The following is a 144179-nucleotide window of genomic DNA, read 5'->3' on the forward strand; positions in this document are numbered from 1 at the left end:
TGAACTCTCGTAGCAGACCGGGAAATATCCAGGTGCCAGGCCACCTGGCAACTTCTCAGAACATCTGCTGGCTGAAGGCCTTTGAAAGCCACCATAAAAAATGCTTTATTTCCCAGCAGGGTAGCTCAGCTCTGACTGTCTCAGGTCTTGGCAGCTTCCGTCACTCACCTCATGTCCCAAAGGAATGAAAGACAAAGCTGCTCTAAATGTCATAGTGTTCACTTTAAATGTCATAGTGTTCACTTTATTTAAATTCTGAGGTTAAAAAATAGAATATTTCCGAATGGCATAGCAGATACTATAAAAGTATGTTTTGGGATACAAAAGTTTCTCACCCCCGATGTGCAGGTAGGGTGTGGTATTTGATGTGCTTCTGGGTAATTCTTTGGCAGATAAGAATGAATTGGGTTCCCAGACCTGCCATCCCATAAGGCCTCGCGAATTGAGGATTAATCTATTAAAGTGCAAGTCCAATGTTCAGCCTTCCAACTGAGGCTTGGGTGATGCTCTGCAGCCACCAGAGGCAGAGCATCTCTGGATAACACGTCCTAAGGTTCTAAGTTAGCCTTTCTATCAGAGATGCCTCCCGAAATTTAAAGATATACTTTATTATTTTAAAAGTGTTTAAGGGGACAAAAGGAGTTATGAATTCAGTCTTCTCTGTTTCCTTGGAAGAACCACAACGAAATGAGAATTTACCAAGGATTTACTAAGAAGTGTGTTTTTGGTTAAGTGTTTTATAAACCTTAATGGCTGTCTCAACGGTCTTTGTGTATTTGACAATGAGCCTTGGTTCTACGCATCACAGATGGCTTCTCCACACTTTGATTCCCAACATCTCAGAGCCAAGGATGGTTTCCTGGCCTAAAGAATTTCCACATGTAGAACTGCCAAGGTGTACTTTTAAAAAAGAAACTCCTCTAAAACTGTCTCAGTGGACATGTAACCATATCATAAAATGCAGACTGTGATTTCATCCCCAAATGGGATTTCCTTTCATTTGGGCCTGGAATGGCTTTACCACCTTAGGTGACAATTGAAAAATTTCAGAAACACCATCTCATTGATCTCTGAGTTGTATCACGTGGCTTTTCCTTTCTACTTTCCAAACCCTGTGGTTTTTCAGTTCTAGATTCCTGCTTGCAAGTGTCTCTGCCTGCTCGTGGGGTCCCGTGTGCTCAAGTCGGAGGTGCCCTGTGGCGTCCACCCGGACCTGGAGACACGACGCCAAACATGCTTGCTTGTTTGTGGATAAGACAGAGGTTGTGTGTTCTCAGGTGAAGGTGACAAGTGGTTCAGTGGCAGTCGTGAACAAGGCAGCTAGTATAAATACTAAAACGTGACTGTTATTCAGAGAGCTGGGCCACTGAAGGGCTGCTTTTTTTTTTTTTTTAATTTAAGAAAATAGTGATCTGGGATCCCAATCTTGCTTACTTCTAGTGTAATTCAGTCTAGCCAGGCAACCGCCTTCAGCAGTGGTTCTTCAACTGTTATTTGCATTTTTTTCAAGGTACCCCAGTCCTCAATCCTCGGTAAAGCTGGGAACCTGTTTAAGAATAAAGCTATTTATAAAAGCCATACTTAAATAGGCCAAGATGTTCTCTAGCTGCATAGTGCACAGCAATCTTGAGCTTGAACAGTAAACTAGTAAGTACAAATGTCCATCCAGCACAGAAGTTAAATATGTGAATGAAACCAAAGAGTTAGGAAGTGACCACCGGGGCACTAGCAGCCCTCTGGATGCAGCAAACGCCTTTCTCATGCAACAGCAGTCGATGTTGGAGGTGGTGCACCAAGAGGCCCTGGCTCTCCTGGAAGGATGGTTGGTTCTGGGCTGGTTTCTAAGAGCCAGGTTGCTTTTAAGCTGCAAGTGGTCCCCTGCTGTGATGAGTGACAGATGTTCAGAATGGATCTCAGGCCCTTCACAGGCCCCAAACACATCAGCTACTCCATGAATGGAGTTCTGGTTGTTGTACATGGTGGTGGTGACACTAGCAGAAGGCCAACGGCTTGGCCAGAGTCTCCAAGGTATCCTGGGAAAACTAAGCACTTAAAATAAGATTCTAGACTGCTCTGGGTTCTCTTTTGTTAGTTTCTTTCTTATAGTGAATAAGCTGACTTCTGATTATCCTTTGCAAGATGGTAGATTCAAAGGCAGGATAATTTGGTCTTGAATCATCAGGCTGTGAGGATGAACATGAGGCTAGGGAGAGCCTCTGGGGGCCTGGCTGCTTTCTGTTCCAGTGCTAAGCACAGTCAGGGTCTTGGCCAGGAGGAGATGATAGAGCATCTGATGTCTTTCTACCAGAGGAGGCTGCTCCACAGAAAGAGAACGCAAGAGGTCCAGCTTTTCTCTGGGCCTCTTTGAAGGTTCTGTTCACACCATCCCCCATTCCCTGCTTAAACTGACTGGAAGTGCCCAACTCTCTGGATTAAAGGTCTGCATCCATTTAAGAAATTGTCTCCTCTTACTTGTGGGCCCATGAGAATCCTTTTTGCTGGTGGTGAGGTTGTGGCTGCTGGTTTGCAGTGGGTTTGGGGTCTCTGCTGGACTTGCACTGGAGTCCCTGGCCTATTCTCAGACCTCACAATTGGTCAGACTAAGTTTATGAATGACAAAGTGGAGCTCTGAGAGGTGGTGTGACTGGTTCTGGGTCACAAGGCTGGCCGGAGGAATAGCCAGGCCCGGCCCTCAGATCTTCAACCTGTCAGTGCTCTCTCCCTCATCCCTGGCCAAAGTGAGCCCTTTTGTCATATGCTCGGCTCACCTGTGGAAGTATCTGGGGCCTGAGTGTAGGCAGGTGGCTCTGTGAACAAGGGACAAAGAGGCCATCAAAGGTGAGTTCTCTGTGGTAGGAGAAGAAAAGGACCACAGAGAACAGGAAGATTATCTAATTCTTGTTCAGGAAGAGGAAACAGGATCCCTCTGCCTCGAGGAGCAATGTCTCCTGGCTGTCAGGTGCAGGCTGAGCAGCAGGAAGTGGGTATATAGGCTGTCGGGGACGAAGATTCAATCAGGCACATGTTAACTGTGTGTGCATGAAGATTCAATCACGCACATGTTAACTGTGTGTGCCACTGTTTACTCAGTTGCTGTGATACTTAAGTCACCAAAGACTTTTGTTAAGAAGGCCCCAGTTTTTGCAAGTGGTTCTTACCCTGGTTATGATCATTAGTAAACGTGTGTCTGCAGGTGTGGCAGAAGCACTTATTTATATAAACGAAGACAGGCCACCAGCAGAGGAGTGAGCCCTAAGGCCAGTGCACAATTCTGCTCTCCGGTCATGGTGTCAACACTGGCCAGTATTTGGGCTTTAGTCGTAGTGTACACACAGCCACCGCAGGCCCTCAGTAGGGTGCATTTTGTTTTTCAAATTATCTTCAGTTCTGACTCTTTGGGCAGTGCTTTGAGCTGTGGAGAGGCCTGGCCTGGGAAGGGTTTTGTTTGAGGATGGAACCCCACAGACAGAAGGGTCAAGAGGAAGGTGCAGCTTAGAGGTTCCACCAAAATTGCTGAGCTTGGAGCAGCTCCCCACTTACTGGGGCAGTGAGGGACGGGCCCGTGGCAGCAGGAGGCTTGCTGAGCTCTCAGGAGGGCACCCCAGCACCCTGACTGGAACGGTGGCCCTGGGCCTCTTTCTTTTTCCTGGGAGTACCTGAGGGCCTCACGGCCCGAGGACTCACAGGGTGTGGCCAGGGCACTTGGCTCATGGTCACCAGATGCCGGGCCCTGCATGGGGCAGAGCAGGGCGTCTGTTTCCCAGGGCAGACGGTGGGCTCACCTCTGGCCTGTAAATTCTCTGCAGGCCTGTGACCAACTGTGGTCCCAGGAGAGGCTGACGGCAAAGCAGCCCCTGGGTGTGAGGACCGCTGGGTCCCCAATCAGTGGGGACGGGGGCTGAGAGTGACGGGTGCACCATACGGATTCTGAGCAGCAGCCGGGGCCTCTTCCAGAGCTGCAGTGCGGATGAGCTTTGGAGCAGCTGCCTTTTTTTTTTTTTTTTTTGTCCTTTACGTGACAGGTGAGGAAAAGTAGTGTTTCCTATGGGTGAAGTGAAGCTGCTGAAATCCCGGTGCTTGGGGCTACAGGCAATCGCTGCCATCGTAGATCACAGGCCGGTCAACCGTCAAGTGATAAAACACTTTTTTGGAAACAAACCTGAGGAAAGAGAAATGGAGAGGGAGGGTGTCACTTTGAGAGCCAGAAGCCCAAGGGTGGTGGCTGCCGGTGGGCTCTCTGCGGCCACTGTGCTGCCGTGGCTGGGTGTGGGGCCGGAGCCCCATGGGGAGACCCTGAAGGACTGGGCACCTCCTGGAGCGAGTGGGCTCTTCCAGGGTGCTCACTCCCACTTCCCGTCTGTCTAGCAGGGCATCCCCTGCAAGGGTCCGTCTCGGGACACCACCGTGGACTTTGCCGGGCTTGGGTGCAGAAACGCCCTTCCAGTCACAGGCTGTGAGCCTCCTGCCCCCTCGCCTGGCTGCTCCGGAGCCGCTGGCTGTCACACTGCACGGTGTGTGCGTGGGGCGTGGCGTGATGGAGCAGGCACATGGCAGAGGCAGCCCCGGCTTCATTCTGACGGGCATCTAAATCAGTTTTGCCGCCCACTGTTTGAAAATCTCACATTAACCCCTGAGATGGCCTCAGTGGGCCAAGGCCAGAGTTTGTCACGGTGCCACAGCCACCCCTAGTGCTAACTGGGAGCCCCTTCAGGGCTTGCTCCGCCCTCACTACACCCCTTCTGGGCCTCGTCAGCCCCCAGTGGGGCGCGGTGAGGCAGTGCCCATGCCCACTGCTGCCGCAGGGACAGGGAACCGGGGCTCACAGAGGCCCGCAGCGGGAGGAGCGGAGCTCCTGCCTGGCTGTCCCAACCCACCCTCCTAACCACCCCCAACCCTGCCCCCCGGGAGGGGCAGGGCCTGGCGCTCACTCTTGCGGGAGGCTCCAAAGACAGCTCTCTGGACATGCCAGGACTGTGTCGTGAGGTCCTGCTAACCCAGGGTGCGGGTTCACGGTGTTCACTTCCATCGGTGAGTACAGGGAGGGCAGAAGGGGGCAAGGGGGGAAGTTCATCCCGCGACCTCTCCTGGGGTGGACGCCCTCGGCCACACGCCTTCAGAGGTCAAGCCTGGGGGTGGTGAGGGGGTGGCACAGCTTTTCCTTAGAGTGTCCTGTCAAGCGATTCTGCTCAAAGCCAAGTGCCCACGTGGGGGGATGTGACCACTGGCCCTGCTCAGGGGACATGTGGCTAAACAGATGAGGCAGGTCTCTTTAAACAGGCAGCCCCAGTGCAGGGGCTTATGCTGAAGCTCGGAGCCAAGAAAAGGGACAGGTGTCCAACAGTCCTCACCACCCTGGGTCACGCTCACGGCAAATGCACGCTCAGTGTCGATCCTCTCTCCCACTCCCTCCCGCCTGCCCCCACGGCCCTTCCTCCTCCTCGCCACTCTCCTTCCCAGGCTCCTCCCTGACCCCCCAAATGGGCTTCCCGGAGAGGCTGCTCCCCCGACACGGCCTGGGGCTGATCCTGCTTATCTCAAGCTTTGTCCTTCCTTCTTTCAGGCTCCCTTTCTCATCCACTCATTCGTTCAGTCCTTCGGGACGGGGCAGAGGGAATCGCCATCAGAGAAGGCAGAGAGCGTACTGTTTAGGAGTCCAGATGCTACGGCCGGGCCACCTGGTTCAAATCTGGCTCCCCCACGAGCTGTGTCACTTGGGAGTGTCACTCTGCCCCTCTGGTCCTCAGTCCCCCCGTCGGTGATGTGAGAAAGGCTGTCCCTCCCGCATGGGGATGCTGTGGGGCCCACGTGAGCCAACAGGGCAGCGCTAACATGCCCAGCACGCGGTGAGACCGTGTCAGTCGGAGCCTGTGTGGCATAAAATCTATCACGGACATGGAACCCCGTGGCAGAGTGGTCTACAATCAAAGAACAATTAATAAAGATTATTGATGATAAAATAATTGGTTTTGAGTGTCCACCCCTGCTCCTGAGAGCGGGCGGCAGAGAGGCAGGGGAGACGAGGCGGATCCACCTGGACGCTGGCGAGCAAGGCGGCCCCTACCTTGAGAAGGTGTTGTCGAAGATGAGCATGTAGACGCCCGGGGTGCGGACCTTGAGCTGGCCCTGAATGTTCTCCTTGTGGGAATTGCAGCGGGTCATGGGAATGAGGACCTGGGAGGCAAAGACAATGGCAGTGTCACAGAGGCTGAGAGGGCACCATGGATTGTCTGGACAGATGCTTTACTTTTGGGGAGAGACTGAGGCCAGGGAGGCTGAGTGCTCTGTCTGAGGTCACAGCTGAGCAGGGCTGGGGCTGGGACCAGTCCCCAGGAGTGGCAGGCTGCCCTCCACAGACCCTTAGTTTGTTGATAACTCATGGATCTGAGCTTCATCCAGAATCAGGACTAGTCAGCGCCTTAGGGAGCAGTCCCCCACCTCCCTTGGCCACAGCCAGTGCTAGAATGCAACACACCATCCATGAGCAGCTTCTATGTGGCTTCAGGAAGTGGGGCCTATTCCAGGTGTGATCCATCTGTCCAGCTGTCTCCTGTTGGTCCCAGCACTGCCCTTGGGTCTCCCAGGACAGGCTGAGTCCTCCTTCCAGACGACAGTCTTTCAGGCACGGTGCTGCCGGGCCCCCTCTCCTCCAGGATGAATGTCCCTGGCTCCACCTGCGGCTTCTCATTCGGCCCCACCACAGGCCACCCTCCTGGCTGTGCCCTGGCTTGTCCACATGCCCGGGGACCCTTTCCTCTCTCCAAGCCTGAGCCTCAGCCTCCTGTCTACTCTCTGCCTTCTTTGAGAATGAGAATTAGTCCCAGGAGACATTGATTTTTCTCAGGCTATTTCCCAAATGCCTTTGCTGCCAAAGGCCAAATCTGCACAAATGGTATGTGCTGGCCAGGGCCAGGGCTGGGGGGTCTCTGGATGGCCAACTTCTTCCCCACAGGGACAGGAGCTTCAACCTGCTCAGCAGCTAAGACATAGGCCTTATTTTAAAACTGAAGATATGGCAGGAGAAAAGACAAAGTCAAGCAAAATTTTAACCTTCTTTTCTTTTAGAAGTAACAAGCACCTAGAGGGTGCTATGTCATAAAGTGTCCCCAAGCCTTGCATTTAGGACTGACTACACATAAATGGTTAATAGACCAGAGAGCTCTATGCACAATGGTAACATTTCAGCAACTCTGAGTTTCTGATGTGGTAAATTGCACCAGAAGTGACCTCAATTTTTATTCTTTACAAAATTCAATGTTGCTCCTTTTTCAGAAATACAGTTTTTGTTAAATTTGGTTTTTATCTTTTCCTATTGAACATTTTTTAGCCTGTACAAAATGACTGAATCAAAGTAGTTATACAGATGCAATTACTTTTCAACTCAAATTTGAATATAGCTGCATATTTCTTAAAACCCTACAGACTGGCCACAAAGTTTCCAAAGTGAAATAAACTCTCACAAAGGGCTCTGTCCTCAAGGATCTTGTGGTTTAATGCAGATAGCAGATAAGAAAACATTCGATTATGCCGGGATGAGTGTGCCATGAGGGGAGAACCAGCAATGGGTGCCTAAGGCAGCCCCCAAGTGGGAGGGAGAGGAGGCAGAATATCAGGGAAGACTTCCTGGAGGAGGCAACACTGAGCTTGGGCAATTTAGCTAGTCAGAGGGAGGTCTGGTTGTTCCAGGCAATAAGCGTAACATATTCAAAGGCACAGGAGAACAGCTAGGATTTACCCTCCCAAGAAACAACCAAAAAACAGACAAAACATATGAAAAGACAGTTTTTAAAACAGTGGACATCAAGCAATGAAGGATACTGATCCCTGACAGACAGGAACAAGGTGAGCCCAACAAATGCCCTAGCTGACTGCTACTCAGAGGAAAAGGGAACAAAAACCAGACGGGACAAATGTTAATAAAAAACATGTAGCAAGATGATAGACTCAAACCTGACCTCATTAACAATCACATTGAGAATTAACAGTGTCAACATCTCAATGAAAAAGCAGAGATCATCAGATTAGATAAAAGCAATACCCAACCCTATCAGGCCTACAGGAAATGCAATTTAAATATAAAGACACAAATACGTTAAAAGTAAAAGGATGCAAACAGATTACCATGCCAGCCCACCAGCCAAAGGAAGCTGGACTGACTGTATTAATATCAAAGTTGATTTTATATCAAAGAATATTACCAGGATAATTTCATGATGATAAAGATGTCAATTCATCAAAAGGACATAATAATCCTAAACGTTTATGCCCCTAATGACAGAGCTTCAAAACATATGAAGCAAAAAGTGGTAGAATAGTAAGAAGAAATGGACAACTTCATGATTATAGTTGTTGACTTCAATAGCTGATGGAATAAGTAGACAGAACTCGACAAGGAGACGGAGGACTTGAACGACACCATCAACTAACCTGACCTAACTGACATCTACAGGACAGCCCCCCAACAACAGCGGAACACACATCCTTTTCAAGTGTGCTTGGAACAGTCACCCAGGTAGGCCGCATTCTAGGCCATTAAAAAATATCCCCAAACCCTCAAACTTAAAAGATTCAAGTTATACAAAGAATGTTCTCTGACTACAATGGAATTAAATTAGAAATTAATAGCAGATCTCTAGAAAACTCCAAAATATTTGGAAACTAAATAACCAACTTAAACACACGGGTCAAAGAGAAAGCGAGAGAGGAACCAGGAAGGGCGGGAGGCAGAGCGGGCGGCGTGCCCGACGGGACAGCGCCTTTGCAGGCTGGAAGCTGGTGCGGGTGGCGAGCAGGATGGCTGTGTGTGTAAGACTGCAGCACACAGCACAGCTCCTTGTGTCTACGCCTCCACAATCACGAAACCAGAGTGTGGCAGTGTGCACGGCACCTGTCATTTCCTCTAAGGCCCCGGCTGGTCAGGAGAGCACTCGGGGAGTCCTTGGGATAGATGCTGAGGACAGGGGTCTGGGGACACGCTGCCCAAGCTTACATGTGTTCGGGGGACCTCAGGCAGAGATAACAGCTACCCCATTTCTGGCTGATGACAGTGGGCCAGTGAAGGGCAGGGGAACACCTGAGCACCCCTGACACGGGCCCCTTCTGCCCCCTGGTGTCCACAGTGGGGAAAGACAGTGGCAGTGACAACCCTTGGAAGGCCCTCTGGAAGGCTGACATGAGGAAGCTTCACCAGGTCCCCAGGCTCCTGATTCCTGGTAGAACCACGCGGAAATCCCAGGCTCAAGGGGACTTGGACGTTGAGTGACCGAGCAAAGAGAGAGGCCCAGCCCAGCCAGGCGTGGGCAGCTGGAACAGCAAAGCTTGGACCCTTGATTTTGTCACTTCACCCTCTCCCTGCCATGAACATTCACCAGTGTCTAACCTGGTGGACTCCGTGCCAGGCACTTGGTAGGCCTGGGGACCATGGGGGACAGCAGCAAAGGCGCTGTGGTAAGTTCCTGGCGTTGGCTGAACTGTGCCATGACTACTGTGGCCCCAGGCAAGTCACTCTGCATCTCAGTTTTCTCACTTGTAAACTGAAGCCAACACTTGCTTCAAGGAGTGGGAAAGAGTGTGCACAGACAGCAGGGGCTGAATCCAAATCCCCTCTCACATGGGTCACGCGGATGAGGCTCGGACCACAAGCGCCAGGACCTCGTGGGTGGAGGTTCTGAACTGCTCAGGAAGGAAGGGATCCTGACCTAGGTACGGGGCGCTAGCCGCAAGCCCCCAAAGAAAAGAGGGCAGAGTAGCATGGTTTTAAATAAGAAAGAACATGAGACCCCAATAACCAAGGCCAACTCACGGGAAGAATTACATTTTAAGAGTGAGTTTGAAAAGAAAAGAAATGACAGAGCAATCTCTGTAACAAGCAGATTCCAACAGGGCAGGATGGCAGGAAAGCAAACCCAGAAGGTACATGTTCCACTACGGGGACGCCAGAGCGGGGCCCACTGTGCCTCCTAGCCTGGCCCTCCTGCTGCTCCGGGCCCTCCTCACCCCTTGGGGGCACCCAGTGGACCAAATGCGTGAGGGGACTACGGGAGGTTACTGCCAAGACTTCAGATTGTTCCTCTCTTGTCTTGATCCCTGCCATTCTTACAAAATGGAGATTGCCATAGCCATATTTTCAGCCTCGGATCCACTTTCTACTCTAGTCCAGCATGTTCGACTGCCCTCACCATTCCTTCCACGTGGAATGATGCAAGTGGAACTTGTGTTTTCACCCAAACCAACCCTCCCCCACTCCACTGTCCCTCTGCACCCTCCCCCCGCAGAGACTCAGGCATGGAACTCAGACCCCAGGCAGGGGCTCCCTCCTCCTCACCCCGTACTGAATCAGCCACACACGGAGCCCCGCTCAACGCTGCCCTTGAGCTCTGGATTGCAGTCCTTCCTTTCCACTCTGGCTCAGTGGTTCTCAGCCTTGGCTGCTCACTGGAATCGCTCAGGGATGCCTGGGTCCCAGAATAGAGACTCAGATGTGGTGCTCAGGGTGTAGCCTCAGGAATGGGGTTTTAAAAATCTCTCCAGGTATTTCTAATGTGTACCAAGGTTGAGAACTACAGTCCAGGTGCTGTCAACATTTCATGCCCAGAATGTCTTAGGAGAACTGGGATCTCCCACCAGGATTTCAAGCTTGATCACCTGAGTGACACCAGGGTTGTCTCTACTGATGCCCTTGGCATGTGAGATGCCAAAGCTGTAAGCCAATATCCGGAGCCAGAGCGGTCACCACTGCTCAAAGTGACCCATTCCTACTTTGCACATCTCTGCTAGAAAATGAGTCTAAAACTGAGTCATATGTCTGTATTCCTCTAAGTTTCACCTACCAATCTAACCCAGGGTCAGACTGCACCTGTCTGACACGGGAGTGACCTTCAGACATTTGAAGACAGTGCTCCTGACCCCTCTGGGTCTTTCCTTCCCCAAGCTGGACAAGCCTCAGGTGCTTCTCCTGCCCTGCACGACACAGCTCAGAAGATTCCAAATAAGACCCGCCCAGCAGAGGGCAGGATGGCCACCTCCCTGCTCTGGGAGAGGCCTGCACAGGCATCCTGAGGTGCGTAAGGAGCCCCGGGCGGGGACCTGGCCTTACCTTGCACTGGTCCAGGGGCGCGTCCTCAGCCTCCTGGAAGACCACACTGAAGGAGATGCTCTTGGGGTCGGAGGAGAAGACCCAGCTGACGGTGAGGCCTGCCTCAGCCACGGTGACGGGGATCAGGCTGTAGGTACCGGACCTCACAAACAGCTCCCTGCTGCCCTCCCCAAAGTTGGCGATCTCTTCCACTGTGAGGGGTAATTTGATCCTAAAAAAAAAAAAAAAAAAAAAAAAATACAGAGAGGGCAAAGTGTCTGCATCCACTGGCCAGGTCATCTGTGGCTCAGAGGTGGCTGGAGACCTCGGAGGCTCCTGGAAGGACAAGCCCTGGGGAACCTTGACCAACATGCTTAATTTTGGGATGCACAACTCACTCCAACAAATGTTTCCTGAGTGCTCACATGCTTCCTGGCTTAGTTCTAAGTACCGGGGACACACAGCAAAACATACAGATGATAACCCTTGCCCGTGTGTAGCTGAAAGCCCAAGGCCTGGCCTGACTGGGAAGCCAGCGCCAAGGCTCAGCCCTCTGTTACTCTCCTGATGCTGCCCTGCCGCTCAGCTGTCTACGCCCTCTCTGCCCTTTCTCCTTCCGGGTCCCTGTGTCCCCCTTTCATCTAATTAGTTCTACATGGGCACCCTGACCTCTTCTTAATGCCAATATCCCAGACTCTTCACAACGCAGGAGTGATGGAGGTGTTATGATGGTGTAGGGAGAGAGATCTTGGGGCTGTCCCTTGTTCTAACTGTCACTAGGTGGGTAAGAGCCTCTTCCAAAAGTTTCCAGGTTTTATAGACAGTGAGCTCCTCTGCAGGACCAGGGTGTGATGTGACGAACGTGGGGTGAGGAGTCAAGAGAACCACCTCACTTCGTATCTGCTGCAGGGCTTACCCGCTCGTAAGCCTCAGTCTCCCCATCTGCAAAACAGGGACAGCCATGTCGGCCTCATGACTGGTGTGAGGGTTAGATTAGAAGATGAACTTGATGTGAACGGGGAAATCTCGAGGCCTCTCCCAGGCTGAGTGGCGCCCCTCTTGCACCGTGCAACTCCAGAGGCAGAGAGGCCAGCTCAGGATCACGGGGACAGGGGACATGGGGACAGGGCAGAACTGCAACTTAGGAGTGGTGTGACCATGGTGAGTCACTCACTCTCTATCAGCCTCAGTTTCTCCACTGTGAAATGGGAAGATGGCAGCCACTATGGGCCAGGCCCTCCGCTCAAAAACTCCATGTGTTAGCACAGTGGCTAGGTGAGGAAGGCGTGCTGGTTCCCATTCTACAAAAGAGGAAACTAAACTCAAAAAGATTAAAAAACTCAGTTCAGGTTCACACAGGTCTAACGCATAGCCATTATCTTTCGCCTTCACCAAACTACCTTTTTGTGGAGAAAATATTATATATTACTGCCCCCCTTTAACACGGGGGAAGACACTAAAGTTCAGAGAGGTTAGGTAACTTGCCCCAGGACTGCACAGCAAGTAAGTGGTGGCGCTGAGAATTCTACCTGCCCCCAAAGCTGTGGAAATGAATGGAAGTACTCCCCAAAGCTATGCTAATGAGAAGAGTAACCAATGATTTAAAAAAACCAAATGCTCTAAGAACAGCTCTGATACTCACCTTTGGGAGAATTTAATTCAGTGCAGTACTTCTTGTGTTCATTTTAGCTAAATTTCTAATTAAGAGCTCTTGCCCAATATTTACAATTTTCAAGAATCTGAGGGCTGGTGTGGGGGTCCATTTTTGGAAAAGAAGCCTTTCTTATAATGTGGAAATCTTACTGCATTACCATGTAAAGCCACTTGCTCTGACAGAGTACCTGGTTGATGCTAGGTCATTTTATGATTCTCCCCTGGCACCCGGTTACTTGGAGTGTGCCTACGTCTCTTACCACTCGAGACATCATCTACTCAGTGAGAAGGCCAATACTCAGTCTCTCCAAAGGAGAAAAACAAATCAAGGGTTTTCATTTATGCTCGAATGTAATCTTAAATAAAAGAAGCCTATTGTCTACAAGATTCACGTCACAAGTGTAAATTTTACCAAGTGACCCCAGAAATTCTAGTTTACATGAGCCAAGGAGTACCAACACATTCTCCGTATTCTGGGATAATCCCAACCTTCTCCGTGTTTTCAGATTCTCTTGCAGTATGATTGCCAAACCTTAGCTTGCTGACACTCTCTTTGAAAGAGGCAGAAAAGAATACATTTCAAGGTACTGTCATTCTCCTTGCATTTTACTCACATGTCCGGCCAACCTTGTCTCTGTATTCATTTTATACTGTTCTCCTTAAGGATCTGCCTTGGATTCTGTGTGTTTTAATTATTTCTTGATCTCATGGTATTTCTCATCCCTTTACTTGAAGGTAACTTTTTAAAAAGTCTTATTATGAACAATTTCAAACATCACCCTGCTCTTCCCTACTAAGTGCAATGAAAGAACTTGAAAAGAACTCAGCAGACAACTGCTGCATGACTGACGGGTAGGAAAAGGCAGGCAGGCTAGCTAGGAACCCCAGGACTTGGGGAAAGTCACAATAGCTTGGTATCTCTGGGCTCCTCCTATATATAGTCAAAACCACTTGTCCTACTAAGAACCAAGAAAATCACAACTTGAATGAGGAAAGACAACCCACAGAAGCCAACATGGACATCCATCAGATAGGGGAATTATGTGTCAAGGCTTTTAAAGCAGCCATCATAAAAATGCTGCAATAAAAATTTTAAATATTCTTGAAACAATGAAAAAGTAAAGCACACACACACACCCCCCGCAAAAAAAACAGAAGATACAAAGAAGAACCAAATAGAAATTTTAGAACTAAAAAATGCAATAACAAAAATAAATTTTTGAAAACTTCCCTAGATGGACTCAACCACAGAATGAATGAATATGACAGTTAAATCTGAAGAGAGAAAAATGGAAATTCCTCACTCCGAACAACACAGGGAAAAGAGATTGGGGGAGAGGAAGAACAGAGTTTCAGCTTCAGAGACCTGCAAGACAGTAATAAAAGATCTAATATTTGTATCACTGGAGTCTCAAATGCAAAGGGAAAAGAGTGTATCTGAAAAAATTTCGAAGAAATAATGGCTAAAAGTTTCTCAAATTTGGTGAAAGACATAAGCTTACAGATTCCAGAACTGAGTATACCCCAAATAGAAAAAATCCAAAGAAATTCATGCCAAGATCTATTATATTATAATTAAACTTCTAAAAACAAAAGACAAAGAAAACATCTTGAAAGTGGAGAGAAATGATGTATTATCTATAGGGAACACCAATTTGAATGACGGGGATTTCTCATCTAAATCCACGGAGGCCAGGAGGAAGTGGCATCACTATTTCAAGTGCTGAAAGAAAACTGTCAACGGTCAATTCTATAGCTGGCAAAATATCCTTCAGATATTTTGTCAAATCCAGCAGTGCACGAAAAGAGTTACACACTGCAGCCAGTGGGATCTATCTCAGGTGTGCATGGCTGGGTCAGTGTTTGAAAATCAATCAGTGTAATCACTACATCAACAGGCTATGGAAGAAAAAGCCCATGACCTTATCAATTGATGCAAAAACAACATTTGACAGAAATTCAACACCTATTCATGATTACCCAAGTTCTCTTTTATTGTTTCTAATTGTCACTGCTGTGAGTAGCATGCAAGGAGCATTCTAGTAGCTTTAGCTTTATCTTTGCACATCCAATCATTATTTCCTTAGAATTAATTCCCAGATACAGGCGTACTGGGTCAAAGGGAAAACAGAATACTTGAACTTCTGGTACATCCTGCAGCCAAGCTGCTCTCCAGAAAAGGCGGCGCAGACACTTCACTCCGCCCAGCATCAACAGCAAGTGAGAGAGCTAGCTCTTTACTTCTTCCTGCTTGGTCTGCCCCATAATTCAGTACAGCGTTTGTCATCCAAGGATACCTAAGAACTGGTTGAATAAATTACCTATTCTCCCACAACCACATCTGACTCTTAAGGAATTCTCTTGGTACCACTTTCAAAATAGATCCAGAATCTGCCCTTGTCTCTGTCCTCTCTGCCAGTACTTGGTCCAAGGAACCAGGATTCCTACAATACCCTCCTAACTGGTCTTCCCACTTCTGCCCTTGCCCCTCCATCATCTAGTCTTTTCATGGCAACCAGAGCGATCCTTTTCCGAATATAAGTCAGATTAAGTCACGCTTCTGCTCTAAACCCCAATTTGGGGGTTCTGCTTCCCTCAGATTAGAAGCCAATGTCCTTACAATGGCCAAAAAGGCTCTATGTGATGCAGACCCTCATTCCCTCTCTGACTCTGTCTCCCTTGATCGCTCTGCTCCAGGCATGCTGGCCCTTTTCTTGGTCCTTGAACATGCCAGGCACCATCCTGTCTCAGGGCCTTTGCACGGACTGCGCCCTCTGCTGGAAATGCTGTTTCCACGCACATGTGCCTGGCAACTCCATCACCTCCTTCAAGTCTAATCTTAGTGTTACTCTATCTAAACCTGCAAATTCCCCTCCTCTCTTATCTTTGGTTACTTTTTTCATAGCAAACACCACCTTGTAACATATTATCTAATATTTACTTACTTATCTATGTTTATTGTTTTATTGTCGGTCAACCCTTGCTGGAATATTCCACAAGGGCAGGGATCTTTGTATACTGTGTTCACTGATGTGCTCTAAGCACATAAAACAGTACCTGGCACATAGCAGATAACGCATAAATATCTGTGAATGAATAACTGAATCTATTCAGTGATAATTATGCAGCCATTGGGCACAACACTGGAGAAACTGATGACATGAGAAAATACTCATGCTATAGTAAGTTTAAAAAGACTACAAAATAAGATTTAGAGTATTTGTTTATGTCAAAAAATTATATGTATATATGTGTACAAAAAAGATTGGATGGCTAGGCCAGGTGCAGTGTCTCATGCCTGTAATCTCAGCACTTTTGGGAGGCCGAGGCAGGAGGATCATTTGAGGCTGCAGTGAGCTATGATTGTACCATTGCACACTAGGCTATTTAAAATTTAAAAAAATAGGAAAAAAGGTTGGAAGGCCATAGGCTATATACCAAAATGGTTTGTTTATCTCTGTTTTCCTAATTTTCTAAAAGGAAAAGGTATTGCTCATACAATGAGAAAATTAGTTATTTTCAAAACAGAACAACATGGGGTGGTGGAGGGATGACTACAAAGGAGCACAGGGAACTTTCCAGAATGACCCAACTGTTCTATATCTCAATTGTGGTGGGGATTACACTGTATTATTTGTCAAAATTCAAACACTGTCTACTTGCTTGAATCTTAAATGCCTACAAATTATACCTAAAAAAAACAGCACAAACAGAAGCCCTCCTTGGTGCCAAGTTAAAGCCTCCAGGTGGTCCCCGGCCCGGCACCTCCCCAGTCCCACACCCGAGAAAGGCCCACGCGGCAGCTGCCACTTACATCAGTTCTCCAGACTTTAGCAAGCAGATTTCTGCATCCTGCCCCACAGGCATGTCTTCGGTGTCCTCAGGAGTTATCGAGTTTGACGTGGTATCCCTGAAATGTCACAAATGAGGACACAGCTGTTTAGCCATCAGCACGCAAGGTACCACAACCTGGGTTCCACAGCCTTGGAGTGGGAATCCTTAAATCACAGAGGCCCCAAGAGACTCTGTGGGTGGGGGGAGGGCCACAGGGGCCAGGGCCAAGCAGACGGGAGGGAGAAAGACAACAGGGCCGCAGTGATGTTCCTGAGGTCCTCCTGCTGGGTGTAGGGAGGGGTGAGCATAGACACAGATGGACCCTCCTGTCCCACGCCAGCACAGCTAATGCCTTGGGGCCTAAGTATCAGCACCGCTGATTCCTGCCTTCCCAGTGCCAGTCCCTGACTAGAGCTCACACTGGCCCATCTCTGGGGCACAAGAACAGGGAAGGCAACAGTGTGGCCAAGGGGGAGACGATGGGACAGGGCCACACATAAAGGGGGTGGGCCTGACACATCTCCTTTTCCCCTCGAAGCCGTGATCACCCATGCAGAGCGCCAGCAGTGGGAGCCGGCAGGGCAGTGCCAGGGCAGGCGGGCACCACACACTGTCTCCCTCTCCTAGAAAGTCACGGTGTATTTAAGTGATAAAGGCTCCATGAAGCCCTGCAGTAGGATCTCTATTAAATTTTAACTCTAGTGTCCCTATATTCATTTAGCCAAGGAATATTTTTAATACCTACTGGATTACTGATCCTCAGAACATACTGGCAGATTGCAGTCACTGCACTTCACTGACGGGGACACAGAGGCCCAGGCAGCGCCTGACAAACAGGGCTGGAGCCAGAACCAGATGCCCTGAGGGCTGGGGGCGGGGCTGGCATCTGGAGTACCCCCACCCCGCCCCCAGGGCAGTTCGGATCACTAGAAACCCACCAGCACCCACGTGCCTGCACTCAGTTCAAGTAAGCCTGTGACAAGTGAGAGCTTCAGAAACAGCCTGCCCTTCTGGGGACTGAGTGCCACCAGCTCTGAGCAGTGGGGCTCCCTCTAGCTGGGGTCACTGTGGGCCCCGAGGGCAGGAGAGGTGGTATGACGGCAGGTGGGGTCACTCCAGCCTCAGCTTTGTGAATGTGTGACTCCTGGTGAGCCCCCTTCTCCTCTGAGACCTCACTTTCCTCCTCTCCAAATGGGAGAAGGAATAAAAAAGTAAATAAATAAATGGGAGACAGAGATGGAACCAGATGGGCCCTAGGTTCTGCTGGCTTGAGAAGGCTGTAAGCTTTGAAGGACTCGGAGGAGGCATTTTATGGAGCCCACTGGTGCGGAAAGAGGTGGGCTCGCTGGGGTCAGCAGCTCCCGCCCTCGGCCTTCTCCGCTCTTCCCGGGGAAGGTGCAGCAAGAACATGTCCTGCAGTACCTGCTGGGCCAAGGGCAGGCCTCGTCACTTTGGTGCTTCCTTTTCTCCCTGGCCCCGGCCTAACACCTCCTTCCTGCTGCTCTTCCAACCTCTGATTCCAGACCTCCAGCCCTCACCCCGGGACAAGCAGGATCACAGAATGTCAGTGTGAGAAGCAGCTGGACACCGTCTAGCCACCCCCACTTGACAGCGGGAAGCAGAGGTCCAGGCCTGCCTCGTTTCATTTGCTTTCATCCTTGTCCAAAGGGCAAACACCATAAACGAGATAAAGAAAGAACGGAGCGTGAGAAACTCTAAAAACAGAAGTTAGTTCTCCCAATTTTCCCGCATTTAGGACAAAAGATGTCCTAGTTTATCATTCCCTCTCTTCCGCCATCACCCTCCTCTCCACCCACCATGAGGACGGACACACCCGACCACGAGCAGGGGATTCGCAGAGCGGCCTTCCCAGGCTGTGCAGGCCTGGCCAGGCCCGGTGGGAGGGAGGCGGGAGTGTGGATGCGCGGGTGATGTGGTCTCAAAGGTAGTCGCTAGAGCAGAGGGCTCCCTTTCCAATGCATTTTCAAACTGTAGTTTGTAGTGGGCTATGAATCGATTTAGCAGGTTATGACCAACATTAAAAGAAATGGAATAAAACAAAGTATCAAATGCAAGAGTATACGGCATGTTGTGAGGATAAGTATTTACGAGGCTCCCGTTTGACCTTATGTATACACACACTCACTGAATAGCCACGGAAAATGTATTTCTTACTGGGGGATGCATTAGAAAACATCCAAGCAACTCTGCGAGAGGAAGTCAAGGGATTAAAAAAAGGTGGAGAATAACGCGCAACAAAAACAAGGCCACTAGAGGGCACCCCCTCCTCCAATAGCCATTTCCTCTCTTTGCTGCTGAGGCAGTTTCCTAAGAAACGACGCCTGATGAACTCGCTGCCCACAGGGCCTTCCTCCTCCCCTTGCCCCAGCACGGGAGCCCACCGCTAGCTATGGTGGCATGCCACCACCTTCCTGCCAAGCTTCCGTCCCTGGGCCTGTGGCTTGTCCCTCTGCGGGTGGGCCAAGATGGCGTTGCCGGGCGCCCTGCTTGCAGGGTCTGTGCTCCATAAATGTCCCCACATGTGACTCAGGGTACGGTTCTTTTCTGTCCCAGCGCTGCCAAAGGAGGACACAAGCAAGACTGCACTTTAGAACCGAGGCAGAATAAAGCAGTGAGCACAACCGAGGTAGATGCTGAGCGAGGCAGCCCCCAGCAACGCAGGCCCGGGGTCCGCACGGCCTGGAAGTGCAGGGAGGTCCCTCTCGCTTGGTTTCTGCAGACAGAGTCTGTGGCATTTCCCTGTCACAAATCAAATTGCCTTAGCTTGGTTTTCATTCAATGACTGTACAACTTGAACCCCGCAGCCTGCCAGGGAGCAGATCCTCTGCTGGTGTAGGCTGCCCGGCCGAGGGAGTGGACACCTAGAAGGTCGCCAGGCCCGAGGCGCCTGGCAGTCCGTCTTCCCCCGGGGGCCCCATCCCGCCCGCCTCGCTGGCCCCGCACGGAGCCGGGCTGCTCAGCCTTCGCCCGCGAACAGTCCCTGAGAGCTGGACGCACCTTCAGTCTAGAACTGCACAAATGACTCTTTAAACTTCATCAGAGAAATGAAACTGAAGATTTGAGGCTCCCTGGCAGCACTAGCCACACTTCACGTGCTCAATCATCACATGGGACGACGGCCACCGTGGTGGAGGGCGCAGGAACAGGGCGCATCTGTCACAGAAGAAGGCTCCGTCGGCCAGTGCGGGTTTGAAGGCTGGGCTGAACTACACCCCATGTCACCTCCACTCTGGGAGTTCAGGCATTTTTTAATATTGTTATTAAATTATCTTAGTAATTTTATTAAATTTATTTATTTAATTTTGCTAGTAAGTTGCTAGTAGTTTTCCTTTGAGTCATTGGCTTCCTTTTGGCCTAAAAACCAAGTGAAGGAGAGCACATCTGGCATTTTGCTTTCTGATTCCTTGGTGACTAGGGTCTGACCACAACCAGCACCGGGGGGGCTGCTGAGCAAGCCATGCCCAACTCAGTGGCTGCTGTCTGGTGAGGCTATTTTCCTGGGGGTCCTGAGTCATTAACCCATCCTCCACAGCCCCATCACCCACCAAAGCCTTGCAGTTAGACTCTTCCCCCAGCAGCAGCAAACGTGTCACCCCTGGGTCCTAAACCGAAATCCTAACAGCTCTGGCTCCAGAACCCCAGGTCTCTGGGAAAGCAGAGCAGGGCAAGAGTCTGACTTCCAACGTTAACCTGAGGCAGGGAAGTCTGCAACTTCGCTTTTATTCTTCCCACAAGTCCATTTAGAAAATGGTTAAGTATTTCTGGGAAAACCCAAGACACATAGGATTGGGACTCACCCTTAAGAAGTTTAGGGTTTTGTTTTAAAGAGAAGAAATGTCCTTGAGCAATCAACACTACCAACCATCTATTTATCTATATATCTATATATATAAATACCATATCAGATATAATAATAAAAGGCATTTTGTAAAGTGCTTGAAATAAAATTTTGACCCCAAAACTGTGAGTGGCTCAGTTCCTCAAATTTAGCTGAAGAACTTTCTGTTAGAAAATGGCTATGTTAAATGCACCAAGCTTTCTCAAATGCACACATTCCCACACGGGCAGGCACACACAGTGATGGAGGGCGCCAAGTGCAGGCCCCCACTCCCCCCACCTCCGACCCCCACTGGAGTAGACAGGATTGCTGAGAGCAGAGCATGGCCAAGCATGTTGGACAAGGCTCAGGCCACCCTAACACCACCTTGTCCCTGGGAAAAACTCACCTCTCCAAGCTGAAGGATTCCTAAGTGTCAAGCAGGCTTACTCTAAATGGCTCTTTCAGGAGGAGCGCTTTGGCTCATCTCCCCCTCAGTATTCGATTCAGCCTGTGCCTTTCCTCATTCATCCAGCGTTCCCTGCGTCCATCTGTCCATCGGTTTATAGTCTATGCGGCCTCATGGTTCCATGTCCGTAAGGAACACCTCACTCATTTGTGCCAGTTTGGTAGAAAAGGACAGTTGGGACCAGTTCATTCAAGAAAGGCCTGAAAACCCACTAGAGGTCTTTAGATCTTTTACCAGGGGCCCCTGGGACAGCTCCATACTCAGAAGAGCAGGGCAGGGAACACTGGCTTTGTAGTCAGACAGACCCTGGGTGACCATGGGCACATGAGTGTTCTTGGGAGAATGAGCTAATCTCTCTAATCTTCCGTGTACTCATCTGTATGTGACTAGGATTTGACGGCTGTGCATGAGAAGCACCCAGCACGGGGCCAGGCTTGTAACAGACCTGAATGTTCGTTTCTGGATCCTGGCGCTACTCCTGGTCCCTGCTCCCGATGCCTGACACCTGCCCTTAGGAAGAGCCACATAAGAGGGTTTGTCCAGCAGGCGGGAGAGGGTACCAGCCTTGGGGACAAGCAGGCTAAATGGGAGTGTAGAGTCAAGAAGGGAGGCCTGGTACCTCAGCAAGAGGGCAGCTGCTTCTGGGAAAGCAGAAACAGAGTCCACACCTCTGCCTGGTGCCCTCGCCACTAGGAGGTACTGGGGAAGGTGATCCAGACAGACATCCCTCCAGTTCCTGCCTTCCAGTGTCACTTCCCAGAAGGGTCAGCAATGTTGGACCATAAAGATTAACAACTAGAACTATGCTGAGATCAAGGTGTCCAACATCTGGGGAGTTCCAGGTATAGAGAGGACAGCCCCAGGAAACCAGATAATTCCAGCCAGGACAAACAGAGCACGTGGGCACTGCCTGCCAAGGAGCCTGGGTGGTGTGGATTTTGGAGGCAGGGCTACACCGGGCTCCTTGGCAGACCCGTCGCCTAGAAGCTATCCAGTCCATTGGTCTGGCAATGACAGAGACCTGAGTTTTAATCTTCAAATTGCCAGTTACTAGCTGTGTACACGTGAGGCTATTATGTTGGCTATGGTCCTCAGTGTTCTCATCTATAAAATGGGGATAATACCCAGTTTTATAGAGCTGCTATGAGGCCCAATGGCTGTTGTGTAAGTTGGGATGTGTGCATACACAGAACTCGGCCCACAGCATGGACTTTGCATTGGCCCATACCCAAAACATTCCAAAGAGATGTCTGACCAGCAAAAGAAATAATTTTAAGGTACAAATGCCACCATCTTCAGTGGACTATCAGAGCCAAACTTACTTCCTTTTGCTTTACAAGTAAAACCCTCTCAGGTCCCAAGAGAAGAATAAGCCCGCAGCCAGAATGAAAGGGGTAAAGGGCATCAGAGTCACTGAAGCATATCTCTGACCCCCAAATTACACGGTGCAGGTTGGTCATGTAGATTCTGATCTGAAGGATGGGCGTGGGGGTGGGTCTCTTATAGTACACAACCGAGGGCTCTTAAAAAATACTCAGCGGAAGCACGGACCACATCACAGAGAAGCAGAGGCAGACCTGGCTTCGAGAGCAAGCTCATCTCTAGAACAAACTGACGAAGCTTCTCTGCTGGTGAGTCACTTGTCTCCCCTTTAATATTTAAAAGAAGACAGGGAGTCTAACCCCATGTATTGTTGGGGTTGTCAGGTTCCTCCCTGCAGCAGGGCATGGTGCAAAATACCCAAGCTAGAGAGCCCAGCTGCTCTTCTTTTTCTTTTTCTTTTTGAGACAGAGTCTCACTCTGTTGCTCGGCTAGAGTGCCGTGGCGTCAGCCTAGCTCACAGCAACCTCCAACTCCGGCACTCAAGTGATACTCTTGCCTCAGCCTCCCAAGTAGCTGGGACTACAGGCAGGCATCACGATTCCCAGCTAATTTTTTCTATTTTTTGGTAGAGATGGGGTCTCGCTCTTGCTCAGGCTGTTCTTGAACTCCTGACCTCAAGCAATCCTCCTGCCTCAGCCTCCAGAGTGCTAGGACTACAGGTGTGAGCCACAGCACCCAGCCTCTACTGCTCTTGATTCAAATGTATCACTGACACTTGCTGCTGTGAGAGTTAAATTAGAGAACTGTGACAACTACTGAACACGAATTTGGGGCACACAGTAAGTGCTTACAAGGTGATGGTCCTGCTAGTAGTGGCACAATCAGGCATACCCAGGGAGACAGGGAGAGTCTAGGCATTGTATTTATTCACTGAATAATCTCTGTTTTCATTTCTTTTGCATTTTATAAGGCAAACTGTTATTGCAGATTATCGTCTACCTTTTTTTCTATATAAGTCAATATGCTACTAAAGAAACTTTGTAAACTGTAGAAAAACATAAAGGAAGAGAGGAAATAGGTCACCCATAACTCCACCAACCAGAGGCCAAGTGCTGATAAAATCTGGTCATTTTTCTGTATTTTTAAAAATAAAGTCAAATCTTACAGTTTATCACAGTTGCTTAAACAAGGGTCCACAGAGTATGTGGCAGAGGGCTTCAAGGGGTTCATGAACCCCCAGAATTGCAGGTCTGTGTGTATGTGTACATCATTTTTGAGAAAACATCTGAAGTTTTTATGAGATTCTCAAAGGAGTTTATAACTTAAAAAGGTTAAGAATCACAGTTAATTTTATATCCTTTTTGCCATTTATTGTAATAGTAATAGCTAATACTTATTTTGCTTATTTGTGTTTACACTATTCTGAGCAATTTGGATGTATTGCACTTTCCAAAATCATTAAAAGTGCTTCCTAAACATTTCAGTCATATTCCATTTTATGTCTGAATTATAATTTGCTTCATTTTTATTATTAGATTTTTACAATATTTCCAAAGTTGTATATATTACCTTTTTAATGATCAGAAATCAACATAGAATTTTGATTATAAAAGATAAAGAAATGAACGTTTTTAACCTTTTCTAGAAGGGAAAGTACTTTTTGATACTCTGTCTGCACAGAAGTGTCCAGTCCCAATCTGCTAACGTAATACTAAAGTTTACCAATTATCACAAATGAATGTGCACAGATGTGCTGAGGAAACATGCAATGCCAGCGTAAGGGTCCAGCAGAAGCTGGAGTACGAGGATAACAAAAAACGCAAGAGTAAGTCAAGCAATAACAGAGAGCTGAATGTTATTATTGAGCAAAGCCGAGCCACCTGTTTCATATTTTAAATGATGAAAAAAATGTTTTTGTCCCCATGTGAAGCAATAACATACACATCATCATCTGACCTACTTAATCTAACACCGCAGAAAGCCTGTGGGGCAGGAGGCCTACTGGCTGACCTATCACCCTGAGAGATCTAACATTTGTGTTTGAGGGGCAGGGACTATTTATTGAGTAGTATTACCCCAAAGGCAAGACCCTTCCTTTCTGAGGAGAAGGGGGCTTCAGCCCCAGGAAAGACCGAGCCAGGCAGTGGCATCAGGGCTGAGTCTACTTAGGACTCAACATCAGGGGAAGAAGTATTTCTGTATGGATTAGGAGAGATGATCTCATCTTTTGCATGCCCTTGTCTGGCCAGGCAATATTCTGACTTTGCTAAACCGTGTAGAGATTCTGTCCAAACACCTTCTCTTCTTAAAACATCTTGAGGTCGGCCGGGCGCAGTGGCTCACACCTGTAATCCTAGCATTCTGGGAGGCTGAGGTGGGAGGATCGCTCGAGGTCAGGAGTTCAAGACCAGCCTGAGCAAGAGTGAGACCCCATCTCCACTAAAAATAGAAAGAAATTATCTGGACAACTAAAAATATATATAGAAAAAATTAGCCAGGCATGGTGGCACATGCCTGCAGTCCCAGCTACTTGGGAGGCTGAGGCAGTAGGATCGCTTAAGCCCAGGAGTTTGAGGTTGCTGTGAGCTAGGCTGACGCCACGGCTCTCTAGCCTGGGAAACAGAGTGAGACTCTGTCTCAAAAAAACAAAAAAACAAACAAACAAAAAAACATCTTGAGGTCTATTGGGATATGGCCCCAGGCCACTGAAATGAGCTGCTACATGTTGAATATGTGCAAGTCAGTGGCAAGGAGAGAGCTGGCACTCCTGCGCTAATGTTGCTGCAGCTGCCCCTGCTCCTGTGTCGCAGGTTACATCACCCCATGTCCTCTCTGTGGTCCTCTGCAGGGTCACAGGGCAGAGGGAAAGTCAGAGAAAAGTGACATCTTGAATGGCCAAAGTGCTGAGCAAAAAAGGCAGTCATTTGGTCTTTCCTACAGGCCTTGCTGCTTCTGGCACCCCGTTTCAATCGGGCCTTTCATTTATTAAAGGAAGCCCCTAATCCCTAAACTGCTAATCACAGAAGCTAAGGCAATGTCTCCTTCTGGGGAAATATACCTTTTAAGAGACTCCTAAAGATCAAGACGTCTTCAGGAAATGAGGCACTGATGGTGGAATGTCATAAACTGCTACTGACAAAGGGGAAAGTGTGGATGGGACAGGAGAACTGCCCAGTTCCCTATGGGTGAAGTTCACTCAGCCAAAGTGCTGGGCAGCATGGGCTTGTCTATGCCTTGCTTCCCCGTCAGTTGCCTTTTTAAATCGATGCAGTTGAGGGGAAGAAAAGGCAGGAAGGACGGCCCGCCCAGGCAGAGACGTCCTTGTCATCCCCTAGACACCCATGGTCTCCAGGAGTCTCCCTGACAGTAGGGCCTCCGGAAGGGGTGCCTGCTTTAGCTTTCACGGTTTTACAGACAACAAGGCTGAGGATGGGTGGGCAACTGCAGTCAGGTGGGCCGGGACGAAGACAGGCCCTCCCCACCAATGAGCAGTGCTGCTCTTCCAAAAGGCACTTGCCCAGCGGACCACAGGGTGACTTCTGCTTTCAAAACAATTGAGCACAGGATTTTATGGGATGTGTGGGGGGTCAGTTAGGAATTGTCTCCCAGATAGGTGAGATCCTGAAAATTTTAGGGCTAACAGAGTCCCTTATCCCGTCTGAGCAATTTCCCCTCAGAAGTGGCTAGCTTCAGTACAGTGGACCTAAACCCATGGGTGGGTTTAGGAGATGGGTATTTCCCCCTCCATGTGGTCCACGGGACAGTGGGAAGACAGGGAGTGTCACTCTCAGCTCCACATGTAATTCTTGGGTTTTGACTATAGGTGTTCATCAGAACAGACACCATGGCGGAGTATGACGACTATGAGGACCCCGGGTTCTTCAACAGTTCCAGTGACAGCAGGCAGGAGCATAAACACTACCTGCAGTTCAGCAAGATCTTTCTGCCCTGCACGTACGTGGTGGTGTTCGTCTGTGGCCTGCTGGGGAACTCCCTGGTGCTGATCATATCCGTCTTCTACCAGAAGCAGAAGAACCTGACAGACGTGTTCCTGGTGAACCTGCCCCTGGCTGACCTGGTGTTTGTCTGCACTCTGCCGTTCTGGGCCTATGCAAGCATCCATGAGTGGGTCTTTGGCAATGTCATGTGCAAGACCCTCCTGGGCATCTACACTATGAACTTCTACACGTCCATGCTCATCCTCACCTGCATTACTGTGGATCGTTTCCTTGCAGTGGTTCAGGCCACCAAGACCTACAACCAGCAGGCCAAGAGGATGATCAGGGGCAAGGTCATCTGCTTGCTCATCTGGCTGATCTCCATGCTGGTTTCCTTGCCCCAGGTCATCTATGGCAATGTCCTCTATCTGGACAAGCTCATCTGTGACTACCATGATGAGGAGATTTCCACTGTAGTTCTCACCACCCAGATGACACTGGGGTTCTTCCTGCCACTGCTTGCCATGATTGTCTGTTACTCAGTTATAATCAAGACCCTGCTTCACGCCCGAGGTTTCCAGAAGCACAGATCTCTAAAGATCATCTTCCTGGTGGTGGCTGTGTTCCTGCTGACCCAGACGCCCTTCAACCTTGTGAAGCTCATCCGCACAACAAGCTGGGAGTACCACGCCATGACCAGCTTTCATTACGCCATCACAGTGACGGAGGCTGTCGCATACCTGCGGGCCTGCCTTAACCCTGTGCTCTATGCCTTTGTTGGCCTGAAGTTTCGGAAGAACTTCTGGAAACTTGTGAAGGACATTGGCTGCCTCCCTTACCTTGGGGTCTCACATCAATGGAAGTCTTCTGAGGACACTTCCAAGACTTATTCTGCCACCAACAATGTGGAGGCCACCAGCATGTTCCAGCTGTAGGCCTTGCCGGGGCTTGGAGAAGCTGCTCTGGAATTCACAGGAGCATGGCTGTGTCCTCTGGAGGCGACGAGGAAGGCTTTGTTTATAGCTTGTGCATTCTCATGGAGAAGTAATCCAATGCTCTGGCTGGTTCGGAATGCTGCTTCTCAGACATGAACATAATCTGTTCTTTTCTAGAACATCCATGCCTAAAGCTCAAAGAGGAGGTCTAAAGTTTTTAAGGGCTTCCTGAAACCAAGGGGCTAATGCATGACTCTTAAGATTTCAGGTTCTCCTTTACTGGAAATGGAGCTGAAGGTTGAAGAGGTGAGCAAACAAAGCTGTTGATGCTCACTGGGCTCCCAAGTGCAGAGGACTCTTCTGACTACTGGGCAAGCAGTGGAGACGACGGCAGCCATGAGCACAGGTGCCGGCCTCCATGGCTCAGACTCAGCCACCTGGCACCCAACAGGAACGAGAGCAGGCTCTGCTTCACCTTGGGGTTTGACTGTTGTGTAGACTAATGCTCAGGTTCTCTTTGATCCATCCTGGAAGGACTAGTACCGGGGACTATAAATGGGCCAGAGCAAATTAGAGTAGGCTGAGAATTCCAGTGGTCCACAGAATGTTTGAAAAATGTGCAAAATAGAGTTCAAGACCATAATGAATCTAAGCAGCATTTAAGTGGACTCTTGTTGGCTTTGCTCATTTAAAAATGGAATTATCCAATGCCTGCCACACATGTATATACATGTGTATACACATAGATTCACACATATACATATATATTATATAGCATGTAAGTTTCATAACCAACAAATAAAGCTTTTTAAAAGTCTCCAAACTACTTTTACCCTTAGGCACATTTTACTTTAATGCGGTATGCCTGGAATATACCAAAAATGGTTACTTCTGGGCTCAGAGCACAGGAAATATGTTAAAATTGCAAACTTTTAGGACAGTGGTCTGTAAAGGAAATGGAATATACCAGTAATAACAACCCTGTTCTTTCACTGTGGCTTCTAACCTTCTGCTGAAAGTGTGCTCAGCTTCTATAATATGGTCACAGGATGAGGTAGTTTTAAATGTCACACTTTTATGCATATTTATTAGATCCTGGCAATCTGTTCAAAAGGCTTAAAGATATTTTTTTGGCTTACGCATCTCAAAATCGCTCACCAAAGTATGGAGAACCAACTGACAACAGTTAAGTAGAATGCAAAGAGGCAGGCCAGAACTAGCTTTACAGTGTGGCTTTAGGGGCTGGACAGACTAGAGCCAAATCCCTGCCACTCACCAGTTAGTAAGACCTTGGGCAAATCTCTTACCCTCTGAGAACCCGTTTCCTTCCTTTCTGGGGAAACATGGCTCATAACAGTACCCACCTCTCAGGGTTGGTGTGACAGTGCATGCAAAACACTTGGCATGGTTTGCGTTTGGGGGTAAAAAAGGTCCAAAAATAGCATGTTATTAATTTTTACAAGACTAGTGACACAAAATGGAAGCCCTCTGTCAGCCCTGCGGGTTGGCGAGGCAAGGGAGGGTTTGCGTCCTGCCTTCCAGAGGTGTGTGGCATGCCACATGCACCCTAGTGAGCTGAGCACAGGCCAGGCCTTGCGGGGCACCCCCACAGGATCCTACCTACTGTTTCAGAAACACATCTAAATGCACCCGTGAGGAGAGCTTCTTTACTGTACTCAGGCCAACGGACCCCGAGTGCTTCCTCAAACAACAAAATCTGCCCTTTCAGGGTGACAAGGATGACGTTTATCTTCTTTTAATTGGCTTCTAAAGGGGAGTTTCTGTCATCACCCCTTTGTGCATTCATCTTAATGTGGAGCACTTCTGACAGAAGGGCCACCAGCCCCTGGCTTCCTGACCACGCCCCAGGCCAAGAGACAGAGGCCCTAAGTGGGAAGGAAGATGTAAAGAGTCAGAAGACAGGGCCCTGTGGCAGCTCCACAAGTTCCCACGGAAGGCAGGGATGATGGAAATGCAGGGCTCTGGGCTCACTCCGACAGTGCTCAGTGACATGACAGCTCCACCACTGTACACCCCTGGGCGAGTGATGCAGCCTCCCCAAGCCCTGGTTCATCACCTACACCAGTGGCTCACGATGGCCCTCCCTCCTGGGGTGCTTGTGAGGCACGCACAGTGAGCTTCAAGGGCTGCACTCAGGGCCCGCCTGGCCATGGCAACAGAGGGGAGCTGCTCAGACCACCAGGCTTCCCCTGACCACGTGCCTGCCCCCTCCCAGGGCCCCCATGAACAGGTTCTGCGCTGGCCCTTCCACAGCTTAGGAAATCTCTGTCTGCCTGTCCCCAGGAATGGCATAGCAGTGGAATCTTCCTTCCCCTGCCTGTTTTCTCAGCCACACACTGACCCCACATTCTCTGGGCCCTTACCTCTACTCTTTGAAGTAGATATCATTTTCCCAACTCCTCCCCTGGGTCTACATCGTGCTTGGCAATAAGCACTAGCACGGCACATGTGGTGTGGGGCAGAGCCAGCATCCAACCTCAGAGCCACTCTCCTCACCCCTGCTCAGCTCTCCCCCCACTCACACCCCCCAGCACACGGCGTCAGAGGCTGGAGCACATGGGAGGACTTAGGGCAGGGAGGTCAGGCTGGGAATGGACCCTGCTTGAGCCCGGAGTGCCCTGGTGTGGCCTCAGGGTCGGAGGGTAGAGAATGTGCCCCAGCCCCATTTAGAGGCATGGCAGAGACCACAGATGGCCACATCATCTGAGGCGTGGTGACAACAGGATGACACTGGTTCCAGAGGCCATCTGGGAGCTAGAAGGCCAGGTGTTCTCAGTGAATGCTCTGGAATGAGGAGATGGTGCCATAGGAGAGCAAAGCCTGAAGCTGCCCTAATGGAGGGCGGAGCAGAGGCAAGAGCATGGGGCCCAGCAGTGGTCAGGGTGCTCACTCTGGCCTTCTCCTCCAACGGGGTCTCAAGACAGCCCCCCCTTCCAGCTGCCTAGTCCTTGGTCCACAGTAACTAATGCTATTTTTTAGAAGGCCTGGCACTGTCATCCCCATTTTTCAAATGACAGAACTAGTTCACAGAGATTAATACAAGACAGCTAGGGCTACAACCCCAGTAAACAGCCTCCTTCTCTGCCCCCAAACACTGGCAACTGAGAGGGTTAATGTAGCAGACAAGCCGCAGGGTCCCTGCCAACTCTGTACTCATCTGCAGGCGGAGATTCTGGGCTAACCCAAGCGCAAGTGGCTTTCTAACCTCAACCATTAACACCATATCCTGTTCTCACTTTGTTTCTCAAATAACAGGCATCAAACCTCCTGGTAGGTGACGACGGACCCACCACAGCTCCCCCAGAGCACTCTGGCCATGAAGCACAGGGTCTGAAGCAATTACTGGAAAGATGCTCCGTGGGTTCAGGCACAGTCTCTGTAGGCAAGTATTAGCTCACTTAGTGTCATCCAGGGGTCTCAAGCAGTTTTCCTTGGAGAAGACAACTGGACTACACAGTGCAAGATACTGAGGCACGCAGCAGGGGACAAGCAAGGCTCAGACCTGACACTGCAACTCAGGGTCGAACATCATGAAAACGACACAACTCCACAACAGGCTCCCCAGATGTCAGGCACTGGGTTCAGTGCTTCACACATACGGTTCTCCTCTAATCTTCCTGACAACCCTAGGGCGTGGGGAACTGAGATCAGGGGGTGTCCTGCCCTGAGCCATGGAACCAGGAGGTGGCAGCGTGTCTGATTCTGGAGCTCAAACTCTCACTGCCAAACAGTCTGTTCATCTGGTAGCTAGTGGGGGAGGCCAGGCCTCAAGGAGGCCACGATTGGATGGAGGCTGTGCAGAGGCCAAGACAGCCAAAGCCCAGTGCTCCCGCCCCACCTTCCTGCCTGACTCACCAGCTGACAAGAGCTTGGTTCCTTCTCTGCCTGCCACCTCAGTCCTGAGAACAGCTGGTGCCTGGGCAGTGGAGATGGCTGAGGGTGGGCCTGGCTGAGTGAGGGAGAGGAGTGCATGTCTGCAGGGCTCTGGGGAGTATCACCTTTCCCCAGAGGTGAGGGGCTGTGCTCCTGCTTCACACCACCACTCCAGCTTGGAGCCACACACAGGGGACCACTGGGAGGCCACTTAGGGGGTCCACAGCATCCTGTCAAGTTTCCCTGCCAGGCTGGACTCTGGGACCTCTTCCAGTCCCATCTCTGCCAGGAGGGCAAGGGCAACAACTTCCTTAGCCCTGGGAATGTGTATGTGTGTGGGGAGTGAACTTGGTGGCAGGGGAGAGGGGCAGATTTTTGATGGGCAAATGGGATATTGGGAGGAGAGAGCGGAACTCTTCCAAATGAATCTCAAGCCAGCGGACTAGAGGGAGGAGTTCTGGGTCCAAAGCCTAGTTCTGACACTCACAATGACAATGCAAGTTATTTGGCCTCCTGAGGCTCAGCTTCTTTACCTGTAAAATGGGATAATAACCCCTCCTCCCTGAAGGGCTGTGCAGGGACTAGGTGAGGTCGTGTGTAGGAGTGGCTGGTACAGGGAAGGTGCTCAACAGTCACTTTCAACAGCACCAAGCAGCCTTATTGGCCCCATGGATGTGGACTTAAATAGTGTTTAATTCCACCTGGATCACTTCTTACTGTGGATTCGCTTATTTTTTTCTCTTAAGTTTCTTGCCCGGGTGCTTATCCAGTTCCAGGGATCTAGAACTCCCACACGCTCTCAGACTCTTGGTGTTTTTAATTGATCTTAAACTTAGGAAGAAAAACAATATAAGAAAAGCTGCCAGACATGCTTAGGGTTATCTCTAGCTAACGCACAAAAAAGCATCCGACGATGCAGCTCTTAACTGACTTGGGAAGGTGGCTCTTCACCCAAACAGATGAAATGCAGGGATTACAGGTCCCCATCAGTCAGTCCCAGATCCGCCTGACAGCCCTCGGGCCAGCACGCTGGCAGTTTCCTTTCCCTGGAACAGTTCCTGATTTCCCAAGACCAAAACCACACATATTTGTCGGCAGTCAGAATGCCTTCTGCTTTTGTTCCTACTGGGAAAGGGGAAGAGGAGAGAGGGAGCTGCAGGATGGTCACTTTCTCATGCAGGCTACAGGAGGTGGCGAGACACTTTCAAACCAAAGTCCTCCCCTCAAGCACCCAGGCTCCCGGTCCTGCTCACCTGACCACCTACACACCTGGCTTGCCAGGAGATGAAGGCAGAGTGTGGCTTACTGCTAATGGAACCGAACATGCCCTGAGGACCACTGGGCCATGGGGTCGGGGAGAACACTGCAGGCTTACGCAGTCAGGGAAGGCTTCAGAGGGGGGCATTCCAGGAAGGAAAGGAAAGGAACCAAGGTCCCAGAAGCAGCAGGAAGTAGAGAGGGACTATCTTGGGTTCGGTGATCGGGTTGGCTTTGTCCACGAGGCTACAACATGGTGAGTTCAGTCACTCTCTAGTCAAGGAGTATAGGTTGTGGGACACACTTAAGCCTAAAACTTCTTGCACTTACAGTCTTATGAAGATTAAATACACCCCCACCCTGCCCCCAATTCAGCAGAAATCTTGAATGATCAATCTGACGGACCACCCCTAGCTCTCCCCTGAATTCTGGGCAGGAAGAGATGGCTAGAGGTCTCAGTGTGAGTTAGCAAGAGCATCATAAAAAGTCCAAACTGGAGGGAAAGTGGGTCAAGAAACATCTGGGACCTGGGAGCCGCATACATTCTTTCTCGAGCTTCTAAACAGCCAGTGCATTGCTGTAGAAACTGCATTAAAGCCAGACACCAGAGGGTGAGAAACCACCAAGCCATGACCTTTCCCATGGGTCTCATGGCTAAACTCTTGACATTTTAATATGATGGCACTTTGTGCAATTTATTTAGTATTTTAAAAAACTAGCCCTCGTAAAACTCTCCTTGTAAACTTTGTTGGAAAATAGCTACACTGGAAAAATGAGAGGGCAAGAGGGAATAAGTACGAAAAGACATCCTTGTGGCTGATGTTTTTGTCCCTCCGAAGCCTGCCCTGACCGTGTAAGCTGTGGCGTTCTCACAGCAGTCGGGAGGGTTCAGTGGATGCAGGTCACTGATTAGGAGCAGCATCAGATACTGGTGACAGGGCAAAGTGCAGGTTAGGTGGGTGGAAAGTCCCTCGGGTGCCACAGGATGAGGGTAACAGACCTGCCTATATTTTTATTGCTGTTAGAACTTTAGGACTTTGGGTGGGTTTATCTGCAGCTAAAGGGACTTCTGAGATAACACATCTACTCGACACAATTGCAATTAAATCCAAGCTTCCTTTCTCATGGCATTGTTACCAAGCCTGATTAGTGTTTGCAAAAGATGAACTGAATTTGCCATATTGTAGCCTCGTGGACAAAGCCAATCTGATCACTGACCCCAAGACAGCTCCTACTCATTGCTGCTTCTGGGACTTTGGTTTCTTTCCTTTCCTTCTTAGAATGCCCCCCTCTGAAGCCTTCCCTGACTGTGTAAGCCTGCAGTGTTCTCCCCAACCCCATGGCCCAGGGGTCCCCAGGGCATGTTGGGTTCCATTAGCAAGCACTAAGCCACACTCTGCCTTCATTCCCAGTAAGGTGAGCTGGACCCAGAGCCTGGGGCCTGGTGAGCAAGGTTTTTAAAGGGCAGCGTGTTGCTCTGAGCAATAGCCAAGGACAGCACAGCAAGGGGTACAGAACTGTCCCTCCAGCCCCAAATTCACATGCTGGAGGCCTAACCCCTCAGTGGCTCAGACTGTGACTGTGTTTGGAGATAAGGCCTTTAAAGAGGTGATAAAGTTAGAATGAGGCCGACAGGCTGGGCCCTAATCCAACCTGACTGGTGTCTTTATAAGAAGAGAAGGTTAGGAGGCAGAGAGAGACGCCAGGGGCACACACATAGGATGGCCACGTGAAGAGGCAGCGAGAGGGTGGACATCTGCAAGGACAGAGGCCTCTGAAGAAACCAGCCCTGCTGCCACTTTGATCTTGGACTTCCAGCCTCCACAACTGTGAGGACATACATTTCTGTTACCCTGTTACTAAGCCAGCCAATCTGTGGTATTTTCTCATGGCACCTAAGCAAACTAATACAGTTGCCTGAGCCAAGAGAGACAGGCCTTAATGGAGACGCTGAAATCACGGGGCCACTGACACTTCCCAGGAACCCTCTGACAAGGCTCAGCACTGACCACTCCCCAAGGCTGCTGCTCTTCCTGTCGCGAGCACTGTTCTGAGGCACCTTCCCTTAGGCAAAGACAGCCAGTCCTGCTACCAACGTCTCACTTTCCTGGCTCTTTATAAGAAAGCACAAGGGCCAGGCATGCAATGAACACTCAGGAAGCGGAGGTGACATCTACTCACTGTTCAGCCACATTTGGGTCAAGAGAATCAGTTTCCGTGGGTGTTTCAGGCAAGGAGGAGCCGGACTCCTGTATCTGGCACAACTCCTCATCTGTGATGATATCAAACACAGCATCATCCGGTGGCCTGCAGTCTGTGTTTGCTCCTGGGCAGCAGAGGCAGGTCAGGAGAGAAAACACACACACCATCATGCACAGCATGGGGAAGGCCCTCGGGAAAGGAAGGGAGCGCAGCTATGCAGAACAAGCCTCTGGGACACACTTTAAATGGTCAGTCACTGACAGCTACTCTGTCCAGACGTGAGACAGTACCTATTTATGACTCTTTGAAAGTAAGAGTCTATCTGACCTGCCATTTCCCTCTAGTCCACTGGTGAGTGGGAAAGAACCTCCCTCTGCTCAAGGAGTTGCACCAGGGGCCTCGTGTCCGACTTTCCAGGACACTTAGTAGGAAGGTCACTGTAGGAATGCCCACCCACCCACCAGCACTCTCCAGCATATGTTATGAAAAACATAAGAGCAGTTCTGAGGGGAAAAAAAGGAAAAAAAAAAAAAAAGAAGAAGAAGAAGAAGAAGAAGAAAAACATGAGCAGACAGGAAATGTCAAAAATCAAAACAAGTGACCTCAGCACTCTGGCATGGTGGCATTCCCTGTTGTTGCTAGAACACCCACGAGTCAGTCAGGGCAAGACAAGCCCTGGGCCAGCAAGAATAGTTCATGTGAGCTACGAGTTACCAGCTAGCCCAGCCACACGACTACTGGGACAGGCTCTGCCTTAGAAGGAATGTTCCTCCTCTTATCTCAAGTCTGCAAAATGGAGAGCTTGAGGCAGAGGCTGAAAAAAGGGACGAAGGATTGGTTTCTTTCCGTAGACCCAGCCACACTCCTGAACCTGCCTTCTGAGGCTGGCAGAGGCAAGGGAAAGCAGGCAACAGGGATCCAAAGTGATGTCCACTGAGATCAGATATAAATAAATGGAAAGCTATACCATGTTTGTGGATTGAGTCAATTTTATTAATATTAAGATGGAAATTCCCTCCAAACTGATCTAGAGATTCAATGCAATCCCAATTAAAATATCACCAGAAATTTTTTTGTAGAAACTGACAAACTGATTCTAAAATTTATATGGAAAAGCAAAGGACCTAGAATAGCTAATACTTTGATAAAGGACAAAACTGGAGGACTCACTCTACCTGATTTTAAGATGCTTTATAAAACTATGGTAACCGTAAGAGTGCAGTATCGGTAAAAGAACAGACATACAGATAAATGAAACAGAATAGGAAGTCCAGATATAGACTCCTACACATAAGGTCAACTGATTTTTGACAAAGGTGTAAAGGCAAATCTATGGAAATAAGAATAGACTTTCAATCAATGGTGTTGAAACAACTAGACCACCATATAAAAAAATGCATGTCTCCTCATCCTTTGCACCATGCACAAAGATTAACTCAAATGGATCATAGACCTAAATGTATAACCTAAAGCTATGAAACCTCTAGGAGAAAGCGAGAGATTCTTTGAGTCCTTGGGTTAAGATATGACACCAAAAGAAAAGAAAAAAAAAACTCATCCATAAAAAAAAAAAAATGGATAAATTGGACTTCATCAAAACTACAAACTTCTGCTCTTTCAAAGACACTTTTGCTCTTTGAAAGGAAACCAAAAGACAAGCTATAGATTGTAAACATGTATCTGATAAAGAACTTGCATCCAGGATATACAGGGGACTCTCAAAATTCAAAAATTAAAAATAAAATTGAAAAATGGACAAATGATTTAAAGAAGATATACCAATGCTGTGCAAAGTACACCCTCCATCCTAAGCAGTTCCTTGTACCCAGTAAAATCATGGGCTCTGCCAACCTCCTTGGTGATCCACTTAAACAAATGAGGAACTATCAGTATTTCTAAAGGCTGGCTGGCTTGCATCTAGGCAGAGGCCAAGGAGGAGTTCACAGGTCCAAGTGCAGATGGCAGTGAGGCTCAAGCAGAGATGAGACCCACTTCTGTCCGTGCCATCTCGGCTTTGCCTCCCTGTGCTCTACATCCAAAGTCCACTGCCCCGGAGAGCAGCCTGGGCTGGTCTGTTAGGGTGTGCTTGAAGCAGAGCAGCAGGAACCAAACTCTGCTTCCTTTAACTGGGCTGAGTGGGAGGACACAAAGGAGCATACATCCTCCTTGGCCAAGAAGAGAGAGAGGGTGAAGGGTATGAAGGGTTCCAGATACAACTCCTGGCCTTGGGTTACACTGGGAGAGAGAGCGGATACCAGGGCTGAAGCTCTGGTAGACAGCATTTTCCAAGGCATGGCGTGTATTTCACTGGTGATATGTGTGTTAAGAGGTACACACACCTAACATTAAATCACATTGAATCACAGCAGAAGAAAGTTATTCCCTTTTCAATTTTCTTTCAACCCCAATTACATCAAAAAGAAAGCCTCAAATTGGTGGCGATATGTTTTTAACACCTCTTTAGTATCTAAGCTTAGAAAACACTGAGTTAAGCCTGTTGGAGCTGACTAGCCACAACAAGGAGGGTGGCACCTAGAGAACACAGGAGGCAGTAGCACAAGTCTGACCTTGGCCTCCTGTGGGCTGGGGTCCAGTGTGGGCTGGTGACACGCTGGGGCTGGGCTCTCCCTGGCTAGTGCCTGAGCCAGTGCTATCAGGGGAGCCACGGCCTTCACTGAGCTTCTGGAAACAGGCTCGGCAGCAGCGCTCCTTCTTGTTACTGTGCTTGGTCAGGACATAGTTGTTGCAGCAGTAGTAACAGAAGATGCGGCCACATATCCTGGAAACGAAACAAGCCCAGGCTGTGAGGATGATGCACAGTGATTTCATGTGATCTGCTCAGCACCAGAACTGGGCTCTGTGTTGGCTCTGGAAGCCACGTGGCCCTCATTAGACCTGGCTCTGCCTGCCTTTATAGAGCGGCCATAGTCCATTTCATAAGATTCCAATAAAAACACCTTGGTAAGCTCAGTGGGAGTTTTATTTAGGGTCCTGGCAGGCAGGGAGAGAAGGTGTGTCGCTAAGCCCACCTTCCCTGACACCAAGTTGCAGGTGTGCATCCCACACCTCAGGGGCTATGGCTCTAAGAGACACAGACCCTCATAGGTTGTGCTGATCATTCCCAGCTGCTCCTGCCCAGCCTGGGATTCACCTTTACCCACCCTTCTCTGTGTCCTCCGAGGGTCTCTGCACCCCTAGCACTGCCTGTGTTCCTCTAGTGAAGCTTCGGGTCTAGCTCTTGCTGGGTTCCAGTAACGCCATTCCCTTGCAGTCTCCGTACGCTGAGGAATGGCTGAAGGGTTGCTGGTCTCTAGGTATGCCACATCCCTGTGGGTCCCCTCAACTCTGCCCACACCTCTGTATTTAACTCTCTTTCCTTTCAGGGAGCCTTGAGTGTCCTGCTAGGACCCCAGCGAATACACTGTCCTCATCTGGTTCCCTTAAAGCCAAAAAGCAACGTGCTCTTCCTAGACAGTCAGCCACGGTACCAACACCTATCACAGAGTGATCGTTTCAGAGCTACTTGCTCTGGTCCTGGGCCCTGGCAAGGTTTCAGTGTTGGCCTGCGAGCCGCCTGCTGACCTGCAATGGTGCCGTCGCACCATCCAACTGAACTCCCGCTTGCAGTCCAGGCAGTGGTTCGCTTCAGTGTCCCCAACCCACCTCTCCTCGGCACTAAGCTTCTGTTGGAATTCCAGAGCGTCTGACTTCTGCCAGAGAGCATCCTTGTCCCTGGGACAAAACAACATTAGGGAAAAAAAGAAAGAAAAAATCTGTGAATACAATAGAATTATCCCTGTTTCATTTTAAAAAACTGCTATCAAATTTCCTAAGTCAAAAGACAATTCACTTTTACCTTGCAAATGTGCCCATGGAAGTCTCTGTGAACTGCCAAGAGCTGCCAGTGCTGACAAGGCCACGTACCACTCAGGCATCTAAACAACAGTGCCGATGACCACTGGGAGTCTGAGCTATAGTGTGTCGCCATGTTTCTAGCCTGCGTGGTAAGCCAAGGACCACGAACGTACTTTCTATCCAAATCTTAATGTGCTTAGGCCCTTTATATTTTTATGGTTTGTTCGAGTAACAACTAATCACTGTAGAAGATCAAAGATTTCCCAACCCCAAAATCTGATCAGATGTTAACCTCTTCTGCTCCTCTGAGAGATGGTAAAGTCACTCCAGGAAGCCAGCCTGGAAGAAGTGTGGGGCTTTTCAGAAAGGTCTGGCAGTGTCCAAATGTGCCTGATGCACCAAGGGGATGTGTATAGTGGCTTTCTCATGGCTGCTAATGAGCATTTCCAGGCCTGATGTTTCCTGACACAGAAAGTTCATTCTTTCCTGTATGGAACCCTAGCCATCATGCAGAGGGTTAATGTGGCCCCAGCTACACCTGGTGATGTGACATCAGAGCCACTTCGGTCCTGAAAGAAAGGGGCTCCATCACCAGCCATGAACTCCTAATAAACCACAGACACTTTTCCTTAAATAAAAAAGCTGGAACATGGAATCAATTGGCTTTTCCAAGGACACTTAAAATTGCCAGGAAGCCGGAAGACTCATCCTCTGGACCAGCCTCATTCTCCCAGCTGGTCCACAGCACCTGACCCTTCTGTTCCCATGAGGCCAGGTGCCCAGGCCCTGAGAATGTGGAAATAGTAGTTGGGATTTTCCATCACACCCCTCAGAAAGACGTCTAAGCTCAGAGCTTAGAACCCGGAGTTCTAAGTCTGAATATTGATGACATGTTGGCAGAGTTTTTAAACTTTCAAATTAATCATAATCTTAATATCACCATTTTGCAACCCCTAATGAATTAGTACATTTTAGCATTCCTGATCCATGGCTGCTAACATCACAAAGGGAGGGCTAATAAGATCTTATGCGCCTCCTGAAGGAAAGACCCCAAACTAAAAACCAATTCTATGAAGTGTTCTTTCCAAAAGTTTGAACTGGAGTCTGAGCAAGTTGCTAGCAGAGCAATGGTTCTCAACTCCGGCTCCCTGGAGCCTGGGTCTCACTCCCAGCAATTTTGATTGAGTTGGTCTGGGTAGGGCCTGGACATGGGCATTTTTTAAATAGCTCCCCTAGTGGTTCTAAAGTGCACCTGGGGTTGAGAACCACTGTTTTATCAACTCATAGGAAATGCACAGGATGGACAAACATGTTAAATGACACCATGGGGATGTCATCAGCAAAACCCCGGTGGTAGGAAACTCAACCAGATGAATGACCTGGCTTCTTCAAAAGTGAATTACAAAGAAAATAAAATGAGTTAGGGAGATGGTGGGAAAACCTGAGACTGTAAGAGACATACCACTAATTGCAATGTATGGATTTAATTTAGATCCCAATTAGAACAAACCATGAAGAAATTACAAGGAAACTGGAAAATTTGGAAGTATGACTATATACTTCGTGGTATTAAGGAATTGTAGTTCATTTTTTGGAGTATGGTAATGATATTGTGGTTGTTTAACATGAAGAGTCCTTGTCTTGGACAGGTACATACAACAATATTTATGGATAAAATGGTATTATGTATGGAATTTACTTCAAAACAATGCAGGGAGGTGGATGAGCAGATGGGACTACAGAGGAAGCGAGACTGGCCCTGAGTTTAACACTTCTGCAGCTGGGCGATGTGTACCTGTGGGTGCATTACATGATTCTATTTTTGTATATCTGAAAATTTCCATACAGAGAAGGTTTTTAAAAAAGTTTTGAATGACTTGCCAACATTTAGAAATCAGGAAATTTCACATAGTAGTCCAGGATTCCACCTTCCCTTGAGAAGTAAGGTGGTCTGGCAGCTTTGGGCCCAATGGTGACGTGGCAACGAGCGGCAGGGGCAGAGCCCAGCTGTGTCCCCCAGTCCCTCAGGGTCCCCGCCTGGCCCACTTCCCATTTACATCTGCTGCCTGGTCCCTGAAGGCACTGGAGTTTGGGGCCTTGGGTACTTGGGAAAGTAGGGTGAAGAAGGAGAAAAGGGCTCCAGAGACGGGCAAGAAAATGGGAAAGTCCCTGAAGTGTCCTTTCAAGAACAGTCGCAATTCTTTAATGAAAAACCAAGCCACGGGGAGAAGCCCCAGCTGCTGGTTTGGCCTGGCACTCACCTGAGCAGCTCTATCAGCCGCTCCTCGAGGTACTTCTTGGTTCTGTTCAGGTCATCCAGGTCAGCAAGCATCTTCTGGTCATTCTGCTCCCGGTTTGTCATCTCCTGGCAGAGCTTATTGTAATACTCTTGGATTTTCACTGTGGCTTTTTCAAGCTCCTTCTGGGTCCTGGGAAGGAGTGGTAAGTTTTCTTGATTAGCCATGAATTCCAGCTTCCCTGGTGGGCCTCTGTCGAGGAGGGGACCTGCTGTCTTCACGGTGGGGGAGCCCCTCGGCATCATCTGCTCCCAGGTTCTGCAGTCCCCTAGGCTTTGAGACCCCCTCACACAACCCCACACACAAAGGGGCATCCTGGGGCGGGGGGGCAGGTTGACCCCACATTGCTGGAGGCATCCCAGGTGAGTTGAACTCTGTGCCCCTTGGTTCTTGGACAGGGACTGAGGCTGTGAGAGGAAGTCAATGGGCAAGGCCCCCAGGCTGGCGAGGGGGAGAAGGAGGAGTGGGGGAGCGGGAGAAGAAAGGAGTGAAGACAGGAAGGACAGAGGCATAGCTTTCTGGGGGTGGCCACAGAGAGGAGGACCTGTCTTCCATGTGCCTTTGGGACTCTACACACAGGGCCCAATGCTGGGCCCACAGCAGGCACACAGTCTGCATCTGCACTGAGAGCTGTTCTACCTGACAGACCCCCGAGGACCAAGGAATTCTGTTTTGGGCACTGTGGGATGTCTCAGTCTACTGCAAGGGGACTGGCTGAACCTCACCACCTCCTCAACCTTGCCCACTCCACTCTCAGCTCAGCCGCCCCCTAAAACAGTGGTTTTCCAAGAATGGCAGGGCAGGACGTAGTACAAGCTCCATTACATAGAGGCCTTGCAGGGAGAGTGATTAATTTATACCCAATGTAGCCCTTCTATGTCCCATATAAAGTTGTCAGAAGGTTGTTTACTAGATCCTCTCCACCAAAATGATCTCATGGGCATGCATGCACATACACACAAACACCATATAAAATAAAATCCAGTTGTGGTCAAATGGATTGTGCAACTTTGAGCAGCTAAAACAAATGCTCTGAGATCTTACAAATAGCCACTGTTATAGCATTTATTTAATGCCACCAACCCAGAAGGTGAACACGACCTGGCAACCAGGGCCCTACAGCATCCAAACATTGGAAGGGTCAAGTTAGAAGAAATATACGAGTCCAGGTTATTGAATGTCAAACATACTCTGAGATCTCCCGCTGAGCCTGGGCCCCAGCCAAGAAGGCAGATGGCGGGAAGAAGTAAGGGGTGAGTAGGAAAGTTGAAGCACTGTAGGGACTGTACTTCTAGACATGATGAAAGGGGTGACAGCATCATCTGCCCTCTGCAGACACAGCACCAGAGAGTCTGCAGAAAGACAGGCTGATCCTGGTCCTCGGCACACTCATTCTCCTCGTCTACGAAATGGGGATAAATAATACCTTCCTCATAGGACTGTTGGGAGGATTAACCGGTTAATTTTACGCAAAGTATTTAAAACAGTGCCTGCCACATTTTAAGCCTTATTTAAATGTATGCTGTTACTGTTACCATTATTATTATGACCTAATTTTTAATTTAGGTTTTCCAAAGCTTGCAGTTACTCAACTGAAGTGTGCCCCGCCAGAGATAAGAAAACTGAATTAAGAGAAAGGTGCTTCAGTCATCTATAGGTTGTGATCGGCAGATGGCCAGGTTGTCTGTGGCATGTTTCCGGCATAAGCACTTTCTGGGTTTGTGGTTTTTCTTGCAAAAGGACTTCCTAAAGTTAAGATGAGTGACTGACTTTCTAAATGACTGCACAGAACACCCCTTCCCTGAAGACTACCATGGCTGTGTGGGTGGACTGTGTGACTAACCTTTCCAGGTCTTCCCGCAGTGCGGCCCCCTCCTTGTCCTTCCTCAGCATGGTGGCCTGGCACTCTGCAAGACGGCTGCTGCTGCAGCTCAGCTTCTCTTCCATGTCAGCCCGGGCAGCCTGGTACAGGACATCAGGGAGAAGACACTCAGCTTGCAGAAGCCCATGCAAGACACCATAAAGTGACTGGTGTGCCATCCGCCCCATCTGGCTGGGTCACTTCTAAATGTAGGGCTATTTTCTTTTAAGTTTGAGAGGTCAAGAACCTCTGCTCTATAGTTGTGGGGCCTCAGCTGCAAGTGATTCCGATGGTTGGCAGGTGGCAAGTATAGGAATCCCCATGGCCATGCCGGAGGTAGGGTGGTAGGGGATACGGTTCACTGGAGCAAGTCACTGCTGTGAAGACTGTGGGACCAGCGCTTCCCCTGCTCCTGCTCAGTTTAGAATCACCGGCTAGAGGATGCTTACAGGAAGGGCCAAGGAGGACAACTTATTTCCTTTCTGTACTTGGCAGCTCCAGCCAGTTGTCCAGGGAATGGAGGGGGTACAAACTCCAGATATCTACAAAGGTAAACTGAGGACAGCTCCAGCTTGGGAACTGGGAGCCTTGCACGGAGTGCTCTTAAATGCTCCAGGAAAAGCCACACCAGATCCCCTCTCCCTGACAGGTGCACACAGCGGCAGGGGCCTGCCTACCTTCAGCTTCCCCACGGCCCCCTCGGCAGCCTGCAGCTGCCGGCTCTGCTCCTCAAGCCGGCCCCTGAGGCTCGTGCACTCTTCGCTGGAAGTCTGGAGAGGACAAGAAGAGGATCATAAAAGTGGGTCCTTGCTCTGAAACTCCCTCAGCCCCATCACCCAAATGGAAAAAAACAATCTCTCTCTCTCTTCAACAAGCTTTGGGCTTTATTGGTAACAAAATACTTTCAAGCTTACTAAGAAGAGACTTAGCTTGGTCCCTAAACTTAGAATTTAATTTCTACGAAGGAGAAAGTGGCCCCGAGCCTGTGGAGTTTCACAGGGCAGGGTGGCCCTGGGTGCGGAGGTATGTCGGTGGCAGCACAGTGGAGCTGCCTCAGAGACCCTGAAGCAGACAGAACGGTGACAAGTGCTGGAAATCAAGCCCCAAGCCGTCCTGCTGGCAACCTCACTCTCAACTATTCTTAATCCCTCACCTTTGTGCACTATCAAAGGCATGTGGCACCTACTGATCTCACAAACTTGTCTGTTCCTAGGGCCTTGTAAAAAGGAATTGAGTCGGTTCCTACGCTGCTATCGGGTAGCACCTGAGGGGGCTGGTTAAGCACTCATCAGGAGCCCAGAGACAGGACTCCGGGCGGGCACTCTGCAGTGGCTCTGAGGCTAAGGCAGGGCTCACAGGCCCCAAGGGGCTGGGCGAGTACACACATGAGCGTAAGGAAAAACCCAGAGGATACTTGCCTCCTTTAAGCGGGCAGCCACCACCGAGCTCCTGCTGGCTGCTGCCACGTGGCGATGAGGATTTTAGATCTTCTGAGTTCAAAAGAAGCTCCTGAACTGAATTTGTAAACATCCTGCTCTTTCAAATTGGTTAAAAATTTTAAAAGTCTCTGTGTGTAATGGCCTTGGATTCTGGGCTACGGCATCAGCCCCCAGCGCTACCCCTAGCATTCCCACAGAGAGAAAGATGCTACTGTGAGCTGTGACAGCAGCATGGGACCATCGGGTGTTTGCCTCAGCCCTGAGTACATTCTCTGGCCCTCAGCTGCCTCCTGGCTAAAGGGGTATCCTCCCATGGACCCACTGGGGCCCACGGAGATGAACAGAGCCTGGACAGTTGAAGCTAGGATTACCTTAAGTCTGCTCTGGTAGTCCATGATCTCGGCACTCAGCTGGAACTTGAGGGTGTCGAGCTCCTGGTGCGCAGTCTCCTGGAGGCTCTGAGCCCGCTGCTCAGCCTGGGCCAGCTGGGCCTGCAGGCCGGGCAGCAAACTGGCTGCCTTCTCGGCTGCCTCCAGCTTCTCCCGCAAGCTCTCCTTCTCTCGCTGCAGCCCTGCCACTTGGCGTTCCAGGCCCTCCCGCTCCCTTGAGGCCGCCTCTTTGAAGTCCCGGAGCTCCTGGGCAGCACAGGCCAAAGCCCCCTCCACCCGCTCCTTCTCTGCAGTCAGTGCGCAGACCTGGATGCCGAGCTCGGCCGTGTCCGTGTTGGCCCGGTGCAGCTGCTCCTGTAGCTCAGCGTGCTCCAGCTGGGCTTCCTTGGAGCTACACTTTGCCTGGGACAGCTCCTCCCGCAGGGCCCACAGCTCCTCCTCCCTTTGCTGAGCCTCACCGGCCCTCTCCTCCTGCAGCACCCCTTCACGCTCTGAGCACTGCAGCAGCTCCTGGACATGGGCCCTGTTGAGGGCTTCATTCTGCTCCTTCAGCTGCTGCACGAGGGTCTTATGCTCCCTCAGGACTTCCTCAGCCACACTCAGCTGGCTCTGTACCTTGTCCCTGTCATCCAGGGCTGCCCAGAGCTTGGTCTGGAGGTCTACCACCTTAGCCTGCAGCCGCTGGGCCTCCCCTTGATGGACTTCCAGCTGCGCCTGAGACAGGGCCTGCTGGGATGCCAGCTCATGGGTTGCATCATCTTGGTGGGGAACAAGCCTCTCCTGGTCTTTTTCTGCTGTGAGGGCCTCAATCGGCTGGCTCTGCTGGTGGCACTGGTTCTCAAGAGTCTTGAGCTCCCTGTGCCGGGCCTCCGCCAGCTGCCGGCACTGCTGCACCTCCTCCCGCAGCTGCCGGCACTCGTCCTCCTTGCTCTGCAGGGCGGCCTCCTTCTCTGCCACCTGGGCTCTCATGGTTTCCTTGGCCTTCTTTATAGCCAGCAGGCTTGCCTCCATGTGTTCGCCCAAGTTCCGGATGCTGGCCTGCTCAGCTTCTAGGGAGGCCAGGGAGCCCTGGATGGCTGCCTCCCGCTGCTGCAGTGCCTGGTAATCAGTCTGCAGGGCCTGCAGCTTGCTCTCCAGAAGCTGGTTGCGCCCAAGCACCTCCTGCAGCTCCTTCTCCAGCTCCTTGTTGGCCTGCCGGAGCTCCTCCTCCTGGCTGCATCCTTGCACCTTGGTATTGTCCTTCTGTTCCTCCTGCAGGTCCCTCTGCTCCTCCTCTGGCTTCTCGCAGGCCTGTTGCAGTGTGGAGTTCAGAGGGACCAGAGCCTCATTCTTCTCATCCACCACGGGCAGCTCTGGGCCTGGCTGCCCAGCAAGCTGCTCCAGCATCCCCACCTTCTGGCTCAGGTGGTCTTTGTCCTGTATAAGCTGCTTCTTCTGCTCCTCGAGGTCGCTCACATGCTGGCTCACCTGTGCCAGCTGGGTCTCCAGGAACTGTAGCTGCCGGGTCAGAGACCTGGCCTCCTGTTCCAGCAGCTCTTTTTCCTCCTGCTGCCGCTGTTCCTCCCGCCTCACCTCCGCTAGTTCCTTCTCCAGGGAGCTCGAGTGGGCCAGTGACTCCTGCAGCTGTTGCCGGAGCTGGGCTGCCTCCTGCCCTTTCCCAGACAGCTCTTCCCGGAGTGGGGCCATCTCTTTCACCAGGCACTCCAGGCTGGCCTGGGCCTCCGCCTTTAGCTGCAGCTCCTTGGCCAGCTGCTCCAGCTGGGCACTCTGCTGTCTGTTGAGCTCCTGGACCTTGGTATTCTCCCTTTCTAGGGCTCGAAGCTTCTCCCCCAGCTCTTGGATCTCCAGGGCCGCGTCACTGGGGATGGGCTCTTGCTGCCCCTTTGTGTCTGGTGCCGTATCTGCCTTCTGCTCAGCCATAGCCAGCCAGTCTGGGACACTGGCTAAATGCCGGTTCTTCTTGCCCAGTGAGTCCCGAGTGGCCTCGAGCTCCTGCGCCAGGGGCTGCAGCACAGACTCCAGCCGCTGTAGGGCTGCATGGTAGTCCTCCTTCTTCTCTGCTGCACCCAGCTCCAGGGCCTGCAGGCATGTCTGCAGCTCCTTCACCGTGTTCTGGGTGGCCTCCCACTGCTTCTGGAGCTCGGCCGCCATGCAAGTGAGGCGAATGCTGTCTTCTGCTGGGGCGCATCCTCTCTCTCCCTCCATCTGCAGCTGCTCCCTCTGCAGGCTGACGGCTGCCCTCAGCTCCTGGTTCTCTCTGTCCAGCTGCTGCACGCGCTCCTGCAGCTGCTTCTCCCGTACCTCCAGCTGGTCCAGCTCCACCCGCATCTCGTCAAAGCCCTCCAGTGCCTCGTTGTTCAGGGGACTGTTCAGGTCAAAGTTGGAGGCCATCTCCTGAGTCTGGGGAGGAAAAACACAAAAGTTAAGTGCCTCTGGGATGAAGCTACATGGCTATTCAGAAAAGCTTAGAGTTTAATGAGAGTAAAAGTAAATATACAGGCATTGCCTTTCCTAAGGTTATTCCAAAGAGCTATTCGAAGGACCAGAACCCCTTTGCTCAAAGAATCTGCCACAAGGAGGTCGGCAGCACATTCCAAAGCCACAAAGCCACAAGTGTGAGCTCCATGAGATGCAGACCTGCATTTCCCATCCGGCCTCCTTGAGCTTTATTAACTTCATAGATGTTGGCTCTTAGATAAACTCAGTCACGTTTAAACTGTTGCTCACCCATTGTACCATATCCACAACTCCTGGTATGATTAAACCACAAAATGGGGTAAAAGATTAGTCTATTTTCTACTCCTAATGCTCCTTATACTGATCATTTTAATTTTTTTATTACTGACCAATTTCCACAAAACTATATACAGCTGTGACACATCCACATTTCTAAAAATATTAACAAACTGCTCCTACCTACTAACATTTACTGAGCCCTTGCATATGTTACGCCCTTAAGCACTGTCCATGTACTCCCTCATCCATGCACTGGAATGATTTTTATTATCCCCAACTTATGGATGAGAGAGCTGAAGCTTCCAGAGGTTAAGTAATTTCCCCTTGGTCATAGCTGGTAGGTGACAGAATCAGGATTCGACTCTGTTGCTTTTAACCACAGTGCTAACAGACTGCTTCTTTTAAAATACCTTAAAATCTTTTAAAAAAATTTAATTTTAAAAGGGCCTAAATTCCATTTTGTTGGAAAAACCTAGGCTCTAGAAAATAGTGGACCTAACTGAGGGGGATACTGCTCCGATTGGAATAGTGCAGTATCTGAGACCACCATCCTCAGCTACGAGGGGCAAGGACACACCCTAGTCAACACTAACGCAAGGAACCTCCGGCCTTCCTGGCATTACCTGCAGGTAGCTGCTCACCAAACTGCTCATGCTGGAGCTGCGGCTGGGGGGTTTCCACAGGTAAGCGGAAGAGCCAGTGGCCAGTGTCCTCCTGTGGGGCCACAGAACAGACATACCTACATTCAGAGCAGGAAACATGCACAAAGGTACACATACACGGAGGCCTTGGTGGTCACTAGGCAACCAGGTGGTGGTAGAGGGCACTGCCTTCCCTGATAGAATATAAAGAGGTAAAACCCAACAGTTTCCACCAAAGAGCACGTCTATATTGGTCTGTGACAGATGGACTCCATGGCTACAGTTTAAACATCATGACTTTCCTCCCACTGCCAAGAACAAAAATTAAGCGAACATATATTTCTCAATTTTTGGTTTAAGTTTTCCTTGAGCTTTTGGTGCCTGCCTTACTCTGTCTGTCTGTGAGGAACAAGTAGCAGTCAATTTGGTAAATAAAAGTCACACTGTGCTTAGGGGCTCACAGTTTATATTACACATATATGATGTGGCTGGAAGACCTGCTTCTAGCTCACATAACCACACTGGACAGTGCAGATGTAGAACATTTTCCTCATTGCAGAAAGTTCTACTGGACAGCATTAGTTTAGAAATACAAAGGCTTCTGTGATAACTCTTGTTTAGCAAGAATATTGGAAACCAAACACATTTTTACTTCACTAGAATCATCTCCTAAATCTAAAAGTATAGCATTTTCAAACTTGTTAGTCTCCACAACCCAGCAATTGCTCTTCTCAGTATCTTCCCTAAAGACGGTTGCCTCTGTGCATGAGGAGACGATGGAGATGCTCTTGGCAGCACCAGAACTGTGGAAAAAGTGGAGCCAGACTAACTCTGAATTGCTAGGCAAACAGACAAACCATGGTTTATTCAAGCAACAGAATACACTGCCCCATGGGTCAGCATTTCTATTTTTTTTTTTTTTTTTTTTTGGTAAAGGGCCAGACAGCAAATATTTTGGGCTTGTGGGCTACATGGTCTCCGTCACAACTCAACTGCCCCTGTAGTATAAATGCAGGCATAGACAGTATGTAAACAAATGGGCGAAGCTGTGTTCCTCCTCACTCTGTAGGTATAGAACTCAGTGTGCAAACAGATACAAAATCTCAAGAATAGCACAGAAAAAACAAGTAGGGAAAGGATAGCTGTCCCATGATTCAATGTATATAAAAATACATATAAAATAAAACTATATATACATATATACATAACTACCATACATAAAATATTTATGGATATACACATAGTAAAAATGTAAGGTTTTGGAATGACACGTGTCAACTCTAGGGCTGTGATTACTTCTGGATGGAGAGAACAAGGGAAAGGACAGCAGTAGGGTAGGGCTTTAGCTGTTTCTATAATACTTTATCTCTTTTAAAAAAATATCAGATCTAAACGACCCCCCACCCACAAGAACCAGCCTGAAGGGGCTCCCACTGGCCAAATATCGGATAATTTAAGCTTCAAAATAAATAATGGCAGTGACAGATGTAACTGATTGAATAAAGTAAGAATCCATGAGTCAACACAATTTATGAATACATAAATAAATGCATTAATAAATGGGAAGAAGGAAAAGGGCTTACAGTAGAATGCCAACTAATACGGTAAAAGGAACCATGGAGTTAGAAAATCACTCTGATAACCATGATGGGAAAACTGCTTCAGGCAAGAATTATCAATGGATGTTAAAACTAATGGGTGAAAGAGAGATTTATGTGAAAAAGGATCATAACATAATCTCAAAGTATCTTCCCATGAGATACATATTCATTACAAAGGAAGAAATATTAACTTTAGGAGAAAACTGTCAAATACCACCTTAACCAAATGACCGTGGTTAACCTCACGAGTAATTAAACAAATCCACTTCGTGTGCCTCCAGATATAATGTGCTGACAAGGACACATCTGAGGTGTTCCTGTCAAAAATGCTTAACCTGAATCTAACAATGAGGAAACAACAAACTCAAATTAAGGAACATTTTACAAAATAGCTGGCCTGTACTTTTAAAAAATGTCAATGTCATGAAAGACAAAGACTGAGAAAGTGTTCCAAATTCAAGGGGCCTAGAGAGGCATGGCAATTAACTAATTAACAATCAACTAACATGTGATCCTGGATTGGATCTGACATTATGAGAGACGTTGAGATGATTTGTAAAATTTGAATAAAGTCTGTAGATTAGTAACATATTGTATCCATGCTAATTGCCTGATTTTAATGATTACACTTGAGGTTATAGTTATATAAGACGTCCTTGATTTTAGGAAATACACAATGAAGTACTTAAGAGAAAAGGGGGAATCAAGTCTGCAATTTACTCTCAAATGCCTTACAAAATAAACCAACATATATAAAGAGAAAAAATGATAAAATAATTATAGTAAAATACTGATCACTGGGGAATCAGGATGAAGGATAGATGAATACACTGTACTATTTTTGCAACATTTCTGTAATTCTGAAATGATTTCAAAATTAAAGTTTTGAAAAGGACATCTGAAGATGGCAAAATGTAAACTATTAAATCCTGGTGGTTCATATATGACTTATCATATTCAGCACTTTTCTCTGCATAAGAGCTATTTCCTGATAGAAAAAATATGAAAATTAAAATTTAAAAACCTTATTAACACAAAGCAAAACAAAAAAAATGAATGCTGGACTTGAGTTTAACCCAAGTGTGGTGCCCCAGCCCTGCTGCCCACCAGCCGTGTGACTCTGGGCAAGTTGCTCCACTGTCTTAGCCTGTTTCCTCAGCACTTCCTTCCTGGAGTTGTGGCGAAGGCTCTGCTCAGTGGTGTGAGTGCCACACTGGTGAAATGTATGGCTGGCTTGATGGCCGCAAAAAAGAAAAAAAGAAGGAACAAAAACACAGCAACCTTTCTAGCAACCTTACATGGAAGAGCTGTGGCTTCCACTCTGTCTCTTATTGCCTGGAGGGCTTCTAGGATAACTCCTAAACACACAGGGGGAAAAGCCCACTTGCTCCTCCCCCAAAGCTCATTTTAAAAACCTTTGGTTTTGCACACACATCTCCACTGACTCATACCCCCTGGCCAGTTAGGTTGGTTTAAGGTTGGAGCCATCAGATGTTATCATTAGTAATGATTCAACAATGTCTGTAAAATTAGCAGGCGTAAGAGCTGCAAAGCTTTTTGTAATTTACTGAGCAAGTAAAATTGCTTTGAATAGACTGGTGGCAACCTTCAAAATTTCAAACATCTCTTTCCCTGTCTTTTAAACCATGCAATTCCTCAAAGTACCTGGCGAATGTCGGCCAGGCAGCATCCAAGTCGTAGCCCCTCGATGCCAGGTCAAACTGTACCTCCGTCAGCTCGTAGAGCTGACCCACAATGTCAGAGCTCAGCTTTGGCTGCAGAAAGGGGCTTCTTGCATAGTACCAGTCACTGCAGAAAAACATAAAATGTGTCAATTACGAAAGCAATAAAGATAAGGAAAGAGTGAATTTAATCAGTCCTGCAGGCTGGGTTCTGTCTCTTCAAATTCCAACTCAGGTTACTAAATTATTTAAAGACATACACACATAAAGCAATTTCATTTTCACTGTAGGAACACATAACTCTCAAATAAGCTTGCCCTTCTTCAAAGAAATTACTGTTGTGATGTGGATGCTTATCATTTATTATTTATATCTTAACTATTTCTCAAAAAGGATCTGAGAAACCTTAAATCTCAATTACCTGCCAAGAAACGCAACTGCAGGAGAAAGAACACTTCCTTTTTCAAAGACAGCTCACCTTCTATTCCATTTCTAGAACTCAATATGGGACTCTGAACTCACTGCTAATTTCTGTCCAAACACCAATTTCAAAGCCAAGGAACAAACTATTAACATATATTCAGAAACATCATCTGCACTTTGAGGTAGTGGCTGTTCATTTCAGGTAAAGCAACAAGAATTTAAAAAGATAATACTAGGCCGGGCGAGGTGGCTCACGCCTGTAATCCTAGCATTCTGGGAGACCATGGCGGAAGGATTGTTTGAGCTCAGGAGTTCAAGACCAGCCTGAGCAAGAGCAAGACTCCATCTCTACTAAAAAAAAAAGAAAGAAATTATCTGGACAACTAAAAATATGTAGAAGAAATTAGCCGGGCATGGTGGCACATGACTGCAGTCCCAGCAACTCGGGAGGCTGATTAGGAGTTAGAAGGCCTGGCTCTGAGCTCCAGCTTCACAACTCAGCATTGGTGGGGCCTAGAGAAAGGTATTTAGCTCCTTGGAGCATCATTTACTCACCTGTAAAAAACTCAGTGCTACCTGCCCCGCATGTGTCGACGTCTGTGGCAGGAGAGGTAGAAGAGAATGATGGATGTGCAGGACCCTGCAGGTGCCACAGCACAACACAAACAGGCACTGCCGCTGCAGTTTTCATCATTATTATTAATGAACTTTAGTTCATTTACAAATACAGCATTGCTCTGTATTTACCTGGTCACTTTGGTGTTCATGAAGCACTGCTGTAAGGTGTCTGCCAACCTCTGGTGCACCAAGGAATAGCGAATAAATGCTCTTCCTTTCCCCAGAGATGTTCGGAGCTGGAAAAAGCAGATTACACAGAGATGAAGAGCTGTCAGCCTAACTCCAAACACAGACCTGGTCTCATGGATGGCTTGTAAAAAAGAGACACAGGGCAGAAAATGTCACCCAATTCTACCCTACACAGGGCTTCACTCACGTCCCTCAAGGACACAAAATATTTGATAACGTCACTCAGGAGTGAGGCTTGAAGTGAGTGAACCACTTGCAGGCCTTCATCTGAGAATAATCTGTGGACTCCAGCCACCATGTCAAGGAGGATGTATTAATGAGAGGCTCTCAAGCACCTGTGGATTCTATTGGAATGTCACTGTCCCTCTTCTGCTCCACCAGTCTCTGGGTTTGCAGTCAGGATTACTTAGAATAAAATTTGGAGGGAAACAAAGGGCTTTTCACACCAGAAGTGAGCTTGAGGAGGAAGAGACAGTCTCGTTTCAGCTAATGGTGGTTTGCTTCTGAGACACTGAGGGGACAGGTGCAGGACAAGGGGCCTAAGGGGCTTGGTGGGAGCACACGTGTAGGAGGGGACAAGGGGGACAAGGGCAGAGGCTGGTAAGGGGGACTTGTAAGGAGTGTTGCTGCATGTGTAACTCCCTTTTGTGTCCCTGCGACATCATCAGTAACATCCACACGTCTGTCAACGCTTTCCTGGTTGGATTTGTTCCTTCTTAGATATGCCAAATCACTGCACTGAGTCAGAAGGTGCCCAGGGGTGACAGCACAGGTGTCTCCAAGCAGCCCAGTCACATGGGGTAAGGACAAAATGGATATGCGTCTGTTTCACAAGTCTGGGGGAGAGGGCAAAGGAGGGCCCAGGTGCAGGCCTGTCTTCAAATCCACTCCCCCCGGTGCCCAGAACCACAGAACCAACTCAGAGGAAGAGAATGTGACTGGAACTGTTTTGAAGTTTAACTTCACCACTCAAAACATGGTTTATAAAAGGTTTCTGGAAACTTGTCGTGAAGATGGGGTATGCTGGTCAGAGACTCTGCCATGAGGCTGCCAAAGCAGGGCTCTGCCAGCGGGGAGCACATGGTGGCCAAGACGGACAGAATAAAGGGGCCAGCCAAAGAAGACACTGAGACCAGTTTGCAATTAGAATTCACACTCCTGATGTGTCAGCCCCAAAAGGTCAAGAAAGTAGGCAGGAACTCAAAACCTTCCAACCTACCACACATACCTGCTCTATCAGGCTCTGGCAGTGAGTGGGGTAAGCCGGAACGAATACCCTTCCCACCCCTTCAAAGGTCAGAAATATTTAACGAGTGTATATGGGGCAGTAGAAAGGGTAGCAGTGGTTTGACCAAGGAGGGACCCAACACCCCACACTATTAAGGTACCCGTTGTGGCACTAGATTGAGTCAGGAAACATGCAGTACAGCCTCAAGCACTGGCACGGTAACAATAGTGTAAACATCCTGCTATATATTAATAGTACCTGTTAGCGCCTTCTTATTGCTGACTCAAAAAATGATAACATAATATGAAGTGGTTTTAAAAAATAAAAAGGTGTTAAACATCTTAAACAACAGAAGCTGTAAGACATTTCACCATGTGTGTTCTGTGAGTGCAGCCAGGACACCTGGAAGCGAAGGCAGGCAGCAGCCTGACTTACTAGCTTTACATAAAGCACCACGGCACGTCTACCAATAGCTGATCTCGACACAGGCCCAGGGGAGAATCTTGATGACATTTCCATGTCCAAATACTTCTTCGTCGGATGAGTGAGATGAGAACAAAGAGCTCAGTGGTTCTAACCAGGAAACGCAGGCAGCTGGCAACAGCTGAGTAAGCATTGTGAAATGCAGCACGCCAGTCACACAAACACAGCCCTCCACACAGGCCCTGCAGAATTTATAAGACCCTCACATAACAGCCCATGTCTGTAAGCTCCCAGAGGCAAGAGCTTGTCCTTGTTTTTGGCAAACTGGCCATTATAACAGCCTTTAGAATGTAAAACTTTCGGGCCAAGCGTGGTGGCTCACACCTGTAATCCTAGCACTCTGGGAGGCTGAGGTGGGAGGATCGCTCGAGGTCAGGAGTTCGAGACCAGCCTGAGCAAGAGCAAGACTCCCATCTCTACTAAAAATAGAAAGAAATTATCTGGACAGCTAAAAATATATATAGAAAAAATATTAGCTGGGCATGGTGGCACACGCCTGTAGTCCCAGCTACTCATGAGGCTGAGGCAGAAGGATGGCTTGAGCCCAGGAGTTTGAGGTTGCTGTGGGCTAGGCTGACACCACGGCACTCTAGCCTGGGCAACGGAGCAAGACACTGTCTCAAAAAAAAAAAAAAGAATGTAAAACTTTCTTAATGGTAAACATTTAAGGCTATATTTTTCATCAAACCTATTAACTGAACTGATTATAAAAAGGAAGATATTTATTTTAAAAGGTATTTTTAAACACTTCTGAGGAAGGGAACAATACTTTCACTGTACTGCAAATCAGCCTCTTTATTTTTTGAGATCATGGGTCCGCTTTCACTACCTAATTCCTTAATTTTTTAGCATCTAATCGGAACCCATATACATTATACTGAGAAGCAATACAACTGAGAACAGCAAATCTGCAGGGTACACGAGAGCTGATTCTGATTCAAACCAGGCCGCCGTGTTGTGAGCCTGATGCCGAGCTATACTCCGTTCATCACGGTTAAACACAGTCCAAACTGTGCCCATTCTGAACCTCTGGAAATGGCTTAGTAGACCTTCACCCATTTTAGCTCAAATAGCTGCCTCCTACCCCAGACGGGCCTTATGCAAATGCTTCTTATCCATTAACTCTTACCCTCTCGCTTAAAGACCCAAATGGCACTCAATTATTAACAGTAATCCAAGTATCCAGCAACTCACCCAGCCCAGTGACCTCCTACGCCATTCCAACCAATGATGTCCCAGAGAGCAGAGTCTCCAACACAGATGAAACCACTAGATCCTATGGGAAGCAGAACCTATGCCAGCCACCAAAAAACCAAAATTCACGCAAGCAAGGAATGCTTTCTGTTTCTAGAAATTCAGTTTCCATGGCTTTGAACTGCCTAAAGATCTGCCTGTATTATGAGAAAAGAAGAGGAAACTAGCCAAAAGGTAGATATGTTTTTAGCAAGTATTCCATAAACCTGGGGGATGGGGATTAAAACTAAATTTATTTCCAGACTTCAGCATCTGAAGTCATAAAGTTGAAGGCTTTAGTTGCTCTGATACAGTGGCTGAGGAATGAAGAAAGGAAGGTGACAATGAGAACCCGTTCCGGATTTACGATGCATTAAAATAAAAACACTGCTGTACATCATGGACCTGAGTACCCTACCAGGCAAGAACCCACAAGACCTGCCCACACTATACAGATGTTAAAGAAACTCGCAAAACAAACTCCTCATCTTTTCAGATGTCAGAGAGTACAGATGGTGGGAAATGCTCAGCCCTCGAGGTCGGTGTATCTAACACCATCATTCTTGATAAGAAGAAATACATCCGGCTCCAGCTGGCGTGGTCGGGTGGGAGCTCTTCCCAGAACACCTCAGGCTGTGGCCTTTGTGGGAGGCCAGCCAAGGAGCATGTATGTTGACTTTAAAGTGACTTCATATTTATTGAAGAGATACTGAAAAGAAAGATGAAATGTACAAGCATCCTCTGGGGTTTACTTGCTCCCTAATAGGCAAAGTTCTTCACTCCTGGATGGGCTAAGCTGATGAGAGAGAGGAAGAGAGATTCTTTGGGGATTAAGGGCAGGAGAGTGTGTGTTTGTCATTCTGGACTTTTGTAAAAGGGCAAAGCCATGGCATTCTGCTTTTGGGGACTCCAAAGTGAATGTGGGAAGTTGCTCAGCACACCAGCGTTTTAAGAAATGTCTCTAGAGATCCCATATCACTCTCACGTCAAATCTAAGTTTCCTGGGCAAATTAAATTATAGGGAAAGCAGCCTGGCAAACTCTAAGAATTTTATCTAAGAAAATGAGTTTTTAAAAAAGATGGAGGTGTCCTATGCTGTATACCTTCCAAAGAGTCCATGAGCAGAGACTTACAATGTGAGCAGCCCACCCCGTTAGGTGACGTGTGAGGTGTGGTCAAATGTACACTCAGGGCTCGGCATTCCTCTGCTTGGGAAACACTCACTGAAGTGGGTTCCCTGAGCTTGAGCCACAGCAGAGTGGGCACTTGACTTACCTGGACTGGATTTCTCTACTTCTTTACCACCAGTAAACCCCCATTTCCTCACTTGACTCTCTGTAGCCAAGGTCTCTGCAGGAAACACTTAAGACAAGCAAGAGGAAGACACAAGGTCCTCGGCCGATCTGCTCAGCTTACCTCTGAGATAGACTTGACGAATCGAATCCCATCATTGGCTCCTTTCACCTTGGCCAGGCAGGCACAGAAGTAATCCCAGTAGTCCTTCTTGTTGCCCAGGAGGGTGGCCTTCTCTTTCTGATCGAACTGGGTAGGGAAAGAGACAGAGAGAGGAAGTTCAAACCCACTGCTGTTCATCCCGCCATTTAAATGATAAATAATAACAACAGCTTTTTAGGTGCTGGCACTGGGCGAGGCCCTCTATTGGCATTATTTTTATTTATTGGCAAATCAAGATGTTAATCCCAAAATGAGGGTGTTTTAATCCTCAATTTATAGACGAGGAAACTGAGGCTACCAGAGGTTAAGTAGCTGGCTCAAGGTCATACAATTAGTGAGACTGAGGAATAACAATGGCCCTAAAAGATTTATCCCTTGAGGGGACCGCTGTGCATAGAGCTGGGAAGAAGACCAACGAAGTTGCTATTAATATATGAGAAAGAAATACAAGTAAACAGTCTTCAGGGCAATATGGAGAGTGTTAACTACACCCCAATTTAGGGAAATAAGGTAATGACATTTTATCCCAGTTACTCAACTCTTAGGTTTCAACACTGTTTTAATAAACATTCAATAAATTCAAATAAATGTCAGCCCTGAGGCATTTCAAATCCAAAACCAAAATGGGCTTAACTGGAAAAGAAAAGGTCCATAAACATTTTTATGATGTTAAAGAACCTGCTGAAAAAGGCACGAGAAAGGTAAGCCCTTCAACACATTAAGGGGCCTTTCTTCTAGTGGGCTCTCACACTACATGCTTTGGTGGGATCTTGTAAAATAACAGTGTCCAAAATGATATAGGTATATCTTCCTCTAACATTTTATAGCATTTTCTTCATATAGTAGAAGCAAGATATGCATATGTTCTTAGGAAATCTACATACCACAATATGAAAAAAAAAGGAAAAGAAAAAATTGTAATCCTAATACCACTACCCTAAAATACAATAACTTGTGGTGCATTTCCTTCCTGCCTATTTCAGTTGCATATATTTTTCTACATCTGCAGAGTTCTCTACATTAGTACTTCTTGAACTAAGCAGGCATATGAGTTACACCATGAATATGTTAAAAGAAAATTTCCTGGGCTGGGAACCAGGAATATACTTCTAACAAGCTCCCAGGTGATGCTGATGCTGCTGGTCTGTGGCCTGCACTTGCAAGGGGTCCATGGATAATCTTCCAAGGGTTTACACACTCTTGAAAAATGCCTGTAAAAATGTGTAATTGAGGGTGTGCATATATACATACCTGTGTGTGTGTGTACATATGTATAACTATAATATATACATATATATAATGGGGGAGAGACTCCATAGCTTTCACCAAACTCTCACAATGGTATGTAACTGCCCCAAAGTTAAAGTCCTTGTTATACTATGACCTTGTGACCTGCCTTAAGATGACCTAAATGTTTAAAGAATGTTCTCCATTCCCAAATCCCTCCTAAGGGGCAATATTCTGATTTCCCAGAGAATCACACTTGGAAGATCAAGCTCTCCCTGGGGACTGCTCTGCCCTTCAATCTAACCATGAGGGCTTACTGGCTCCACTGAGCTTCATGAACTACAGCCTGAATGCTAATGAGTCACCCAAGAAGCAAACAAGAGACAATAGTGCAAAAATCAACACATTATAGGAGTCACTTACTTGCAGGAGATACTCAAGTTTATAAGAAAACTTATGCAAGCTGGTGCTGTCATCTGTGACGGGTTCTCCTGCTTCCTTAAATTCTTTGCTTAGTTCTGTCACAGCACCTTTAAGACAACAAACAGAAACATGTAACCAGATAGGGACCGAACTCAGAGAGAGAAACAGTAGCCTCAGGAAGCATGAGGAGTGAGTGGTCAGCGATGCACAGCACCTTGGAAATGGAGAAGGGTATAGTGTGTAAACATCCATGGGATATAAATCCAAGTCAGAGAGTGTTAAAATGTCCTGAGAGCCCACAGATACTTTACAGCAGCTTGCTGACTGGGCACATTTCTTGTTCATCCCTGTATGTCCACCACCTAGGGCTAGTAATTTGCATGCGGTGGCTGGTCAACAAATGCTTGCTATGTGGATGAATCATTAATCTCCTAATACTGACTTCCATAAAACTTTATCCTTTATTCTGGCCATATTTCTTGTTCTTCACTGTAACCCTACTGCTCAGTACAAGTAAGTGCGGGCTTTGAGAATGCTCAGTGTGTGCAAATAATAGTAATGACAATAACAACCCCGATGATGACAACAATACCTGCTTCTGTTAACTGAGTGCCCATGAGGGGCCATTTCTCATTTAATGTGGAACTGTGAGGCAGGGATTGCCTTATTTCAACAAATCTAAGATGCAAAGGTTCCTGGGACTAATTTTTACAAGGGACTATTGTCCAGTTTTGTCCTTCTAGAAGTGTCTGCCATGGCTGGCACTGACAGCCAGGGGTGCGGGGACCTGAGAAAGACATGGAGACTTCCTCCTCCACCTTTCTTCCTCTTCAGGCCAGGTAAATACCCACAGGAGATCTGAGCACTCCTGAAACTGTGAAAGAAGATGACTTTGGATATGAGATATGAAATTGTCAGCTCTAATCTCTGATAATCCAAATGTATTACTTATGAATAACATTAGCTTTATAGGAATTACACATTTGATTTTCTCAATAATCTTCAGAAGTAGGTGTTATCATCAAACCCACCTGGCACATGAAGGAAGCAATCACACATTGGAAAAGTGAAGGGACTTGTCCAAGGTTTTCAAGGGTTAAAAGGTAGGGGCAGAAGCTGACCCCACACCTGCCTCATTCCAAAGTCCTTGTAACTGCAGTCACCAAGAGGACGAGTGGGCTGGGCTGCTCTGCAGAGGTGTGAAGGCTGTGCACTGCACAAGGGCCTCAGTTAAGGACACCACTCTCGTGGCAGATGCTGTAGATCTGTATGCTTATTAGGACATTTACCAACAGATCAAAGTGAAAGGCCCTGAGAAAATGTCACCTTTAAGAACTCCCACCAAAGTGCTCTCTGGCCTATGTATAGGACATGGAGACCAGCCCAGGATGTCAGGATGACCAGGCTCAGCCAGTTCATGGGGTAGACAATGGTCTGGATCAGAAGCTCTACCTGAGATACTCTCCTTCATTCTCTTCCCTCCCAATACGGACCACTGGGTCCCAAAGTTATCCTTGAGAACCAGATTTTTGAAACACAGAAAAGATTGCCTACTTTGTGGAGAAACCTCTGAAGGCTAGTGGCAAACTCAGATGTGCAGGGGCTGTCATTTTACTTTCTCTGCCTCTCTGTGTAGATTTTTTTTTTTAAAAAGCATCTAACATTTTAGATGTTTTAGCTAGAAGCAGATTAGTGTGGTTAAGAGCACAGGCTGTTGGTGTGCAAACCCAGGCTCTGCTACTGACTGGCTATGTGACCTCAGGTAAATTATTTAATCTGTCTGTGCCAGTTTCCTCATCTGCAAAATGGGAATAACAACAGTATATGTTTCATTAGACCAAACATGAGGACTCAATGAGTTACTATCCATAAGACATGTGTAGGGCAGTGCCTAGTACACATGAAATGCCATGTAATTATTAGCTATCAGAGGCCCAAGCCACTGTAGATACAAAATTAAAAGCCTGAGAAAGTGATTTTATCTTGTTGACTTTGGACCTTCAGAATGAGGACTGTGCTGTGGCCATACTAGGCCGACATCTCTTGGTATAGGAGATAGCTGCTCATGGTGTCCAAGCAGTTAGGAATCTGAGCCTTTAGTCTGTCAAGAAAGTGCTGCTGTGGACTCCGCAGGCATGGAGAAGTGGTCACATACAACTGCGTCGCATCCAGTGTGCTGGAGTTCCAAACAGGCTTACGAGACCAATCCCGGGGATTGGTAGAGGATGGAAAACTTCTGACCCTTGGAACATCATCTGAAAGGGTAAAACTTGGAATGTGCAGCCAGTAAGAAAACAATCCGTTTCTCCTGAGTCTACAAAGCTTTGTCTGCATCTTTCCTGCCTTGCCCTTCTCCACTAAGATAAGGGCTACGAGTCACAGTCTGTCTCATTGCCTAGGGAAGTCGGAGAGGCCGCAGGCCCAGAACTGGAGTGTCTCCCAGGGAAGGAGCCATCTGCCAGCCAGGACCCAGTGGGGCAGCAAAACAAGACAGACAGGTAACTGGCCTTCCTGCTCAGAGGGAAGAATACTCCTCCCCATAGGAGCCAACTTCATCAGAGCCCAGAGGTTTGTGATAGCTTGAAAACAAAAATACACACACAAATTGAAATCAGACTTGGTCCCAGAGAGGGGTGTATAATTTTGTTTACAAACTGGCTTTACAGTGCTCTGAAAGAAGAGTCAGGCAAGCTCTCCCAGCCTTACACAAGGTGGATATGTCAGCCCCAAATACTTCAATATGATGTGTCCTGAGGGCTACAATTACCCCCGGGGTGAAGAAAGAGGAAAGGGCTGAATTTCCACTGGCAACAGCAAAAGCACAGTCACAAGCCCTCAGAACCAAACACGGTATGCCTAGCAACCCACATACCTTGCAAATCTCGGATGATTCTCTGGAGCTGGCTCTCTGCGCTGGTGGAAGCCATGCTGAGTCCGCCTTTCCTGGCTCTGTGCCCCCTGCCTGGGTGCGGAGAGAAGCTTAGAACTTCAGCCCTCGGTGGCTGTTTGGTCAGCAGTGGTCAGACTCCATGGTGGTACCTGCACAGGGGAGGAGGAGGCATGGAGGAAGCAGGCACAGACACAATTCAAAGACAATAATGGAGAAACTCTGCTCTGAGCCTAAAGATCACCCCATCTGGGTATCTTCCCTCAACAGGAGGGCTTGGCCTTTCTGTGTGGGCCTTGCCCCGTGGGCACTGTCTGGTTTGCTTCTGACACACTTATATTCAGACACAGTGACCTGGTTTAGGAGTTAACAAGAAACAAGATCAACCAAACAGTGCAGCGTACATTTTCTGAGTTCCCCTTCCATTTGCCTCTCAGGCAGGACTGCCTCAGTCTCTATCCTTAAAAATGTCACCCAGGGGCTCCCTCTACCCATGTATACCAAAAGCTAGTACTTGTCTAGCCCAGATTCAGACAGCTCCGCTAAGCTTTAGAGGCCAGCTACTACCAAATCCCCGTCTCCCTGTACCCATCCCACATCCTCTACAGGCTTTCCTTTTCCGAGGAACGATCAGTAGTCTCTGGCCAGGTAGTGCTGGGGGGTGAGAGGCTGAGGACACCTACCCTCAGGGCTTCTGGACCAAGGGAAGCCTGGCTTGCCTGGCGGGGTCCCCCTCGGAGGGAGGTTTGCAGCCTCCAGCTGCCCAGACTCCAGCTCAGCCTTGGCTGTGCAGATGCCACCGAGTCTGCTGTCTGGGGGCCTGCGCAGCCTTCATACCAGCCTGGGGACATGTCTCTATTTTAAGCTCAGTTACAGTCCTCTCCCGGCTGGTGAGTTCTGAGTTACCAGCCCTACTTGGGCAACTGTTGAAGTGATTTAAGGATACAGTAGTAACTGAACGCCAGCAAAGATTAAGAGAAGTGAGCACACTGGAAAGAGGTCTGGACATGCACTTGGACATTCCTGTGTCCTTTCAGAACCTCCACTTCTTCCCCGAGACGTCCAATGCAAAGCTGTAACGCTGCTGGCCAAAGTAGATGGCAAGATTAGAGATGGCTGTAGTAGCAGCCACTGTAACTAAATGAGAGCTCACTGTGCACAGGGCCCTGTTACATGCTTTACATACACAATCACTTCTAATTCTCAGTCAGCCCAGTCAAACAAGATACCATTGTACCTGTTTACAAAGAGAAACTGACATTCAGAGTAGTTGTGTAGATGGAATCGCAATTTGAATCCTGGTCAGTCTGATTTCAAACCCAGCGGTTTTTCCAATAAGTCCTGCTAACCCTTTAAGCCTGAGCCACTGTCACTACAGCAAATGAGCAACCACTTCCACCACTCAAGGAAGCACCATGAACTCCAGCGTTTCCCAAACAGCACTCGGCCACACTGACCAAATGCCATCTTCCACTCACTGTTCCAGAAGTCCAGGCAAAGAGATCCTGGGACAGAAATGGGCCCAAACACAAGCTCCTCCAAATATTTACATAAGCATTCCAGCCTCAGCTGAGCGAGAGCCTGTCACAGGGTGGAAATGCTAGGCCTATTTTTAACTAACAAGCCACCACAGCTGTGACTCAGGGCAAACAAGGCCCAAGAGGGCTTGGGGGAAAAATGCAGGTTCTCCAACATATAACAGAAACACTGTGCTAGCCTAGAGTGGGCAAAATTGTTACAAAGTAGACTGAACCGGTACCAGGATAACTACTGGGCCTCAGAAAAGTGCCCAGCACTTTCTTGCCTTCCAGAAACAGCCAGTTCAAACTAGCCCTGACTGCTTTAGAGCTGCTTGGGTTGTCCTATAGTGAGTGCCCTTGGCTACTTGTAATATTAAAATCCCCACCTAGTGGGAAATTGTAATATCATTAACATAACATGGGTTGCATGACAGCCTATGATGATGGTACTTGCGCCCCGTGTGATATGTTTCACTGTGAACAAAGATACAGTGTAAAAAACTTTGTATTACTCATTGGGAAGGGATTTAAGGCAACACCACAGGGTGGGCAGATGCAGATTTTGCTATCAAGAAAGCTCCTGTGGAAGAAACTTGTGCTGCCCGGGAGCAAGCATCCTAGTAAGTAACCTCTAACAAACTCGCCTAACTCGGTTACCTCTCAGGTTGGGAGGCAGTTTTTCTATACTATCCCGGGACTTTCACAAAACAATTGGCATAGCAGCAGGATCTGAGAGATCAAACAATGAGTAAAGAAGGGGCATCTGCGGGGGCAATCCTGTTGGGGGGGGGGGAGAATCCTGGGATAGGAATCCTGGGAATCCACGTGGAGTGGAGTTGCTGGGTTACTTGATCAGTGCTTGCCACTGGGTGAGTACGTGGATGCCCTGAAAATGCCGGTCAGAACTGAATGTTTGCTACAAGAAATGAAAGTGCTTAAGTATGATAAAAGATATGCAAACCGGTGATAGCTACAGTGGGTTGCTTTGGGCAATAAGGCTAGCCATGGTAAAATATTGGAACAGGATAAAGAGATACAAAAGCTAAAGGAGGAACAACTTCCTTCCTTCCAACAACTAGAGAAAGATATGGAGACACTGGCTTGTCAATTTCAGGGGCTTGGTGGGAGGAAGGAATCCTGATGGCAAGAGTGAGCAATTTTTAGCCCAAGCAGGGTGGGAACCTAAGATGTGGAAACTTTGGGAGGAGGAAGACAATGAAATAACATAGAAGTCATAGAAGAACCAAGGGAAATACCCCATGGCAGACCCCTGGTTCAAAGCAAAAGCTAAATGACAAATGCAACATGCTGCACAACATATCTTAAATGGGGCTCTGGTAAATGAAACCATGACAGTCAGAGACTACAACACTGCTAAATTAATTGATTTAGAAGACTTTGTTTACAACCTCTTTGAAGCTCAGATGATCAATCTGCCACTAAAAAGTTAAAATGTAGAATCTGTTAAGTTCTCTATTTTCTTTTCTGTGGACTTTGAAACTGGAGTTGCTTAAGTTATCGGTGTTGAGAAAAAACTGTCTATGATATCACTAAATCAAGATTTTTTGGAGCAGCTAGTTGTAGCTATAATGTGAACATTGAAAACTCATTTGAAACTGAAGGGAAAAAAAAGGGTAGAAGAGGCTTTTTAAAAAATTCAAACTGCCATGGAAGCCGCTTTACCCAAAACTTTGGTCTATGGTTTTCATCACATTACCTATGGGGCAACTAAAGTTTAGCCATGTGTACAAGTTTCAATTTGGGCAAAAACAATTTGGATCCAATCCTCTTTTGCAGACTGGTGAGTTTATATTGTTATCTCATGGCTAAATTTCAGAGGTAAAAAGTATATTAGCATATATGCATATGTATTTACATACACACGTTGTATGTTGTATATAAAAAAGATAAAAAGAAACTAGTAAATAAAAGAGATGTGAAGAAAGTTAAGGATATGAAGATGTACTTTTTTTTTTTTTTTAATGAGGGAGGTTAAAAAGAAAAGGGAATAATTTTGTATGAGAAAGTGTCTCGTATGTTAAATTTTTGTCCTAAAACTGACTGGTTATTTAAGAAAGGAAAGTTTAGGACAAAACAGAAAGAACAAGTGAGTCATAGATGGTCTGTGTAAGTTATGATAAGGTTCATGAAAAAGAATTTATAAAACAAATTTGTATGATCAAGGTGACTATAATTGAAAGGGAAAAAAATTTTGGTTAAAACAAGGTTTTCTTAAAATATTGATTTGCTCTTAATGAATTTCTATTATTTTACAGTGACCTGTGTTTCTGTTTTGAACAGGTGAGCCTTTTCACATCTTTGACAAATATCCTCTAATCAAATCAAAACTGTATCAAATATTGTTAACTAATCCTTGTGCCGTTAAGTTACAGGGCTTTGACTCATATCTAACACCAAACCCAAGCCTCATTTTCAGACCCAGGAAAAGACATAAAAATAAACTGCTTACATGAGACAAGGGACCAGGCCTGTATTCAGAGACATTAAGACTCATTTAATAATTTTGTTTCTATCTAAATTAATATAAAATTGTTACTAAATAATTTCAATGTTTAACTGCCTGTAAGCTTCCTTTTCCTGTCATTATCAGAACTAGACATGATTTACAAGCTTTCTGTTTAAAACATGACTAATTCTTTAAAAGAGACCACACACACAAAAATTCTGATATAAAAGTCTCTAAATCCTTAGGCTCAAATGGTTATGTTTTGTGTAACAAAATTCCTACAAGTCTGCAACTAAAAACAAGATTCTCAGTGCTTATAGATAAGTTAATTTTGTAACCTTGCCTTTGGTTTTTGATTTTTGCTCCTTTCCTAAAGGACTGATAATGACCAAGTTTCCCATTTCATGGGACATGACATTCAGCAATGGGCAACAGAACAAAACATAGATTGGAGATTTCATTTTCCATATAATCCAACAGGGGCAGGTCTAATAAAAAAAATGGTTTGTTAAAAACTCATCTGTACACCGTCCTAGCACAGCTCTTTAAGGTCCCGGACTAAGAATCTCCTGAGGGGGCTATACAGGTGTTGAGTGGGTCACCCATTCCCATGCATAACATTGCTCCTTATGAGTGGTTGGCAAGGCCTGTAAACCAGGCCCCACAAACTCTTGAGTTACATCTAAGGTGCCGAGCTGTACCCCTGAAGCAGATGGCCAAACCATGCTCCTGAACACACCAACAGACCTCATGAGTAGTGATGGCTATGTGGACCTAAAATTGAGCCGGAAGGTGCCCCCACAATAGATAGGCTTTGTGGTGCCAGAGGGTGCCATGAAGGTGGCTGAAGGTGAGGTGACCCCAACTGTGCTCCTTGATGGAGGTCTGAAAGCCTTGTGATACCATCATGTGAAGATATCGATATCAGCTGGAGCCATCATAGTGTGAATGACATGGGCAAGGCTGGAAACTTATCAATTAGCTATTACGCCTCTCCTGGGGAGGGAAGCCATGTGTGGTGTTGTAAACCAAGCTTGAAACCTATAGCAGCCTCCCTAATAGGGCCTATGGGAGAAAACACATCAGTAATAACGTTACAAGGAATAGATCTGTCCTTGAGAAGTCCTTCTAAACACCTGTGTCTGTGCCCATAGGCTACTGTTCCTGCCATCCGTGGCAAATGGCAATGTCTTTCTAGATCGGGCTGCGACAATGGCAGTGGTCAACAGCCAGTCCACCTGTTGGGTTTGCAGATATCTACCTTTATCCAGTGGGAGTGAGATGCCATGGAATATGCTGCCCTTAACATCACAGAATTGGAGTGACTAGAGGAGGTCTCTGGGGAATGGCAACTCTACCCACATGGGTGACATCAACTACACCATTCATCACTGGCAGCTACCTATATCAGAATACCTCCCACCTGCCAACTGTTGGTAAAACTAAAAGACATGTCTTTACATTGGTGAGCCAAGACACATCAATTTGGGATGGATTCACACAGATAGCTGAACATGGAATGTTATACCAAAAGGCCCTTCTATGTATGCAAGGGCATTATCATACTGCAAATTCCACCACTCACCCCGGCTGATGGGATGGCTACCCCCTTCAGCATGTACCCACACTGGGCATCCAACTACACAGGGAAACAAAACTGCTACATATTAATAACAGCCGGAGTCTATATTATACCTCTGGGAGCTGATATCTACACAGCTGCCCCAGCACAATGTTTTGTCAAGTGCCTTCTACACGCAGGCTGGGGATACGAGGCACACAAGGTCCAGCCCTGGAGGAGCTCGGCTACCCACCAAGGAGACAGATGGAAAAATATCAGATATCCAGATACAGCTGAAGAGGCCCATGCAGAGACAGGAACAAGAAGTCATGGGCACTCAGCAATGAGAAGGAATGAACCACGGATGTGCATAACATGGATGAACCTCAAATGCATTATGCTGAGTGAAAGAAGCCATTCAAAAGGCTGCGTCCTTCACAATCCCATTTATATACCATTCTTGCAAAGTCAAAACATTGAGAGAGGAATTAGCAGCAGCTGCCAGGGGCTGGGGAAGAAGGGGGGTTTGACTACAAAGAGACACAGGGAAATTTTGGGGGGTAATTCTGTTCAGCATCTTGATTATGATAGTGGTTACATGACTATGTATATTTGACAAACAGGTTACAGTTCACATAACTTGAAATTATATCTTTTTTAATAAAGCAGCATTGTGATGAATTTTGTAAAAAATGTAATGGGATCTGAGGAAGGGAAAATGTACTTCTGCTTGGGGAAGGGAGAGGGTGGTTGACAGTGTGTGATGGTCAGGCCTGAAAAATGAACAGGTCACTGAAGAGATGCAAGGAAGAAAGGGCACCAGGGTGGAGGGCACAGCAAAAGCAGAGGCTGTTTCTCTACCTGCATTCCCCTCACTTGGCTGCTGTCAACACAGAGGGCCTTGTAGTTTCTGGGAGAAATAATCATGGAGGAAGATGACTGGACTAACACCCCATGAGAGCTCAAACACAGTTCACTGGGCGTGTACATGCTTAAGACCAGGGAGAGACACGTGCCTGAGGGAGAGGGTGGAGCTTGGGAAGGAAGCCATAGCAACAACAGATCCTGAGTCACTCAGGATCAATGCAGGAAACATAAAACCAGCTGGATTTTCTGGAAACCAGCCCTATTTGGAGTCTGGCACCAGGGAAACAATGTCTGTGAACCAAAACCAGTATCTTAGCATGAGCCTGAACACCGCAACATGTTCCTTTAAGATTTCTTGGTGCTTTGGTGACCTTGCCCTTGCGTCAGCCTGAGGCAGGAGGCCTTGTCCGACCTTCAGAGTGTGCTCAGCTGGTGTCAAGTTTCCAGGTCATGGGTGAGCTGTTCCCAGCCACTGATTACACAAGCTGATTCTCCAGAGCCTATGTCACCACCAAGGTAAAGAGCCCTGAGCAACTGACTGTGGGTCACGGTGAGCTTCTCCACCATGGCTCTGGGTCGTCACCTCACAGGAATCCAGGAAATAAATCAGAGCTTCTTTGCTATTTTCATGGACAGTCTTAGCATCTTGTCCTCATTACTAACCAATGAAAGGCACAGAATGGAGCACTATCTTTCTCCACATCATGGTCAACTTCCTTGTGTCTCTAGATAAGCTTGCCCTTTGGTTGAGGGATCACAGACTTCTGGCATGAGCCAGCCTGATCCGGACGTCTACAACCCATTAGCAAACTGTCCTCGTAACTCAGGAGACACACAGCTTCCGTACACACTAGCACGGCTGCTTCAGCACAGGGAGAAGCACTCCAAGACTCCCACACCTTGCAAGGCCCCCAAAGTGCCAATCACCTCTTTTAACCCAGGGTCCTTATTATATGACAGGTAAAAACCTTCATCACTGTCTCTAGCAATCTCTTCCAAATATCAGAGAAATTCATTTTATAGTATTAGGTTATTAAGTATGTAACGTCCAATTTTCTTAAGTACTAAGTTTGACAGTTGATACCTATACATTTCACTTTGACATGTCTTATTTCATGTTTATTGTGAAGGTATATCCTCAGTCTTTCAAGAGCACATTATGGCTTGTGATTATCTTTCACATTTTTTTAAAGCAATTTTTGTGAAACCACGGATAAGTCAAAAATTTGTGTTATATTCTAATATGAGTTCTGTTATGGAACCAATGCAGCGCAGACAGCTCAAAATATCAACAAAGTGTTTGGGAAGGATGTGGCTAATGAACACACAGTATGTCGATGGTTTGAAAAGTTCTGTTCTGGTGATTTTAATCTCGGAATGAGCCATGTGGGCAACCTGAGACCAGTGTGGACAATGATAGCTGAAAGCTGTAGTGGAATCGAATCCATCTCAACCTATGCATGAATTAGCAGCAAGGTTTGACGTTACTATTCCAACAACATTGGACCATTTGAAGCAAATGGGCAAGGTAAAGAAACTGGATAGATGGGTACCACATGAATTAAATAAGCATCAGAAGAGAAATTATCTGGAAGCTTACTTTTCTTTGCTGTCACGACATAAAGGCAAACCATTTCTACACCATATTGTTATGTGTGATGAAAAATATATTCTTTTTGACAATCACATGTTCAGCACAATGGTTGGATAAACATGAAGTGCCAAAACCAAATATTCATCAAAAAAAGCTAGTGGTGTCTGTTTGGTGGTCCAGTGCTGGTATTATCCACTACAGCTCATGAAACCTGGTCAATCCATTACAGTGGATGTCTACTTCAACCAATGGGACAAAATGATGAGGATGCTTGCAATTAAGCAGCCGAGATTGGTCAATAGAGACAGGCTGATCCTCTTGCAAGACAACGCTGGACCACATGTCACACAAACAATGCTGCTCAAACTACAGAAGCTGGACTTGGAAACTCCCTGTCATCCACTGTATTCACTAGATCTTGCACCAACTGACTACCACTTCTTCCAGGCTTTGGACCACTTCTTGCAAGGAAAAATATTCAATTCTCAACAAGCTGTGGAAAACGCCTTTCACGATTTCATTGCCACTTGATCTCCAGGCTTCTTTGCTGCTGGCATAAACAAGCTACCGTTAAGATGGCAAAACTGTGTAGACAGTTTAGGCTCATACTTTGATTAACTGTACTGCTTCCTGTTTGAGATATAATAATCCTTTTGATTCGAAATCGGACATTTCATATTTAATGACCTAATAAAATCTTTGGGAGCACAAGATTTTTTTGCCAACAGCTCAAAAATATGTTTAAGCCTATCCAAAACGTCTGAAAACATCTAATCTTCTGAAAAAGAAGAAAAGGGACTAAATGCATTTTAAAAAAATTCTTATTTATTACCTGGGACTAGTATGTGAGTTCCTAGCCATGGCATAGGTATCATTTTAGAACTAAAGGACCTTCTACTTGCCCAGATGCCCTAAATGCCTTAAACAATAGAGACAGCAGTTTAGTCCCAAATTAAGTACAAAGACACTGGCGGACTCATGTAAACTTATTTACACTATGGTGCAAATGACTAATATTCATAATGTTGCTCAGAAACTGGCTCAGGCAGGAGCAACACAGCGCTGAGTAGCCACATAAGAAGGATCAGAAGGAGAGGAGGAGCTGGGGGGGGGTGTGGAAGTCAACCTTGGCTTCAAAATTTTGCTCCCGACACAACAGCCAAGAGCTGACCCAGAGAGAGCACCCCACAGTTGGACTCCTCCCCCAGTTCCAAATAAGGTGGAACATACCTGGTATAAATTCTGCCCTGACCAAGAAAGAATGTTAATGACTAGGATGTTTATAAAAGCATAAAAGCCTTTCTAGAAGAGTCCATCGCCTCGGCCTGGTTCAGCACACCCAATAGCATCTACCTAGTCACCGTCTATAGCAAGGGTACTTGGCTGGTACCTGCAGCTTTGAAGGCCTGGAGGTCCTGCTGGCTCAGGTGCTGAAGCAGTTGGTGCCCTCACCAGAGCTTCCAGAGAGTGGCTAGCAGAGTGCTCAGGACTTTGCCAGGGGCCAGCTCAGAGGCAGGAACTTCAGCCCACGTGAACAAAGGCTCATTAACTGACCCCACCCCTTGGACCTATAATTAAAGTGTTAACCAATTGCAGGCCTGGGTCATCTTTCCCAAACACTCCTTCTTACTTGCAATCTTCTCTCTTTCTTAAAGGCAATGAGGACTTGGGACTTTGCTATTGCTTTTTCAAACTTTTCTTCGTTCCCTCCCTTCCACCAACACTAGCAGAGTCCTTGGTTACTGCCCCAGAATACACACAAAACCAGCCACTATTCCAGCCCATGGACCCCGGAAAGCAGGGGCCAGAGGGCTCTGAGCATTTGAGGGGCTGCTTCTGGATCTGGGGGAAGCCAGTTACTGTTTTTCTTTAGGAAGGTGGGCAGTTGCTCCAACGGAAGAGCCACACATCTGTACTTGGGGCTGTGGGGACAAGGTCCTGCCACTGGAAAGTCCAGAAAAAACATCCAGGAGGTGACGATGACAGGCATGAAAAACTGAGCAGTCTCTGGAACAACTGCACAAACAATTGAGAACTGAGCTGGTCCTCTACTCCTGCCCCAGAGAGTACAAAACCCACCTGGGTGGGGAAAAACTACAGATCTCCCAAAACCATATGCTCTGGGAACTCTCCTGACCAGGGTGTCAAGGGGACAATCTAGTCAGTTAGGAATTAAGAACTGACTGTCTGATAGAATATGACACAGCCACAAAACATGGCCTTAAGGAAGCAACATGTAACCTGTATGTACTAACAAACTGCCAGCCAGGTGAAGAGGTATTTTTTGGCACCATTATGAAGAGGCAGGCCTGATCCAGGAGCTGGGGCTACAGCTGTGAAAAAGGGTGGCAGGTGGAACCCTGGCCTTTAAGGAACTCATGCTCAGTGGAGAAATAGACCGCAAACACCCCAATAAGCTTACCAACAAGTAAGAAAGATCACTTGAGGCCTGCTACGTGCTTTGATGAAAACAAGTGAACACAGGAGGCACCAAACTGCAGTCTGCTCATGACTTTAAGCCCCCACTACAGTCTCATGTTATTCTGCAATGGCTTTGGGGGCCATGCACTACCATGGTAATTTTTTGTTTAATCTCTGTTCTTCCCATTGGTCTGTAAACTCCCATTACTGTTCATTGTTTCCCCAGCACCTAGCAAAGCTCTGGCACATGGAGAACACTTAACAAATTACCTGCTGAATGAATGAATGAATGAATTAGACAAAACAAAACACAGATTCTTGCTCCACAAACCAAACTAAACCTTGAAACATAGAAATATACCAAAATATAAATAATAATAATTTTAAAATGGCAGGAACATGGGTAATTTTTTTTAAAAAAAAGTCTATTTGTTTACCATAAATTATCATGTTGACTAAAATAATGCATTTTAGAAATCAAAGTTGTAATTGTGGACATTATATTGTCATTATTGTGAAAATATTATGAACTACTTTATTTCAAGAGTGAATGGAATAATATAACTCAAGGATAATTCAGGGATGGATTAAGGGTGTGTACTCCACCCTCCCCTACTTAGCCTCTCTTTATAAACAGATTCCTGGGGTCCTGAGAGCTCAAGTGATTGCTGTCACACATGTGTACAAATCTCTTAACTCAGCTCAGGAGGCCCTTTATTGTTGGGCTATCTGACCTCCATAGAGACAGGTCCATCTTCTTGTCCCTCCTCCTTCCCTCTTCCCTCCTACCTGTGTTCTGGCCTCCCTGGCCTGCCCTGCAGAGGCTGGGGCCCTGCCTCTGGGGTTTGGATGGATCCCTCTGCCAAGACCATGCTATGTCCGGCTCATGCTCCCACACTTTCCTCTGGCCAACTGCTCCTGTCTTTGTGGTTTGGGCTTGGACAAGAGGAAGTGTGCACCACAGTTTGGTTCATGAGGAAGCCTTCCCCACAAGCCTCCTTCACCACATGCTGGACAATGATAACCAATGCCACCACTACTACCGACCACGCTAACCTAGGGGCTACACTGTGCCATCCCTCTAGTTCATGTTGAAGTCCTAGCCCCCATACCTCAGACTGTGACTGTACTTGCAGACAGGGCCTTTAAAGAGGTGATGAATATTAAATGAAGCCGTGAGGGTGGGCTCTAATCCAGTCTGACTGGTGAACTTACAAGAGGAACTTTGGACATCCACAAGAGGCAGCAGGGATGTGTAGGCGCAGAGGAAAGGCCACAGAAGCACACAGCAAGAAGGCGGCTGTTTGCAAGCCAAGGAGAAAGGCCTCAGGAGAAGCCAAACCTGCCAATGGCTTGATCTTGGACCTCTTGTCTGCGGAACTATGAGACAATACATTTCTGCTGCTTAAGCCCCTGGGTATGCGGTATTTTGTCATGGCAGCCCTGGCAGACTAATACACCTCCCAAGGCCATTTTCTCTCTATTCCTGGAAGGGTGGATCTGGCACCATCGACCAAACTGGGGTGGGGAGGCGCTGCTGGGACTGTGTTCTGCTATGCTCCTTGGGGAGGAGCATGACAAGAGCTGCACATGGAACCTGGGTGCAGGGCGGTGGGGGCAGGGCTGTGCTGGCACATGCAAGCAAGACCCAGTAGGGCTCTGAAGCTGGAGTTGTGGCAACGGACAAGATATTTTCTTCTCTTTTATCAGTGGTAGCTGAGTTTTGTCAGTTTGGACCCTATTCAGATTTTGGAATCAGACTAATTATGTGAACTTTCCATTACTTATTATGCAACAAATAAAGCAATGAAGATCATGCCATGGTTAGGTTAGACCAAGGCATATTTAGCTCACCAAACTATTTCCAGGCAATCTGTCTGTCCTGGGGAAATCATCTGACCTCTTGACCACTGTGTTCTTTTTTTTTTTTTCTTTTCAGATGCACCGTAGGGAGGTAACCTTCCAACTTGTGGACTGATTAAGAATTGTTGCCCTTGGAGGAGGTAGAAAAGGGGAGAGTAGACATTCTCAATGGGGAACTTTGGCTAAGGCTTCTAAGTGCCCTCTCCCTGCTCCTGACAAAGTCTGCAGATGCCCTGGAAAAAGCACATCCTTCCAGTTCCATTTTAAACCACTGCTTCTGGCTCCACTGTCCAGCCCTATCCTGGACCTCATACAGGGATTTTCCTCTTGGCCTAGCCCCCTGCATGCTAATGGTTTTCTTGGAATGTTCTTTTTGGTCCAAGTTTCCCCCCCTCACCCCCACCCCCCGGATGCTCAGAACTCCCCTAACTCCATTTCCTGCCACAGGCCAAGAGAGCAGTACCCCACGCTCCCAAGGTGATGGCCAGACCGGCCCTTAGACCCCAGAACCAGCCACAGGGCCACATTACTATAACCAAACCCCAGACTTTCCTTAAGTCTGTCCTTGAACCACGCTGACGCACACATTCTCATCCCTGCAAACAGGATCGAGCCCAACCAGAAACAGGCTCTGGTGCCTTTCAGATGCCACAGAGATCCATGCAAACAGAAAGGACCAGTGGCAGTCACTAAAACCAGCAGGCTGACCAGTTCCAATGTGGGAGAAGAGGAGGAAAAACTCCTCTTGCCCAACTGAGCAAAGCTTCCGACATTTTTGTTTTCTCAAAGCCATGGGGCCCACTTTCTCTGAAGCTGAGACTCTTATTATGGGCATAGTGCAAATGAATACTTCTGTCATTTTTAGTGATGTATCAAAAAATAGCAAGAAGGCAGACCATGTTTCCACAGGTAGACCCCCAGAAACATTCTAATCCCCACCCAACTGATTTATTTAATTGGTCAAATGGAGGCTTTTATGCCAATCAAGATTTGTTATTTGTTTTTAAACTGGCATTGAGATCACAAATAAAAACACCATTTATCTTTTAAACAAGGAAAGAACACAGCAGCCACTAGGTGAGCAGATGTTGACAGGATCATAATCAACTTATCTTTGTTCACAGGTTGCCTCTGTGGTCACAGACACCAGTTAATAACCCTTACCTGCTGCCTGGAACTGCTTGCGGTGAACGTGGCTCTTAACTCTGAGTTCCTACCAGTGGTTTCCACTATAAGACAACAGCTAGACGACACACTTCCTCTGTCTCATGTTTAAAGACATTCTGGTCTTGAGTCAACCAAGTCTTGTGTTTAAAATCTCCAGAAAACACAGGTTACCCATCAGCCAAACCTCTCCCCTAAAGGAAAGGGGGTGGGGGGGAGGTAAAGGGGACTGCCATTTCTTAAATACCTACTCTTTATTCTAGAGGCAGCACCCCATAGCCTATGTGACCAACATGGGTCAAAGCCACCAGCTGTTCTGAATTTGCTGTTATGGGTGGTTCCTCTCATCACAAACATCTGTGAGGATCATCCTCCCTAAAAACAAGGCTAAAAATTTGGCTCCTGAATCCATGCTGGTGCTCCAAACCCAGCCCCAAGGGGCAAAGGTCATCCAAAGAGCTAGAGGATCATTGCTTGAGACTGTTACCAAACTCTAAAGCAACTGCAAAAACAATCGAAGTAAAATATTAAGAACTGAGTATATGGATGCTCACTATACAATTCTTTCAATGATTCTGTATGTTTATTTTCCTAATAAAGTACCAAAAACAATTTAAAAATAAATGAAATGCTACACAAAGATAGACACTTTCAACATAAACAGATGAACCTTATTTCCTAAAGCAAGACCCTTTTCAGATCCTTTTAATCAAAGGCAGCTGAGATCCATCACTGTGACAATTAACTCTGATTTCCAGAGCTATAATGACCATCGTGCACAACTACAGAAGGGAGGGTCAACACCGGCCCCCTTTAGAAGGTGGGAGTCATTGAAAGCATTAAAGTGTAGCGTGATAGCTCCAGCTCTTACCGGCTCCCCCAGTCCCCAACACCCTCCAGCCGCATTAGGCAGATGGCAGGGGAATTAAGCTTGCTACAGGAGACCACAAGGCCCGCAGGGGCAGGAGGGCAGTGAGGAGATTAAGCCCTGATCCTCTGCCCCCAAAAAGCCCCTGACCCATTTCTCTGTCAGGAAAGGAAACTGCTGTTGTAAGACAAGTAGAGGGGCAGAGAGGTTCTGGCCAACACAGGCAGTTTCAACAAGTGCTCGATTTTTTTCTGGAGGGACAGCCAATGGAAACGGGGCTTCAGAGAACACAGGTGCATTAACAGTGAGCCACGTGGGTAATGTGTCAACCACATGTGCTTTTTTATAAAAAAATAAAATTCTGCCCTTCCCCGTACACCTCGCAACCTAGGTTCAACAGAAGGAACTTAGACCAGTGCTGTGCAGCCACATCCGAGACAACGCATAAGCCATCCAACAGGGGTTTCCAGAAAAGATCACCTAGGGGCTATCTGGAGACTCTGCACGTGGGCACAAGAGTCAGTGGGTAGTGAAAGAACCCTGTCCCGTGTGTCGGCCGGAAAGAACAAGCTGTCCCCTCCTGGGAGGAGGGGAATGTCCTGGTCTCGCAAAGTGACGCGTGGGCTGTGCCGGCCCGGCTGAGCCAGACACTAGGCTTCCTAAGGATAAGGCAAGCAGGGGAGCTCAGGAGCCTGTCCTCGCCGTGCTAAAGGATCCAGGCTTGTTCTGAGACCCTACATGGTGGGCTCCTTTGTGGCCCTTCAGCAGTGCGGGGTCTTGGAACTGGTGTCTGTCTTTCTAACCTATCAACAAAGGCAGCCGGGGTTCCAGGCCAGCTTCCGCCAAGGTGCTCCCCAAGCCAGCTAGGCAAGGCAGGGGTTCGGGCAGGGTCTGCGAGAGACCCCGGATGGGCGGGGACGGTAAGGGCAAGGGGGCGCAAGCCGCGCCCTGACCGAAGTTCTTGGCTCCGGGAGAGCAGCCCAGGTGCCCCCAGAGTCTGGCCGGTCTGCTGCGGCACTTACGCGCTTGCGGGTCCACGGCCGGACAGACTCGAAACTTTCAGGGGCCAAGCGGAAAAGTACGCGAGCGCGGTACCGGCGCCATAACGCGCACACCCAGCCGCAGGCGGGCGCGGACTACGACTCCCGGCATGCTACGCGGGGCCCAGGCCTACAATTCCCATCGGACCCCGCGGACAGGTGGGGGGGGGCAGACTACGACTCCCGGCATGCTCCGCGGAGCTGCGATTAACAGCTCCCAAGCCCTGTCCCCCTCATTGCCCGTCCCCTTCCCGCCAAAGCCTGCCCTAACTTAACCCTTGCAGTCCCGTAGGATCTGTCTGGGATCTTGAGAGCAGCACTGTCAATAATGTGGTTAGTTCGATTGTGCATGTGCTCTAAGTGTAAAATACACCTGGATTCCAAAGACTTAGTCCGAAGAAGGAATGTGAAATAGGTCACTAGTATTTTTATATTTACTGTATGTTGAAATAATGTATTTTACATACTGGGCCAAATAAAAAGAAATCATATGTCATTAGGCCTCATATCCCATCTTTGATCCCCCTCACTTCTTGATACAGGGACTTATTTAAAACCGGTGCTCAAACGCCGTATGTTAATTAATGAACTACCACCCCTGACGTACGCGCTATCGCCAGCCCAACTTCTGTTTATAAGTGGTGCACTACAAAGCACTCTGAAGCTGACACAATAGAACAAAATGCATTCAATGAACAGTGTCCATTGTGGGAACAATAGAGAAAAGCACGGGGAACTTCAGCTTGTGACTGACTCCATTCCTTATCGCTCGCTGGCATCCTTTACTCTGCCCTAGTTCCTCTGTTTAAGCCAGAAACACTCTCTGCCTCACAGGACTTAGATAGTGGCATCTAGCCAGGAGCCTCGGCCCAACGTTACAAATGGAGAAAGCGCGGAGTTGTCTGGGTAGACTAATACAGGAAAGGAAACAGATTTCTTAGTTAATTTTAGGCTACGAAACCTCATTAGCCGTCTTTTGTAAATTAGATACAGTTAAGACAGTGAGTGAGTTAGATGGATGGAATAGTCAGTTTGGGGCTGCGGTTGGGGAGAAGGCATGTGAATAAAAGTGATTTCCATTCTTGTTAACAGAAAGGAAACTGTGAAAGAAAAGGGAGAGAATGAGGATAAGATGACAAAGGGAAAAGAAAAGTCATCAATGTAGTGGTCTAAGAAAAATCATTGCTCCAATCACAGTCTGAACAGATGTATGCGATATTTAGGATGGGAGAGATTTTAATGTTGGTTATGCAGTCCAACATCATGGTTTGAAACTTAAACCCAAAAGGAATGTGAAGAGAAGAGGGAGACAAACCTAGTATTTATTGAAGACCTAGCCAAAAAAACTGTACGACATTGTATGTTAACATAAAACTCACAACCACTCTATGATGTAGGTACTATTCATTATCCCTACTTTAGAAATGAGGAAACTAAAGCTCAGAGAGGTTAAGTAATTGTCCAAGTTCACCCAGTAAGTGGAAGAGAGTGGTAGAGGCTAGGGTAGCTACAGATGGGGACTCCTGAGGGGTCTTCTATCCACCCAACACACTGTCTGGAGGTTAACAAAATCACTACTATTCAGGTGGTTTAACTTGGATTTCCTTTGTAGATAGAACTGAGTATTTCAAACTATAATCTTTTGAGCAACATGCAGTCTCAGCATATTCTTTTGTTCTAATGTGAATACACATTAGGTAACGAGATCAGGTTCAAAATCACCATAAAACCCTGCATCTCTTTCTCCTTATAGCCTTAACAAGCAGCAGGAGAGGAGACTATTCCTCACAGGAAGCTGACCACACCCACAGCCCTGATGAGGGAAGAGGCTCTCTGAGTAATTGTTCTCATTCTTCAAGGGCTTCGTATGTGCTGGGCACCATGTTACATGTGTTCCACACATGGTTTAGTTTTTTCCTTATATCAGTGCTTAATGGGGATACATAATTATCCCCATTAAGCAGATGAGCAAACAGATTTAGAGAGGTTAAGTAATTTGTCCAAGGTCAAAACTTAATAGTAGTGGTAGAGACAGATTTTGAGCCTGGGTCTGTCTGATTAGAGTTTAAGCCCTTAACCACTGTGCTGGCAGCTCCTAATGTGGGGCAGCCATGTTCTCTGCTGGGGAACCTGCCATCCTGGCCTCTACTGATCAGGCCAGAGGTGGATGATAAGGATGGTGGCCGGGGCTGGCAGCTCAGCTCAAAAGAGTCAGCCTCTTCTTGATGGTCACTAGTCAATCAGTCTTCTCTTCTGGAAAATTTGAGTCTAAGACTCACAGAGAGAGTCAGTTGTTTGCAGAATCAACAGCTCCAAGTTGGCTAAACCATTGTCCCCAACAGAACACTGCTTTTCAGGAATGGTCCATGGACAGTGCAGAAGGATCTGGACCTCAGTGTTCCAGAACTTGGTTTGAATTTTAAGATGTATATTTTCCAGAATTTTTTCTCTGTAATTCTACCATTGACTTTTCTCCTCAAGCCCCACCACCCCAACTGAAAACTTTTGAAATTTTAACATAAGTTCTTGATGATACAAATTGACTTTTTTCCATTTCGAGTTATAATTATAGGAAACAGTATTTCCCACAGAACAGAGTGCCCATTCTTCCTGGCTCACCCAGGATAGCCCTGTAATCTTAACATGAATATTCATAGCATCCCTTTTCACTCTCAATGGTGTCCCAGTTTGTCAATACATTATATGGTCATGCTCTCCATAAGACAAGTAATTCCTTGGGATGTTATAGAGTATTTCATGAAAAACATAGGGCTCTGTGGTCAAATAAGTTTTGAAAACAAGATTGAGCAAAGACAAAAGAAAAGTTCTATATCACAGGATTTTTGGGAACCTCTTAGTGTTTAAAAATGGGCCACTAGTAGAAGTCCAGGAAACAATTGCAGCTGGTGATTTGTCATTTCACAGTTGTGAGCAATTAATCTATTAAATATCTTGTAAGGGATGGGAACCCCAATTCACCTTTGGGGAAAAAATCTTTCTTTATTTTGGAAAAACCACTAAAATAGACCTTTATATACCCATACTCTGTTTTATACTTAAAAACAGAGTTCTGTTTGATAATGGGAAAGTTGTATTTGGTTGAATCACAGCTATGCATTCATTCATTCATTCGACAACCAGTCATTAAGCACTTACTACTCCAGGCATTGTTCTAGATCAGGGATTGATAAACTTTTTCTGTAAAGGGGTAGATAGTAAATATTTTAGACTTTGTGGATCATATGATCTCAGCTGAAACTGCTTAACTCTGCATTGTGGTGAAAATGCAGCCATAGACAATACATAAATGAGCAGACATAGACATGTTATGATAAAACTTTATTTACAAAAACAAGCAGCATGCCAGATTGTGTAGTTTCTTGACCCCTGGCCTAGATGCCTGGCCTTTGGCAATGAACAAAATAGGCAAAAATCTCTGTTCTCATGTAACTTACATTCTAGAGGATGGAGAAAAACAAGAAGCATGATATGATAAAGAAATAATTTAAATGATAAGTTAGAAGGTGACAGGTACTATGGAGGAAAAAGAAAGCAGAGAAAAGTAATTGCAAGGCTGGGACTAGGAGGGAGGTGGGAAGGGAAAGTCTCACTTAGAAGGAGACATTTTAGCAAACTTAAAGGAGGTATGACAGTTTTAGAACATGTCCGCAAAGTTTTTGACACTACTCTCATCCAGAGGTTGGGGGGGAGGGTGTCCTGTGTCTTCTCCCCTTGAATCCTGACCAACCTTAATGAACTGCTTGTAACCTATAGAATGCAGCAAAAGTGATGCTATGTACCTTCTGAGGCTAGGTTGGGATAGGCAGTGCAGTCTCCACCTGCTTCTCTTGAGATTGTTCTCCATGGGAGCCAAATGCCATGTAAGAAGTCTGATTCTCAGAGAACTCCCCACTGGAGAGGACACATCTACAGCTCAGTGGAGCTCCCAGACAACACCATCATCAGCTGCCAGCCATGTGATTCCACCATCTGGAATGTCCTGTCCAGTCGAGCCATCAGATGATGGCAGATTCAGCTGACATCTGACTGCAACTGTGTGAGTGACCCTGGGTGAGAACTACCCTGCTGAGCCCTTCCTGTTTTCCCAACTCACAAAATTCATGAGCAAAATAAAATGGTTGTTTTAAGCTTCTAAGTTTTAAGATAATTTGTTAGGCAGAAAAATGGTACCTGACATAGAAATCTGGTACCAAAAGTGGGGTGGAAAGAGTGAACTATGTCAAGTTGTATTTTCCAAAGATGGTCACAGTAATATTTCCCATCCCATGTGTTCTTCTGCAATGTGACCTTGCTATTCCCCTATCAAAAGGTGGAGTCTAATTCCCCTTGCTGTGGGTCTGGGTAGCTGGTGACTGCTTCCACCAATAGACAGTGGCAGAAGTGACACTGTTTGACTTCCAAGGCTGTGTCATGAAAGGTGATGTAGTTGGAGCTCTGGACTTTCAAGTAAGAAATCTGACTACCCTGAGGCAGTCATGCCATGAGGAAGGCCACAGGGTAAGGTGGAAGTGGAGTGAGCCTGTGAATAAATAGAAGAAGAATTTTAAGCAGGAAAAACAGCTGAGTCAAGATGTGTGCCTGGTGTGTTGAAGAGCCACAGGAGGCCAGTGTCATAGGAGGAGAATAGACTACAGGGGGAGGGAAGAAGCAGGGAGTGAATTATGAGTGTAGGTGAGTGAGTGTGGTAGCAGAAGAAATGAAGGTGAGAAGTGGTTGGATTCAAAGGCATTGCTGAGAGGGTTTGCTCATGAATTGGTCCTGAACTCTAAGAGAAAGGAACCAAGGATGACTCCTGGCTCTTTGGCCTTCGCCAGTGGAACAATGGAGTTGGCAAAAAGAGAAATGTAGAAGACTGTAGGAGAAGCAGATGTGTGTTATACATATGGGGGCAGATCAAGAGTTGGGTTTTAGACATGTTAGGTTTTGTGCCTCTTCCTTGGACTTCTGAGGATCTAGGCTAGAGCCTGATTAAAAATTGCCCTGGAAGCCAGACTATTAGGGATGCCAAGACATCACTAGAAACATAAAGAGATGAACACAATTTATTTAATGAAATGCTCCCGGGTGGCTGGCTGCACGTGCTGAGAGAAGTGCTCAGGTAGGCGTCAGGGATGGGAGGAATGGCATGGCATGGGGAGAAGGTGGTGTGACCACCGGCCCCCAACCTGCCTTCTAAGCAGGGTGGGTTCAAAGGCCACGGTGCTTTGGTTTGGCCAAGTGAATGTGTGAGTGGGAGTCCTCTGCCCTTTGGCTCCTGGGGTCAGCCTGCCCTCTGAATAAAAGCAGAACAAAATTTTAACTATTAGTTTGAAAAGGTGCTGAAAGACTAGCCTGACTTGAGGCCCATAGGCTTAGCTCTGACCCCACAGACTATGTCATTATCACTTTCTTCTCCTGTTTCTTCCATCAGTGGTGGGTGATGGCCCCACTTATTGGTTAGCAGGTCCATGGGAGCCCTATCCCTGCATTGGTGCACTACCCAGCTCTCTCTGGCAGATGCTACTGGCCTCAGTATTAAAAAAAGTCCCTGGCTTTTCCTGAGACAGGCCGAATTCCTCTAGAGTTGGCCACCCAACGACAACTACATCATTGATGTTGCAGCTGGAACTGAGGGGGAAAATGCCTAACAAGCTCTCTAGACTCTAGCTAAGGGCTGCATTGGTAGTTACTTTATTCAATAAGCATTGAGTGCCTTCTGTGTGCAAAGTCCTGCTCAAGGGACTGTGGAAGACTCTGAACTCCCCATATTCAAAAGGTTGCAGCCAAACATTTCTAACTGGGGTGCATGCCAGAGTCACACAGGGAGATTTTTCAGATCCCACTCTAGAGCCGAATCAGGTTCACAGATTGGGCCCAGGTCTTTGTAGCATGGCAAAGTTTAGTGAGTGGCTTTTATCTATTCCCTTGGGTGTCAAGCTACAGGACAGTTTGAGAGTCAGGGATGACTCTATGCTTAACTAGAAGGCAAAGGCAAGCATAGCTATTGCCACAGAAGGGGCTAAGCAATGTGCTCTGAGAGTGTAGACTAGGAAAGAAAAGTTAATATTCATAGAGCAGCAACCTGGGACAATGAGGGTAAAGTGTGCCTGGCTCCCCAAGAAGCATAAATCTGAAGGCTAATGACAGCTGTCATCCTTTGCTCCCACTCAGCCCACAGTGATAGAACACTGGGGCTCAAGACCAGGTTCCTAGGACCGGGCTCAGGGGCTCACGCCTGTAATCCTAGCACTTGGAGGCTGAGGCAGGAGGATCCCTTGAGGTCAGGAGTTCGAGATCAGCCTGAGCAAGAGCGAGATCCCGTCTCTACTAAAAATAGAAAAAATTAGCTGAGCAACTAAATATATAGAAAAAAAAAGTTAGCCAGGTGTGGTGGTGCATGCCTATAGACAGTCACATCTACTCGGGAGGCTGAGGCAGGAGGATCACTTGAACCCAGGAATTTGAAGTTGCTGTGAGCTAGGCTGATGCCACAGCACTCTAGCTGGGGCAAGAGAGTGAGATTCTGTCTCAAACCCAAAATAGACCAGGTTCCTGCTCTCAATCTGTTTGCATTCTGATGGGGCAGGGAGATAAGACATGCATGTGTGTAACTACAACACAATGTGACATAATGTGACAGATACTATTTTAGAGGGGACAAGTGCCACAGTGACCTGGAGAGTGCCCTTCTGATTTGCAGATTGGGAAAAGCTTCCTAGAGGAGCTGGGCTTGCAGCCGGGGCTCTAGGCAGGGGAGGAGAAGGATGAGAGTTCTAGGCCCAGGTGACAGCATGACAAAGGCCCAGGGGCAGGACACTGGGGAAAAGGACATCTGGAAGAAGGCCAGTGGTCTTTTGGAGTTGGATCCCAAGCTGCTTGGGGGAGGAACGTTAGAGTGGAATAACAATGGAAAAGTTGGTTGGCATCAGGTTGTAATTCCCAAGTGGTGGCTACTAGGATAGTGAAGTGTCCCATGAAGCTCACACAGAATGCACCCTCTCTTGGGGCTAGGATTGGGGTGGGGGAGTGTCTTCTTTGTTGCTGCATCCCGGTTGTGCCTGGCACAGAGTAGGTGCTCAGTGAATATTTGCTGAATTAACACACACAACTATCGACATTAGTTTGAGGCAGGATAATGAAATTTTTAACCAAGCAGAAAAATTTGGATTTGTTGCATATCTACAGAAAATCTCTCTCCTGATTATACAGATTCTGATCATACCGAATTATGGATCCTACCTGCTGTGATAGCAATCCATTTTAATCAGCTGATTAAAAAGAGGAAAACTTTAAACACACGCTGACATTAAGGACAACTGATGTTCACAAAACATTTAAGTCTAAAGTAAATCTGTGCATCTTTTGGTAATTATTCTTAAGGACAAAATTTGACATAAAAGTATTTTTATGCAACCTCAACAAACAAACAAACAAAACCTCCCAGGTGGAAAGCCACTTGTCCGCAGAGGAGGGGCTCGCGGGCCCACTGGGGTGCTGAATTTCTTTCGCCCCACGCCTGCAGCGGGAGGTGGCGTCCCCACCGTGGCGTGGCGTCCCCCGCAAGGCTCCTTCCTGGTCGGGCGCTCCTTGCCCCCCGCCGGCCCGTCCCCGTGCGCCCCGCCACCACACCGCTCTCAGTAGAAGGAGGCGCCGTCGTGGGCGGAGGCGCCAGGGGACCGGGGGGACAGCGGGGGGATGGGCGCCTGCGGCCCGCGGCCCCAGAGCTTGCGGAGGAGACTTTTGAGGTGCGCGCGGAACTTGACCCCGACGAAGACGTAGAGCACGGGGTTGAAGCAGCAGTGGGAGAAGGCGAGGTTGCGGCAGACGGGCAGGGCGTACTCCAGCCGCCGCCTGGCCTCGCAGGTCTGGAAGACCCCGACGTGCGGCAGCGTCTTCAGGAACAGGAGGAGGTTGTAGGGCGCCCAGCTGAGGAAGTGCGCCGCCACCACGGCGAGGATGAGCCTGACGGTGCGGGGCCGCCGCCTGGAGCGCGAGCGGAGCAGCGTCCTGAGAATCTGCGCGTAGCAGAACAGGATGACCGCGGCCGACAGCAGGAAGACGACGTTGTGCTGGTAGACCGAGGCCAGGAACCACGCGCGTCCGGAATAATCGCAGCTGCCCTCGGAACGCACCCGGTGGGAGATGGCGTCGGGGATGGAGAACAGGATGCTGGCCGACCACACGGCTGTGGTCGCCAGCACGCGGCAGCGGAGCGTGTGCACACGCAGCGTGGACAGGGGCCTCACCACGGACAGGTAGCGGTGGATGGTCATGATGGTCAGGAAGAAGATGCTGCTGTAGAGGCTGATGCAGAAGATCATACTGAGGAGCTGGCAGAGGAAGTCCCCCAGCACCCAGTCCCAGTGGTACTCCGAGATCCACACGGGCAACAAGCAGGAGAACACCAGGTCTGACAGGCACAGGTTGAGGATGAAGACGTTGGTGAGGGACTCCAGGCTCTCATACTTCACCAGGACCCATAGCACCAGGCTGTTGCCCACCAGGCTGAGCAGGAACACCAGGCAGTACAGGATGGTGGTGGTGATGGTGGCAAAGACGAAGGTTGTGTTGTCACACAGCAGGCTGTGAAGGTCATAGTCAATAGAGGTGGTGGACTCTGACATGCCTGAGTACTCCATCCCGACCAGACGGCAGGGCCCGTGAGAGCATCTGAAATGACAGCGACGTGGAGCGTAAAGCCCCGTGGTTAGGCTAGAGATCGTTAGGACCCATATTACCAAAAAAAGGAAGGTCTATGTTTGTAGTGAGATGACGAACTTGTGCCAGAACATAAAGTCAAAAAGCGTATTGTTTGGCGTGGCTGACATTTCTTTTTGCCTATCAAGACTTTCTTAATGAAGGCAGCAGTGAATTGATTTACACTCTGTCAGGAGCCTCCTTTCTCCTTGCAGACTAGCACTTGAGTAGCACTAAGCTGAACCAGTCTCCCAGTGGCTGTAGCGGAAAGAGCCATAGGACTGGATTCAAAGACCTGAGATCAAATCTGATCCCAATTACTGTGCTCTTGGGCAAGACATTTAACCTTTCTGAACCTTAGTTCCTCATTTACAAAATGGTGCTAATGATCCCAGAGTCATTCCTTCATTTACTTGGCAAATTTCTACCAAGCATTTACTATCCTTCCCTCTCTTCCCACAAAGTGCAGAAATCCTGATGGCAGAATTGCGTCAGGGAACTTGGCGTCTCCAGGAACAGCCCTGAAAAGAGCAAAATTATCTAAAGACTACTATGAACCCTGACACTCGGGGGGACCAAAGCCTCATGAACACAGAGGAGTAACTCTCAGAGCAGAGAGCTTCACCATTTGGGAGTTTGGTTTACAGCACATCTTATAGGTGCAGGCAAGTGGTAACAACCTAAGTGTCCAATAGAAGGGGAGGAGGGAAGTAGCTAAGAAAACTGCACTGTCTCTGTTGGTGAGATGTTAGAAAGGGTGAGCCTAGAAGGCTGAGGAGAGAAAAGGGAGCAAAAGGGACTAGAAGAGTTGGACTTTTCCCTGAGAGAGGTGAATGCAACTGCTGTGCCCTCAGAGAAGGAGGGTGGGAGACTTGGGTGAAGCAGTAGCCTGAGCTAGGTAAGAGAGGTCCCATCACCTGCAATGTGCCAGGCAGTATGTGAACACATTATACCATCCTGTTCATTTAATCCTGCAACGCTCTGTAAGGCATGACCACCTCCATTTTACAGGAAAGGAAACTGAGGCTCAGTCTGTTGAATTGACCTTCTTAATGTTATAAAGCCAGTAAACCGCAGAGTCAAGGGTGGAACCCAGGCTCTATTGCCTTTTATTTTGAGGAGACAATTGGAGAAATAGCCTGAGTTTCTCACTGTCTAGGTTGGGGCAAGGGAAATAATAAGGAGGTCTTAGGATTTATTCTATTTTAGGTAGTCAAGTCAATTTGTGTCTCTAGAGATCAAAATGAAGATAGTTGAAAATATTATGTATGGTGGTCTTACTTTGTAGTCTTTGATTCCTAAAGAGGAATGCACATGCTTTTATATGTTTGCTGTCTACTTATGTTTCTTAGTTTTAAAGGAATTATGGATTTTGCTCATTTTTCTACTTGGAAAAATAATATGTTTCTTATGGATTTTTAAGAGCACTTTACTTAGTACTGTCAACCCATTGTGATCTTTTAATTTTTTTTAACATATTGGGTATTTACATTTAAAAATGGGCATATCTGACTCAATGCAACAGTCCTTAATGATCCCTGACATATGCTATGCACTCTAATAGATGCTAGATTCTAGAGTGTAAACATGAGTAATAAATAAATAGCCTTTACCTACAAAAAGCCTGTAGTGTAGAATGAAGCATCTAGATTTCCTATGGTGTGACGGGTTGGACATGGAGATATTTTGAGACAGAGGGCTTCTAAGCACCCTTCGTTTCATACAGGTGACCCCCAAGTCTACTAAGTAACTCTTGTCTTCCCCTGACCCATTGAACAGTACAGGCTGACCATCTTCTTAACATCAACACCCCAGCTTCATGGTTGGAAATTTCTCAAAGTTAAATGGATTCTCCTGAGAAAGAAAATATCTTCTCTCTGCCTCCCTTTATTTTAATTTACTACAAGACTAGTTTTACAGACTATCAGTGTTTTAACACGTTTCACAAATATGGAACAGAGAGATGGGTTGACTTCCTTGGATGAAGATTTGTTTTGTCTATATTGCGAAGGCTGAATCATCACACACCTCTATTCTCAGTGGAGTTCATATATTTTCTCTCATCTCTCCAGAGTAGAAGTCCTCAGGCTGCTCTGGGATAACAGGGAACCATTGGCCAATCCAGTTGACTTTCACCTCTCCCTGCTTTAGCCAGTCTTTTCTTGATCTGTGGTCCTGAATAATGCAACTTGATTGGGTTGCTAAGATGACTTTTCAGTCCATGTCTGCCAGGTTACCAAGTACTGGATTACTTATTGTGTAGAAGGTAACATAACTGGATTCTATGTCTGGTAATGGCTGAGTAAGCTCATATGTGACTGGCACTTCTGTAGATAAAAACCATAAATCCAAATGTGGTTCATATTACATATATTTATGGACCCAAAATAAACAAACAACCCTCTCCCAGGAGTTCCTGAGGGCAGTGATGAGCCACCAAAAGCAGATGACTGCTGAAGGGGATTAGGTGTTTGAAAGTAGAGAACAGTTGAATGCCACTGGATGAGATTCCCATTTTTATGACTTTGGCCTAAGGGCAGGACCTGTGGATGAGGGACAGCTAAAATTCTAGTAACAGACTTATAACTTTTTTTCTGTCTTGAAGAGCAATATGGCCAAGTTTGGGGCAAGTGCAGCCACTAGAAAGTGGGCAGGGGCAATTATAATTATAGAAAGGAAAGGGTTAGAGAGCAAGAGTCCCAAATTCTGTGTACAAATTCTGCCCAAATGTTTGGCTGACCTCTGAACCAGAAATGTACTAGTGAAAGCTAAAAGAACTAACCTGAGATTTGAACTACTGCCCACTTCAAGGAGGACTGAGCTTAGAGTTTGAGCCTGCCAAGTTAAATGCCTACTAAGACAAACAAACTACGGATAAACAGTCAACACTTTTTAGAAGAATGAAACAGAATCCAGAGTCTCCACAACATAACATTCACAATGTTCAGAATACAATTCAAAGTTACTCAGCATATGAAGAAATAGGAAAACATGACACATACTCAAAAGAAAAGACAATAAAGAAACTGACTCTGAGTTTGGGTGCAGTGGCTCAGGCCTGTAATCCTAGCACTCTGGGAGGCCAAGGCGAGAAGATTGCTTGAGCTCAGGAGTCTGAGACCAGCCTGAGCGAGAGATAGACCCTGTCTCTACTAAGAGTAGGGAAAAAAAAGAGAGAGAGAGAGAAAAACTGACTCTGAAACAAGCCACATGTTGGAATTTGCAAATAAAGATTAAAATGCAACTATTATAACGGTGCTCAAGGGAACAAAGGAACATATATTCAGAATGAATGGAAAGATAGGAAATCTCAGCAGAAAAAGACAAGTTATATAAAAGATCCCAAAGGAATTAGAAATTAATAACAATAAGATATCAAGAAAAGCTCCAAAATTTGTAAATAAAACAATCTGTAAGTCAAAGAAGAAATCAAAAGGCAAATTATAAAATATTTTGAACTGAACAATAATGAAAATACCACATATCAAAATTCATAGGATGCAACTAAAGCAATACTTAGAAATCTATAGCTTTAAATGATTGTATTTAAACAGAATAAAGGTTTAAAACCAAAGTCCTAAAATCAATGACCTAAGCTGGAAAAAGAAGACTGGGCCAGACACAGTGGCTCACACTTGTAATCCTAGCATCTGGAAGGCCGAGGCAGGAGGATCACTTGAGCCCAGGAGTTTGAGGGTGCAGTGAGCTATGATGACACCACTGCGCTCCAGCCTGGGCAACAGAGACTTTGTCTCTAAAAAAAAAGAAAAAAAAAAAAAAGAAGAAGAAGAAGAAGAAGAGTGTAATAATAAAAATAAAAACAGAAATAAAGAAAATAGAAAATAAAAAAGGGAAAAAATGAACAAAACCAAAATTGGTTGTCTGACAAAATTTTAATAAACGGATAAAACCTTAACTAGATTGATCAAGAATGAGAGAGAGAATACAAATTGTCAATAATGAGTATGAAAGAAGAATATTGCTCAGATCTTAAAGGCTTTTAAAGAATAACAAATAAATATTATAATTTTTTTTTTTTTTTTCGAGAAAGTGTCTTGCTCTGTTGCCCAGGCTGGAGTGCAGCGGCACCATAGTTCACTGCAGCCTCAAACTCCTGGACTCAAGCGATCCTCCCACCACAGTCTGCCTAACAGCTGGGACTACAGGTCTGTGAGCCTGTGCTTGGCTGATATTTTTTTTTAACATTTTGTTGAGACAGGATCCCACTATGTTGCTCAGGCTGGTACTGAACTCTTGGCCTCTCAAGCAATGCTCCTGCCTTAGCCTCCCAAAGTGCTGGGGTTACAGGCATAAGCCACTGTGCCTGGCCTATGATCAATTCTATGTTAACAAATCCAACAACTTAACTGAACCAATTTCCTTAAAAATTCAATGTACCAAAACTAACATGAGATGATATGGCAAATCTGAATGGCCTTACATTTATTATAGAAATATAATTAACTATAAAAAAGACTTGCCATGAATAAAACTCCAGAGCTAGATGATTATTTTCTAGTGAATTTTTTAAACATTTGGGAAGGAAATAACACCAGTCTTATGCAAACTATCTGCAATAGAGGATGGAATACTTCCCAACTTGTTTTATGAGGCCAGCATAACCCTGACGCCAAAATTAGAGCCCCTAAAATTACAATATGAGAAAACATCAGACCAATATTATTCATGAGTGTAGACACAAAAATCCTTAGCAAAATGTTAGGAAATCAAATCCAGCAATATATTTTAAAAGGATAACACAACATGACCAGATAGGGTTTATCCCAGAAATGTGAGGTGGTTTTAATATTTGAATATCAATCAATTTAAGTCACCATATTAACAGAATAAAGACAAGAACTATATGATCTTTTGTGATAAATGCAGAAAAGCATTTGACAAAACTCAACACCCTTTCATGATATTAAACTCTTAGCAAATTAGAAATAAAAGAGATATTGGGCATCTACTAAAAAAAAGTTACATTCCAGTGGTTTGGTCCCTTTTGCCTGTCGTCTCTCCCCTTCTAGCCTCCTCCCCATCTCAGCAGCCCACCTCAACTCTAAGGGAGTGAATTTAGCTTTCTAGCACATAGTGTAATGTAGATTGAGAAACACAACCCTAAATTATACAACCACAAATAATAACAAGGCCTCACATAAAGACGTGCAGCCAAATAAACCCCTCCACTTCCTTCAGCATAAGGAAAAGGAAAACATTATATGTGTCAGCTCTACTCAAAGTATGGTCCAATGATCAGCTTTTCCAAAAGGAATGCAGATTCTTGGGAATCCCCAGACCAAAGGTATCAGAGCCTCCGGAGGTAGGGCTCCGGAATCTGCATATTTACCAGGCTTCCAGGTGATTCTCATGCCCACCAAAGTTTAAGAACTCTTGAAATAGGCTATTAAAATTAGAGGAAAACATAAGTTTAAAATGTCTGCAAAGGAACTCACCAGAATCTACACCTCTTTGCATGTGTCTTGAGGCAGAAATGGTACTTCTTTGTTTCATATTTCACTTAAAGAAATTGAAACACCTGCCCTGCCCAGAAGGCTAGAGGTGGGGGAAGATTATTTTGAGGAGTCTCAGAGGGAGACAGGTAACAGACAGGTTTCAATTTTTCTACATCTTTACAAACACTTGTTAGTTTCACTTTTTTCTTAATTACAGGGTATCAAGTGATATCTCATTATGGTTTTGATTTACTTTTCCTTAATGAATAATAATGTTGAACATCTTTTCATGTGCTTGGACATTTGTGTATTTCTTTGGAAAAATATTGAGAACCTTTGCCTTTTCAAAATTTGGGTTATTAGTCTTTTTATTATTAAATGGTAGGAGTTATTTCTATATTCTAGATGCTAGGATCTTATCAGAGATATGATTTGCAAATAATTTCTCCTGTTCTGTGAGTTTCTTTTAAATTTCTTAAGGTTCTTTGACACACAAATGTTTTTAATTATCATGAATTTATAAACTTTTTCTTTTGTTGCTTGTGATTTTGGTGCTATATTTAAGAAGTCATGGCCTAATCCAAGGTCACAGAGATGTATACCTATGTTTCCTTTGAACAGTTTTTTAGTTTTAGCTCTGAACTCTCAATTCTATTCCATTCTTTATATCTGTCCTTATGTCAGGACCACTGTTTTGATCACCTTTGTAGTAAGTTTTGAAATCAGAAAGTATGAATCCTCCAACTTTGTTCTTTCTTCTTTCCAAGATTGTAGACCTATACATCAATGGAATGTAATTGACAGTCCAGAAGTAAAGCCATACATCTATGGTCAATTGATTTTTGACAAGGGTGCCAAGACCATTCAGTGGGGAAAGAATAGTCTTTTCAAAAATGGTGCCAGGAAAACCAGGTAGCTACATATAAAAGAATGAATTTGTATCCATACCTCGTATCATATATAAAAATTAACTCAAAATGGATTAAAGAGCCAAATATAAGAGTTAAAACTGTAAAACTTTTGTGTGCCAAAGGACACTATCAAGAAATTTAAAAGGAATTTTGATAGGGATTGAATTGAATCTGTACATCAATTTGGGGAGTATTGTCATCTTAACAATATTGAGTTTTTCAATCCATGAACACTGAATGTCTTTCCATTTACTTAGGTCTTCTTTAATTTCTTTTCCATATTGTTTTGTGGTTTTCAGTATATAGATCTTACACATTCTCAGTTAAATTTAGTCCTAAGTATTTTTTATGCTATTGTAAGTGCTATTATTTTCTTAATTTCATTTTTAGAGCGTTCTTTGCTAGTGTATAAAAATACAACTGATTTTTATATATTGATCTTGTATCCTAACTTATTTATTAGTTTTAATAGTTTTTTTGGTGAATTCTTTAGTGTTTTCTATATATTATTAAGTCATGACATCTACATATAGTTTCACTTCTTCCTTTCCAATCGGGGTACCCTTTTCTCCCCCTTGTCTAATTGCCCTGGCTGGAACCACCAGTATAATTTTGAATAGGTGGGGTGAGAGTGTACATCTTTGTCCTGTTTCTGATCTTAGGAGAAAAACTTCTAGTCTTTCACAACTAAGTATTACGTTAGCTGCAGGTACATGCCCTTTATTAGATTGAGGAAGTTCCCTTCTATTTTTAATTTGTTGAGTGTTTTTATCATGAAAGGGTGATGGATTTTGTTAAATGCTTTTTCTATATCTCTTGAGTTCTGTTGCATGGAAATACCACCGAATTTTTATTCCTTGGCCTATTGAAGAACATCTTGGCCAATCTCATTTCCTGGCAATCATGAAAAATACTTTATACACTATGTATACAAAGTATTTTATATACTATACACATTTGTGTGCAGGTTTCTATGTAGATAGAAGTTTTGAGCTTAATTGGGTAAATAACTTGGAGCATGATTGATAGATCACATAAGACTATGTTTCGCTATGTAATAAACTGCCAAACTGTCTTCCAAAGTGGCATGATCAGTTTACATTTCCATTATTGATGAATGTGCATTCTTCATGCTACATATCCACATTCTCATCATTTGGTGTTGTCAGGCTTTGAAAAAAATTTAGCCATTCTAATGTGTGTAGGATATTTCATTATTGTCTTAATTTGCAATTCTCTAATGACATATGATGTTGAGCATCTTTTCATATGCTTAGTTGTCATCCATATATCGTCTGTGGTGAGGTGTCTGTTTAGATCTTTTGCCCATTTAATTTTTTAATTGCATTGGTTTCTTATTGTTGAGTTCTAAGAGTTCTTTGTATATTTTGGATACAAGTCATTTATCAGACATGTTTTTGCAAATGTTTTCTCCCAGTGTGTGGCTCGTCTAGTCATTCTTTTAACAGTGTTTTCCACAGTGCAAAATTTTTCAGTTTTAATAAAGTCCAACTTACTAACTTTTCTTTCATGGTATTGTATCTAAAAACTCATCAAAAATCCCAGGTTACCTAGGTTTTCACATATGTTTTCTGCTGAAGTTTTATACATTTGCATTTTGCACCTAGATTTAAGATAAATTTTGAAGGTTTTTTGTTGAAAGATATAAGATTTGTGTCTAGATTCATTTTTTTTTTGCACGTGGATATACAATTGTTCTAGCACCAATTGCTGAAAAGACTATCCTTTATCCATTCAATTGCTTCTGCCCTTTTGTGAAAGACCAGTTGACTATATTAGCGTGGGTCTATTTCTGGACTCTTGATTACATTCTACCAATAAATTAATCTGTTCTTTCACCAATATCACACTGTCTTGATTACTGTAACTTTATATTAAGTCTTAAAGGTTGGCAGTGCTAAGCCTCTGACTGTGTTCTTCTTTTTCAGTTTTGTGTTGACTGTTCTAGGTCTTTTGCATTTATAATCAGTTTGTTGATAGACATAAAATTACTTCCTGGGTTTTGATTGTGATTACATTAAATCTATAGATCAAATTAAGAAGAATTGCTATCTTAACAATATTGAGTCTTCTTATCCATGAACATGGAATATCTCCCCATTTATTTAGGTCTTCTTTGATTTCTTTCACAAAGTTTTATGGTTTTTCCCATATAGATCTTGTGCATTTTTGTTAAGTTTATGTCTAAGCATTTCATCTTTTTTGGTGCTAATGTAAATGGTATTTTAAAAAATTTTAAATTTCAATTTTTATTGCTGGTATTTAGAAAAGCAATAGTTTTTTTTTTTTTGGTATATTAACCTTATATACTGCAGCCTTATAAGCTTCAGGAGTTTTTTTGTTGATTCTTTGAGATTTTATATTGAAAGAATCATGTCATCTGCAAATAAAGACATTTTTACTTCTTTCTTACAAATCTGTATACTTTTTATTTCATTTTTTTGTCTTATTGCATTAGCTAGATGTTCAGTATGATGTTGAATAGAAATGGTGAGAGAGGACATCTTGTTATGATCCAGTTCTTAGGGAGAAAGCATCCAGTTTCTCACCATTAAGAATTACGTCAGTTGTAGGTTTTTTATAAATTTTTTTTTATCAAGTTGAGGAATTTCCCATGTATTCCTAGTGTGCAAGGAGTTTTTATCAAGAATGAGTGTTGGATTTTGTTGAATACTTTTTCTGCATTTATTGATATAATCATGTGATTTTTTTTTTCTTCTCTTTCTTTCCTTCTTTGTTATAGGATCTCACTCTGTCACCTAGGCTGGGGTACAGTGGCACAATCATAGCTCATTGCAACCTCAAATTCCTGGGCTCAAACAATCCTCCTGTCCTAACCTCACAAGTAGCTGGGGCTAAAGGTGTGAGCCACCATGCCTGGCTAATTTGTAAAAATTTTTGGTAAAGATAGGGTCTCACTGTTGTCCAAGCTGATCTCAAACACCTGGCTTCAAGTGATCCTCCTATCTCAGCCTCCCAAAGTTGATTTTTCTTCTTTATCCTGCTGATGAGATGGATTACGTTAATTGATTTTCAGAATTTCAATCAGACTTGTATACCTGGAATACACCCCAGAATAAAATATATTCTTTTAATATATTTTTGGATTTTATTTGATAATATTTTTTGAGGATTTTTGCCTCTGTGTTTATGAGAAATATTGGTCTACATTTTTCCTTTCTCATACTGTCTTCATCAGATTTGGTATTAGGATAATGCTGGCCTAATAGAATGAGTTCAGAATGCTCCTTCTGCTTTTATTTTCTGGAAGAGTATGGAAAATTGATATTACTTCTTGCTTAAATACTTAAAAACTTCACTGATGAATTTAAGCAAGAAAGTATATCAATTGCTTTCATTTTTGGAAGATTATTAATTATTAATTTAATTTACTTAATAGATATAGGACCATTCAATTATGTATGTTTCCTTGTGTGAGTTTTGGTAGTTTGTGTTTTTCAAGGAATTGGTCCATTTTGTTTAAGTTATGAAATTAGTGGGGATAGAGTTGTTTGTAATATTTCTTTATTATCCTTCTAATGTCCATAGGATCAGTGGTAATGACTTCTCTTTCATTTCTGATAGTAGTAATTTGTATCTTTTTTTTCTTTGTTGCCTAGGTTAGAGGTTTGTTAATTTTGTTGATTTTAAAAAGAAAGAATCAACTTTGATTTTGTTGATTTTCTCTGTTTTCTATTCTCTATTTTGTTTATTTCTGCTTTAATTTTTATTATTTCCTTCCTTCTGCTAGCATTGGGTTAGTTTGCCCTTCTTTTTCTAGTTCCTTAGAGAATAAAGTTGGGTTGTTGATTTGAGATATTCATTCTTTTTAAAATACAGGCATTTATAGTATAAATTTTCCTCTGAGCACTGCTTTAGCAGCATTACATAAGTTTTGGTATGTTGCATTTTTGTTTTCATTTGTCTAAATATATTTTCTAATTTCCCTTGTGATTTCTTCTTTGACCCAATAGTAGTTTGAGTGTTGTTTAATTTCCATATATTTGTTAATTCTCTAGTGTTCCTTCTATTATTGATTTCTAGTTTCATCCTATGGTAATTAGAAAAGTGGGTGCTTCTTCAGGTCAGCTGATCTGTATTCTCCAGTTTTTGGGGTGGTGGCTTGTCCTGGGCTCTCAATTCTCAAATGGATTTAAGAAAAGTCATTGGCCGGGCGCGGTGGCTCACGCCTGTAATCCTAGCCCTCTGGGAGGCTGAGGCGGGTGGATCGCTCGAGGTCAGGAGTTCGAGACCAGCCTGAGCGAGACCCCGTCTCTACTAAAAAAAAATAGAAATAAAACTATCTGGACAACTAAAAATATATATAGAAAAAATTAGCCGGGCATGGTGGCACATGCCTGTAGTCCCAGCTACTCGGGAGGCTGAGGCAGTAGGATTGCTTAAGCCCAGGAGTTTGAGGTTGCTGTGAGCTAGGCTGATGCCACGGCACTCACTCTAGCCTGGGCAACAAAGTGACACTCTGTCTCAAAAAAAAAAAAAAAAAGAAAAAAAAAGAAAAGTCATTGATTTTGTTTGCTTTTTTCTTGTCATGAGGGCTGGAATGCTGACTTCCAAGCTCTTTATGTTGGAGCTGAAACTAGAGTGCTATAATAGCTAACATTTTAGTTTATATACTTCCAGATATTTTCTACACTTATACAAACTTTATACATTTTTATATATTCACAGTTACCAAGTGTTTATTACAAAAGTGGGATCATTCCATACACATTGATCTTTTTGTTTTTCCCTTAAACAAAATGGCCCATTTCATTCTTTTCAAGAGCTGAGAAGTACTTCACTGCATTACAGTGCCATACTTTACCTATTCCTTTGTTGATGGACATCCAGTTTGTTTCCAGTTTTTGAAACTATCGCAAGGCTGCAGGGGCATCTATGTATTCATATCTTTAATGCACTGGTGTTAATATTTCTCTAGACTCAATTTCTAGAAGTGGTGGATTAATGGGTCAGGAGTATGTAAATTTACATTTGGTAGATACTGCCAGATTGCTTCCTAAAATGGTTATATCGATTTACATTTCCATAATAGTATACAAGTGTGCCCATTTCCACATACTCAATCAAAGTTGGATGTTATTAACTTTTAAAATTTTGATCATTCTGAAAGGCAAATGAGTATCATGTTTTGATTCAAATTTTCTATTTTTCTGAGATTGGGCATTTTCCCCACAGATTTATTGGCCAATTGAATGTGTGTGTGTGTGTGTATGTTTGTATGTGTTTGTAAGTGTGTAATTGCTTGTTGCCAAGGTGCGTAATTACTGAGAGGACTCATATAACAAGTGTTCAACAAGTGTTTATTCCCTAAATGTGAAGACATAATTTGAAACTAAGATTTTCACATTTCCTCATGTTTGGTTTCAGTGTGAAAAACATCCAAAAACATTCATGCTCTTGTGTTAAACAGAAAGTCCTGAAACTTTAAAACTGAACAAAGATGAGACTGAGTTCCAGCCTCAGGCAGCCTCAATATTGAGAAGTGGAAGTCCAGTCCTAGGGATATCACAATGTAGACAGGGGCCCAGTTACTACAGTTAGAGTCTGGACCCATCTATGGGGAAGTGAGAGTCCCCACAGAGGGGCAGAGATCAGGCCTCAAAGGTCTTTGGCACCAGCATCAGAGTGGGTCCCTTGGCAGGAATTACTTGCTGTTCATACTAGAACTGCTGGCTCTAGATCCCTAGGGTTCTATGGTCTAATTGGACCAACTCCAACAAGGTGTATAGTTCTGTTTGAGCCTCACTTTCATGCACATAGGACCAGCCATAGGCACGTTGCCACATCAAAAATCTTGCAGCTTCGGGAGCACTTGGAGATGGCACCATGGCCTGGCTGGGCAGTGCATTCACAGTGGCATATGCAAGCATGGCAGCAATGGCAGGGCAGCCTCAGGTGACTGTGTAGACCAAGGACACTATGGAGGGGTTGGAAAGGAAGAACACCATAGTCTTACTGATGACAATGTGAGAGCTCTTCAGGCACCTCATCATTGACTGAAGTAGGCTTTGAGTGCTGGGGTCCTGACATGGGTGTGTGTGCTAGGGCCATTGTAATCTGCACTTTCAGGTCAGTGTGATCTTATTGAACATGTTAGGCTGGAGAGCTTGGGGTCCTTCTAGTTATGCCAGAGTTGGGCAGAATTAGATCTATAGGAGGAAATTAAGTAGCTGTACCTTCAAGAGTTATAGAAAGGCATGACTTCAAGAAGGTCATTACTTTTAAAAATTAACATTGTTATTATTGAATAGGTAATACAGTCACATGGGTCAATGTGAATTATTGATCAAAATCAAAATATAAATCAAAAGAAATAGGAATCCATGACTCCATGTTGATAATATGTAAGTAAATGAACAGGTGAGGGGGAAGGCTCTGCTTACAGGAAATGCCAGAGCCAGCAGGCAGAGGTGTGGGAGAGCTGGAGTCAGAAAATCACTGTCAGCCATCACAGTGAAGACTGATTCAGGCAAGAACCATCAGTGGATGCTAAGTCTAGGGGGTGGGGAATTCTGTTGAGGAGTGGGGTATTTGCATGGTCTTAAAGTGTTTGTGCATACATTGCTTATTCATTACCAGGCAGAAAAAAATATTAATTATTATGTGGAAAGATTAGACCAGGTAATCATCTGCCCCAGGTGAAGGGGCAGAGGAACATCATGTGCCTCCAGATGTGCTGTCCCGAGAAGGATACAATATCACTTACATTAATGTAATATTCCAGCCAGGGATGCATAACCTAAATCTAAAGATGATGTATCATCAAATAAACCCAAAATATGGAATGTTTTATTAAATAAGGGGGGAGCTCTATTCCTCAGAAATATCAATGTCAAACCACAACAACAGCAACAACAACAACAACAAACTAAGGAAGGCTGAGGAGGTATTCCAGATTAAAGCAGGTAAAGAGACAAGACAAAATGCAACACGAGCCTCCAGACTGGGTCCTGTACTGGAGGGAAAAATGTCATAAAGCCTGTAATTGCCGCTCACTTCTTAAAAAACACCGTCCCTATAGAGGTGGATCTGGAAACAGTGAAATTTGGACACACACCCAGGGAAGAACGACATGTGAAGATGGAGGCAGGTATTTGAGTGATGTGTCTACAAGCGAAAAAATGCCGAGGGAAGTGCATGAAGAGAAGAGGTTACATGCTGTGTAATCTTACAGAGATCCAACTCCAATTTTGAAAATTAAAAAAAAAAAACAACAGCAAACATTTCTGTTGAGGAATAATATTAATAATCATATGGTCTAATATTAAAAATAGAGCTAAAAATAAACTAAGAGTAATAATAAAAAAAAAAAGAAAAAAGAAAAAATGCCGAGGATTGCAGAATTGCTGGCAACCACCAGGATCTAAGAAGAGGTGAGGAAGAGGCAAGAATGCTTCCCCAGAAAAGCATGCAGAGGGAGCATGGCTCTGCACACACCTCAAATTCAGACTTCTAGCCCTTGGAACTGGGAGACAATAAATTTCTGTTGTTCTAAGCCACCCATTTGTGGTGCTTTGTTGTGGCAACCCTAGGAAACTACTACATCACTGCTCTAGCTGGGCTCCCTTTCTGCAGCTGGAGAAGCTTTCTTCCAGTTCTGCAAGCCGTTGCTGCACTGAGAGTCCTCAAGAGGCTCAACATTTCTTTGGTTCAATAGTAGCCCCCACACCCAAAATATGGCTACACTGCTTTCCAGATCCACTGTCGGGACAGCGCTTCCTCAGAGGCAAGCAGAAATTTTGTGTTTTGAAGGACATGGTGTAGACTCTTGCAAACAACGCCTGCTTATCTCTATGCTAAAAGCGTATATTTCCCACATTTTATTTTTTTGTTTGTTTCTCTAGCTATGAACCCCAGTTTATCCAGTAATAATTAAAGGAAAGATGTATGAAATTTAATGAGCAGACTTACGAGTAGGACCAAAGAGTCAAGGAGAATGAGAACTGGATGATCAAACGAAGCCAGAGCTATGGGTGGGCCACATGTTTCCTTTTTAACAGCCTGTGTTACAAAATGAAAAAAAAAAAATCAAAAACCTGGTCAGTTATGACATTTGAAGAGTCTATATAACAAAATCAATTACTATTCAGAACTATTTCCTATTTCTGGTACTAAGACCCTGATAGGATTTCTCACAGGACTTTGTGTTATAAAGAAGATCATTCACTGACCACAATCTTCAATAGATTTTAATATCACATTTCATAGGACTATTTTCACAATTATCCTCCTTATAGTCTGAGGTTTCCCCCCAAATCTCAGTACAGTGAGCACAGTGAACACCGTGGGTCAGTATGATCTAACCCAGATGCCCAATTATTTTGTTGTCAGTTTAAATTGATCCCCTTCACAGTCCAGCTTAAATATGACCAGATGACACTTTCCATGTGTATCGTCCCCTCAATTCTCTGTACATACTTGCCTATTTTGATCCTCTAGCTGTTCCCCTTTACTTAACATTTAGTTAGAGTCTAAGCATCTATATTTAAATGCAGGGAATTTGTATGTATTTCCCCAAAGCTTGACAGAGTGCCTTGCACAGAGATAGAGCTAAACACCTAATTCCCACATAATAGAAAATTCTCAGGTCATGCTAGTGTGAAGGCAGTGAACAAAATCACTTTGCTCCCCTAACTTATCTTTGCTCTAAAAAAAATAAAGTTCTCCCTCTAAGACAAACCTATAGAGTGTTCTTCCCCATTCACTTTCAAGGTCGGGCTCACTTTCAGTGCTGTGGCTCCCAGGGCAGATCACCTACTGAAAAATGTATTGTTTGGAGCAGCTGGTGGGAATTTCTGTTGACTTTTGTGCCTTATATGCCCCCATCTGCCTTTACTTTTTGAAATCCTGATGCTGAAGTTGATGAGGAGAGACAACTTTCTCTTCTTGAATTATATCCTATTGCCTGGACATAACACTTGAGATATTAATTTTATACGGGAACCCTAGGGACAAAGTGTTTTATTTGACTCAGATTTTATTATGTTCTCCACTCCCAAGGCTCTGGTGGTGTTCTAAGAGAGCTAGCCCAGAAGATAATCTGAGGGTAAGGGGCTGTAACGGTGAGCAGGATCTGATGCCATTGGACTGGGAATTCACATCTGACCACTGTGCCCAGAAGTTCAGTAGCCTAAGGTTCGGGTGATGGGCCATCCATGTACCCTTCCAGCATTTCCCCTTCTTCCCCGTTCTCTGCTCTTCCTCCCTGCTGCCCCTGCCTCCTGACAGCCCAGCCCGTCCATGCTCTCTGACTTGTTGGGATTTCCAGTGGCTGTTCAGTTTAGCTCCTATTGTTGGAAACTTTGCTGCACTAAACAAATGGATGTTTAAGGAAAAAGAAAATGATTGGATCAACTAGCCAAGCTGGAATATCAATAGAAAATTAGATTAAAGTAGTGTTATGTCAACATTGAGTTTACTGAAGTTTATAATGGCTTTCAGTAGAATATTTAACAAAGTTTAGATGGTCATGTAAGAGAATATTGCTATTCTTAGGAAACATACCTGGAAATATTTAAGGATGAAGAGCCATGGAGTGTGCAATTTACTTTCAAATAACTCAAGAAAAGAGAAAGGGAGAGAGTGAGAACACATGATAAAGCCAGTGGGGTAAAACGTTAGCAATAGGTAAATCTGTAAGAAAAGTATATGGGAAAAAGTGCTATTTGTACTATTCTTGTAACATCTCTGTTGAAATTATTTTCAAATTAATAGTTTAAAACTTTAAAAAACCAAAGGTACATAGTGCAAAATCTTACTTCCAATCTTGTCCTCCCCCAAACTACTTTTATTAATTTTTTTGTTTCCTTCCAAAGTTTCTTTTTGCAAATACAAGGAGACATGGAGATTTATGTTTAGGTTATTTTTGCATGAAGTCATGATCTGCAGATTTTCAGCCTTTTCAAAAAGTTACCTTAATGGCCTTACCTTTTTATTTGTCCTACAGAAATCTTTATTGTTAGCATAATGTGCAGGAATTCTCCCCTTTTGCTGAGTTATCCATAATAGATGCCAAGTCGTGAAGACACCTTGCCCTCACCAGTACCAAAGGGTGAGTGACCCATAGGTCTGATTTGTCCTGGGAAGCGTTGCACCTGGATAAAGTCATGGCTGATCAGTCAAATCCACTTGGGAACCAATGGCCCAGCCAAGAGCAGGAACAACTGACCTAAAGAAATGCATCACTGGTGGAATCTTCAGCAGATAGGGCACCTATAACTTGGGGCAGGAGGAAAAGGGTTTCTCTAAAGTCATATCCCTTGGTGCTCTCTGAAGTAGAGAGTTCAGGCCAGGAAGGAGCAGACAGAGTACTGCAGAGGGCCCTCTGGAGGCCCTGAGTCCATAACTTCAAGGTGCCTAAGGTAACTGGGGTCCTTGCTTGTCTAGCAGGAGGGCCCGTTCAGAAACACGGAATTAGGGAGCCACCACCACTCTGCCAGGCCCTGACTTGATCAGACCTCATAACAACACTGTGAAGAAGGTACTGTCAGCCGGGCGTGGTGGCTCACGCCTGTAGTCCTAACCCTCTGGGAGGCCAAGGCGGGTGGATCGCTCGAGGTCAGGAGTTCGAGACCAGCCTGAGTGAGACCCCATCTCCACTAAAAATAGAAATAAAAATTATCTGGACAACTAAAAATATATATAGAAAAAATTGGCCAGGCATGGTGGCGCATGCCTGTAGTCCCAGCTACTCGGGAGGCTGAGGCAGTAGGATTGCTTGGGCCCAGGAGTTTGAGGTTGCTGTGAGCTAGGCAGATGCCACGGCACTCACTCTAGCCCGGGCAACAGAGTGAGACTCTGTCTCAAAAAAAAAAAAAAAAAAAAAGAAGGCACTGTCACTATTTGAATTTGTGAGAGCTAAACAATGGGTATATATGGACATAAAGTGGTATGATGGACGTTGGAAACTAAGAAAAAAGGAGAGTGGCAGGGGGGTGAGGGATCAACAATTACCCGTTGTGTACAGTGTACACTATTCTGGTGATGGGTGCACCGAAAGCCCCGACTTCACCACTATATAATTCACCTATGTAACAAAAAAACACTTGTACCCCCTAAATCTATTGAAATAGTAATAATAACAATAAAAATACACAAAGTGAAAAAAAATTTGAATTTTATAGAGAAGCCAGCAGAGGTTAAAGTCACTCACCCATAGTTAAACAGCAAGAAAATGGTGGCAGGGTAGGATTCAACCCAGCTTGTCTGGCTCCAAAGTCTCAGGTTTCTGGGGGATGGCTTAGTTTAAGGTGAGCCACACTTCTTTCTGAGATTGGGCTTGGGAGCTAAGCAGTCTCTGACCCCTTAGGCTGGCTGGGACTGTCCTTCTCCACTCCACTCTACATCCCACTGCTCTTCAAAATGCCTGGTGTAGGTGCAGTCCTCATTATAAGGTGTCAGACTAGCATTTCAAGATTTCATTTCAGAGCCCAGGGGTGCTATATTGTGCCACTGAACTCCAGCCTGGGCAACAGAGCCAGATCCCATCTCTCTAAAAAAAAAAAGATTTCGGCCGGGCGCGGTGGCTCACGCCTGTAATCCTAGCTCTGGGAGGCCGAGGCGGGTGGATCGCTCGAGGTCAGGAGTTCGAGACCAGCCTGAGCAAGAGTGAGACCCCGTCTCTACTAAAAATAGAAAGAAATTATCTGGCCAACTAAAAATACATATACAAAAAAATTAGCCGGGCATGGTGGCTCATGCCTGTAGTCCCAGCTACTCGGGAGGCTGAGGCAGTAGGATCACTTAAGCCCAGGAGTCTGAGGTTGCTGTGAGCTAGGCTGATGCCACGGCACTCACTCTAGCCCGGGCAACAAAGTGAGACTCTGTCTCAAAAAAAAAAAAAAAAAAAAAAAAAAAAAAAAAAAGATTTCATTTCAGTACTTATTTCTTTTTACACAAAATTTATGACCCACCTAACAAACAAAGGATTTTTGGTGAAAAACTTAAAAGTTGGAGGGATGGTACCATCATTCTAGAAAACAGTTTTGCAGTTTCTTTAAAAGTTAAACACCTTATGTGACCCAGCTGTCGCACTCCTAGGTATTTACTCAACAGAACCAAAGACAACGTCCATGCAAAAATTTGCTCACGAATGATCATGGCGCTTTATTTCTAATAGTGTAGAACTTGAAGCTGCCCAGGTGTCTTTCATCAGGTGAATGATGTCTTTCATCATGGAATATCCATACAGTGAAATACACTTAGTATTAAAAAGGAACAGACTATTCAATATGCTACAACATGGATGAATCTCAAAGTAATGATGCTAAGTGAAAGAACAAATAAAGAGTATGTGCAGTATGAGTCCACTGATGCAAAGTTCTAGAAAATGCAAACTAATCTACAATGACAGAGAGTTGACCAGTGGTTGCCTGGGGGTGAGGATGGAGGAAGAGGCGGATTACCAAGGGGCACAAGAAAACCTTTAGGGTTGATGAAGAAATTTGTTATCTTGATTTTGGTGATAACTTCGCAAGTTTACACGTGTCAATATGAATCAAACGGCAACCTTTAAATAGGTGCAGTTTACTGTACTGTACATACATTGTGATGGCTGGTTCTGCGTGTCAGCTTGGCTAGGCTGTATTCCACAGTTATTCAATCAAACAGAAATCTAGATCTCGTAGATGTGATTAATGTCCACACTCAGCTGAGTTTATGTGAAGATTATTCTTGGTAATTTGGGTGGGCTTGATCCAATCTGTTGACTGGCCTGAATGAAGAACTTAGTTTCCCTGAGGAAGAAGAAGTTCTGCCTGTGGACTGCGGACTCGGCTCCTGCCTGAGAGTTGCAGCCTGCTCTTCCTGGGGACCTGCCCTCCAGAGTTTGGACTTGCCTCGTCAGCCCCTACAATCACATGACAGGGTTTTTTTGCAGTAAATCTCTATCTATGTATCTACCTATCAACCAATGGATCATCTATCCATCTATCTACCTATCTCCTATATCCTACTGGTTCTGTTTCTCTGGTGGAAGCCTGACTTATACAGATTTAAGTAATGGAAGTACTTCTAAGTTCAGAATCCCAAGGAAGAATTTTCTGAATTGGTTCTGAGTTTTCTAGAATTGGTTCTCAAATACGATTAGATTTAAAGCCACTAATGAGTCTATCTCCAGAGGTAAAGAGGGCATGACGTAAATTGGGAATACTAATCAAACGTTTAGAAAAGGTGAGGTCCTAGATGACCATGTATTTGATACCTTGGGATATATTAGTTAATAATGTATATAATGAGATTAGCTGATTGCTTCTTACTGCGGTAGAGAACATGGGGAAAGAAAAGGATGGGCTCAGGGCTTCCAATTGCCAGTTTGAGCTCCACACACATGATCTAATGCTTCTGTGTCTGTCCTTAGAGAAACCCTATCTCTGTAGCCGCAGGGCTAGGATTTCTGGAAACCACATCCCGAGTTTCATCCTTCCAGTGGCTAAAGTACAATGCGAATTGAATGGCAACCTTATAGGGTGTCTTCTGATAAAGTGAAGGCATTGATTGGAAGGAATGGGGTCTTGAAAATTGGAATGGGGGACATATGAAAAGATCCCAAGGAAGGTGAAGACATTAAACACTTAAATTTTGCTGAGTCTACTTTGCCATTGAAGCAGCCCTTCCACCACTGTCTGACCTACCAAGTTATAAGGCTGGGTGTGCACTCCATCATCAAGTATTAGTAGAAGTGGCAAATACAAGATCAGGCCTGAGCAGGCCCTGAAAGCACAAGGCAATTACATGAGGAAGGGGTCCACATACCTGTGGACTCGACTCTTACTCTACTGCCTTCTCTCCCCCAGCCTGCACCTATGTCCTCAGGAGGAATCTCCCATGACCAGTTGAACGAGAAGAGAAAAACTTATGTCTGGTTTACAGATGGTTCTGCACAACATGCAGGCACCACCCAGAAGTGGTCAGCTGTAGCACTACAGCTCCTTTTCTGGATCACCCCTAAAGGACAGTGGTGAGGGGAAATACTCCCAGTGGGCAGAACTTTGAGCATTGCATGTGGTTGTTCATTTTGTTTGGAAGGAGAAATGGGTACTGGAACTCCCAGTCATGTTATTTGTAGACAGCCTCTGTGTTCAGGCCCACAAATCTCAGCCTGAGCACATTGAATTTACTAGTTGATTTCAGAAAGAAAACCTTAGTTCCTAATACCTAGCTTCAGGGACAACGAGGTGAAGTGCTCTCACTGTTACTTCTGTATAACATGCAGCTTACACATCCCACTTCCCACTTCTTCTAGCAAAAAGAGGAAAGGGAGCCTGGTTACTTTTCACTTTTGCTTGACTGTGGCCTGAATACCTATGACCAATGTCCCTGCCAAGGTTTGGTTTCTGTTTTTATTTTTCTGGTACCACTTTATTGAGGCATGTGTAAGTGAGGGTTCCTCCAGAGAAACAGAACCAGTAGGATTGATATCTATGTCTATATTTATATCTCTACAATAACAGAGTTGTACTTCCACCCAACGTGATACAACTATCATGCACACAATTGAAAATGTACAACTCTTTCTTTGAACAGGTTGCAAAGTCCGTGGGTGATATTCACTATTTTCTTTGAATATCCTATAACTTAAATACTGTGATGTAAATTTAATTACTATTAATACATTTTATGTTAGATGATAAGGGTATAAAGAGGGAAAAACTCCAGAATATTTCCTTAATACATATACATCTATACAAACATATAACAAAATAAGGAAGAAATACTCATATCAATTACAGTCCTCATTTCTGCATCTAGTCACATGGTCCTAGCTCATATTTATAACTATTAATACCTTCTTCCACGACCCATGCCATATTCCTCCTGCCCTCAGCAAGCATCTCAGCTGGTCATGGTTCTTTGCCTGGTGAGTGAACCAACCTTCATTTCTGAAACCTGGGCCATTAGTAGTGCTGCCTGAATTGGGTTGTTGTAATTTTCTGTCAACTTTAATCACAGGACTAAGAGATAATAGTATTAAGAGATGCCCTAAGGAGTCTCCTGTATTCTAGACATACTTTGCCTTATTTCTACTCTGTGGTAGCAGCCCAATTTCCTTTTGGTAATTAGAACCCAACCACCCCAACCAGCACAGTAACTCTTTTATGTGCCTGTTGATTCAGAGGCAAGAGGAGCCCAAAGTAGCAGCGTGGCTGTTTTAACTTCTAATTCAGTGGAATCATTGTTGCATCTCCTGGGAGCAGCATTCCTCCCTTTGGAACTAAGACCTCTAGACCAGCAGAGCATAAGGTCACAGAAACAGGAAGCAAAAATTTTACTAGTGAATCACTTAGGGTCATAGTGAGTGATGCTGTTCCCATTTCTATCCCAATTCCTGGATCCATGAATCCTGGCTCTGGGAGAAAGAGTACCATAGCACAGCACATATAGCCTCCAAGACATGTCCCCAGTCCTGCAAGGTAGTGCCACCTAGCTGTCACCATAGTTGAATCTTCACAAGGACATCCGCCTGTTCTAGCAAGCCTGCTGCTTCAGGATGATGGGCAGGTGGAAGACCAGTGAATGCATGAGCATGGGCCCATTGCTGCACTTCATTTGCTGTGAAGGGAGTTCCTGAATTAGAAGTAACATGATGTGGATACCATGATGGTGGATAGGGCGTTCTGTAGGCTCGCAGATGGTAGTTTTTGCTGAAGCAATGCATTCAGGGAGAGCAAATCTGTATTCATTCCAGTAAGAACAGGGCACTGCCTTCCATAATTGAAGCAGTCCAGTGTAGTCAACTTGTGGTTAAATAAGCCAGCTGATCACTCTGGGGACTTGTCCCTATCAGGGACTCAGTGTTGGTCTCCACTTCTGGCAGATCGGGTGCTCAGCAGAGGCCGTGGCCAGGTCAGCCTTGCTGAGTGGACGTCCATGCTGTTGAGCCCATGAGTAACCTCCATCCCTGCTGTCAGGGCTGCTTGGCCCATGAGCCCATTGCGAGGTGACAGGAGTGCCTGGAGAAAGAGGCTGACTGGTATCCACAGAATGGCTCACCCTGTCCACTTGACTATTAAAATCTTCCTCTGCGGGGTCACCTTTGGTGAGCATTCTCATGGGACATTCCCCTGCATTCCCTACTCTCTTATGGGATGTTGTTCAGCCTTCTTGTTGAGAACCTTTGGGCTGAATCCTGGTGTCTGGTGTCTGGTTTGACCTATATGGGCCACTCCCATGCCTGCTCTCCTGGCTTCCAAAGACTCCTTGGGACAGGCCTCTTAGAGTCAAAAGACAGACATGGCCAGGGGAAGCTGGACCCTGAGGTCCTCCCAGGGGAAAGAGATATGGTGAGTTAGAGATATGGGGGATGGGGGTTAGATGGTCAGTACCAGATGGGGTCTTGGGGGTGCAGGGCCTGGGCTGTCCTTCCCTGGCTTCCTGGGCTTCTGGGCATGTTAGGCAAGAAACCCAGGTTAGTGTAAAGCACTGGGTTGGGCGCTTGGACTCAGAGGCCAAGCTCAGTCCAGCACTACGGGCAGAGGCTAAAGCCGGACTCAGAGAGTCTGGCATAAAAGACCTCTCCTCTGGGATAGAGTCCATTGCGGGAGCCCCCAGGGGCATGGTTCTGTGGGGCAATGGACCATGGAGGGAGTGGCATAACACTTTGGAGGTCTCAGTTAGCCAGAGGTCAGTTTTGGCAGTGCCCATTGCACACAGAAGCTGAATGAGCCCAGGACACCTCTGGGACAAAATTTTGGGCTGTTTCAGTGAGTGGTTAGGTGAAGGTAGATAGTTTCTAAACTTCCCTGAGGAGATGCAGGCCTCTGGGCAGCAGGGCTATTGGATGTGAGCTCCTGTAGCAGCCATGGATGTGCCCACTCAGCTCTCCTTTGGGAAACTCTGCTGCCAGGCACATGGTTGACTGATGGCCCCAGCTTCCCCCACCACAAACACTGAGGCTACATGCCACTCTCCCCCACACCCCGTCTTCCTCTGGCCAATGACCAAGCTTTGCAGAGGATTGGAGCCATACCATTCCTGCCTGAAGCACAACTCCTCTAAGGGCAACCTGTGCTCTGGGACTCCCCGGTGGCTTGGCCAAGATTTTCTCATAAGTGCACTGAGGTTCGATGCTCTACCTCCTGGGTCCTCCTTCCTTCCCCCTCTCCTTTCATCGGTGTCAGACTTGCATCTTTGTCCAAGGGCTCTCCCTGCCTACTCCTGCTCCCTCTCCCTCCATCCTTTCAGAAATTTTCTCCAATGGAGCTCTCGTATATCTACTCCCTTCTTCGTGTCTGCTTTTGAAATTCTAAGAGAATAGGAGCTCAAGGCCATTCTGAGTTCTCAAGCCTGGCATGGGGCCACCTTCTCTCTAGGAGACAACAGTGTCTGGTGAAAAGGAGCAGGAAGGAGGAGGCTGGCCACCTCCAGAGGGCCCATCCTCCTCTCTGTTGGGACTCCCAGCCTATCTCTGGCTCCAGTGGTAGAGGAGACTAGAGTTGGGTTTCTATCTGAGCAGAGGTGTGCTGAAGCTGGCTCATACCTGCCTATATTATCTTTTTAGGAATGTTGCAAGCTGGTAACATCATATCGGTAGCTTGAAATCAGCCATGGTAGAAGTATTTGTACCTTAAAATTTAGCAAATGCTACACAAATCAGAGCTTTTCCCTTTGGAGAGCTGGTTGTTAAGATTTACCAGCATACCACTGGATGGAAGGTCATCATTTTCTTAGAATTGCTCCTGGGATAATGTTCCAAATTCATATCCTAGCTGATATAGCTCTATCATTCAGGGACCTGGTAGGAGACAAGTGATTCCCTCAAAAGGGTAATTGAGGACAATTCAAGGAAGGAATTATTTACAAAAGTGTGGGCAGGGTATAGGGAATGCAAGAAGGGATAGTGAAGTATCCCTGATCTAGCAGTGATGGGAAGCTGCTACCAATCCCAGGCTGGAAGGCACAGGAGAAAAGGCCACTGAAGAACCTGGTGAAGCCTACAGCCTTAGGAGAGGGCTGTTGGACTGAGGGCACAGCCTGCAGCCTGTGGCAGAGGACCCTAGTGACTTCCACCCCAGCCCAGCAGGAAGGAAGCCAGAGGAATAAGTACTCCAACCTCTTTTTCCCTCCACCCTACCCTGTCCAGACTCTTGCTGGTGTCTTCACAGGCAGCAGCCAGGAGACAAGGGAGGCCAGGGAGCCTGCAGCTGCAGCTCATACAGGTCAGCCATCAGAAGCACAAGGCAGGTGCTGGAGATGGGTGGCAGACCTGGGGGGCCTAAGATAAGATGTCCCTCTCCCACCTGCCCAGCCTCACTTGACTCACATCGCCCTTGTCCACTGCACTCTGCCACATGCACTGTTTCCTCCGTCTGAAGGCTCTCACTTTCCCCTGCCCCTGGCTCATTACTTCTCATCCTTGGCTTAAATGTCACCCTCCTAAACATGTCAGACTCTTTGTTGATTGTGTTCTTTTGCATCCTGTCATTTCTCAAAATATTTACCTGCTTATGGCAAAATTTCTATCCAATGATTATTTAACAATCATAATACCAGTAGCCAACACTTATTGAACACATGCCATGTGACAGGCACTGTGTAATTGATAGACAATTCTGGAATACAATCTCCACGAAGGCAGGGGCCGTGTCTCTGTCTTGTTCATTGCTCTGTCTCTCTAGTGCCTAGGACAGTGGCTGGCACATACCAGGATCTCAACAAGCATGTGCAGCGTAAAAATCCCACAATGAGCCTTGCAAGTGTTTCTGATATCTCCTGTAGTGTAGGAGATTAATTATGGCTGCAAATGAGAGGTGAAATCCAATTCCACTGCCTTGGAATCTGGGCTGATCTCAGTGACTTGTTTGAGCAATAGAATGTGGCAGGAGTGACATTCTGGGACTTCTAGATCATAAGAACCCTTGCAGCTTTTAGCTGGGTCCCTTGGAACATTCTCTCTCAGTGATCTGAACCACCAGTTTTGAAGTCCAACACATGAGGCCGCCATGCTGGTTAGGCTCCGTGCTGGAATGAGTGGTAATTCCAGCTGAGCCCAGCTCTCCAGCCTTCTCTGCTCAGGGCCAGCCATGGGAGTGATGCTTCCGTGGGCCAGCCCATCCACCAGCTCAGCAGCACCAAAGGACCTCCATTGATGCCACATGGAACAGAGTCACCCAGCCAAGCCCTACGCAAGTTCCTGAGTGGCAAAATTATAAGATCCAGTCAAATGATTCTTCTTTTGAGCCTCTACATTTTGGGGCACTTTGTTACATAGCAATAGTCAAAACAAGTAATATTGATTAAGGGAAAATCCCCAACCTGCTTTTCCACCCCACCATTACCCATCCTACCCGCTCAGGCTTCCCTTGAGGACTATCACCACAAAGGACCTGTCACCACCAAGAGTCGTGTTACAACTTACTTTTGATGTGGCTTTAAGAGTAGTGCCTTCTCTCAGTTCAGTTTCCATTTGCAACACTGCTGGGGGATCCCCCTCCACGTGCGGGCCATTCCCTCTACAGCAAGCTCTGACGGCTGAGCTGTTCCAGGCCACCTGCCAAATCTCCATATGCCAAATCTCCCTCCTCCTCAGGTGACAGCAAAATCACCAACTCCTTTGAAGGCTGTTCTGCTCACCCGACCACGCACAGCCTGGTTACGTGGCATTCACACCGAGAGTGGGGGAAACGCAGGGGACTGCCCAAGCTGCACCACTGCCTTGCTCTCCAGGTCCAACCTGCCTTGAGACATGCAGAGTGAACCACTGCTGGAGTCACCATGACTCATCAGCGAGGAGCTTCAGAGGGTGGCCAAGGATGTCCTTAGCTTAAAGGGAAAGGTAAAGTTGCTTCCCTCACTATACATTTGGAGTCCAAAGATCCAGTCTCATGGGTCAGCTGAGGGACCATAGACACTGCAAGATATGCAAATGTATTGTAAAGTTATACCCATATGATGTTCCATATAGAATTAAATGTAAGAAATTAGGCCATAAGATCTAGAAGACAGAGATGGTTATCAGATGGATGGGGAACGACTTTATAAACATATTTATATGTTTGTATATGTTCCATATAAATGTAAAGACACTATCTCTATGATCCTGAGCACATACCATTTGAGAAGGTATGATTATTTTATAGATTTGAGATTATTATTATTTCATTTTGGATTTCTTTGCAGGACACAGCTTTCTTTCTTTCTTCATCATACATCTTTAGTTCCTGGGCTTTCCATTCCATTGTTGTATTAAATGCTGTGTTTTTCTTTCTCTCTCTCTTTCCGTTTTTCAAAGCAGAATTAGTTTGATAGATTTTGTTAAGATGGAGCAGTGATGGTGGGAAGTTGGGGAAGTGTTGCCAATTTACAATAAATGCAACTTGTCTACAGCCAACCAGACCTTGAAATATCATCTCTGTTATTTCCGCTGGAGGTTTCTGGTTTAGCCTAATTCTTTTAGAGATGCAAAGATGACCTGATTTTTTTTTCCTAAACAGCTTCCTTTTCCTGTTTCTTGTTTACCATGCTGTCTGCTTGTTTTTTGAAAATGAAGCTGTGCTGGTTAGTTGTGGGTATAAGCATACCATGGGCTTGCATGTGTGCATGTGCACACGTGTCTGGTTTCATATATGTTTTCATGTCAACACAAGTTAGCTGACAAAGTTCTGAGCTCCTTCAATAACAAAGTTGTGGTTCTCCTTCCATCACATCCTCACTATGAAATCAACAGCTAAAAATAAGAATATAATAAAAGCAGCAAACAACTTATCATGCTTGAAAATCTGCACCAAGTAAGTTATTGGAAAATAAATAGCATACTTTTAAATAATCCATAGGTCAAAGAAATCTCAAGGGGAATAAAAAATTTATTGAATGGAATAAAAATTAAAATACAACATATCAAACTTTGTGGGATGCAGTTAAAGTAGTGCTGAGAGGAAAATTTATAGCACTAAATGTTTACATTAGAAAAGAGAAAATGTATCACATGAATCATCTAAGCTATCTTAAGAACCTAAAAAAAGGGAGCAAAATAAACCTGAAGGAAGTAGAATGAAGGAAAAAATAAAGAGCAAAATTAATAAAATTGAAAACACCCCCCAAAAGAAATGAAACAAAAAGTTTGTTCTTTGAAAAGATCAACAAATGTGATAAACCTCTAAAAAGACTGACAAAAAAGAGAAAAACAAATTAGCAATATCAGGAATGAAACAGGGGATATCACTACAGACTCTGCAGACATAAAAGGATAATAATCAAATACTGTTGACCCTTGAACAATGAGGGAGGTAGGGGTGCCAACTGCCCTCCCCATACAGTCAAAAATCCATGTATAATTTTTTACTCCCCCCAAACTTAACTACTAATAGCCTACTGTTGACTGGAAGCCTTACGATAACATAAACAGTTGATTAACACACATATTATATGTTATATGTATTTTATACTGTATTCTAACAATAAAGTAAGCCAAAGGAAAAGAATGTTATTAAGAAAATCATAAGGAAGAGAAAATATATTACATTTGTTAAGTGGATCACGATAAAGTTCTTTATCCTCATTGTCTTCATGTTGAGTAGGCTGAGGAAGAGGAGGAAGAGAAGGGGTTGGTCTTGTTGTCTCAGGGTGGCAGAGGCCAAGGGAAATCTGCATATAAGTGGACCTGTGCAGTTTAAACCTGTGTTGTTCAAGGGTCAACTGTACTATGAACAATTCTATACACACAAAATTTGACTGACCACAAGGAGCCATAAAATGCTGCACACTGGAATAGCTCATACCCTCTAGTTCAACAATGTGCAGCCAATCACTAGTCTGTGTTATTTCTGTAAACCAAGGAGAGTTTCTGTCAAACAACTTGGTATCAGTCCACTCCTTCCCCCATTTTTGTCTTTAAAAACTTGCTTGTAACAAAGGCTGCATGGAGCTCTCCACAAGGCAACTGGAAGTGTGTCCTGCGCAGCCATCGTCACTTTGGCTCAAGTAAACTCTTTAAACTTATATTTTGTGTCAGCTTCTTTTTGTTAGGTTGGCATTTCTGGTGCTGTGAGAAGACTCCAGAGCGATCCCTCTGCCCTCATCCACCATGCCTCCCAGACTTGGCGCCTGGCCAGCTCTGAACTCTTCCTGTTCTTCCAACTCTAGAGAAATTGAATATAAAGGGCGAGTCCTACTGAAATCTGGGCCTTTCCCCCTTTTTGGTTGAAAGTCTAGCCTTTGCTTGAGTTGTCCTTTCCAACCCTCCCTTTCTAGAATGGAAGGTTTTCTGTCTCTGCCAAATGGTCAGGAGATTTAGGTTTCAGGGGGGGAAAAAGGGGAAATTGCCTTTTCATGCCTCTGCCTCGTGTCAGGAAGATTCAGGTGAAGGTATTGGCAGTTTGGCACAGGTGATTTTACTTTCCACAGCATGCTTTTAAAATTGCTGCTGCTTCCTACTGCTTGAAATTTAGACTTGGATTTTCATTTGTGACCGATTCCTGTTAGTTCCAAAAAACGCATGAGGGTTAAATTCCCTCACCCCAAGGAAAAGAGGTGATTGGTTCCTCGGACCCGTTCTGGTGCAGGGTTTAGGTGACTGGAGACTTTGCAGAGGTGTCAGGCTGTTGCCCAGGATGAGGCAGCCTCATAGGGTATTCCTCACCAGAAAAAAATTTTGGGGGGGGCTCTTTTGATCATCTTGACGGATATAAAATAAGGAACTGGCCCCCCATACCTTGAGCACTCTGCTGCTACCTGGTAGAAACAGTCGGAGACACACAAGGGAGCAACTTACGACTCTTGGGTGACACCTAGGGAGTAGAGGTGTCATAAGCAGCACACTTCAACCCAGCCATGGTCACTTTTGAAAAGTTCCTAAATTATGGGAACTCAAGCTTCAAAATCCGAGCACTGTTTTAAGGCACAATCGCTGTTAGAAACACCAGCTGGTTTTATGTACAACACTTATGGGGCATCTTCTCGTAAACATTTGGGGAAGGGGACCCACACAACCTGCGATGACTATAAACAGCAACGGCTGAAATGAGGGTCTTTAGAACTACCTAAAATCATTTATTGGTATGAACAATTAGAAAAAGCTCGTTTTAGAACCAAATTAAGTGGGAGAATGACTTCCAATGGCACCTAGAAGCCTCTAAGAGAAATTCTGAGAAAATTTACTCAGAGGCAAACAAAAAGATAACTGAATCTATTTCTGAATTAAAAAAGACTTTGAGGCCTTCTCCCTTCTGTCTCCAACTGCTCTTCCCCCTGCCCCCCACACCTTTATGTCCTATCTCATCTGAGCCTCCTGTGCTGACTCGCCTCCCCTTCCACCACTGCCTGAGGAATTCCCCAGGTCTCTAACCCCTTCCTTGAAGCTCTTATTTTTGCAGCCCCTTTCAAGGTCAAACCCACAGGAAGAGGTGAGCCTACTATTCTGTATACCCTTTAGACTTAAGAATATCACAAAAAACTTCTCTGACCCACTCCAGGATTCTATAGAGTTTGTAGAAGAATTTGATTTAATTGTCCAAACTTAACAGCCCAGATATTCTGACCTTGATCAATTGGTTCACATGCTGGCATCAGAAGGCAGGGCCACCAAAAAGCTGAAAAAGGCAAGCTGGAACCCTCCTTTAGAGGACTTTCAAAACAACTTTGATCATCAAAGCTTTCAAGAAGATAAACTTTTGATGAAAAGGGGGAAGTGAGAAAGAAAATAAACTTTCTATGTGAGGAATGCAAACCCCTTTAAATGGCCAGGCCCAGAGTGGCACTGGAATGAGACAGCAGTCACGTGTTACTACCCCCTCCTCTTGAAGCCACAGGCTCTGTGGGCTCCAGACTGACCACAAGTAGCCACAAAATGCCACAGACTGGACATCAAAACTATACCTTCTAGTTCTACAATGTGCAGCCAATCACTAATCAATGTTATTTCTGTAAACCATGAGAATTCCCTCAAACAACTTTGATCAGCCTACTCCTTGCCACCTCTTTGTCTTAAAAACCTGCTTGTAACAAAGGCTGGATGGAGCTCTCCCCAAGGCAGCTTGGAGGAGTTCCCGGGTAGCCATGCTTACTTTGGCTGAAGTAAACTCTTTAAAATTACATTTTGTGCCTCAGCTTCTTCCTTTTAGGTCAACAACGCTCACAGAAAACGTTGCCCCTCTTAAAGAATTCTTGTAATCCTAACAGCTAACACATGGAGCATCCTATGTCTGTTCTAAGGCTTTGACGTATATTATTTTGAAAAAAAAAAAAATCCTCACCATAGACATAACTCATCACACTGCAAGCACGAGGCAGGTACTATTATGATCTTCATTTATATGGATTAGGAAGCTAAGGCACAGAGAGGCAAATAACTTGCCCAGAGTCACACAGCAGGGAGCTGCAAATCTGGCTCCGGTGTGTTCCTAACCAGCCCCTTAAATGCCTCTGATTCTTTTCACCTGATCACGACGGTTGTTCTGCAGCCTGTGTTATGGTCCACGTACTTTTTTCTCCATTTAACACACTTCGAGTCTGTGCCCCATCCCTGCCTGCCCTTCCCCTTCAAAGCAAAATTTCTTGAAAACATAGTCCACACTCACTCTTCCCAGAGGCATGTCTGCCACGGTTTTCACTCCCAAATTCCTCAGGAGTCTGGCCTCGACCTGCTTCTCTGATCTGCCCATGCATTCTCCCCAAACACTTGCCATGGCTCAATAATAATGCATAATGCCAACACCCCCAAACCACACATTCAGTCCCAACCTCTGTTTTGGGCTGCAGATCTTCAATTGTGAACGTTGGCATAGGGCATCCTTACTAAGAATGTGGTCCTTGGTGCAGTAGTAATAGTAGCAGCAGCAGCAGCAGCAGCAGCACCAGGGAGCTTGAGAGAAACGCAGTCTTGGGCCCAGCCCCAGACCTGCTGAGTCAGACTCTTCATTTCAGTAAGACACTCCCCCACCCTAGCAGATTCTTGTGCACAATAGAGTTTGACCGGTGTAATGTCATGTGATGCAGCAGATGCTATAGTGCCCGCCTGCATCTCCACCTGCTGGTGCACTCCTGCCGTAGGTGCTAGGAGTCCCTGCTGCTAACTGCTCACACCTGCACCCTTCTCTGGAGGCTGGCCCTTAGCCCAAGCCTGTCTGTACGTTCCAGCCACCTGGGGATCTTTTAAGTCCAAAGCCAGGCCACGCCTCAGACCAAGTGAATCACAATCTCTTGAAGGTGGGATGCAGCCTCAGCATTTCTGAAGCCCAGGAGATTCCCTTAGACAGACTTGTTTGGGACTCACTACCATAGCTGATGCGTGTTGCTTTGCTCAGAGATTCCCGGAGGTTGCCCCGGCTCCCCCCAGCTGCCTGTGGCTGGTAGCTGACCGGTGCTGGGCTGTGGAAGCTCAGCCAGCTTGTCTCGCTGGTGCCTGGCTGTGCTCCAGCACTGTGCACGGTCAGGCAGAGGCCAATCTTCCTGCTTCCCTCACCCCTACAAGTGTCTCCCGAGAGCCCTTCTCAACACCTCACTTTGCTCAAGAATCTCCTTCTTAGGCTCTGCCCTTGGGAACTCAACCCAAGACACAAGGATAGCTCCAATCCAGACTCAACCTACCCCAAACTGAACTCACCCCTTTCCCTCTCCCTTGTCCTAGCCCCTTCCCATCTTCTAACCTGCTGATGCCATGTTTCCCACATCCTTAGCCTCTCTGCCCCCTCCCCTCCCCTACTTGGATCTCACATACCGGTAACCTAGACCACAACACTGGGCTGCTGACTGTGGTCCTGCCCTGCCCGGTCCCCACCCATCCTCCAACGCTAATCTGCACGATCAAGGTCTCACCATGGCACTCCTGCCCAAGTCCCCAGTGCTCCCAGCATGCACGGGGCTGTTTCCCCAAATGGGATTGTGTTCTCCACAGTCCTCAAGTTCTCTGTGAGAATTTTGAAATTGCCTATCGTCATTTGAATGGTAATTTAAGAAATAAATTCTTTTATGAGCACATCCTTGTTTGGATGGCCACATCTGCCCCCTGAGATCTTGTTGGAACAGAACGATCACTCAGAGAAATAACTTCTCATCTTTAAAGTACTGGTAAGTCTGGCTTGTATTACTTCGGCCTGTCCTAATACCACAATACCGATTATCATGGACCATACTCACAGGACTGCTGTACAACACTATTTACCAGTTGTTGGGTGTTTATCACAGGCACTGCCTGTCACACGCCTTATCTCATTTGATCTTCACACAGCCCTGTGAGACAGGTTCTGTAAATATCACATTTGTTTCAGTTATCTAATGCTGTCTAAAGAACCACCCCAAGCTTAGTGGCTTAAAACAATAGCAATTTATAGTTTCTCATGATTCTTCCAGCGAGAAATTCAGGCCTGGCTCTGCTAGGCAGTTCTGTTCATCCGTCTGGTGGCGGCACTCAGCGGGCAGGTCCTGGGGGGACCGGGGGGACTGGGTCATGCCGGGTTTCTCAGGCTCCCCAGCGTGCCTTTGTTTCTCCACACAGTTTCTCACTGCTCAGTCGCCTGGCCCACGCTTCACAGTATGGCAGCTGGCGTCCTAGAGGACAGGAGCATCACTTCTGCCATGTCCTATTGGTCCAAGTAAATCACAGGGTCACCCTAGACGCAGGGCAAGGGAAATGGACTCTGGATCTCGGCAGGAAGAACAGCAGTGGAGGGACGGGAAGCACTGTTTATGGCTGTATTTGGATACGTCCACTTAATAGATGTGGAACTGTGTCAACCTGTCCCCCGGCAACAACGGGCAGAGCTGGGACTAGAACCCAGCCCTCTGGGCTCTACGGCCTGTGCTTTAAGCTACTATGTTACGCTCTACTATCGTCTTATCCCCCAGACCATAGTAAACCTCAGCTACGAAGACAAAACTCTTTTGTGTGACACTTCACAATCCAAAGACATTGTCAGAGAAACTGGTGTCATGAAAACCACATGGTGCTGGAGAGGCCCGGTGGTTTCAGGGCTTCTGCTCTCACACTCCCTCCCGCCCCTCACGCTCTGGCTGGACTGAACCGCTCCCTGCACCTGGCTTCTCTGCTTTCCCGGGTTTTGCTCATTGGAATCCGTGGGTCTCCCGTGTATTTTCCCGTTTCCTCCACCAGAGGGAGGTAGTCTCAAAGACTCCATCCCTCCTCCCTCTTCGCGGTTAAGTACACAACTCTCTGTCTAGGGCATGTTGAGCTCTGGAAATGCAGCTGGTCTGAACTGAGATGGACCCGCGTGCAAATCACACACCAGATATTGAAGGCTCAGTACAATACAGAGAATGTGAACTATCTTATTAACACATGTAATCAACTGATTACATACATGTTGAAATGATATTTAAGATGCATTAGATAAATGAAAATAATATTAAAATTAATGTTATCTATTTATTTGGTTTTTTTTTTAGAGACAGGGTCTCACTGTGTTGCCCAGGCTGGAGTGCAGTGGCGTCATCATAGCTCATTGCAGCCTCGACCCCCTGGGCTCAAGTGATCCTCCTGCCTCAGCCTCCCAAGTAGCTGGTACTACAGGCCTGCGCCACCACGCTTATAGAGATTGGGTCTCACTATGCTGCCCAGGCTGGTTTCAAACTCCTGGACTCAAGCGATCCTCCTGCCTTGCCCTCCCAAAGTGCTGGATTACAGGTGTGAGACACCGTGCCTGGCTAATTTTACTTACTTATTTTTAGATTTTTAAAAGATGTGGCTACAAAAAATTTAAAATTGCATGTGTGACTCACTTTATATTTCTATTGAACAGCACTGGTCTAGAGGCTCCCTCCCAATGGCAAACCCCAAGGTAGCTCTGAAGAACCCTAGGGTTCCAAGGAACCCAATTTATACACTATTAGCTTGATTTTACTCATTAAGAAACTGAAACTGAGATTGGCCAACAAATTGTCCACGATTAACCACGTGATGGAATCTTAAGTTTAGATGAGAATCCGGTTGTCCTATATCCTATTGGTTTTTTTTCCCTCCTATCCTGGAGGCTCTTGAATGCCACATGAGGTCTTAGACACGAGCCACTCAGCTAGGCCTTTAACCAGGAAGTTTCCCTGTCTCAACTTCAGGGTCTCAGACTAGAGACCCTGAAGATATGCAGTGACTGCTCAGCCCCTCTCATCCTCTTGTCCTAAGCTACACTTTTGACTTACCCAATCCCAGTCTTGTCCAGGGGCCATAGTAACTCTTACTAGGACAAGTCCAGTCCAGCTGGAAGGATGAGAAGACAGAGTCAGCTATACTTGCCATCTGCTCACCCCATGACCACAACACTCAGCCCACTACTGAACTCATGTGGCCCCCAGGCCCTGCTTGCAGGGCTGACTGGGACTCACATGGCCAGTGACTCACATAGGAACTGAAAGCTCCCGTCGGTGGGGACACTTCTCTAAAGTGGTCCCATGAGTCAGCAGGGGGCAGCGGGGGAGCAAGGCAGGGGGGATCGAAAGCACAAGCCGTGCAGCACGACCCTGTTCCAGCACAGCCCAGCAGGGGTGCGGGTGTGGGTCAGCAATAGTTCCACTGTGGGCCAGACTCATGAGCGTGTGTGGGTCTGCCCAGGCCGGAGGAGGTCCTCGTCGTTGAATTGTATCTCTGGGTCACGGAGGTCCAGCAAATGGGAGCAAAGGGTCTCCACCCTACCCCCCCAACCGTGCTCCCTGTCAGAGGGGCTGTGTTGGTGCAGGCTCGAATGTGGCCAGGGCTGCCTGGGCAATCGCTGCACTGCACCTGCAAACTCGACTCTCACTCTTCTGAAGCCAAATCAGAGGGCTGCTGAATCACGGGGCTGTGAGAGAACCTGTGCCCGTGTGGGTGTGGGTCAGCAGTCACAAGAGGGGGGCTCTCTTCCCAGTTCTGCCATGGCCTGGCCGTGTGCCTCTGGGCTAGTCGCTTGATTTCTCATTTGCATAATGGAGGTATTATTACAGTTATGTATTGCTATATAAAAAATTTCCTCAAGACTTAGTGGCTTAATGCATTTATTATTTTGTATAGTTTCTGTGGGTTAGGAATCTGGATGGTTTTGGCCCAGGCTCTTTCACGGCATGAAGTCAAGGTCAAGGCGTCCTCGGGGGCTGTGGTCATCTGAAGAATTGACTTGGGACTGTGGATCTGCTTCCGAGATGGCTCCCTCCTCTGGCTGCTGGCAGAAGGCCCCAGTTCCTCCCCACGCGAGCCCCTACGTGGGGCTGCTGTGTCCCTTGACGTGGTAGCTGGCTTCCCAGAGTGAGTGATCCAAGGGAGCAAGACAGAAGGCACACTGTCTTTTATGACCTGGCCTCTGAAGTCAAGTTCTGTCACTTCTGCACTACCCTATTTGTAACTCAAGTCAACCCTATGCAAGGATGTGACTATCAGGAGGTGCAAACTGCTGGGGACTAACAGCAGGCTGGGTGCCATGCTGGAGTTAACTGGAGACAGCCAGGAAGCTCCTCGAGGAGCACAGGGACAGTCAGCTGGGAAGTTTGGCAGCTCAGAGGCCTCCAGCCCTCTTTGTTGTCCCCATGTCAAGGTACAGTGAGGACACAATTCAGAAGGTACCTGTACATGTGTCTGCCATATTTGTGTTTTGCTCGCCTGTTAGTGTTCTTTCTAAGGAAGCTGGCGGAGACCACAGGCTAAGGAATGCCTGGAGGGGTCTGAACCAAGACGGAGGTTGAATTGTGCTCTAACCCTTAGTTCTGAGGATCAGATGTGATTGTTCTTCATGAACTCCAAAGGGGCTGCATAAACGGGAAAGTCCATTATCATGCCCTCCTGGCAAGACTTCTGCAGATAATTCCTCAAAGAATTTCTCTACCTGATTCCTTAAAACAGCCACATAAAGGAACTTAGATATCTTCGGTGTTTTGCAATGAGAAGAAACTACTTTTTAAAGTTGACTCTAAATCCTTCCTGGGGTATTTATGCCCACTCCTCTATAACGATGTATTGGTTTCCACTGCTGCATAAAAAATACCACTGCAAAGCATAGGTGTATAGAACAACAATCATTCTATTCTGTGCATGATTTTCTGGGTTAGGAATTCCGGAAAGGCTCAGCTGGCCCTTCACTGAGGTTTCTCATGTGGTTGTGGTAGGATGTCAGCGGTGGCTTCAGTCATCTGAGGGTCAGGCTGGGCCGGATGTCCAGAAGGGCACACACCCCTGGCTGGCACTGGGTGCTGCTGTGGGCTGGGAGCAGGGCCCGGGCTGCCGACCCAAGTGCCTTTGCAAAGCCTCTCCAGTGTGGCAGCTGCGGGGTACTTGGATTTTATGTATGGTGCTGGACCTCCTGCAGCTGGTGTGCTGAGAGAACTAGGTGGAAGCTGTGTGGCCTTTGGGGAAGTCACGGTGTCACTTATGCCCTGTTTTATTAGTTATAAGCTAATGTGGCCCCTGGGTGTAAGTGAATCCTAAGCCCAGCCCAGACTCAAAGGGATGAGAATTAGACCCCATTTCCTGACGGGAGAGTGGCACAGGCCCGTGGTAGATGGGCGTGTGGGATGGGAGAAGTTGCTGTGGCCGTCTTTGGAAACTGTAATCTCTCACGAAGGACTAGAATCATCATTCCTCATATTTGAAGGCCTGTGTTGAGTTATAATTGAGCATTTTCTTCTCCAAGCTAGACAACCAATCTCATTCCAAAGAGTCAAAGAGGATTTAGAGCTGGATATAATCTTAAAGATGCTCTAGTTTAATCATTTCCTTGTGAGATGAAACAATGAAACTCAAGAGTGGAAGGGGCTTGCTCCAGCCCATCTGGCCAGCCGGAGGCACAGTAGCGCTGAGATGCCAGGCTAGGCCCACCTGCGCCCACCCCTTCCTTCTTCTAACAGGTTGATTTTGTTCAGGTATCCACCTGTCCACATGGCTTAAGTGTCCCAAAGGAGGCTGACCCTGCCCTGTTGCTCTGTCCACACCCAAGGCCAGCATGGCAGGAGCCAGTTTGCTGCCAGCCTGCAGAGGAAGCCTCCATCCTGGGACAGACAACGAGACAGCCACTGGACAATGGAGTTGGGGCCACTGGATTAGGCAGCAGTGGGCCTGCTCTGCTCGACTTCCCATTTTGTGGTTCACGATCTCCTTACTGTTTAACCCACTTTGAGTTCAGTTTCCTATTACTTGCAGCTGAAAGCACCCTAAATAAAATACTCCTATTTCTGGGATTAATCCTGACCTTGGGAAGAGGCATTTAAGGAGATTTACCTCAACATTCCAGGCCTAAGCTTCAGGCATTGCCAGCGCGCTCCTACCCTGAGCCTGGTTTCTGATACTGGGATTTTCTCTCATTCTCTATGCTAACATCTCTACCCGAGAGTGGCTCAGTCCCTCCACAACCCACTCTTGTTACTCCTGTCGTCTCAGCTGCTCAGGGCTGCAGTCCTCTCCTCTTCCAACATTTCACTCCAGTGGACACAGCCCTATGACACACTGTTTTCCCAGGTGCCCTTCCTCCTACTGCCCATGTTCCCAGATATGAGAGGGCTGTTGCTCCGGGGTCTTCCTTGCTGAGTTCTGAGATCTGTCCCTCTTTGGGCATGGCTGGCTGGACCTCCGTGCTGCATGCTCACCTGGTTTTGGTCAGTTAATATCTTAATACCAAAGACTGGGTAATTTATTGGCTTGCTAGTCCAGTATCAAAGTGCCAGCATCTGGTGAGGGCCTTCCTGCTGTGACGTAGCACGGCAGAAGCATCACATGATAGAAGGGCAAAGAGAGAATGAATCCACTCCCCTGACCCCTTTTTATAGCAGTATTAATCAACTCATGAGGGTGGAGCTCTCATGACCCAAACGCCTCCCAACACTGTTGCATTGGGGATTAAATTCCAACGTGACTTTTAGGGGAGACACACATTCAAGCCACAGCAGTTATTGTGCTGTGCAAATTCCAAACACCCAATCCTTCTGCTGGTCTAGATTTCCTCCATGCGCCTACAGCTAGACAGTTGTATATTTCTGAGGGAGTCTCATTGCAGATCTTTCTTGCAGACACCTTGGGGGGAAGTGCTTGGTTTGGAGGGTACAACATCCCATACCTGCACTTGTAATGTCCACACCTTTGCAGAACAAAGTGTCATCATTAACGTTTCACAGCACACAAGGCTCCTTTGTATGCACTCAAGGTCCATGTTTTACCATATTTCTCCCCTGCTGGCTGGTGAGTGAGGTTACATGGGGATCTTTTTCTTTTTTTTTTAAGAGTTGAAGTCTAGCTCTGTAGTCCATCCTGGACTGTAGTGGCACGATCATAGATCACTGCAGCCTTGAACTTCTGAGCCCAAGTGATTCTCCCACCTTGGCCTCCCAAAGTGCTAGGATTATAGGTGTGAGCTACCATGCCCAGCCTACATGGGGATTTTGAAAGCAAAACAATTAGTCCCTGCTTCCAATAAGTGTTTGAATGAAGTAACAGGTGTGTATAAATAAATATACTAGTAAAACAGTTTATATCAGTTCTCACTGAGATATGTGTTCCTTTGGTTGAGGTCTTTGTTTTCATCCTCACCACCTCTTTGTGGCCCCAAACAATCCTCTTGCACTTGAAAGCCTTTTCTGCCTGCTGACAAATGTTTGTATTTGAAACAGAATTCATTCTGAGACTTCCTCTTCTGGTAACCTGGAGTGAGGTAACAGGGGAGCAGGCGAATTTCTACTCCTTTAACTAACGGTGGCTGCTGATACAACCCAAAGCAACCTCATGGTTTTACATGACCAAACTGGCTTAGGTCAATTCTAACACCTGAGCAGCAGGAGGTCCACGAGCATGAATGAGCAGTGGGAATTTGCTAAGCATTTCCTTAGGGGGACCCAGGGAAAGCTAACCTCCCACACATGTCCTGAAAGCCCTTGGAACCTTCCCTGGGCTATGGTAGTGTCTGTCCCCTTCATCCCTGGCTTTTTGCCCAAAACACCCAGCCCTGCTCCTTCCTCCTGCAGTAAATCTGGGAGCAGCTTAAATCCAGGCTGGAAGTGGTCTTCTCAAAGACCCTTTCTCCTCAAAGAAATTCTCATGCTAGTAGCTACAAAGACGTTTTCTCCATAGTCTTTGCAATTACCTTGAAAATGCTGATCATTGCCAGGGAAAGGTGACGGTTCATGGTTCTTGATAAAGAGCAAGGCATCTCAGGTTTTGATCTCTCAGCATTTCCTCCTGGTAGTTTTGGAACATCACTGGGATGCACAGAGGGCTGTCAGGCATGGCTGGCCTTCCAGTCTCTGCAGCCTCCCTGTTAGCACCACCAACACCACTCCCGAGCTCCTTCCTCCTGGGCTCTAGGGGAGCTCACAGCCACGGGCCCCTTGAGGAGCTCTCTCTCTCCCTCATGGACACCTGCCCAATCCCCAGTCTCTCTGTGAATGCGCCCTTCCCGCAGCTCTTTGGGGTGTTGGCTTCCTGCTTTAGGCTCCAGGCCAGAGCCTAAGGCAGGAGAGACCTGACAGATGACAGATCCTTCTGATGAAAACTGACAGCTGGGCTTGCAAGGGTGCCCGCTACTTCCCAACTTTGTCATCTCCCACCACGAGGTTCCTTTTGGTTAATATCAGCAGCCACTGCTAGTTACAGATGTTTAGGGACAGCTTCTCCTCCCAGCCACATTCCAGGTTACCATAAAGCAAGTCTCAGATTGATTTCTTTCCCTCAAACAGACATTCATTAGCAAGCAGGCACAAATCAGTCACACCATCCCCTGTGAGCTTGTTCTTTAGGGGGCTCTGACAAGATCTTGCATGAAAGTAAGGTCCTCCTGAGGCCAATGTGACAATATTCTGGGGGAGGATTGGTGAGTCGTCTAGTTGGATTTGGATTGGCCACATTCTCCCAAATCGGCTAACAGCAAGGCCTTGGGTGACATTTCTAAGGGGCAGGAGGAGAGGCTCACTAGATTCTAACACTGTGCTCATGCGTGTTTGTGGAGTTTCTCCATGCTTCTGCTATGGAAGCCACCTCTGTGTTCGTTATGCTAATTAACAAAACCTCTGACATTGATCAGAGATAAAGACAAATGAAGCCCTTGTGGGCACCCCTCTGGGGTGTAGCCTTCTGATCACACTCTGATTACCACCCTGGAGCTGCCCTGATGAAGGCAACTGGCCCCCTCTGGAGCGTGGGTTACAGGAGCTGCACCCACACTTGGGCTACACTTTCAGTGCTGAAAAACTGTAGGTTGCAGATATCATAGCACCAGGGCACTCCAGCCCCTGTATTAGTAACAGCGACATTTCTTTGGTTAACAACATGCTGGTCAATGGTTTCAGCACCTTGCAAAGCATCATTTCTGAATTATTTGTAGGCAGCCCCAGACATCTCACACAGACTCACCAACCGTCCCACTCAGCACAGCGCTGCTTCATCGCTTTCCAAGTCCAGCTCCCTTTGCATGGGCATTTGTTGCTTGGCTTGCCTGCAACAGCACTGTCTGTTTTGGGGGGAAGCCTCTTCTTCCTCACTCCAACCACCTGCATGGCATGGGGACGAGCATGTGACCTGCCTGTAGCCGCCTCATCCCTGTGGCCAAAGTGACTGGCTGGCAATGGGCAGGCAAGTCCGTGACACTGACTGGAGCCTTCCTGAGATGTTTTTGACCCAGAGCTGGTGAAGTTGCTCTCTCTCCTCCCTGGTGCTCAGGTTCAGAGCTGCCTGCAGGCATAGCTGTGGCATGGTGGGGACAGCTGAATTGAGAGAGTGAATCCAGGATGCAGAGAGAATTTGGAGACATACATTGTTATGAACTGAATGTCGGTGTTCCCAAACCCCAAAATTCATGCTGAAGTCCTAATCTCCAACATGATATATTTGAGGGGTGGGGGCCTTTGGAAGGTAGTTAGATTTAGATGAGGTCATGAGGGTAGAGGTTTACATGAGATCATGATGAGATTAGTGCCCTTAGAAGAGGAAGAGACACACTGGAATTATCTTTTTCTCCAAGTGTACACGCACATTTGTCAGTGGAGGGATGATGGCCGCCTGCAAGCCAGGAAGAGTGCCATCGCCAGAACCAAATCTGCCTGCACCTTGAGCTTGGACTCCCCAGCCTCCAGAGCTGTGAGACAGATGTCTGTTGTTCAGGCCACCCAGTCTACGGTAACTTGCTGTAGCAGCCTGACCTGACTCAGATATAGGTGGAAAGAGAGGAAGCCCTAATATTTGAATCCCTAAATCTGGCTGCCTTTGGGTTCAGCTGCACCTCTGCACTCTGGTGATTTGGTTATGCAGCCCACAGGTTCTGTTTTTCGCTCAAGCTGGTTTGGGTTGAGTTTCTGATGAATTTGTTCACCAACCATTCAGTAGTTGCTTTACAGGAGCAAACTTTCACTGCTCGCTGAAGCCCCGAGCTTGCTGTCAAGGGCTACACCCCCCCACCCTGTCCTTCTGACGCTGCCCAACTGTCTGACCCTGCCCTGAGGAGCATCTAGGCCAAAATGGGGCCCCTCAGTGTTCCAGTGCAGTCTGCTTGTGGCCAGCACACCCCGCAGATGCCCACTCAGGGTTGGCAGGATGTCCCCACCTCTGGGCTTGCCCACAACTGGCTCATGCATACGCAGATCAGTTAAGGCCTGTTAAGTGATTTTGGTTTTTTTGTTCTCAAAAGTGTCCCAGGTTTGGACAACAAATTATATTGCCAGCCAAGATATCACACTGGCCATACCCTTCAGAAACCATTCTGCCTTCTGGGAAGGGCTTCCTTCCCAGTACCTGAAGCTGATCCCATCCCCTCAGTGCTGGCCGTGTCCCAGGTCCTAGCTGCACTCTCCTGTCCTCCCCAACCCCAGGCTGCCCACCGTGTGCACTGTGCTAACTTCACTGTGATCTCCAAGTGGCCTCACACATAAGGAACCTCAGTGAGGGGTATGGGTCCAGCTGCTCTGTGCCCATTTAAACACCCCTGCCCTACACCTCATCTGTTATTATATTGCTGTCTGTTATCATATCTTATCTTTTATTGTATGGCTGACACATCCTAAGCTTGTAGTCTTGCCAAATATGACCCTTGCAGTCTCTGTCTGCACTTTCCACACAGGGGAAGCCAGACAGCATCATGTAGCGATGATTTGTTCCCATCTCCCATCTCACTAAGCAAGAGGCTGAAAGAAACAGATTCTGATGCATCTTTTGTTCTTTGATTGATTAGGGCCAGGAGCCAGAGGACAGCATTGAGGATTCAGTTTTCCCATCTGTAGAATGGAACCAGTGTTAAAACATTGCTCAGACTTCACCTCCAACAGGACCGAATGTCTTGGATGTGCAGCAGAGACTTCTAGGTGCCTCAGGCCCCTTAAGACAAAGGGGTTTCTTGACAGAATGCCCACTGGGGAGAGCAGTAGCAGGAGTGGTGGTGGTGTCTCTGGCATTTGTGGCCTATCAATGCCCTTTTCTTCTCTCATGAGCATCATAGATGTGTGTCCCTCTCCATCTCTTCTTACTCTCAAGATAATCATGTCTGACTTCTTCAGCCCCAGATTCCACAGGGAGCTGATCTGAGCAGCAGAGATTGGAGATATCCATGAATATTCATTCTGTCTCAAAATAATATAACCCCTGATTTTTAGCTAAGCACATAGCTGCCTAGAATAGGATTAACATTCCCCATTCCTTGCACCTGGGCGTGGCCACATGATCAAGTTTTGGCCAATGGGATATGAATGAGAGTTATCTGCACAACTCCCAGGCTATGCGTTTAAAGGGGAGGAGCATGTCCTCCTGTATCCTTCTCTCCACCCACCTGTTGGAATATAGAGAGGCTGAGAGCAGTCTTGGACAGTGCGGATGAGGACAACACTACAGTTGGCAGAGCAAAAAGATAGAAAGAGCCTGGGTCCTCGATACCTTTGCAAAATAGAATTGTCATACAATCTTAGAATTCCACATGAGAAAAAAGCAAACATCTATTGTTTTAGCCATATCATTTGGAGTTTGGTCAAGGCAGCTGAATCACTGTTACATTTAGGAAATCATTATTGCCTTCAAGCCAGCAGCCTCAGCTGGAAAGCCTATGGTTGGGCTCTTTTGGGTCAGTGCCCACCCTTGGCCCAAATCAGTGACCACTTTTGCACAGAGGAAAGTTTAGGTAGGGGCTGATGGAAGAGCAGTTTCAGCCAGCAAGGGATATGTAGTACGGCAGGTGTCAAAACAAGAACCTTGCATGGCACTGGTCACACATCATGAGTTATCACAAATTATTTTCACTGGATGAGTAGAAAAGAATGTCAGGTGTACTTGTCTGACAGTCTGTGGGCCTCACAGATGGCATGCAGGAGAGAAAGCTTCAGGTTGGCTATCCAATGGCACCAGGAGGTGGGGATGTCAGCAAAAGGCATTTGTGGCACCATTAATCTGACTCAGTGGCAGTTCACACCTCTGTCTTGTTCTGTTCTGCTACTGACAAGTAAGTGTTTCCCTGTAACTTCTTGCCAGGTTCCCTGGTTAGGGACTCTGATTGTCTTAGTTTATGCTACTGTCTTGGTTTGGCAGGTCCCTTTGCATTTGACCATTGTTATAAGCGACTAGCAGCTTATGGCAGGGTGTCCACCCCTGGTCCCAGCAGTGGTCACCCCTACCCAAAGTTCATCCCAGAACTGCTTTCCTTAGGTGGGTGGGTAGGGTGCTGTAAGCCAGGTAATTTCAGCTAAAAGGGGCATTGGGCATAGGAGAAAATTACCTAAGTATCAGGAATTGTCAGCAGACACTTCCGGTGTTTCCGGCAAGTTTTAGCACTGGGGTGGTTCTATTCAAAGTAAGAGAGAGGACCCAGCAGTGGGGGAGGACAGGTGCTAGATCATGAACCCAGACCGGGGCCCAGGCTTCAGCTGGAGCATGCACAGGCAGCACCTAGTCTCTAAGTGGGGAGGAGGATGGGAAGAGTCTACCTAGAACATCGCAGAGAGGGCTTCTGTTCCTGAGGGACCAAAAGAGGGTCTCATACCCTGAGGAAAGGCCCACTCCTTGGAGTAAAAGACGAGCCTTAAGTCTTGGAAGCCAAGACCAAAGCAAGTTTTCAAAAGTGGGCACGGCGAGGTCTGCCCATGATCTTTCCACTCCTCTGCCTGGGTCTAGCAGAAGAGGCCAAGCCACCGTGCTTGGTTCATCCTCCTTCGTGTCCTGCTGTCAGCATGTTTTCATTTACTCTCCCTCTGGCTCCTGGCTATGGCTCACTGGTCACCCAGACAATGCACAGCTTCTTCCTTCTCAGGAAGAAGGGTAAAGTTTCTTCCTTCTCAGAGGAACCACTGGAGAAAGGAGCTGCTGAGGCTGTGCTCCCTCTGGCAGGTGGCATGAAATCAAAGTGGTAGGACAGGGACATGGGGCAGACATCATCATTGCCCACCAACTGCCCATTCTCCTATTCTTCCTTAGGAAAAGACACCCAATTTTTCACTGGGCACATTGCTTCCAGAGCAAACAATATTTCTTGGTCTCTCTGAAGATTGTGGTGGCCAAGTGATGAAGCGGAAGGTATGGGACGTAAGAACTTTTCAGAGGAGCTGGCTTGGCTGGTGGAAGCATAATTTTTCCCTGTCTCACTTCCTCTTGCTGCTGACTTAGAACATGGATAGGTGGGCTGGATCTCCTTGGACCACAAGGTGACCTGAAGGATGGAAGCCACATGAGGAAGATGGAGGAGCAAAGAGGTCAGAGTTCAAGTCTCTGATGCTGCTGTGGATCCCCATGTAGTGGAGAGGGTCAGACCCCAGGATCTCATGCCTCCATGTGCTCTGTGGATCAGCAACGTGGTGTCCCATGGGAAACCCCAGACCTGACTTTGAATCTGCATGTTAACAAGATCCCCAGGTGATGCATGTGCACATGACGGTTTGAGAGGCACTGGTTTAAGCTACTATCGTTATTATATTTTTGCTGTTATTTGCAGCTGAGCCTAATTATTATGGACAGAGTAGATGGTGTCCATGCAGGGAAAGGGATGAGAGAAGGAATTGCTGAGCAGCTCACTAATGGGCTCTGTTGCCTCTCCCTTCCCTGCCTGCGTGCAGGCATGACTTTCTGAAACACCCTCACTTCCCCAAGTCAGACCACAAGGGGTGCAGGGAACCCTGGCCAGAGCTGTCCCAGCCCAGGCTCTCACAAAGCAGGGCTCCTCTCAGCTATGAGTGCCTTTACTCTGAACCCCTCTGTCACCAGACCCAGGAGTGTACACATAGATGCTGATGTGTGGCTCAGAGGCAGGTGAGGAGGGTCTGTAGTTATTTTGAAACCTTAAGGTATTATGAAATAGATCATCCTTCCCAAAAGCCACGTCCTTCTGTTTTTAAACACAGGCATTTCTAGGCTGGGTTTCTGGGGCTGACTGTCACATTCACCCCCTCTGTGACTCAGACTTGGTTGCCTAAGAGGGTCACAGCCTCTGGTACAAAGTTCTGAGAAAGGCCCCTCCCAGCACGTCTATGCCCACCCAGAGAGATTGGGTGAGGGGTGAGCAAAGAAGCTCCTAAGGATGTCTCCTGAGGGTGACATTCTGGAAAACGGTTCTTGACATGCCACCACCTGGATTCGATTGTTCAAATGAATCACTTGGAAACATTCTACTCCAGAGAGGCAACAGAAAGTAATATGGTTAAGAACTTGAGTTTGGGATTCATGGAGGTCAGATTGTGGCCTTTGCAAACTTTTCGCCTTGAACAAGTTACTTAACTTCTCTAAGCCTTCTCTCTGAGAACCTGGCCTTCCCATAGATCCCAGTCCTGCGGACGTCAATCTGGATTTCCTCATTTGCACACACATAACAGATAACATCTTCCTTGGAGAGTTGCTGTGGGCTCAGACAGTTGGTCAAGTGGTCAAATCCTCAGTTTTTGATGTGAGTAGGGGTGCAGACTCCCCAGGTCTTGTACACCAGTGCCTCTCAAACCTTAATGCCCAAATATATCAGCTGGAGTGTTCGGTGAAAGGCAGTTTCCGATTCTGCAGGTCTGGCTTGTGGCCTAAGACCCTGCGTATCTCAAAGCTTCCTTGTGCTGCTGCTGCTGCTCTGAGAACCACACTTTAAAAGGCAAGGTTGTAGATGTTTCTTATTTATTGTCCCTCATCTTCAAAAATTGACCCCACAATTTCAGACACTATAATTAGAAAAACCAGATGAATTGCTCTTTGTTATATGATCTCACTGCAAGCATATCTCACTTTGGACAAGAGAGGGTTGAGGTTTTGGTTTCTGTTTTTTGTTAATAATCTACTACACATAGAACTTCATTTTAGATAAAATGCCCATATCCTGGCCATGACATGGACAAATGTGTAACCCTGTGGGCAGTAGAATTTGGTTCCATCTGGGCTCCTGGTGATGACCCTATGTTTAGAGGATACCTCTCAGTTTGATGTGGCAGTTTTTGCTGTGGTTATGACTTTCAACACACTTCCTGCTTTTATTGCAAAATAAAGACTCCCCACCCCTCTGTGTGGGGCCACAGCCCAGATGATTATAGGTTTCTTCGAGGGCTGGAGCACGGTGTGCAGTGCATCACTGGGCGTCAGTGTGTGAGGTCTTTGGCCTTTTTCTATGTGAACGTCAAGGTTAATCTATGTGAATCTTGCTTTCTGTTGGAGAAAGTTATTGCAATGCTGTTAGAGGAACATGAGGTTTGAAGCGCTTCACAGATTCGGATATCAAGTATAAACCTTATTCAGTACCTCAACAACAACAGAAGATAGAACCAGGCCATTTTCGTGGTCAAGCTTACCTGGGTCACATGATCTCAATGGCAATGCTCATACTTGCTAGAAATTTGGGCTCATAAGCTATCAGAGTTGAACAGGGTCTGAAAATTCTTATAGCCAACTCCTCTCTCTTTCAGAGGTGGAAACTGAGGTCCAAAGAAGTTAGGTGACTTTCTCAAAGCCACACAGCCAGCCTGGGCTGATAATACTCAGGGAAAATGGTAGGTCAAAGCTTCCAGAAGATGCTTGATGGGGCAGAAAGACAGCAGGAGCGAGAGTAAGGAGGGTGTGCAAGAGTCAGAGCCATAGGAAGTTGTGGTTAGAGAGGGAGATGTTAAGGTCAAAGATTTCTTGGTAAGGCAGATCCTGGTGGTGGCTGGAGAGGGGGAAGGCGAAAGATTCACAATCAAGAAACTCAAGGGCAGAAAGGTGAAGTCGCTTGTCCAAGACCGCACAGCTAGTCACTGGGAAAGATGGGATTCGAACAGACTCAGAAGACAGAACCCAGAACCCAGAACCCAGAAACTGGAGCACATGAGGGATGACTGAGGGGGTGAGGAGTGGTGGGGACAATGAGGGAGGGGGCTGGCACCGGCAGCTGCTGTGATGTGCAAAAGAGAGGGGTACACGCAAGCATGGCTTAGAAGGGAAATAGGGGTGAAGGAAGGATGCTGCCCTCACAGCAGCATCATTTACTCTCAGACTTCTTTTGGGTAGCTCTGTGCACTGTGCCCGGTGCTGGGGACATTGAAATAAAAGATACAGGTGCTGCCCACAGGAAATGCACAGTCCAGTGGGGGAGGCAGGCATGTGAGCACATCTATAAAGCAGAATGACAATGTGGCTGGAGCCAGCAGTGAGGGCTGGGGTGGTGAGGTCAGGGGCAGGGCGGTGATGCTTAGGCACCTTGAGCACTAGGTGGGCACGAGACAGCAGTGGCAACAGTGGAGCAAAAGGACACGTGGAAAGAGCCTGATGTCCAGGGACCACCAAGGGCCTGCTGTGGGGAGCACAGGGACCGCGTGTTGGGGGACGGGGGTAGGCAGGGCCCTCATGAGGTCGTGTCTGCACATGAGTGTCATATGTGGAGGGGAGTGACAAGGAACAATCTGCCTTTTTGAAAATGTAAAAAAGCAGATAACAAAAAGAGCAAAATGACACAAGGATATAAAACAGTACTAGACCGGCACACGTAAAAATGAGCAGGTTCATAGAGGAGGATCATGTTCTCTTATCTGTTCAAGAAGTTTCCTTTATCATGACCAGCACATTGTTGTCACACCACAGTGTGGTTACTGCAAAAAGAGAACAAGCGTGGGGAACAAAATGGGGCCACATTTTCCTGGCTGGAAAGAAGTCACGAGAAAACAATAGAGAACACTCACTCCACATTCTCTCACATGAAGGAGAACTGCATGCCCCAGGGAGGAGAGGGAACAAGGAGGCAGGTAGACTCTACCTGGGGCAGGCAGCAGGTGCAGCTGCAGAAAGGGGAAGGGTTGCGAGCACCTGGCCCCACCTAAAGAGAGGGCGTAGACTCAGACAGGTTCAGGGCCCTTTCGGATGAAAGGTTCTCCAGAGACAGAGCGACGTGACACAAAGCATGATTCCAGACTGGATCTGAGTCACGGGAAGACAGCTCACCACGGACTATTTCAGGGCGACTGGCAAGATGCGGGCTCGTGCTGGACAGCAGCACCGGATGGACGCGAACTTTCCTGATTTTGATCGTTGTTCCGTAGCTGTGCAAGAGAATGTCCTTGTTCTTAGAAAATACTTACTGAGGTATTTAGGAGGTTTTTAAGGGCATGATGTCAGCAACTTACTCTCAAAAAGTTCAGGAAAATAATATATGTATTAAATATAAAGAGGAAAATATCAGCAATTAGTGAATCTGGATAAAATATTCTCTGAACATGGGTGCTTTGTATTATTTTTGAAACTTCTATGTAAATTTGAAATTACATCAAATTTAAAACTTACAAAGAAACAAAGGAGAGGTTCAGGGCTGGATTCCACTACGGGCCAGAGTGCAAACTCAGGGTGAGAATAAACTCAACCTCGTGAAGGGAACAGCTGAACCAATGCTGGGTCTGTTTTCTTTAAAATCAGAGTCTCTGGAAGGTTGACTTAAATACATTCTGCAAATATTAATAATTACTGACTACTGTGCAGTTTTATTTGCACTGTAATTTTTATAGTGTGTACTTTTATACACTAATTTTTGGCTAGAGGCTTCTAGAATGAAGATCACGTGGGAGCAATTTTTCTCGAGGGTCCCGCTTTTGGTAACACAAACATATGGAGCAGGGAGGAGCTCATTGCTCTTCCGGAGGGGGCAGCACACAGTGCAGTGTGTGGCTTGATGGCAGCTGCCTGTGCTGAGACCCCTTGGCACTTGGACTCCACGGAAGGGAAAACCATGTCACATCAGGAGCCAAAGCCTTGGGAGGGGAGGGACTGCAGATACTGAGTTAAGAAAATCTGGCAGAGTGGCCCAGCGTGACAGAAAGGGACAAGGGCCCCAAAGGCAAAGGTAGATTCACCAGGGGGAAGGCAGTCTGAGCTAAATGCAAGAGGCTAGGCTTTGATACGCATGTGTAGGGAGGGGTACTGGAACAGCACACAGCCATGACCAGCAGCTTTCTGCACCACCAACTACTGCACGGTGTCTCCCCCGGGGGTGATGGCTGAGCACGCGTGAGCTGAAGGAGCTGCATCTTGCAGGCCAGCATGTGGTGCCTCTGCAGGGGCCTGGAGGGAGCCAGAGCAGCGAGGGTGTCACCTCTTCAGCACCCAAGTGTCCCTGGGATCGTCCCAGTCGAAGCTTTGACAGTGACTGTGTGATGTCTCTAGAATGGAGCAGTGGTGGCCAGGGTAGCCCCTTCGGTTCTCTCCTAGCTTATGTTTGGAAGAAGGATGAAAACTTTTCAAGACCTCGATCCTTATGCCATTTGAGAGGAGGCTTCAGATGGGAGGGGACATGGTGTACCAGTCTTCTGGAGCTATTAATTGGTGAAATAAACAAATATGTGTTTGTACCTGGCAGGAGATAATCTCCAACATGGTCACTATCAATTCTGTTGTCCTTCCCTATACCCATCAAGGGGTGGAGTGTGTTTCCCCTGCCGTCTGGGCTTGCCCTGCAACTGCTTTGACCTGGCGTGGGAGTGGTGAGCTGCGACTTCCACGCCCAGGTCGTAAGGCCCGGCAGTTCTGCTTTCTTCCTCTTGGAACACTCCCTCCTGGAATTCAGCGTCCTACTGTGCGATGGTCTAGAGATGACTGTGAGGAGAACTGAGCCCCTGACCGACAGCCCCGGCCGAGCTGCTGGTGGACGCACAGAACCTATTGCCAGCTGTTCGAGGAGGCCACTTCGGACCTTTGTCCCTGCCGGGACCCAGCCAAGACCACATGATGCAGAAGAACCACTCAGTCAACCCACAGAATCATGAGAAATAATAAAATGGCTTTGTTATTTTAAGCCACTGAGTTTTAGGGTGTTTTAAAAAATATCCATTGATAATCAAAACGTACCCTAACCGCGTCAGGCGAATGGGGCAGGCGTTATTTAAAAAGCCTCACTGACAGGTGGTGGAGTAGCTGCTGAAGGTGCACTTGACCCAGCCTGCACCAGTCTATTCCCCGCACAAAGACTCCGGGCATGTCTGATCGCTGTTCCCTGTCTACAGCTTTCTGAACCGTGGGTCCAGGGACGCAGAGATGTCAGTGCTCGAGAGGACCTCAGAAGCCACTTGGTCCAGTGGCTTCATGTTGTAAATGGAGAAACTGAGGCCCAGAGAGAGAAAACGACCTGCTCCGGTGACAAAGCTGGTGGCAAAGCTGGATCGAGGGCCAGCCCTTCCGAAACCACCCTGTTCCTTCCTCCACTGTCATTAGCAACGTCAGCCTGAGCCCACTGCTTCCCGCGTGCCCTGCACTCCACGTGCGTTCCTTTTTCGAACCTCCCTGAAGCTCTGCTCAAACTGTGGTCAGTACCCAGTTTCCGAGAGGGAAACCAGGCTGAGAGAAGGTAAAGTGGTTGCCCAAGGTCACACAGCTGAGAAACGTGGAGCTGGAATACGGACACAGGGTTAATGAAAGGGGCCCCCGTGTTAACAACACCCTTCACTGCCTTTCCTGCATGTCAGGATGGGCTCCGAATTCTGGATTTATTAATAGTTTTATCTTCAGAGTGTACCTTTGGATAAGTGAGGTTACTGTTGTGAGATGAAATGGGAAAATGAGCTGCTGCATAACCTGTGATTGTCAGTGAATGCGAACACGCCTGTTGAAAAGATATAGGTGCTCAATCAGAATTCATGTTTAATTGCACGGGTTTTAAAGAAGAGTTTTAAGAAAGGCTCCTTCTGCTTTTAAATTGTATACACAGCACATTTCAAAGAGAAAACCTGTCTCTCCCACTCTGCTGAAGACCCTAGTTGGAGCGTGCAGATTCAGATGCTTGCATGTACCCAGCACTCTGACTTCTCGCCAGACCTCATACTTCGCAAGTCCCGAGGGGGCAGGGGGAGGACTGTGGCGCCCTGTTTGCGGATGAGGGTCGCATGCTCCGGGCCACCTGCTGCAGGCGGCTCCCTGCGCCGCTCAGGCGCCATCTCATCGCCGCGCAGCCACACCTCCGAGGTTCCCACCGCGCGCTGCGTGCATTTCACACCCTCTCACTCCCTAGAATTCTCGACCCTCCTCCTGTCCCCACTTTCAGCAGGCGACCCAGTCACCTCCTCACCAGGAGAATAGAACCCATCAGGATAAAACACTCCAGCTTTCCATTCTACTTTATTTCTATTCGGCGTTCTACTGTAGCTTTCTAGAGTCTTGCCAGAATTCCTCCCACTTCACCTGCAGTCTCCCCCTCCCAGGCTCGATCTCAGGGACACTCCATGCCAATGCCAATGTGGCAAGTCCCGCCCAGGCCTACGCCCTCCGCAGACTTTGCTCCGCAGCGTCAGCATTGCCGTCTCCCACCGCTCCCTCCCCACAGCACCCGTCTTCTCATGGGATAAAATCTTCCCTGATCGCTCCAGATGGTGCCGTGTCGCTTCCCGCTTCACAGCTAAGTTCTTGAAGCCAACTTCACCCCCTTAACTCCCATTTGCTCCTCCGCCCACTCAGGTCTGCGTCTGCCTCCCCATTCCAGGGAAGCCCACCCTCCTCAGTCGCTGTCAGGCCCGCGGGGACTCCAGAGGCCTGTCTTAGCTGCTCAGTAGCTCGGTTGCACCAGACACTGCGACCACCACTTTTACCCTGAATTGCTGGTTTGTTTTTTTTTTTTAACTTCTAGAAAACATTCCTCTCTTAGTTTTCCTCCCACCACTCCGACTGTTCTTCACTGTCTTGCCTTCGCCTGTCTCTAAAAGGTTGCTTTTGCTTTGGCTTCCTGCCCTTTCTCTCTTTGTTTGTCACACGTTCTCCAGACCAGGGGCTAGCCAGGGGCCTGGAGTAATGCAAACTCCGAGTGGCCAGATATTCTGGTTCCCCAGAAAAGCCAGAAATCTGGATTTTGTCTGAAATCTTTTGGTTACTACATGCTGGCGTTTAGAAGATCTGGGAGCACACATCTCTCAGTGCCCCTGAGTGTCTCACAGCCACCTGAAATGTGGTGCAGCCAGAACCCAGTGCTTCATTACACCCCTACCCACAAGCTGGGTCCACAGTCGCAGCAAACGGCAACACCCTCTTTGCAACCTCCAGAAACGGACCTCTGGGCGCCACCTCCCACACCCACTGGGTCCCACCTACAATCCTGCAGAGTCCTCCTCCTGAACACCTGTCCGCGTGGCTCTGTCCGCACTGCCATCCCTTGAGGACCACACCCTGCTTCTAATAAAAAGAGTCCCCCCTTCTTATCCTCTCTTAATCTTTTCTGCAGCCAGAATGATCTTTCTGAAATTCAAATCTGATCACGTCTTTCCCAAGTTTGAGTCATGCACTGATTGAGTTAGGTCTGGACCTTCCATGTGGCTTGCAAGGCTTCCTGTGGTCTGTGCCCTGCTGCACCCTCCCATGTCCTCCCTCTCCCTGCCCACCCCACCCCACTCTGCTCCTCTCTTTGTGGGCTACTTTTGGTTCCTTAAATGAGCCAAGTGTTCTCTCACTTCCGGGTCTATCTGCTGATCCCTCTGCCTGGCAGGTCCCTCATCCCACCCCACTTACTGCTATGCTTGTCATTCTTCTAGAACACCTTCCCAGATGTTCCCAATGCCTGCTGGTTCGTGCCCCATCCCTTTAAAAAATAACAGCTTTATTGATATATATATCACATACCATATAATTCACCCACTTAAAGTATAAAATTCAACGGTTTTTAGCATAGTCAATGGTTTTTAGAGTTGTGCAGCCATCATCACAATCAATTCTGGAACATTCTCATCACCCCAACGTGAAGTCCTGTGCATTTTAACAATCACCCCTATTTCCCAGCAATCACCTCGGCTGCCACCCAAGCCCCAGGCACCCACTAAGCTACTTTGTGACCCCATAGTTTGGCCTATTCTGGATACTTAACATAAATGGAGTTATATGATTTGTGGTCCTTTGTGATTGGCTTTTTTCACTCAGCATACTGTTTCCATGGGTTCCCCCATGTTGTAGCATTTATTCAGTTTTTAACTGCCAAATAATATTCATTGTATGGCTATCCCACATTTTATTTATCCATTAATCAGTTGATGGATATCTGGGTTGCTTCCACTTTGGGGCCATTATGAGTAGTGTTGCTGTGATCATTAGTGTACAATTTTTTTGTGTGAACATATGTTTTCATTTCTCTTGGCTATATATTAATATCTAGGAGTAGAATCTCTAGGTCATGTGTTAACTCTGTGTTTAGCCTTTTCAGGAACTGCCAGACTGTCTTTTAAGGTGGCTGCACCATTTTATATTTCCACCAGCAGCATGTGAGGATTCCAACTTCTCCACATTCTTTTCAACACTTGTTATTGTCTGTCTTTTTGAATACAGCCATTCTAGGGTGTGTGAAGCCATATCTCAATGTGGTTTTGATTTACATTGCCCTGCTGGCAATGTTAAGCATTTTTTCATTTACATATCATTTTGGGGAAAACATCTACTCAAACTCTTTGTTAATTTTTAAATTATGTTGTTTATCTTTTTATTATGAATTGCAAGAGTTTTTTAATGTGCCCTAGATACAAGTCTCTCATGAGCTATGTTGTTTGCAAAAATTTTCTTCCTTTGTCTGGGTTGTTTTTTTACTGTCATAGCGGTATCCTTTGAAGCACAAAAGTACTTAATTTTCATGAAGTCCAATTTATCTGTTTTTTCTTTTGTGACTTGTACTTTTTGGTGTCATATCTTAGGAGGCTTTGCTTATCCCAAGGTTGGGACATGCTTGACACACTCAAGGATGATCTTAGGCAAATTATAGTCTTCCTCGGTTGTAGTTTCATTTCCTTCTTAAAAACAGAGATGGCAAGAATATCTGTCCTGTTGATATAGGTTATCATGAGGGTCAAATAGGATTATGGCTTTCAGAGCCCTCTTCCACTCACTAAGCACCTTGCAAGGTGGGTATCAATCATGATCGATCTGTGGGAAGGAAGGAGAACACCTGGACCACTGGCCATGCCCTTTGGACAAGACCACCTGGGTCTTTCCCTAGGACAACCTCCCTCACTTGTTGCCATGGAGACAGCCCTTGCAGACCCTTTCCCCAGGGGCTAGCTAAGAGCTTTTGCACCCTAAGTCGTTTCTCTGCTTGATGATGGAGGGGGAACCAAGGCCTCCCCGGGTGGTGCTGAGTCTGCCCCTTGCCATGGAGTGTGGATTAGTGCACGTCAGGGGCCAAGCACTTTGCCAGACATCTTGATGGATACAGACAGGAATAAAATATGGTCCCTAAGAGCACAGAGCTTAGTGGAGAAGACAGGCTGCACACACACACACACACACACACACGCACACACACACGCACACACACACTCTCATACACATATGCACTTACAGATTCACATACATTGACATATACACATAAATATGCATATACGCACACCATAAAATCACACACATGTCCACATATACACTCAGAAACACACATTCATATATTCACACTCTTGCATGCACTCTCATATGCAAATACACATGTATTCATTCACTCACAGCCACTCATTTACACATACAAATACTCGCACAAACTCATACAAGCACACACAGCTGTGTACATACACACACTCACACCCATACATATACTAACACACAAATACACACTCGTGTGTACACTCATATCCACACATGCACACAAAGACACTCATTCACACACATATGTTCACACAAAAGCACATACAATCATACACATAACATGCACTCATACACACAAATATACCCCTACTCACATATAATGCACACATACACACATCCATATACTCACACACACACAGACACACACACACTGAGTGGTATGTGTTAAGTGGCAAAGTAAAGTCAAAGGGATCTGAGGGAGGTTTTAGTTGGATAGAAACTAGTGTTTATTGATTATCTCTGATGTTCCAGGAAATTTACATTAATTGTTTCTTTTAATTCTTAAAACAACCCTATGAGATATTGTTATAGGGAAAGGACTGTTAGAGAGGAGAAAGCTTTAGAGACAGCTTCAAAGAGGTTCCCTCTGCAGAGGGAGGATTCAAAGCCAGCCTGCCTGACGCCCAAGGCTGTGCCCTTTGTATCAGCCGAGTCCGGGACTCTTCTTTATATTTGTTTTGATATAATACTTTTTTCTTCTTTTTTGTATTTTATTTTATACATATGTAAATATAAACAAATGAATATTCACGTGTTGGAGGTGCATGCTCAGAACTGTTACTGATGACACCACACAATCAAAAGTGCAGAGACCTGCGCTTCCCACGCTGCCCTGCTGCCTCCCCTGTGGGGTGCAGCGACCTCTGCCCAAGGGTCTGTGCTGGGTCCCCAGGGCCCCTGCCTCCCTCTACTGCTTTGGATTTTGCCCATATTGAGCCTTCACTGCCCCAGCTTCCTCCTTGAAGACATTCTTCCTCTTCTCCTTCACTCTACAGGATCTGAAAGGACTCAGACTCCTTTCCTAGGAATATTACGCATTGAATACAGAAAAAGAGAGAGCAGATGACAAAATTAGCTTTGTGGAAGCAGTTACAAGATACCTCAAAAGTGTCCCTGGTCACCACTCAAATGCAGAGAGTGCTGGTTCTGCCTGCCTAGGTCTCCTTCCTCCTGTTCTTTCTTAATGAATCCCACAGAAGTCCTCCTCTTTCTTCTCTTTTGCACACGTATGCACATGTACGTGACCCACACCCCACCTCTGTGCCCACTGCCCCAGCAGTGCTGCCCAGTGACCTGTGTGCTACTTTGATGTTGATAGCATTGACCTTTGGCTTCCTCAAGGGAGAGGAAATGAAAAAGTCTCCACAATGCCTGTCAAAGTTTTAATTCTCTTACAGTAATTTTTGTATAATAGTTTACAGGATGATGTTCTATGCAGGATTTACTGCTTGTCAATGCTAAGGAAGAAAGCCCAGGAGAGGACTGCTAATGCAAAGGTGAAGAATCAAATGGATCTCGGCAGACCAGGTCACTGAATTGAAAATAACAAGATGAAATTTAAGAGGAAAAAAAGTAAATTCATGCTCTGATACTTACAAAAATAGCCATACCCAAGAATTAGATGGTAAAAATGTGATGGATAGCAGTTCAAGGGAAATAACAATTATGTGAGTAGGTCATAAGTAAAGAAGACCCCTACATTACAACTAGGTCAGTAAAAGCCAGTCTTGAGACTCTTGCTAGAAATGGATTGCAAAGATCTAAGAAGACAAACGGCCTCTACTCCCCTTCCGTTTACCCAACACTTGGGATGAATCAAAGCAACACTGTGGATAAATTACCTTTGGGCTGAATTAACAACCAGTTTGGGAATGTGTACAATGACTACCACACATATACCTGGCCCGTTACAGAGGGGATTCCTGCACTGGAAGTGACCATCTGCATAATCTCTCAGCCTCCCGAAGGGTCAAACATGGAACTGAAAAATTATGAGTGAGTTTTGACCCTAGTCTTGCAAAATCTAGCTCAATGATTGTCAAGAAATTCTTGAAATAATTTTTTTAAATGTTAAAAATATTAGCTGCTATGAGGACATCTAGTTATCAAGCATCAGGACGGGAAGGGAGGAGTAAAGTTCGGCTTCTGACTGGTTGGATGACTAGCTCTAGGAAGGATGGGAATTGTGATGGGAATGGCGTCTGTAATAGTTTCCTGTGGCTGCTGTAACACATGGACACAAACTTAGCAGCTTAAAACAACACAAATTCATTCTCTTACAGTGGTGGAGGCCAGAAGTCTGAAATGAACCGTATGGGCTATTCCTCCTGGAGATTCCAGAGGAAAATCTGTTCTTTGCCTCTTTCAACTTTTCTTGGCTGATGCCGTTTCTTGGCTTGTGGCCGCATCACTCCCATCTCTGCTTTTGTTGTCACATTGCCTTTTCCTCTTCAGGAATCAAATCTCCCTCTACCTTTGTCTAATATTCTTGAGATTATATGTAAAGCCCACCAGGACAATGGCCCTATCTCATGATCTTTGACTTATTTGCGCCTGCAAAGTCCCTTTTGCTATACATAATTTACAGGTTCCAGGGGTTAGGACCTATCTTCAGGGGCTATTATTCAGCCTGCCTCAGTGTCTTTATCAGGGGTGTCTTTCCCTTGAGCAGAAGGTGCTCCTTCTTGGAAGTACTTGTGGTTGCCTGTCAGCTTGAAGGTGGCAGGAGCCTCTAGCACAGCAGTTGTACACTCAGGAGCCTACGGGGGCCAGGCAGGTTACATACGTGGTATAGACAACAAAGAGAGGTGAGGCCTGTGACAACACAGGGTGTGCAGGGTATCCAAGTATAATGGTATTAACATTAAATTAATTCACAACACTGCTGATAGTCAGCCACATCAGTGGACTAGAGTCTGGTGGTTTCTTACTTTGTACACATTCACTCTGTATTTCCTATTATTTCAACAAGCCATTCTGTCGAAACACCCCTGAGGAGTCCAGGAAAGAAATTCCTTGAGAAATATCAATCTATATCCCTTTTAATTGGGAGATGCCAGGTCTGGCTTCTAAAAGCCACATACACATAAACTCAGATGGAAATAAAAATCTAATTCTAAATATAGGAAGAAGGGTTTCCAGTGAAAAGAGGGCAAGTATTAATAACTATTCCATCATTTAGTCATTTTTATTAAAAAAGAAGCCCCAATGAGTTCCTCAAGATAACGCCAGTCTTGTTCAACCAAGCACCTATCAGACCATCTATGAGGGTGTTTACCTTTTGCAGAGTAAGTACTGCGGTGGGGAGTTCCAGAGGAAGTAGAAGACAAAGTTGCTGCCATCTGCAAAATGTATAATATAACAAGAGCAGGCAGTTTTTAAAAATTATACATGCAAATGTAACCTTAACATTTCAGGCTTTACCAACTGGCATGAACAAATGTGCTCTTGTGGACATTAATATCCATAATCTAATGGCTCTGAGCCCTGCCTACTTGACAAAGAGATCAGTTGTACCATGTCTCACTTCTCAAGAATCCTGGGACTTCCCGGGGAGGTTGCAGGTGTCCATGCATCAGGCCTGGGCTTTGTTCCCTGACACAACCAGTAGAGCACGCACTTTCCAGGCCCAGTGGTTCCCCAGAGCTGCCACTCCAAGTCTGACCTCCACTCCTGGAGGTGGAAATCTGCAGAGCCCGGTGGGGTACAAAGAGCCCTGACTTACCCAGTGGAGTGGGGGAGGGAGAGGAGGGTTGGCCGTGTGAGTCAGCTTAGTTGTTCAGCAGTCTGCTGTGGTGGGCAGGATACCTACCTGTTGAAGTCCTAAAGGTGCAACTTCTGGGTCATATGGTAAGCACACATTTAGTGTCCTGAGAAACACTGTACTCTCCCAGATTGGCTGTATCATTTTACATTCCCAACAGAAATGTGTGAGTGATCCAATTCCTCCAGCACTGTAATTACTGTGGCTGTGTAGTCAAC

The 144179-nt window shown here is 46.4% G+C and overlaps 3 protein-coding genes across 4 annotated transcripts; 1 reads left to right on the top strand and 2 right to left on the bottom strand.

Annotated features, from left to right (window-relative positions):
• Positions 1–217: 217 nt before the first annotated feature.
• FYCO1 (FYVE and coiled-coil domain autophagy adaptor 1) lies at positions 218–76525 on the bottom strand. Its single transcript, XM_045529824.1, has 18 exons — positions 76429–76525; positions 61067–61233; positions 58195–58301; positions 56506–56631; positions 52086–52192; positions 50899–51042; positions 47615–47705; positions 44238–46655; positions 43105–43197; positions 42410–42528; positions 40531–40698; positions 37997–38146; positions 36982–37193; positions 34394–34538; positions 16539–16634; positions 11093–11303; positions 6062–6171; positions 218–4159 (listed from the first exon to the last, which is right to left on the bottom strand). Exons 2-18 carry the CDS (start codon positions 61119–61121, stop codon positions 4084–4086), a joined length of 4428 nt encoding a protein of 1475 aa, XP_045385780.1. The 5' UTR covers positions 61122–61233; positions 76429–76525; the 3' UTR covers positions 218–4083.
• On the top strand, positions 22416–27898 carry CXCR6 (C-X-C motif chemokine receptor 6). Its single transcript, XM_045529825.1, has 2 exons — positions 22416–22496; positions 26012–27898. Exon 2 carries the CDS (start codon positions 26033–26035, stop codon positions 27059–27061), a length of 1029 nt encoding a protein of 342 aa, XP_045385781.1. The 5' UTR covers positions 22416–22496; positions 26012–26032; the 3' UTR covers positions 27062–27898.
• A 7225-nt stretch (positions 76526–83750) lies between the features above and the next one.
• XCR1 (X-C motif chemokine receptor 1) lies at positions 83751–90626 on the bottom strand. Of its 2 annotated transcripts, none has more exons than XM_045529826.1 (2): positions 90600–90624; positions 83751–85116 (listed from the first exon to the last, which is right to left on the bottom strand). In XM_045529826.1, the coding sequence occupies exon 2, from the start codon at positions 85083–85085 to the stop codon at positions 84081–84083; it is 1005 nt and encodes a 334-aa protein (XP_045385782.1). In that variant the 5' UTR covers positions 85086–85116; positions 90600–90624; the 3' UTR covers positions 83751–84080. The 2 variants fall into 2 exon arrangements, 1 of the variants encoding a protein (XP_045385782.1); XR_006729790.1 differs by lacking the exon at positions 83751–85116 and adding an exon at positions 87397–87470 and having other exon boundaries at positions 90600–90626.
• Between the last annotated feature and the right edge of the window lie 53553 nt (positions 90627–144179).

The sequence above is a fragment of the Lemur catta genome, chromosome 18, assembly GCF_020740605.2.
Source record: "Lemur catta isolate mLemCat1 chromosome 18, mLemCat1.pri, whole genome shotgun sequence".
Lineage (NCBI taxonomy): Eukaryota > Metazoa > Chordata > Mammalia > Primates > Lemuridae > Lemur > Lemur catta.

Excerpts from the sequence above, each read along its gene's own strand:
- XCR1 (XM_045529826.1), bottom strand. The coding sequence starts at position 85,085 with ATGGAGTACTCAGGCATGTCAGAGTCCACCACCTCTATTGACTATGAC.
- CXCR6 (XM_045529825.1), top strand. The coding sequence starts at position 26,033 with ATGGCGGAGTATGACGACTATGAGGACCCCGGGTTCTTCAACAGTTCC.
- FYCO1 (XM_045529824.1), bottom strand. The coding sequence starts at position 61,121 with ATGGCTTCCACCAGCGCAGAGAGCCAGCTCCAGAGAATCATCCGAGAT. Across the intron at positions 46,656-47,614 it reads TGGTGAGCAGCTACCTGCAG|ACTCAGGAGATGGCCTCCAA; the intron begins GTAATGCCAGGA and ends TTTCCTCCCCAG. Across the intron at positions 37,194-37,996 it reads GTGCGACGGCACCATTGCAG|GATATGTGGCCGCATCTTCT; the intron begins GTCAGCAGGCGG and ends TTTCGTTTCCAG.